The sequence below is a fragment of the Geotrypetes seraphini genome, chromosome 13 (assembly GCF_902459505.1).
Source record: "Geotrypetes seraphini chromosome 13, aGeoSer1.1, whole genome shotgun sequence".
NCBI lineage: Eukaryota > Metazoa > Chordata > Amphibia > Gymnophiona > Dermophiidae > Geotrypetes > Geotrypetes seraphini.
The window spans coordinates 60,549,048-60,670,943 of NC_047096.1; the positions used below are offsets into that span (position 1 = coordinate 60,549,048).

Genomic DNA, 121,896 nt, shown 5'->3' on the forward strand with positions numbered 1-121,896 from the left:
CCTCGGACACTTATGATTTTAAAGCATTTGAGGTTTGTGCAGATGAGGACGGAGCTTAGGCATTGGTGGAATGAGGCCTTATGACATCACAATCTGAGCTCTAGAATGCTGCTACTTAGGATTTTAAAGGGTTTGAGGCTTGTGCAGATGAAGACGGAGCTTAGGCATTGGTGGAATGAGGCATTATGACATCACAATCTGAGCTCTAGAATGTTGCTGCTTAGGATTTTAAAGGGTTTGAGGTTTGTGCAGATGAGGACGGAGCTTAGGCATTGGTGGAATGAGGCATTATGACATCACAATCTGAGCTCTAGAATGTTGCTACTTAGGATTTTAAAGGGTTTGAGGCTTGTGCAGATGAGGACGGAGCTTAGGCATTGGTGGAATGAGGCATTATGACATCACAATCTGAGCTCTAGAATGTTGCTACTTAGGATTTTAAAGGGTTTGAGGCTTGTGCAGATGAGGACGGAGCTTGCAGAAATGGGGCAGGGACAGGAAAAGAACTTGTGGGAATGGGGAAAATTTTATCCCTGTGTCATTCTCTAGTTTGAATCTGATCACATATTGCATCTTAGTTGTTTTGCTGTAGTTAATATATTTGTATGAAAGTATTTATTTGTCATATTGCAACTGTATGCTTTTTTTGTTGTGATCTATTTGCAGCTTTCATGTAATGAACTTAATATAAACTCTGCAAGTAGGGAAAGCATGTGGAGCATGGATCTTGGAATTCTTTCCAATTCCTTTATGTGTAAATTCTTATGGGGAAGTGTACATGTTTGGGTGTTATTTATGTATTTACATGTTTGGTTATATATATATATGTGCTCATGTGTGAAGATATACATGTTTGTGTGCATCTGTACACATGTTCTGTTGGTATGTATGTGCATGCAGGAAAAAAGATGAGAGGGAAAGATAATTTGAAAGGTGCAATTCCATTTGACAATCACCTAAGCTAAGCCTTACTAAAGTCCAGATAAATAGCCACAGAACAGAAACAGATGTACAGACAGAAACTGAACTGGAAATTCCAAGAACACCACCAGAGGGACTGGAAGTGAAACACAATTTTCTCCTGAAAGGATAATTATGGCTTATTAGCTACTGGAGGGCAAATCCTTAGAAAAAATTAAACACACCCAGATCAAGTTTCAAGCTTATTATAAATTTGATTAATTGCTTATTCAAATTTCTAAGTGATGTACAGTTTTAGGGGGAAACAGAACTAACACTTAGAACTAACCTAACAAAAACATATTGAAACAAAAGGAGAGGATGGAAAAAGAAATATAAGTTGTTGATAGTAAGTAAGACACATATGGGAAAAAAACAATAGGAAGGGAGAAAGCAATGTGCTTCAAAAAAGTTATGAAATAGGATTCAATTGAGGCTCCTAGTCAGGCTTTCTAGCTATCAAATACGTCTTTAAACAGAAAGAGAGGCATAATCGAAAGGGATTGGCCACCTTAAGATCATCAAACAGGTTGAAAAGGTGACGGTGAAAGCTAGAAGGAATCTAGGTTGCATAGGGAGAGGTATGGCCAATAGGAAAAAAAGAGGTATTGATGCCTCTGTATAAGACTTTAATTGCTAGGTTACTGCTCTACTTTGGGAAGGTGGTTTTCTCTAGGTGTCAGGAACTGTGATTGCCATATTACTGTAATTAACGTAAATATATGGAAATAAGTGCCAGCAAGCAATTTGTAGATGATACCTTTTTACTGAATAAATTTAATAAATAGTGAGATTTTGAGTGTTATCCTTCCTTCAGGTCAGTAAAGCTGTCCGTCAGAATCACAGCAGGCGCCATTCCATGTAGAATAATACTTCTACTATCCCCAAAGGTGTTTTGAACCAGACAGCTAAATAAACATGTGATTGCGTCATCCAGCCATGCCTGGAGGCCCAGGGGAATTTATTTGCAATACAGCATGTAACTATTTCCCTTCCTATTTCAGAGAGAATCTGAATCTTGTGAGTCAATAATGTGGCATGCAAGGCTTGTTATTGTGTTATGACGTCCTCAGGACGTAGGTTGCACATGTAGCAGATAATTAGATTGCTTATTTGGATGACACCCGCACCTTCTAGTTCTAGCCATGCAGGTAAACCATTTCACATTTTTAAAAATAACCTTCAACTTATTGTAAAACATACAGTATCAAAACAAAAGAAAAAAGCCGTGGAGGGGCATAATCGAAAGGAATGTCTAAGTCCATTTTCGTCTAAGTTGCAAGTCGTCCAAAGTAAAAAACAGCCTAGGACACATTTTCTAAATATATGTCCAAATTTTTTTCCCTTTCGGAAATCATCTAAGTCCTGCCGATCTGATCATCCAAGTTGCTAAATCGTCCATCTTTATATCACATTTTCGTCCAACTTTTCGTCCAAGCCAAAAAACACCTAGACAAGCCCTGTTGGACGTGGAAGGGGTCTGCAACACCCAGACATGGTATCTAAATAGTGGGGTACCTTACAGGGCATTGCTGTGAACTTCACAAAAAGGTTGCCATGTTATCATCTCACTACAGCTCCCATATAGGTCACGGTGAGCCCCCCAAACCACCTCCAGAATCCCCTAGACCCACTTATCTACCACCCCAATAGCCCTTATGGCTGTAGGAGCCACTTATATGCCAGTACAAAAGGGTTTTGGGGGTGTATAGGGGAGTGTACATGTTTCAGTATCAATGTAGGGATTACAGGGACTTATGGGCATGGGGCCTCCTCTCCATAGGTCCCTACCCCACCCCCAAGACGGCTTAAGATGCCTCTATGCAGGATGATTAGGCTTTACTATACCAGGCTGCTAGGTGATGGTCTGGAGGCTGAATTTTAAAGGTGTGATTACGATTTTTATGGGGTTGGGGGGTCAGTGATCACTGGGGTAGTGTGTAGGGGTCTGTATTATGTGTTTGCAGTGCTTATCTGGTGATTTTAGGTGTTTTTTTGTGACTTAAACCATGTTTTAAATGGTCTGTCACAACGTCCAAGTTCTGTCGATCCTGTGGGGTGGTAGATAAGTGGGTCTAGGGGATTCTGGAGGTGGTTTGGGGGGGCTCACCGTGACTTATATGGGAGCTGTAGTGAGATGAGGCCTAGGTCATTTGTAAACACGTCCAAAACCCATTTCGATTATCGGCACTTGGATGTCTTTCGTTTATGATCGTCCAAGTGCCGACTTAGGCCGGTTTTTGGACGTTTTTCTCTTTCAATTATGAGCCCCTTAAGGTCCACATAAAAAAATGTGAGAGACCAAAACAAGACAAAAAAAATGTGGAACTATAGTTTCTGGAATGTTCTAAAAGTAGTTTATTGATATGTGAAATGTGAGGAATGCCCACACATAAATATTAAAAACAACAAATGAAAATATAAATAAAACGTCTTCCTCTCTCTAAGATACTGTTCTTCATAGCAAGGCTCACGGGAACTTCTTGTGTGGCTCGCAGCTCCCCACCGGGTTCCAAAGCCCCCCTTGCCTCAAAAACTTCAAGGAGGGCACTGGCACAGCAGTGATTCTCCAGTATTGCCAGTGGCTTCCTCTGTACTGTTCTGCCGCGGTCCACCCCCCTCTGAAGCAACTTCCTGTTTCCGCTTGGGTGGACCACAGCAAAGGAACTGTGTAGATGAGACTGCAAGCAGTGTTAGAGAATCACTGCCACACCAGTAGTTTTTGCGGTGAGGGGAGCTTCGGAACCAGGTGGGGGAGAACATTTGGTGGAACCGGAGTGGATGGGGAGGTGAGGAAGAAGGTAGAAATGTTGAATGGGAGGGAAAGAGTGGAGAGGAGGGGAAGGAGATTGTGGCACATTGATGAAGGGGAGAGGAAGGCAAGATGTGAGGGGAGGGGTAGGAGATGGTGGCACATGTCTTCACTAAAGGTAAATCGTGCCAAACAAACCTGATTGAATTCTTTGACTGGGTGACCTGAGAAGTGTGCTAGATATAATTTACTTAGATTTCAGCAAAGCCTTTGACACAGTTCCTCTTGAACAAAATTGATCAGCTGAAGTTAGGACCCAAAGTAATGAGCTGAATTAGAAACTGGTTGACGGACAGACATCAGAGCGTAATGGTTAATGGAATTTGCTCAGAGGAAGGAAAGGTGAGTAGTGGAGTGCTTCAAGGATCGATGCCAGGGCCAATTCTGTTCAATATGTTGGTGAGTGAGTGATATTGCCGAAGGGTTAGAAGGAAAGGTTTGCCTTTTTGCAGATTGGTAACAGAGTGGACACCCTGGAGGGGTTAACACATAGGGTCAAGGGGATGGTATAATTGCTCTAGCTCAGTGGTCTCAAACTCAAACCCTTTGCAGGGCCACATTTTGGATTTGTCGGTACTTGGAGGGCCTCAGAAAAAAATAGTTAATATCTTATTAAAGAAATGACAATTTTGCATGAGGTAAAACTCTTTCCTTTTGGCTGAGTCTTAATAAGAATATTGTCATTTATAGCTAAAAAGACACATGATGTTTTATTTTACTTTTCTGATTATGATAAACATACCAAGGGCCTCAAAATAGTACCTGGCGGACTGCATGTGGCCCCCAGGCCGCATGTTTGAGACCACTGCTCTAGCTGGAGTATCCTGTATTACAAAATTTAAAAATTCTGATGCCTATAAAACGCATTAGTGAATAAAAAAAAGTCTTAAGATCTTTCTTACAAATATTAAGTGAGGTTTGAAGTCTGAGATGACTAGGAAGCAGATTCCATAATTCAGGGCCCTGAACCGAGAAAATAGAATTTCGTTTCAGTGACGAAGATGAGCCCCAAGTTGTTGGTTTGGATCAGCTCTTTAAATAAAAACAGTTTGTTGACTACAGACCTAGCATTGAAGTACATACAGAGGATTTGATTGAAGATAATTCCTCATTTTGATTGATGAGCATTTGGTATATACTGTATATCTTCAGTTTGCATGGTTTCTGAAAGGGGCTTGGTATCACGCTTGAAATTGAGAATGGGGATACGGCATTGGTGATGAGGGTGGCTATCCCATGGTATGATTGTGGAGCTTTGGGGATTGAGACCTTGTCTGGTGGTGCACCATGGGGATAAGGGTCTATTGGTGGTAGTTGAGGACTGGACTTCTATTAGGCTTCTCAGTTATAGGAGAGGTAAGATTTGTGTGTCATAGGGGGAAACACCCTCCAGGGATTTAAGACAAAGTTAGACAAGCTCCTGCTGAACCAGAACGTACGCAGGTAGGGCTAGTTTCAGTTAGGGCGCTGGTCTTTGACCAGAGGGCCACCGCATGAGCAGACTGCTGGGCAAGATGGACCACTGGGCTGACCCAGCAGCAGCAGTTCATATGTTCTTATGAGAGATTCATCATGGTTCTATGAGTTTGTTTCTCTGGTATTACCTGGTAAGATATTTTCCAAAGGTGGAGATGTCATAGTACAGCAGGTAGCTAGGCTGCAGAAGAACCATGATTTGTGGTAGCTGTAGTGTGGTAGAGATATTTCAAGCTCTTGGAATTAGAAGTCAGCAGGTTAGTGAAGGGTACCTTTTTGTTGATCGAGTTCCAGTTGTCTAGGGTTGCGCCGGGAACCGCACCAGGAACTGTGCAAAAAAGCGCACCTTTGGCTTGTGCCTTAGGTAATTCTCCCATGCTGTCCCCGACTTGCTCCGCTCCTCTGACAGCATCCAAATTTGTTGGGGCAGTTCTGTGGCAGTCCTGGGGCAGTGGAGCTGCCCTGAAGATCACCTAGGATAAGCAGCATAAAATCTGTTTTGCTCTTTAGGATCTTGCCAGGGACTTGTCATCTGAGCTGGCAGCTGTTGGAAACAGCAAACTGAGCTTGTTGGATCTTCAGTCTGTTCCAGAATTGGGAAAGGGATTGAGACTTGGATACCATCTTTTTGTAGTTTTGCAACCACACTCAAAGCAGTTTACATCCAGGTACTTCAAGCATTTTCCCTATCTGTCCTGGCAGGCTCACAGTTTATCTAATGTACCTGGGTAGTGGAGGATTAAGTGACTTGCCCAGGGTCACAGGGAGCAGTGTGGGGTTTGACCCACAACCTTGGGGTGCTGAGGCTGCGGCTCTAACCACTAAGCCAAACTCCCTCCAATGGCAGATCTTATGTTCTTATGTAAACCGCTTCAATTTTTTTGCGATCAGAGCGATATAACAAGAAATGATAAATGATAGCGATACAGTAAGTACTTTATAATAATGTAGCATGTTCAGGGCTGGATTAACAGGTAGGCCCAGCGGACTTGTGTGCCTAGGGGCCCTCGACAAATTAATCCTGCCCTGAGCATGTTATTAGGTGCATTGTAATACGATCACAATGCATTTTACAATGTATTTTAACTCTCAATCAACTCAAATCCTCGGGTGACTGGCAGCTATACTATAATTGCCTAACAGGTTTTTTTAGTGGTTGCAAAATGGCCACAAAACATACTTGAAATATGAATCATCTCTATTAACTGTGCCTAATGGTTTGGAGCAGCAGACTGAGAATCAGGAAAGCCAACTAAAGCTCGGGGAGTCTGACTCTGGGGTCGGGCAAAATGGGAGAGACTATTATGAAGAACAAAATGACAGAACATATACGTAAGCATGGATTAATGAGAGAAAGCCAACATGGATTTAGTCAAGGGAAATCTTGCCTCACCAATCTATTTATTTGAAGGGCTGAGTGAATGTGGATAAAGGTGGTGGATTTTTAAAAGGCATTTGACAAAGTACCTCATGAAAGACTTCTGAGGAAATTAGAAAGTCACGGGCTAGGAGGTAATGTCCTTTTATGGATTAAGAACTGGTTGAAAGACAGAAAACGGTCAATATCCTCAACGGAGAAGGGTAAATAGTGGAGTGCCCCAGGGGAGATAATCAAATTTGCTGATGACACAAAGTTGTTCGAATTTGTTAAATCGCAAGAGGATTGTGAAAAATTGCAAGAGGATCTTGTAAGACTGGGAAACTGGGCGTCAAAATGGCAGATAATGTTTAATGTGAGCAAGTGTAAAGTGATACATGTGGAAAAGATGACCCCAAACTATAGCTACGTGATGCAGGGCTCCACATTAGGAGTAACCATCCAGGTGTCATCGTTGAGGAAGAGTTAAAACCTTCGGCTCAATGTGCAGCGGCGGTGGCAACAGCTGCTAAGAAAGTGAATGTTAGGTATTATCAGGAAAGGAATGGAAAACAAAGATGAAAATGTTCTAATGCCCTTGTATCGCTCTATGGTACGGCTGTACCTCAAATACTGTGTGCAGTTCTAGTCGCCATATCTCCAAAAAGATATAGTGGAATTAGAAAAGGTAGAGAGAAGGGCAACAAATATGATAAAAGGGATGGGATGACTTCCCTATGAGAAAAGGCTAAAGTGGCTAGAGCTCTTCAGCTCGGAGAAGAGACAGTTCAGCGGTCCAGAGGAAGACAACGAAAATGGTAGGAGGTTTGCGCCAAAAGACGTAGGAAGAGAGACTGGAAGCCCTGAATATGTATACCCTAGAGGAAAGGAGGGACAAGGGAGATATGATTCAGACGTTCAAATACTTGAAAGGTATTAACGTAGAACAAAATCTTTTCCAGAGAAAGGAAAATGGTAAAACCAGAGGACATAATTTGTTTGTGAGTGACATTGCTGAAGGGTTAGAAGGAAAAGCTTGCCTTTTTGCAGATGATACCAAGATTTGTAACAGTAGACACCGAAGAGGGAGTGAAAAATATGAAAAAGGATCTGCAAAAGTTAGAGGAATGGTCTAATGCCTGGCAACTAAAATTCAATGCGAAGAAATGCAGAGTAATGCATTTGGGGATTAATAATCGGAAGGAACCGTATATGCTGGGAGGAGAGAAGCTGATATGCACGGACGGGGAGAGGGACCTTGGGGTGATAGTGTCCGAAGAAATAAAGGTGAAAAAACAGTGTGACAAGGTGGTGGCTGCTGCCAGAAGGATGCTGGGCTGTATAAAGAGAGGCGTAGTCAGTAGAAGGAAGAAGGTGTTGATGCCCCTGTACAGGTCATTGGTAAGGCCCCACTTGGAGTATTGTGTTCAGTTTTGGAGACCGTATCTGGCAAAGGACGTAAGAAGACTTGAAACGGTCCAGAGGAGGGCGACGAAAATGATAAGAGGTTTGTGCCAGAAGATGTATGAGGAGAGACTAGAAGCCCTGAATATGTATACCCTAGAGGAAAGGAGGGACAGGGGGGATATGATTCAAACATTCAAATACTTGAAGGGTATTAACGTAGAACAAAATCTTTTCCAGAGAAAGGAAAATGGTAAAACCAGAGGACATAATTTGAGGTTGAGGGGTGGTAGATTCAAGAGCAATGTAAGGAAAGTCTTCTTTACGGAGAGGGTGGTGGATGCCTGGAATGCGCTCCCGAGAGAGGTGGTGGAGAGGAAAACGGTGAATGAGGATCTAGAATCAGAAAATAATAGTAAATATTGAACTAAGGCCAGTACTGGGCAGATTTGCACGGTCTGTGTCCAGTATATGGACATTCAGTTGAGGATGGGCTGGGATGGTTTAAATGAGCTGGAGTGAGCTTTCACGGAGACTCCAGTAGATGCACAATACCGGGCAGAGCTCTGGGTTTCTGGATCAGAAATATCTAAGAAAAAGAACAATTTAAATTAAATCATTAAATTATAAAGAGTGTATGTCTGGGCAGACTGGATGGACCATTCAGGTCGTTATCTGCCGTCATTTACTATGTTACTATATAATAGAGGTCTATAAAATAATGAGTGGAGTAAAAAGGGTAGATGCGAATCGCTTGTTCACTCTTTCCAAAAATACTAGGGCTAAGGGACATGAGATGAAGCTACAAAGTAGTAGATTTAAAATAAGCCAGAGAAAATATTTCTTCACAAAACGTGTAAACTCTGGAATTCGTTGCCAGAGAATGTAGCGAAATCAGTTAGCTTAGCGGGGTTTAAAAAAGGTTTGGATAATTTCCTAAAAGAGAACTCCATAGGCTTGGGGAAATCCACTGTTTTTTCCTAGGATAAGCAGCATAAAATTTGTTTTGCTACTTGGGATCTAGCTAGGTATTTTGGACCTTGGTTGGCCACTATTGAAAACAGGATACTGGCTTGATGGACCTTCGGTCTGTCCCAGTATGGCAATTTTTAGGTTCTTATGTTAATGCTCAAATTCCACTGCTGCTCCTTGAGATCGTGAGCAAGTCACTCCACAAATGTAGACTGCAAATACACCAAGGACAGGAAAATACCTACTGTCATCTTGAGCTATTATTGAGAAAAGCATGAGTTAAATTCAAATCCAAAAATCCACTACCAGGGATATTTTAAATACAGAACACTAAAAAAGTCACTCAAGGCCTATTCCACATTTTACTGTATATAACAGCACTTGAGCTCTCTCCAAGTTTTCCGCAAACATCTGAAAACCTGGCTTTTCTCAAAAAATGTAAGTCTCCCTCCAACTTAGGAATCAAGGAAACTCTTATATCTTGGCATCCCAAGTCCTCTAAATTTTCTTCACACTTCTACCTCTAACCCTCTGTTGTAGTTCCTTCCTATTTCTCCTACTGTAAACCGCGTCGAGCTCTAAGAACGTGGAGATGATGCGGTCTACAAACCTAAAGATTAGATTAGATTAGATTAGATAACAGCACTAATTTCCAAGGGCCTACCTAGGAAAACACAGCACTGTAAATATTGCCATGGCCACTTATTAGAAAATTAAAGAAGTGGGATTAGTATAATTCAATCCTCTATGGACTTCAGGGCTAACAGAATACTTGGCCTCTTTCACAAGCAGAATACTTACCGCAAAGTAAAAATAGTGACATGTAGACAGACATTAAACTGAAACCCCTAGGAAGCCAGCCTGGAGGATATCAAGTTATCCAGCATAGCCAGGTTTAAAAGGGGGTTGTAAAAGTTCCTGGTGGAAAAGTCCACACACCATTATTACGCAGGTGGCATATTTCGTGGTCTTATCTATCCACCATTTCAGTTCTAGAATGCTGACAGGTACAGAAATGGATGCTCATAGTACACAGGCCCTTCATTGTCTCCCTGTGGTGTCTTGGATTTCATTTAAGGTATTGTTCTTAATACATAAAGCTGCTTTGTTTGATTTTTACAGGCACTCCTTCCTGCTCTCAATATGTGAATCACTTATCTATTCCCCTCTACCTCAGTATCATCTGGACAAAACAAGATGCTCAGCTATTTCCTTGTTTGTTTGAGGGTTTTTTTTAACATTTATTCCTTAGGACTTGGGCCTATAGAGCGGAATTTACTTCTTCAGTTTCTCCAAACTGAAAACAAATTTCCCCCCTCACTCAGAAAAAAAACCCAAAATACACCTTGTATCGAATGGCCAGCCTTTATCTAAATGTCAAGAGCAGGGAAGGTATTATGGACAAATTAAAAGCTAGAGTCCTGTCACTCTTTCCACCCCCTGGCAGTTTGTGAGCATCATACTCTCTCCCCCTCCCTTTTTCAGGCCATTCATAGCCCTTTTATCCAACCATTGAAACATAGAAACTTGATGGCAGATAAAGGCCAAAGTGCCCATTCACAGCATCCACTATCTCCTCTCCTCCTCTCCCTATGAGATCTCATGTGCTTGTCCCATGCTTTCCTGAATTCAGACACAGTCTTTGTCTCCACCACCTCAACTGGGAGACTAGTCCATGCAGCATCTACTACCTTTTCTGTCAAAAAGTATTTCCTTAGATTACTCCTATCACCTCTTAACTTCATTCTATGCCCTCTCACTGTCAATGAATTTGTTTCCCGCATTCCTGAATTTGAACACTGTGAAGCCAGGTCACATTAGCAATCCATTTCATCTTGTCCTAGCCACCACATACCGCTGTTGCTAAGTTACTACGGCCCTCTATTACAAAGGTGCGCTAAGCGCTAATGCATCCATAGGATAACATGCACGTGTTAGCGTGTAGCGTGTGTTTAGCGAACGCTACAAAGCATAGTGTAAAAGAAGGAGTATGTCTTAACACTCTGAAACTGACGCAAATTTTTCCGACTGGCCATTCCTCTCCCTGTGCACCCTAGCATCCTTCTAGCTTTTGCCATTGCCTTTTTCAACCTGTTTGGCCACCTTAAGATCATCACATACTATCACACCCAAGTTCCACTCTTCTTTTGCACACAAAAGTTTTTAACGCCCTGAACCGTACTGTTCCCTCGGGGTTTTGCAGCCCAAATGCATGACCTTGCATTAAATCTTAGCTACTAAATTTCAGACCATTCTTCAAGCTTATCTTGGTCCTTCCTCATGTTATTCACATCATCCTGGGTGTCTACTCTATTTCAGATTTTGGTATCATCCGCAAAGAGGCAAATCTTACCCAACAACCCTTCAGCAATATCGCTTAGAAAAATGTTAAAAAGAACAGGACCAAGAACCGAACCTTGAGGCACTGGTAACATCCCTTTCTTCAGAGCGATCTCCATTGACCACTACTCTCTGTCACCTTCCACTCAACCAGTTCCTAATCCAGTCCATCACTTTGGGGCCCATATCGGGGGCTCAATATTGGTCGCCATACCTTAAGAAGGATATAGCGATACTCGAGAGGGTTCAGAAAAGAGTGACGCGATTGATAAAAGGTATGGAAAACCTTTCATATGCTGAGAGATTGGAGAAACTCGGGCTCTTTTCCCTGGAAAAGTGGAAACTTAGAGGGGACATGATAGAGACTTACAAGATCATGAAGGGCATAGAGAAAGTGGAGAGGGACAGATTCTTCGAACTTTCAGAAACTACAAGAACGAAAGGGCATACGGAAAAATTAAGAGGGGACAGATTCAGAACCAATGCTAGGAAGTTCTTCTTCACCCAAAGGGTGGTGGATGCCTGGAATGTGCTTCCAGAGGGTGTGATAGGACAGGGTACGGTATCGGGGTTCAAGAAGGGATTGGATGAATTCCTGAAGAAAAAAGGGAAAGAAGGGTATAGATAGAGGATTACTATACAGGTCCTGGACCTGATGGGCCGCCGCGTGAGCGGACTGCTGGGCGTGAAGGACCTCTAGTCTGACCCAGCAGAGGCACTGCTTATGTTCTTATGTTCACTCAGTTTATATATTAGACGTCTGTGTGGAACACTGTCAAAGGCTATGGTACTCTGTGTGGGTCTTAATCGCTTTGAAAAATGAGCCCCCAAATTTACAATAACAATTATAAACCTGTGCAGCATAGCAGAGGTTATGATGTGTTTCTGAGAATTAAAAAGCAGAAAGGACAAGATAATACGGGTTTAACATTTTATTTCGTACAACTCATTCACAAAATATAAAAATATATCGCAAAAATAAATAAAACGTTAACAATAAATACATCATACGAGTTACGTCCGTCAAATCCATCTAAAGCAGGGGTGTCAAAGTCTCTCCTCGAGGGCCGCAATCCAGTCGGGTTTTCAGGATTTCCCCAATGAATATGCATGAGATCTATTAGCATAGAATGAAAGCAGTGCATGCAAATAGATCTCATGCATATTCATTGGGGAAATCCTGAAAACCCGACTGGGTTGCGGCCCTCGAGGAGGGACTTTGACACCCCTGATCTAAAGGGATTTTCAGTCTGCACATTCGAAACATTGATCATCTAAAAATAGCTTTTCATTAGCTTCATAAGTTTCAAGTATAAAAAATAGTTATTGGCAAATAAAGGTGCAATATGTGATGTCGCCAGTCCTGCTGGACCATCATTTTTCTGTGGCATCCTCTGGATCACATTATATATGGTGCTTACAAGTTAGGTGCCGACTTTTAGGCATGCCCTATTTATGCCAGGGTTTCCTTGACCTAAATGCTTGCGCTAAATGCTAACATGTCCATAGAATATAATCAGCTAGTGTACCTTAGTAAAAGACCCTATAAGTTAGGCACCTACGACTGTAAACCGCCCCCTAACCACACCTACTTTGTGATGGGCGCCTTGGACAAGGTGCCTACCTCAAAGTGGTAGGGGGCGAGAGAATGACACGGGGACAAATTTTTCCCCATCCCCGCGAGTTCTTTTCCTGCCCCTGCCCCGTTCCTGCAAGCTTCATCCTCATCTGCACAAGCCTCAAACCCTTTAAAATCATAAGTGTTTGAGGCTTGTGCGGATAAGGCAGAGCTTACAGGAATGGGGCAGGCATAGTGACAAAACTCATGGGGACGAGACGGGGAAATTGAGTTCCTGCGGGGACGAGGACAAATTTGTCCCCGTGTCATTCTCTAGTAGGCACTGACCACGCTAAGCACCTAACATCCAATTAAGTGCATTTCACATCAGTTATGAGCTGCTAATTGTCAATTATTGATGCACATTAAGGCCCTCTTTTACTAAGCCGCGGTTGAGGTTTCTACCTTGGCCCGGGGCACTAAATGCTCCGATGCTGCGCCAGTGCTCATAGGAATTCTATGAGTGTCAAAGCAGCGTCGGCGCATTTAGTGCTCCATGCCATGGTAGAAACCTCAACCGTGGCTTAGTAAAAAGGGGGAGGGGGAGGGGGTTTGGGGCTAAGTGTATTAAACAGTTAACTTAGGCACATTTAGTCCAGGGGTCTCCAAAGTCCCTCCTTGAGGGCCGCAATCCAGTCGGGTTTTCAGGATTTCCCCAATGAATATGCATTGAAAGCAGAGCATGCACATAGATCTCATGCATATTCATTGGGGAAATCCTGAAAACCCGATTGGATTGCGGCCCTCGAGGACCGGAGTTGCCCATATCTGTTCTAGACCAGGGATCTCAAAGTCCCTCCTTGAGGGCCACAATCCAGTCGGGTTTTCAGGATTTCCCCAATGAACATGCATTGAAAGCAGAGCATGCACATAGATCTCATGCATATTCATTGGGGAAATCCTGAAAACCCGACTGGATTCGGCCCTCGAGGAGGGACTTTGGAGACCCCCTGATTTAGTGCCTTTTATAGACTTTCCCTGATAGAGCACAAAGGGAGCTTTTCTCTAGTGCAAATGGCACCCTTCTTCCAGGAAGCGGGAATTAGAGGTTACAGAGACATGAAAGGGGATGTAGCACGAATGCTCTTTGGACGTTACATAACCTAGGCTGAAAGGTTCTACAGCCCCATTTAGGCAACGAACACACGGTCGAGGTGGTCACGGTCCAGAAACTTTGACGTTCTGGAGATGTTTGGCGAGCTGGTCTACAAAGAGTAAACTCCTTTGTATTTCCCTCCTCACAGTCAGCCAGGCACATTTACTGTATTCCTGAAAACAAACGTGAAGAAAGGGGGATTAGCCCAATACGTACTTTCTTCATTTATAAGGAAGCTGATCTGCGCACAGGGTGGCAGTGGGAAGAGCTACAGCCCCAGCACGCTGAGATTGTGGGTTCAAATCCTTCGCTGCTCTTTGTGATCCCGCCCACCCTCGTTGTGGCTAAAAGTATGAACGTTTAGGAATAATGCACTTAACTTGTCACTGGAATGAGAAAAATTATTCTCTAGGCAGTGTCTAAATTGAGAGGAGAAAGATATGCAGGCAAATAACATTTTTCAATCTAGGCAAAAAGAAGGTATGGACTAGAAGAGTGGTCAAATGGTTAGAGCGGTAACTTGAGAATAGGGGAGCCGGGTTCGATTCCCACTGTAGCCCATTGTCACCTCTATTACCCCAGGTACAAAATAAGTACCTGCATATAATATGCAAACCTCTTTGACTGTAACCACAGAAAGGTTAGAATAAACAAACTGTATTACACTTCCCCCTCTGTATTCACGGATTCCATATCTACGGATTCACTCATTTGCAACTTTAAACCTAAAATTCCTTTTTCTTTTTTCGGGCTATTTTAAGCCCTGTAAGCCCCCCCCCTTAAGCCTTACCTGATGGTTTAGCGGGTTTTCGGGGCAGGAGCGATCTTCCCACGCTCCTGCCCCATGCAGATTGCTCACAGGAAATGGCTCGAGAGACTACGGGAGCTCAAGGCAGCCACCAGCTAGACCACCAGGTAAGGCTTATGGGGGGGAGGCTTACAGGGCTAAAAATAGCCGGGGGAAGCAGGAATTAGGGGCAGAATCGGCCCGAATATTATTTGCGTTTTTTTAATATTCGCAGGCTGGCTCTGCCCCTAACCACCACGAATATGGAGGGGGAAGTGTATAAGAATGTTACTGCAACTCGTTTTGTCTAAATTATTATGTATATTACCTTGTAACCTGCTCTGAGCTCTCTGGGGAAGATGGGATATAAAACAAATCGTCATTTCATAAATAATGCACACTATTTTTTTTTCCCAAGTATTTCTTTACAATCCTTCAATATAGTCTCCCTGCTTTGCAATGACTGAGTCCCAACATCTGGGAAGCTTCGTTATTCCATCCAAGGCACCGTTTTTGTTCAGTTGCCGAATGGCTCAGGTACCGGCGGAAGAAAACTCTTCCATAGATGCAAAAACGATGTCCACGCATAGGTTGTTTCAGCTTTGGAAAAAGGTCAAAGTCTGGTGGACTCATGTCTGGACTGTAGGGAGCATGAGGTAACATCTCCCAGCCGTATTTGAGCAGTTTTCAATGAGCTCCATCTTCCCCACGACCAAAAAAATTTTTGATGAGCTCAATCAAAAGTCACATAAATAAGAACATAAGAATAGCCGCTGCTGGGTCAGACCAGTGGTCCATCGCACCCAGCAGTACGCTCACGCAGCGGCCCCCAGGTCAAAGACCTGTGCCCTAACCGAGACCAGCCCTACCTGCATTCGTTCTGGTTCAGCTGGAACTTGTCCAACCTTGTCTTGAATCCCTGGAGCGTGTTTTCCCCTATGACAGACTCCGGAAGAGCGTTCCAGTTTTCTACCACTCTCTGGGTGAAGAAGAACTTCCTTACATTTGTACGGAATCTATCCCCTTTTAACTTCAGAGAGTACCCTCTTGTTCTCCCTACCTTAGAGAGAGTGAACAATCTGTCTTTCTCTACTAAGTCTATTCCCTAACGTTTTGATCAAGTCCCCTCTGTCTTCTTTTTTCAAGGGAGAAGAGGCCCAGTTTCTCCAATCTCTCACTGTACGGCAACTCCTCCAGCCCCTTAACCATTTTAGTCGCTCTTCTCTGGACCCTTTCGAGTAGTACCGTGTCCTTCTTCATGTACGGCGACCAGTGCTGGACCCAGTATTCCAAGTGAGGGCGTACCATAGCTTATGAAGGCATCATCATCATAGACACAGTTCCATGTGGAAGAAGTGTCACAGCAGTGTAATATCGTGATTTCTTGCAAAAAAATGCGCAGAAAAATGCACAAAACCCGACCTCAGTTGCTCTTGGATGGGCTATTCATTCTTCTCAACAATGCTTGCTCACACATAGGGAATGTCATCATTGAAAAACTACGCGAATACGGCTGGGAGGTGTTACCTCATGCTCCCTACAGTCCAGACATGAGTCCACCAGACTTCGACCTTTTTCCAAAGTTGAAACAACCTATGCGTGGACATCGTTTTTGCATCTCTGGAAGAGTTTTCTTCCGCCGGTACCCGAGCCATTCGGCAACTGAACAAAAACGGTGCCTTGGATGGAATAACGAAGCTTCCTGAACATTGGGACTTGGTCATTGAAGGATTGTAAAGAAATACTTTAAAAAAATATATAAAACATGTAAATTTAAAAAAATAGTGTGCATTATTTACGAAATGACCCTTGAACATAAATAAAGCGGTATATCAAATCCCATTCCCCATAAAACCAACAATTTCATGGGGAAGTGACAGCAAAGCGACTAAGCGCTGTCCTATAAGGGCACAGCTAAGTTGCATAATGTGTGAATGCAAAAGGTGTTCACATGGGGGGGGGGGCAATGGAAAGAGCCCACCTGTTACACTGACAACCCACACCTCATTTATGTTAGTTTTATGGCTAGTGGAACTGGGGGTGCAAAAATATAAGATGCACCAAGGCTGGGTTGCACTAGAACTGCCTCCCCCCATGCTGTAAAGAATGCCTAGAAAAGAAGATCTGATCAGCTTTTTATCTTTTACTTGCCCTCATCTGCAACACACACCAAAGCGTGTGTGGGGACTTGGGTACACACCTTGTCCTTCAGGAATCTGTCAATCCTTCTGAAGTACCGCTGCAGAGATAATGACTGCCCAGTCTTCTTGTCTGTTCTTTCCATCAACTGGAAAACATAATAGAACTGAATTAGCATACATAGATACATACTCAGAAAAACCTAAAGTTGGAAAAACTGTACAAATTGAAGTTTTTCCCATAAATTTGATTGTGCTTGATGAGAAAAAAAAATTTTTAAGCCCATTCCGTGGTCTCTCAAAGCCAATGATTACATAAAGCTCCATTTTTCTTAAAATTTGCTTTTATTTTTGCCAAATGGAGCCAATTTCTTGGTGTTATACTGTAGCTATAACTTTTGTCTTCACACTCAGCAATGATACATTACTAAAAAGACATGTAATGCAAAACATCTAGCAGTATTTTATTAAATGAACCTTTAATATTGGCACTTTATCGTGGAAAATAACAAAAATTTAACATACTTTGCTAATAACTAAAAATGTACCCTTTGGTGTAGTCATCTTACCAATGGCGTTCCAAACACCAATGGGGGACATGATCGAGACATTCAAGTATCTTACGGGCCGCATCGAGGCGGAGGAAGATATCTTCTTTTTCAAGGGTCCCACGACAACAAGAGGGCATCCATTGAAAATCAGGGGCGGGAAACTACGAGGTGACACCAGGAAATTCTTTTTCACTGAAAGAGTGGTTGATCGCTGGAATAGTCTTCCACTACAGGTGATTGAGGCCAGCAGCGTGCCTGATTTTAAGGCCAAATGGGATCGGCACATGGGATCTATTCACAGGGCAAAGGTAGGGGAGGGACATTAAGGTGGGCAGACTAGATGGGCCGTGGGCCCTTATCTGCCGTCTATTTCTATGTTTCTATGTTTCAAGCATTTAATGTCTTCTTGAGTAGAGAATGACATGGTGGCTGTTACCGGCGGCAAGCCGTGGGTAACCCGCCAAAACGGGGAGCGAAAAAATAGTGGTTGCCGCAGGGACAAGGCCATTCGCCGTCCCCTGAAGCGGTGAATCGTTTTGTCTTCGCAGTGAAAGGAACACGTGCAGTCATGGATCACACGGTCCAGCAGCCCCCTCCCGCCATGTCCCGCCATCTCCATCCCTCACTCTCACCTTCTGTGCCAAATTTAATTTTCCTTCTTCCAGCAGCACGCTTTCAACAAGTCGCGCGCGCACGGCTGCTTCAGTTGAATTTTCTCCTCTGACGCAACCGGAAACTTTCACATTTCCTTATCGCGTTCATCATCAACACTTCATTCACGTTTGACTTTTAAGTTTCACTTTTTGCTCATCATTTATAACACAAATTTATGTATGATACATGTCACTCCACACCATTGTGGTCTGCTTTCTTTCCTTTAGGTTATTTTTAAGTTTTTCGTTTTGTGATAGTCTGTATGCACACCATTTTCTCATGTCCATATACTCACACATATATATCCTATATAATAATACCCTTAGCGCGCATGCGCATTTCAATTTTCGTGGCTCCGTGCGTCTATAGCTCCGTGGCCGGCAGAGAAATTGTAAAGTATGTGGAGCTTATTCGGCACGTGCGCGCATGACGATTTGCTTCGAGTGGCGGTTTAACCTAATCCAGCAGCGGTTACTATGTGCCGGTTGCCCTTCCCAACACAACGCGTGATAAAAAAAAAAGGTAAGATGGGGCAGGGAGAGAGATTGAAAGAAAAAAAGACGGGACATTGACAGACTGACAGAAATAGAAACACACACACTGAAAAACAGGTAGGTGGTAGTGAAAGACACACACAGAAGGACAGGGGGCCAGGGAGAGAGATTGAAAGAAAGAAAAAACAGACAGTGGACAAGGAGAGAGAGACAGACAGACAGCAGCCAAGGAGACAGACAGACAGCAAAAAAAGAAAGACAGACAGCGGCCAAGGAGAGAGAAAGAAAGAAAGACAGACACACACATCCATTCTAGCACCCGTTAATGTAACGGGCTTAAAGACTAGTGTATATATATTTTATCATTTTTATGCATATTCTGAGTTATTTCCATTTTGATTCATTAGGACCCCTGATGAAGACGTGTTAACCGAAACATGGACTGTGTCGGGTCTTTTGGTTTGTTTTAAGGTGGAAATGCTAACTGCACTCAAATTTTTGATATAATACGTTTAGCCTGCATCTTTGTACATTTGTCTACAGTTTTTCGGTGTTTTTCCAATCAGCCATGTGACATTATAACCCAGAAATTCTTTCACATATGACTAATGTCAGATTTACTTATATTTACACTCGTAACCTACATCCATAGCATAATGATAGCCTGTTTAGTGCAAATTATTAGCCAATTTTAAGGGGAAAATGGATTTTGGTGGTGCGTATATTCATTGGCTTTGAGCAACCCCAGGATAGGCCTACAAAATTGTACAAAAATTATTTTATGATCAAGCACATACAAATTCTTGGGTAAAACTTCAAATTAGTAAAGTTTCTCTCGCTTTAGGTTTTTCTGAACAACCCTACTCGCACATCAAGGCAATCATTTGAAACATCTAACTTGATTTGATTTGTATTTGTTTGATTTGTATGCATAGTCAGTGTTACTAGTCCTCGAATTCTGCATAGGGGCGTGGGCAACATAATTGGTTAACAAGACAGTGGAAACCGGTATCTCAAATTAAATATATCAAATTAAACAATAATTGGATGCTAACATTTACTGCTGTTAATTAGTGTCAATTAGAAGATGTGCGCGCATGTGCCCAGACTTGATTCTATAATACCGGGTGCCATAATATGCAACTAAAAAGGGGTGTGGCCTCAGGAGGGACGTTCTGATCATTCGAGCACAGTATTATTGAAAACTGGAGATACGCACCCAACTGAGGCAGCAGGATTTGCACCAGCTTTCAGCTGGCGTAAGTCTCGCACTGAAAGTTGGATGTGGGAATTAAGGCTACGCACGGTTCTATAAAAACAGCTGATCCCGGAGCCCAGAATAATGCCGAGCGCCGATTATTCCCAGATCCTAATTTTAGCGCTATGTATTGAATCCCTCTGTAGATATTTAATGAGGACCACTTAATATACAAGTATACCCAGAGATATTGATTATATCTAAAGCATATAATCTATAAGGGTAACTCTGTAAATGTGAAGGGGCTCGTTCTATAAATGGCGCCTAAATCGGCCTGCACCTTAAAAAAATAGGCACAGGCCACGTGTCGGTCACGCTAAGGTGCCATTTTACAGAATCATGGCTGGCGGCGCCTGAAAAGTAGGTGAGGGTTTTAAAGACCTATATTTCAGGCGCCCAAGTTTTTGGAGAATCGCTCTTAGCGGGTCCTACCTCATGCTCCGCCCATAGAAACACCCACTTAGGCATTAGGCGTTGCTAAGCACATTGCGATAGGCGCCTGTCTTTTATAGAATCAGATAGGTGCCTATCACTCAAATTCTTTTTAACCAATTAGGCGCCCTTTAGAGAATCAGCTCCGAAGAGAATGCATGACTTGACATGACTGGTACAGGCGTGTTCGTGGGTGGTGTTTCAGTGCAACACAGAATTGCAATTTACATGTATCATGTATGAAGCACACCCAAATCCCTCTCCTTGTCCTCCCATCTCCATTCCCTCTCCCAGTAAATTGGGTTGGCAGGAGCACTTTATGAGATTATTTCTTCCCTGGTGTATCCATCTCACCCCCATGCACATCTCTTTTTCCTTTTCAAATCCCTCCATCATTCTCCCCCCTCCCTTTTCCCCTTCCCCCTTCCCACATTGTCCTCCTCCACCTCCTTCTGTCTCCCACCTCTCCTCCCCAACAGCTCTTCTTCCTCTTCTGGGCCCCAATCAGGCCAAAGAACCTACATTTTCCCAGCTGCTCACTAGATACGCTGGCAGGTGAATTTTTAAGTTTCCCAGGCTAATTAATTAAAAAAGTGCAGTTTGCCAATGTGCATTATTGCATTTAATCTCGCCACCATTTTGGGATACCCAGAAAAGTGATTAACAAGTGCAGTAAATGAAATTAATTAAACTATTTCTATAAGAATGGAGGAGAGTGAATTGCAGGGCCTGTGATGGAATATAGCTAGGAGATTAGTTAAGAGATCCCTTCTCTAGAGAAACATGCAATTGAGGCATTTAAAAACGGAGAATAAACGGGGTCACAGTGCATCTGTCTGAAATACAGCTTTGCCCAGCACTATAGTGTTCCCTAACTAGGGTTAGCGGACTTGTCCGGGGGTCCAGAGAGCTTCTCAAAACCCAGTACCGTACTTTGTCTGGATTTTGAAAAGCTTGGAACAAATCACTGTCAAAATCACAATGGGAAAGCGTATCTGCGCATGGGCAATTTGGTGACGTCACGCACACATGTGCGTCATGTCCGTGCACGTGCGGATGCCGGCGGAACGGGGCGGGCCTGGGGGGCGGGCCTGGGGGGCGTGGCCATGGGTCTGGATTTTCCTTTGGGAAAATCTGGTAACCCTATCCCTATGTGTCCTGGTGGGCTCACAATTTGCCTAACGTACCTGGGACATGGAGTGTTAAGTGACTTACTCAAGGTCACAAGGAGCAGTGCTGGGTGCTGAGGCTTCAGCCCTAACCACTAGGCCCCTCCTTCACTCAACCTCAGGTACAAACTCAGATTGTGAGTCCTCCAGGGACAGAAAAATACCTACTTTAACTCCATGCACACCACTTCAATAGCTTTCAGGCAGTTTATAAGATATCAAATAAATGCAGAAGACTGCACACATGATTAACCTACACAAGTATATAGGTTGTTCTCCTGAGTATACAACATATCCTGGAATGAAGTTACAATTCTGTTGTCCCAGGCAGTTTGGTCAAGGTTTTTGCTGAACACCTTGTTGATCTGATGTAGAATGATGTAGATGGTCCATTTGGTTTCCATTTTGGTTATGGGCTGTGTATTTTAAAAAAAACAGAAGAGAGAAGATTCTTAGTTGTGTTGGGTACTTCACAGTTATTGAGAGAAATAGAAGGTCCCAGAGCACCCCCGGTGACGAATCTGAAGTGAACCAACCCAGGGAAGAGTTCTAGGATTTACTAGGGAGTTAAATGGGAGCTTGGTAAAGAGAAGGCAATGAAGATGACAGGGGAAACGCTTCCTTCAGAAGGACTGGCAAATGAAAGAGCAAGAACTGTGAGACACAGGAACAATAAGCCTATAAAGGAAAAATCATGGGTAGAATCTTGTTGAAGAGCAGTCCAAGGGGTGGGGGCAGGGGAGGAGAGAAGAGAAAAGGAAATCCCCAAAATAATGGTGTGGTGGAAGTCAGGACGATAAAAGACCAACTGTGGCCCATAGATAGCCCAAATAAACTTATCCTGGAAGGCAGAGTATAAATGGAAACCGATCATGCCCCTACTAGCAAGAGGACTATAATAGCATGAACTATAATTGTTTACAGGTTATAATACAATTATTACACTTTTTTTCCAGCTTGACTTAGAAAAAGAGAGATCACAAAATGAAATCATACATAAAATCCAGAAAAGAATGACATTTAGTAGATAGGAAAGACGAAACCTCACAAGATCAACAAAATATGTGCACTCGTTTCTTGATAAAGCCCAGTCATTAGGGCGAAACGGGACCCGTCGATGATTACCATTGCACTGAGCACTTTAGGAGAAACTATTGACTCTATTTCTACTTTGGGCACTTATTTTGTGCAGGCGAACACTTTGACTTACCACCAATCTCAGATAAGTGTTCATCATTTCTATATTGCTAAACAGTTTAGCCTATATTATTGCTGGCTTTAGTTTACATTGATTTAATTACGAAAAAAAAAGTATGAATTTAAAATATAAGAAAACAAATTAAAAATAAAAAAGACAACAAACTTAAAAAATTGCTTGTAGGATAGGATGGAGGTTTTTCGATCAATGATTGAGATTTATCACCATATTATCTTTGGGGTGAACAACAAATGATCCCCAAAAGGTATTACTGAGATCAGTTCCTGGAAACTCTACTACGCGAATGGTTTCTTATTGCTTGTATATAGGATGCAGAAAATCCCGTATGGGGTATGTGGATAAGATGGTTGGAAGTTATTTTTATGAATGTTTACTTCTTGGAAACCGCTTAGAAATAATTTTTTTTTTAAAAAGTTGTTATTGGTAGGGAAAGGTGGGAGGACGGGTATTCTACAGGTCGTTAGTGAGGCCCCACTTGGAGTACTGTGTTCAAATCTGGAAACCATAAATGGCAAAGGATATATGAAGACTTGAAACGGTCCAGAGAAAGGCAATGGAAATGGTATGGGGTTTGAGCCAAAAGGCGTACAAGGAGAGGCTGGAAGTTCTGAATATGTATACTCTAGAGGAGAGGAGGGACAGGGGAGATATGGTACAGACGTTTAAGTACTTAAAAGGTATTATTACAGAATCAAATTTTTCCAGAGAAGGAAATATGGTAAAACTAGAGGGCATAAATTGAGGTTATGGGGCGGTAGACTTAAGAGTAATGTTAGGAAATTCTTTTTCACAGAGAGGGTAGTGGATGCCTGAAATGCCCTCCACAAGGAGGTGCTGAAGAGCAAAACAGTGATGGAATTTAAAAAAAACAAGCAAAGAGGATCTCTCTAATCCGAAAGTGAAGGATATAAATTGAAGAACTAGGGCCAGAACAGAGCAGAATTGCACGATACTGTTGGGACGGGCTGGAGAGGGCTTCAACGGGAACTACAATAATTTGAAATAGTTTGGAACGCCTGGAGTGATCTGGGACAGCAACCCCAGTAGTTGGAACTTAATGGCAGTGTCAGGCAGACTGCTACGGCAGAAATATCAAATTTTACAAAACAGACTGTTGAGTAGACTGAATGGACCACGCTGGTCTTTATGTGCCGTCATTTACTATGTTACTATGTATTAGTTTTTTGAGGAGGGGTAATAGTTGTTCGTTATTGGAGTGTGGGTTTAATAGCACTGAGGTCAAATGTACCTTTTCAACCATGTAACTTTATTGACAATGTCTTAAAACAATAGCAAAATAAATGAAAATATTCCTCTCCTTTGTACATACTCTAACAACACAGTTTAAGACAACAAATTAAAACTGGTAATACAATGCCAAGATAAGGTCTCCTACCTTTAGAACCTTTGTTGGGAACTTGAAGTTCATGATCTCACTCCAACACTGTTGAGGGGAAGGTGAGCGCTGTCAGGAGAAGAGGAAGAGGAAGAGAGTGTCAGTGAATACCAGAAGATATGTGACAAGAAAGATATGCTAATGTACTTTTGTTTCAACTTAAAAGGCGAGGCTGTGCTTGAAACGAAGGGCTCCTTTTACTAAGCTGCCGTAGCGTTTTTAGCGCACGCTAAACCCGCGCTGCGTGGCTAGAACTAACGCCAGCTCAGTGCTGGCGTTAGCGTCTAGCGCACGCGGCAATTCAGAGCGCGCTAAGCGTGTGCTAAAACCGCTATCGCAGCTTAGTAAAAGGAGCCCTAAGTATTAGGGCCGCCTGAATATATGGCTTGCCTCTGCCTAGTTTTCCAAGTTCACTGACACAATCAATCTACTGTCACATCTAACTCTGCGCTGTGCCTAGGGTCCTTTTGGTCTATCCATTAGAGGTGTCAAAACTTCACTGGCTTCCGGTGATTTCTAGGATTCACTTTAAATGTAGCTGCCTAATATTCAAGATCCTACATGGCATTCTTCCTCTCCTAATTCCACTATCCTGGAATTCTTTGAGACCTGACACTACCAGATCCGCCCACATACTCAAACTATTTTTCCCCTCGTTATGTATGCAGGTAAATTAGGGAAATCCTTTTTCTTCAAATTCTCTGAGCTTTGGAATAACCTCCCTGCCCTGCTGCGGAACCTAGGCTCATTCCAATTATTCCGAAAGCATCTGAAAACCTGGCTTTTCTCCAAAATTAAAGCTATCTATTTAAGATGTAAAGCTAGCTATCCTCTTCTTAACCTCTAATTTCTTATTATATCCTTCTCTCATTTATTGAATTACCTGTAAACCGTTTTGAGCTCTATCTTTATGGAGATGATGCGGTAGACAAACTTAAGGTTTAGTTTAGTTTCTCTTCCTCTCTTTTTTCTCCCTCTCTCTCTCTTTTTTTTCTCTCTCTTTGTGTCTCTTTTTTCTCTTTCTCTCTCTCTCTTCCTCTCTTTTTTTCTCTCTCTTCTCTTTTTTTATCTCTTCCTCTCTTTTTTTCTCTCTCTTTTCTCTTTTTTTCTCTCTTTCTCATTCTCATTAAAAGGTGTCATGTATGCAGGTAAATTAGGGAAATCCCTTTTCTTCAAATTCACTGAGCTTTGGAACAACCTCCCTGCCCTGCTGCGGAACCTAGGCTCATTCCAATTATTCCGAAAGCATCTGAAAACCTGGCTTTTCTCCAAAATTAAAGCTATCTATTTAAGATGTAAAGCTAGCTATCCTCTTCTTAACCTCTAATTTCTTATTATATCCTTCTCTCATTTATTGAATTACCTGTAAACCGTTTCGAGCTCTATCTTTATGGAGATGATGCGGTAGACAAACTTAAGGTTTAGTTTAGTTTCTCTTCCTCTCTTTTTTCTCCCTCTCTCTCTCTTTTTTTTCTCTCTCTTTGTGTCTCTTTTTTCTCTTTCTCTCTCTCTCTTCCTCTCTTTTTTTCTCTCTCTTCTCTTTTTTTATCTCTTCCTCTCTTTTTTTCTCTCTCTTCCTCTCTCTTTTCTCTTTTTTTCTCTCTTTCTCATTCTCATTAAAAGGTGTCATGTATGCAGGTAAATTAGGGAAATCCCTTTTCTTCAAATTCACTGAGCTTTGGAACAACCTCCCTGCCCTGCTGCGGAACCTAGGCTCATTCCAATTATTCCGAAAGCATCTGAAAACCTGGCTTTTCTCCAAAATTAAAGCTATCTATTTAAGATGTAAAGCTAGCTATCCTCTTCTTAACCTCTAATTTCTTATTATATCCTTCTCTCATTTATTGAATTACCTGTAAACCGTTTCGAGCTCTATCTTTATGGAGATGATGCGGTAGACAAACTTAAGGTTTAGTTTAGTTTCTCTTCCTCTCTTTTTTCTCCCTCTCTATCTCTTTTTTTTCTCTCTCTTTGTGTCTCTTTTTTCTCTTTCTCTCTCTCTCTTCCTCTCTTTTTTTCTCTCTCTTCTCTTTTTTTATCTCTTCCTCTCTTTTTTTCTCTCTCTTTTCTCTTTTTTTCTCTCTTTCTCATTCTCATTAAAAGGTGTCATGTATGCAGGTAAATTAGGGAAATCCCTTTTCTTCAAATTCTCTGAGCTTTGGAATAACCTCCCTGCCCTGCTGCGGAACCTAGGCTCATTCCAATTATTCCGAAAGCATCTGAAAACCTGGCTTTTCTCCAAAATTAAAGCTATCTATTGAAAATGTAAAGCTAGCTATCCTCTTCTTAACCTCTAATTTCTTATTATGTCCTTCCCTCATTTATTGAATTACCTGTAAACCGTGACGAGCTCTATCTTTATGGAGATGATGCGGTAGACAAACTTAAGGTTTCGTTTAGTTTAGGTATGTTAAACCAGTGGTTCCCAACCCTGTCCTGGAGGACCACCAGGCCAATCGGGTTTTCAGGCTAGCCCAAGTGAATATGCATGGAGCAGATTTGCATGCCTGCCACTTCCATTATATGCAAATCTCTCTCATGCATATTCATTAGGGCTAACCTGAAAACCCGATTGGCCTGGTGGTCCTCCAGGACAGGGTTGGGAACCACTGGTTTAACATACATTAAAGTTTTAACACGTACAAATTGACTTCATGTGCATTGAATAGATTTTGTACGAGGGGGTGCTGAAAAGTTTTAAGCCTACCCAAGAAACAATGATGTGGATACGGTTCAATCAATGATCTGAAACAATGTCAAAGCATAGAATTTTGTTTCTGCAAATTGGTACATAACCAAATAAGATAATACAGTAAAACCTTGGTTTGCGAGCATAATTCGTTCCAAAAACATGCTTGTAATCCAAAACACTCGTATATGAAAGCGAATTTCCCCATAACAAATAATGGAAACTCCACAACCCAAAAATTTTAATACAAAATCCTTTATGTACTTGTATTGCATAACTTTGCTTGTATGTCAAGTTAAAATTTCATAAAACGTTTTGCTTGTTTTGCAAAACACTTGCATACCAAGTTACTTGCAATCCAATGTTTTACTGTACTTTTTTCAGCTACAGTAGCAAAATAACACTCAGAATTTAGGAGAGTTCAGAGGCAAAGAGGGACTTAGAAGCTTGCAGTTCTAGGAAGAGCCAGAGAGAGAGAAAAGGGGGATGGTCTAAGCTTCGTGTTCCATAGATAAAGGGAAGGATAGACAGAGAGAGGGAGAGCCAAGACAGAACCAGAGTGCCAAGCAAAGAGCCAAGAGATAGCTAGATAGAAAGAGAGAGAGAGGGCCAAGACCCCTCTCCTGATAGCTTGATAGAAAAAGAGGGAGATATATGTGTGTTGCAGAGAGCAGGCTTTTATACCTTGGCTCAATATAGAAACCTGTATGCCCCAGTATCTTTCTGTTTAGAATTTGTAAACTGTTTGAAACAATGGTTAATTTAATTGCTAAGGAGGGTGAGATACCTGCAAGCATGGTGATGGGATTAAGTCTCTGGCTTGATCTGTGCACCATTGTCCTAAGCACCCTCTTAATCAGACATTAACACCTTTTAGCTAGTCATGATTCAATCAGGGAAACTTAAAACAGTTTCCCTGCACTAAGGGTCTATCTGCCTTCCCATGCCAGAGTCAGATTGATATAATTTCCCATAGGCCTCTAGGCTGACAGTTGGCTGGTTGGACTGAGAACTTTTCAGCACCCCTTCGTATGTTATAAAAGTTAGCCAAGAAGAGGACAATCAAGTCATTGTGACATCACTGATGAGGTTGGTTCTTATTGGTGGGATGAGGCATTATGACATCACAACCTCAGCTCAGGTTACCAGAGACTGAAACTCTTCACGTTATGAGGGGGGTGCTGAAAAGTTCTCAGCCCGAGCAAGAAGAGAATAACGGGGATATGGTTCAATCAATGATCCGAAACAATGTCAAAACATAGAATTTTGTTTCTGCAAATTGACACTTAACGAAATAAGATAACGCTCTTTTCAGCCACAGGGGCATAATAACGCTCAGTATTTAGGAAGCTGGTTGGTTGGGCTGAGAACTTTTCAGCACTCCCTAGTACCCCCCCTAAATTTTTTGTATGGCATGCCAACAAAAGGTGTGCACATATCATTTATGCTGTCCATCCCTCTAATCCAGTGGTCTCAAACTTGCGGCCCATGGGCCGAATGTGGCCTGGTACTATTTTGAGGCCCTCATTATGTTACCATTGTTCTGGAACATAGCCCGCCTCACTGCTGTAACCTCACGCAAGGGCTTTGCTGCGTCTGTACGCGGTTGTGAGGTGAAGTGGAGAAGACAATTGCGTACAGACGCAGGAAAGCGCTTGCGTGAGGTTACAGCAGTGAGGCGGGCAATGTTCCAGAACGTAAGGTAGCCATGGGAGGCAGTGCAGCTTGTGTGTGTTTACGTAATCTTCTGAACTCTCGCGAAATTCGGCACCTCTCTTGGCGGTGACTGCTTGATGTAAGATGGCGGTTGTGTCCAGTGCTGGAGGAGGTGAGAGCTGAAGGTGGTTGCGGACGCGACCACCAGACACTTAAGGTACAAGTTTTCCAGGCCCAAGTCGGATATTGATTCTCCCCTCTATAAAAAAAATCCTCATGCAAGAGGTGTTCCATCCCCTTTACCATCTTGGCCGCTCTTCTTTGAACCTTTTCTAGCGCCGCTATATCTTTCTTGAGATAAGGAGACCAGAATTGAACGCAATACTCCAGCTGAGGTTGCACCATGGAGCGATACAGGGGCATGATAGCATTCGTAGTCTTGTTAACCATCCCTTTTTTAATAATTCCCAGCATCCTGTTTGCTTTTTTGGCCACTCGTAGAATTCTTATGAGCATCGGAGCATATATCTTACCGGCCCTCAGTAGAAACCTCTACCGCGGTTTTGTAAAAGGAGCCCAGAGTCAGCAAACTTAGTTCCACCCCCACCCCTACCCCCCCTTTTACAAATCTGTGCTAGCGTTTTTAGCCCTGGTCACGGCGATAACAGCTCTGATACGCACTGAATTCCTATGAGCGTCGGAACTGTTACCGCAGCAACCAGCATCAAACGTTAGCGCGGTTTTTTAATACGGGGGGGGGGGAGGGGTTAAGTTTGCAGGGGTTGAAGAGGTTATAAAAACAATTCTTGTAATGCTCCATCGGAAAAAAACCTTACCAGTTTTTCTAGAAGTCCCAGTCCTTTATGAATTATCATGTTTTGCTGTGAAAGCACGATATTACAATCCAACGACGAGACCTGAAAATAGTACAGGCATGTCATCCAAACGACCAGGAAAGTCTTAAAAGCCATCATAGACCCAGTCATGGGAGCTGTAGATAAAAATATATGATACATAAATATATATTTTTTTTAATGTTTGTTACAAGTGTAAGTGTCTGAGTCAAGCACAAGAATTTCTGAATTTTCTTTCATTCACTTTTCTTCTCGGGTACAGCTTATGCGCTTTTCACTAAGAGCGAAGCGTAGTCCATGAAGTTATCAGACTGTGGATTTGAATGTGTTACAAACGCCGGCATTCGATGCTGCTCTTCGACAGACATGAAATGGATTGACACAGTGGAAGGAGCAAATCTGCAGATCTACCAATAGGAATGAGATAGATTTGTCTATTCCATGTCTATTCTTTACCATTCCCTGAAAACCCAACCCATCGAGGACAGGCTGTCAATAGTTCTGCATTAAAGGATTTGGAGAAGGGGTGAAGGTTAAAGGGTCGTGGATTTGATATGCCACCTTTCTGTGGGTACATTCAAAGTGGTTTATATATATGAGGGGCCACTGAAAAGTTCTCAGCCCAACCCACAAGGTCGGGGCGGTCTTCTTCGAGGGCTATACATTTAGTCCAGCGATTTTCCGCTTTTTTTTTTGTTCTGTATTTTTCCGACAGAATGAAAAAAGCGGAAAATCGCTGGACCAAGTGGACCTCAAAGAAGACCGCCCCAACCTTGTGGGCTGGGCTGAGAACTTTTCAGCGGCCCCTCGTACTATCCGCGGGTATATTTAATGCCCCAGTGGGCTCACCATCGAAGCCGCAATCCATCATGCAGACAGTTATCCCTTTCTTGAACCATCTAGAAATAAAGTCTTGGGCAAACACTGTGCTGTTTTAAAAATGTCCCAAATGCATTAACTTACCTGTTTACTGGAAAGCCTGGGCACAGCAAGGTATTTGGTATGTTAGACAACTTTTGAATGATGCTAAACTATGTGATTTTGCCTCCTCACAAGTTAGTAACATAGTAACATAGTAGATGACGGCAGATAAAGACCCGAATGGTCCATCCAGTCTGCCCAACCTGATTCAATTTAAATTTTTAAATTTTTTTCTTAGCTATTTCTGGGCAAGAATCCAAAGCTTTACCCGGTACTGTGCTTGGGTTCCTACTGCCGAAATCTCCGTTAAAACCTAATCCAGCCCATCTACACCTCCTAGTCACTGAAGCCCTCCCCAGCCCATCCCCCACCAAACAGCCATACACAGACACAGACCGTGCAAGTCTGCCCAGTACTGGCCTTAGTTCAATATTTAATATTATTTTCTGATTTGCCCACTATGGGCTTCTTTCACTAGGGTGTGCTAGCGTTTTTACCACGCACTGCACTGCCGCGTGCGCTAACCCCACGCCAAGAACTAACGCCATAGCGCATGCGGCAATACAGCGCGTGCTAAAAACGCTAACGCAGCTTCGTCAAAGGAGCCCTATGTTCTTTCATTGGTTTCAACTGCATCATAGTTTCCTTACATTACAACCCTGTTTTCCTGATATGTATCTACTCGATTGTTTAGCAGAGCTATATCATCTTCGTAATTTGTACGGCCGTACCGCTCCCTTGCGCTAGAAAAATTTACAAGATCGTATTTATTCACAATCAGATGTTTCGTCGACTATAGGGGCTGTTGAAAACAAGCCTAAAAGTTTCTGAAGTCGACTGGCCTAATTTCTGGGGCACATTCTTAGACTACTCACGCTGAGATCAGCGTCGGTGCGCGCCATGCCTAAGATTTCATTGATTTTTAAAATTACCGCGCCCTGAAGCGGTGTTTTGCATACGAAACGCGCATGCCAGCGTTGGTGTTTTCGACTTCTTGGTATAAGCGAAAGTCTTTGCCAGGACTCTACAGATAAGTCTGATAAGAAGTCAGACTATTTAATACTTTTAAATATCTAACAACTTAAAGATTATTAGTTCACAATAAGATTCCTTTGAATAATGTATGAGCCGGTGAAGAAGTGTAGCGGCGTTTCGCTCCATAAGTTTGGTATCTTGCGTATCTTGGAGTGCCGCTTCTGATGGCTCTGGATAACTTTCCAGGGGAATTGTGGGGACTAGATTGCAATATTTTTTTCCTATGAGCGTTGGCGCTAATACCGCCGCGGCCGGAAATTTTTTTTTTAAAAAAGCACGTGTGGATTTGGGGGGGAGGGGGATTTCTTGTTTTTCTATTAAGAATATATAGATGATTGTCGTAAGATATTATTTTCATGTGGTATATATTAGTTGTATATGAATTTGGGAGGGGGGTGGGGGTTAAATCTTCTTGGTGTATGATATTGAAAATTTTTCAAGTGATGTATTATATTTGGTTGATATTTACTGTACATTTGATGTAAGTTTAAAAATGAATAAAGAAATTAAAATAAATAAATAAATAAAAAAAGCCTACTGCGGCTTCGTAAAAGGAAGGGATGGGATAGATTTGTGCGCCACCTAGATTTAGAGCTCCTTTTACGAAGGCGTGTTAGCATTTTAACACGTGTAATAGCGCGCGCTAAACCGCCGGCCGCCCTAGCCGCTACCACCTCCTCTTGGGCAGGCAGTAGTTTTTTGGCTAGCGCAGGAGTTAGCACGTGGTTAAAAGTCGTGCGCGCTAAACGAAAAAGGAGCCCTTAGAGATATAAATTAAGATTTGCTAAATAAATAAATACTGTATTGCACCTAAACCCACCCATCTAATCACCCACCCATCCACATACAGGACCAACAATCATTTTTTGAACAATTAGGAAAGTCTCCTGCACTTTGCTGACTTTTCTGCTTTTGCCACCCAAACCTCAGCATTCTGCAGGAGTCTCCCAACCCCATCAGGCGTACCTGCTTGCAGGAGTCTCTGTCCACATTTTAAAACTCTCCCAGAGAAAGATAGGCATTGCCCATAGAACACTAGAATCTTTCCACACGTTGGTATCTCTTACCTTCTTAAGAAAGCAGCCTGCTGGTAATTCCTGTCCTGTCCAGCCATCTTTCCAGGTTTATATTCTCTTTATTAGCTTACATCACGAAAACAAAAAAAAGCAGTCCTTGGCATCCGTCTCCAGCTGGAGTTTCCTGATCAGTTTCACTTTCCATTTGCAATTGTTTCATGTCTCCTGCTTGTGGTTTCTTTCTATTACATCGAAGTCCTTATTGCCCATCTTAGCTGCTAATTTAAAAAAAAAGGGACACGAAATAGTGATTGTCAAAAGAGAGTGTCATTATGTGGGCATCTGTCCTGGGGGCTGCAAGTTTTTCAGTGCCTGCTTCTTTCTTCCACCCCCATGAACTTCATCCTAGCAGCCCTGGAAAGCGGCTTCTGCCGATGCCTCTGTACCAGGATTTTCATTTTCCAACTAGTGCACACAAAAGTATTCTGTATAGCGAGGCAACCTAACAACAGCTTCTCGTCTCTTGGGCAAGTCATTTAAGCCTCTATTGCCTTAGGTAGAAAAAAGCTTACCTGTTGATAAACACTGACTGTTGCTGGCTAAATTAGACTTGGATATTCAGTGCTAGGCAATGGCATAGAAAGGGAAGCGTCCAGTGCTGGCGTTGCTGCCCCATGCACCCCCCCCCCCACCCCCAATGTACTCCACCAGCACCGCTGCACCCAATACCTCTTCAAATCTTTGCCGGCAGTGCTTGCATCGGCTGCGCCTTCCTTCCATCATCACTTCTGGTCCCACGAACAGGAAGTGACATCAGAAGGAGGGATGAGGCCGATGCAAGCAGGACGCATGACAGCCCACTCACTGCCACCAAAGATTTGAAGAGGTGGGGGCAGGAGTGCTTCTCAGACCCCTCCCATTGCTGGGGGGCAGGGTGTCGTGCCTGGGGCACTCTGCCCCCCCCCCCCAATCTTACTACGACACTGGTGTTGAGCCCTGTTCAAGTATGGTTGATATCCCGTGCAGTACCTACATAGCTAACCAGGCATGGTTAGGAGTGCTTTATGGACCGTCCAACATGCCCAGTTAACTAAGTAAGCACTAGTATTGAATATTGCTGGTACCAACATAACTCCCAGCTGTGCCCCAGCTCCATATCTTTGCCCAGGTACCAAAGTTAGATTGTGAGCCCACCAACACAGATAGAAAAAATTGTGCACCGCCATGAACTTCTCCAAAGATAGGACGGTCTATCAAATGCCAATACACATCTGGACCACACAGCACTAACCAGCATGTGCCAGGGCGGTCAGAGCAGATAACCAGACAGTTCTACTGAATAAGTGCCACTGAATATTGGCTCATAGGAAAGCCAACACAAATTTACCCTCCCTTGTACAAAACCGTGGCGCAGTTTTTAGCGCCGGCCGTGGCGGTAATAGCTCTGATGCTCCTAATGATTTTATGAGCATCGGAGCTGTTCCCGCCGTGGCTGGCGCTAAAACCATGCTACTGTTTCTTTAAAAGGGTGATTAATCAGAGAGAAGCCTCTCCTTCCATTTGAATTGCTTTAAATAGTCACCCTCTTATATTCTAAGCACTCTGGGCACAGGAAAATTCCTGGTGTGGCTGAATGTAATTTGCCTCAAGCTACTACTGAGAAAGGTGTGTGCTAAACCCCCTGTATGTTTACAGATGTGCTGTGTATCGAAAGACCCCTGTCCTCAGCTTGAAGTTCAATGAACTTTGTGCAAATTATTGGGAGAAGGAAAAAAAAATCCCACATTTGTGTAAGCCTGTCTGCTGTGAAACTCAGCGAATGACATGAACACTAACGGTGGCAATATTGTACAAGAAACTAGGTGCAAAGATGGAGGCACTGCAGTGGAGCGCAATTAGTGCCAGTTCAAGTGCAAAAGGCATAGGAGTCTTGGCCAGTGGGTTATTCTCCCCTAGTCGTGAATTTGTGTGGAAGGCATCGTCTACCTTTTTTGGCTCCGCCTCTTCACCCTCACAGATCCTCTAACATTAAACAACTCCATAGTTCCATGACCAAATCAGCACAGTAGTTAGGAACTGTTTTTTGGAAATTTCCAAAGTGTTAGAACCTGCCTCCCTTAACATCCTAATTCACTCATGAATCATATCAAAACTTGACTACTGCAATTCCCTCTATAAAGGCCTATGGTGATCCTTTTCTCAGACAAGTGGTCAAGATTGAACTTAACGAATCTGTAGGACTTGAGGAACATTTCGGGTAACTGTTTGAGGCCTACAATGTTGGACAGCACAGCGGCTGCGTGTTGGAGACCGCCGTGCTAAGCCCGTTCCATAGCACAGCTCAGAAAAAGGATCCCTTATAAACTTAACTATGTGTGAGTGAAAATTATTCCCCCCCCCCCTATTTGTTTTAAATGTACAACTGTAATTTCATGGCAGGTCCCCCAGTCTTTGCATTTTTTTCAAAGATTAAGCAATCAGTTTACCCATTTCGCTGCACTCGGGATTTTATAGACTTCTATTATATCCCTGCTCAGCCATCTCTTCTCCGAGTTGACCAGCCCTAACGTCTTTAAACTTTCACCACAGGATAATCAGTCTATCCCTTCCATTTTAATCATCCCTCTCTGTAAATTTCTGATTCCACTTTATCTTTTTTTGGTTACTAGAATTCTACAAAGTCCTCAATGGGAGGTTGAACCATGGAGGGATAAGGACATGAGAGTCTTTGCTCCTTTACGATTGATTCCTAATGCTCTGTTTGCTTTCTTGGTAACAGCGGGAAATGGACAGGCCTGACTGTCACCCGTTACACCCCCCTTCACTTCACTTGCTACTTGAAACACATCCTTCCTTTAAAATAGTTCTAATAATTATAATGCAACTCTCTTCTTGGGTAAATAGCCACAGCTCGGTTTATTGGCAACCATAACAACTTAAACATAGCTGTAAACAAGCTACCAAAATTAACCTCATAATATTTATAGTTCCTGACCCTGACATGTCAGCAAGGGTCTGGGGGGAGTGGCATGTACCTCCTTGCCCAATTTTCCAGGGTTGCCCGACCCAAAGGCACAGTTTCCAGCCGGAAGAGCCCTCCGAGCTACCACATGACCAGCCACCTCTGGTCACCCAAAAAAGGGGGTGGGCGGGCGGGCAAATCCACCTCCCAGGACCCTTTGGTACCCCACGAACCCCTCATGGTTACACCCCCTCCAATTATTTAAAAATCTTTTGATGGGAATAAGCCTCCGACCAATCCCTTTCCCTGGATATCGAAGAAGTGAATAAGGGGTTAAGAGTTAAATAGCAACCTGAAAAAAGAACCCCCCACCCCTCACCGTGCTACTGCTGTCTACCCCCAGTCTCGATGGGCGACAACGCGGGCCTACCAGCCCCATGTTACCATCGGGCTCATCTTTGCCACTGCACTCTGAGCAGGTTTCAATGCATTGCCCACAATGATGCCTGGATCCTTTTCCTGAACAGTGACTGCTAATATGGAACATAGCATCCGGTAGATTTAATTAGAGTTGTTCCGTCCTATGTGAATCATTTTGCACTTGTCCACGTTGAATGTCATCTGTCACTTGGATATCCAGTTTCCCAAGGTCATAAGAACATAAGAATTGCTATACTGGGACAGACCAAAGGTCCATCAAGTTCAGGATCCTGTTTCCAGCAGTGGCCAACCCAGGTCCCAAGTACGTAGCAGAAACACAAAGAGTAGCGACATTCCAGAGCTGAGATTGTGATGTCATAATGTCTCATTCCACCAATGCCTAAGAGCCAACTTCATCAGTGATGTCACAATGGCTTCACTGTCCTATACTTGGCTCACATAAGAACATAAGAATTGCTGTACTAGGACAGACCAAAAGTCCATCAAGCCCAGGATCCTGTTTTCAACAGTGGCCAACCCAGGCCCCAAGTACTTAGCTAGATCTAGGGTTACCAGACGTCCGGAGGATGTCTGCGCATGCACAGATGCCACGCAATGTCACACACACACGCGCCTGATGTCATTGCGTGACATCCATGCATGCGTGGACTTCCTCCCTGCATGCAAGGAGCAGGCAGCGGGGAGGCGGGGGGGGGGGGGGGAACAGGATTGGAGCATTACAGGGCAGGGATGGGCAGAACTGGGCAGGCATCGGGGCGGGTCTAGGAGTCCAGATTTTCAGATTGCAAAATCTGGCAACCCTAGCTAGAGCCCAAGTAGTAAAACAGATTTTATGCTGCTTATCCTAGGAATCCTAGGAATAGGCGGTGGATTTCCCCAAGCCATCTCAATCATGGCCTATGGAATTCTCTTTTAGGAAATTATCCAAACCTTTTTTAAACCCTGCTAAGCTAACTGATTTCACCACATTCTCCAGCAATGAATTCCAGAGTTTAATTGCACGTTGTGTGAAGAAATATTTTCTCTGGTTTGTTTTAAATCTACTACTTAGTAGCTTCACCGCATGTCCCCTGGTCCTAGTATTTTTGGAAAGAGTGAACAAGCGATTCACATCTACCCTTTCCACGCCACTCATTATTTTATAGACCTCTATCATATCACCCCAGAGCCGTCTCTTCTCCAAGCTGAAGAACCCTAGCTGCTTTAGCCTTTCCTCATAGGGAAGTCGTCCCGTCCCTTTTATCATTTTCTAATTCCGCTACATCTTTATTGAGATATGGCGAACAGAATTGCTGAAAAGTCCTCGGACTAACCAACTTCCTAAATCTGACGTTATTATGCCACTGTAGCTGAAAAGAGTGCTATTTTAGTTTTGCAAAGTGCCAGTTTGCAGACTCTAATAAAATAGACTAAAATAACCTGTTTTCAGCTACAGTGGCAAAATAACGTCAGATTTAGGAAGTTGGTTAGGCCGAGAACTTTTCACCACTCCCTCGAAAACTATCTGGGCCACATGATTTACTGCTCTTCAACATATCGATTTGACCCAGTGCATCCTCCACATTCACTGAGATTTGTTTCAGTTCCTCCAGATTATCACCTTCAAACACCATTTCTGGTATGGGTAATTCCCTTAACTTCCTCAGTAAAGCCTGAAGCAGAGATGTTATGTCTCTCTGCTATGGCTTTGTCCTCCTTGAGTGTCCCCTTATACCCCATGATCATCTAAAAAAAAAAAAAATCCCTATATTCATTCATCTCCCCATCACCACCTCCCTCCTATTTCACTTTAGATTTGTTTATGCCCAACTGCATCTCAGTTACTACTACCAGAACTGTTGAGGAATGCAAAGAACTGCAGAGCGACCTGAACAAACTGAGTGAGTGGGTTACTGCAGATGGGCAGACTGGATGGGCCGTTTGACCTTTATCTGCCATCATGTTTCTATGATCTATTACTGTCATTCTCTCCCATCCATCTGGTATTTACTATTGCAAATGCTATGTGATAGTTTTGGCAATTTCAGATGGGGGTGGAGAAATGTAGTTACTGCAAACACTCCCCACCCCTGCTGCGTCTCTCCAGTTGTTTGCCTTCCTCCCCAGTCCCACCCCCCCTTGCGAGACCATGGAATCCCAGACTGACTGTAGAGAGTGAACAGAGAAAGTGAAAGAGCGCAAGGGGGAAGTGCTACCTCTCCTTTCTCTATAGAAAAAGGCTTTTACTTTCTGAATATGGTGAAATGTCGCCTCAGGCAGCAGATATACAGAGGGAGATTGGTGAAGGCCACCAGGCAGGTAGAGCTTATAATTCCCCTTCCCCCAACACATATCCCATGGCTGCCTGGGTTCGATGTAGTTGTGGCACTGGCCTCAATGCCTGCATCCCAGATATCTGAAGGCTTTTTATGCTCCTATATTTTGAGTAAAGATTTATGCACTCAGCCCCAGTGGCATAGTAAAGGGGTGGGAGAACGTACCACCCCGGTCACCATCTTGGTTGGGGGGACAGCACCCCCTCCACCTCCCCACGCCATGCTCGCCCCCTCCCTTCCCGCCCCGTACCTCTTTAAATCTTTGCCAATGCGGGCACCTACTCTGGCCTGGCTCCCTCTGAAATCACTTCCAGGTCACGGGGGCCAGGAAGTGACATCAGAGGGAAAGCCAACACCGGCGCAACCAGTTGCCAGAGAAGCGCTCGCGCTGGTGAAGATCTAAAGGGATGCAGGGGTGGGAAAGGAGGGTGCAAGAGTGGTGCGGGGGTGCAGAAGGGCTGGGGAGGATGCAGAAGGAGTGGGGGTGGGGTGGGGAGAAGGGCACAGGGAGGGCACCACCACCCTGGACACCTCCTACCTTCACTACACCACTGCTCAGCGTACTTAAAGCACACTTAAAAACATTCTTGTTCCAAGACGCCTTTGGATAAAAACTGTTCTTTTAAGGACAAAACTAAAAGAAAATTGTTATCATCCCATTCCTACTGTATTTTCCCTTTTACGTTACACTTTTCTATAATAATTGTAGTTCTTCCCCACTACCCTATTGTTTGAAGTAGGTCCATACATTTTATCTGTGATTTTACATAGATTTTGATGTTATTTAGTACCCCAAATTTTTACGTGCTTTTTTGTAATTTTATATTGTAAACCGCTTAGAAACCTGAATAAGCGGTTTAAAAAATCTTTTAATAAACTTGAACTTGAAAGAGGACAATTTAGGAGCATAACTCTCAAACGGGTCCCCTTACAAAGCTGTACTCAAACTGACCCCCTCTTTTACTAAGGTGCATTAGGAGCATGAATCCTTTGAAAATCTGGCTCATACGTTGCTTTTTTTCATTCATAAGTAAGCTACATGCTAAAATATATCCTAATATAAACAGTGCCTGTAACACCATGTTGTAACAGAACGATAATAAACGTTTTAAAGTATATAATCCTGACTGTATCAGTACTAGAGAATAAAATAGTTTTGGACTAACGCCACTCTATAAACAACTTGTTTGAATACTGTTTCCTGTGAGTTGGTAGGACACGGTTGATCTAGGGTAGCTACCGAGTGAAGAAAAGGCCGTCTGCCTCCATGAGAGAGGCCAGACGAGGCAGAGGGACAGAAACGTAACCTTCAGAGCTCAGAGCAACGAAACTGCTCTTGTGGAAGGGAAATCTCCCTGCCTGCCATCGAGAGCCACAAGCTCAGGGGAGAGAAGAAACTGCTGGCCAGCACGATGGCAAGGCTCAGAGGGAGAAACTGGATGTGGAGAAAGCAACGGCCCATGTGGCACAGCACCCAGAAGGGCATATATCATCCACAGGCCTGGGGCTATAAATCCTTCCAGGGCAAAACCGGCAATACCCACACAGCCCAGTAAAGTGGAAAAGTTTGCATCTACTGCCAGGAGATAACATAAGAATATAAGCAATGCCTCTGCTGGGTCAGACCTGAGGTCCATCGTGCCCAGCAGTCCGCTCACACGGCGGCCCAACAGGTCCAGGACCTGTGCAGTAATCCTCTATCTATACCCCTCTATCCCCTTTTCCAGCAGGAAATTGTCCAATCCTTTCTTGAACCCCAGTACCGTACTCTGCCCTATTACGTCCTCTGGAAGCGCATTCCAGGTGTCCACCACACGTTGGGTAAAGAAGAACTTCCTAGCATTCATTTTGAATCTGTCCCCTTTCAACTTTTTTGAATGCCGGGCGGGTGCTAAGGGTGGAGACTTTCTGATCAGCATACATGAAACCATAACCATTCAATACACTCTGCAGTTGTCAAATTCTTTTTGATAGAGCAGTTATTGGTATCTGAGTAAGAACGGAAATCTGTTCTGTTTGGATTTGGCTCATTACAGGACACATTCAGAGTAAATATTTGTCTGTTACTAACTGTGTTAATGTTTTGGTGCAACTTAATATGAATTATGTAACCAGAGTAGATTGTAAGCTCTTCCGAGCAGGGACTGTCTATTGTATGTTAAAATGTACAGCGCGGCGGACGCCTTTCAGCGCTATAGAACTAAGAAATAGTAGAAGTAGAATCCTGGAGTTTGCATTGACACAGGTTAGTAAATAAGGCTATAAATGTATTCGCGAAGCAACAGGCGGTCGCAAGTACAGCAGTGGGGTTAGTGCACTCGTTTCTTTGGTTCTCAGTAACATAGTAGATGACGGCAGATAAAGACCCGAATGGTCCATCCAGTCTGCCCAACCTGATTCCATTTAAATTTTTTTCTTCTTAGCTATTTCTGGGCAAGGATCCAAAGCTCTACCCGGTACTGCGCTTGCGCTCTCTCTCTTTTCCTTCCCCACCTTAGTGTTAGGTATGCAATGCTTTCCCACATCGTAATATTCAACAAAATGTTTCTACCATTCTCCTGACTCTGCTGTGCGTTTAATCGTTTGTTTATTCAATTGAATATACTGCCTCCGCCAAAGAGACAGGTATTCGTTTGTGTTTGATGCAAAATGTAGTGTTAAGATTTGTGTTCAATGTGGATAAGTGCAAAGTGATGCATGTCGGGAACAAAAATCTCCTGCACGAATACAGGATGTCCGGGGCAGGTCTTGGAGAGACCTCCCAGGAAAGGGACTTGGGAGCTCTGATCAATAAGTCCATGAAGCCATCTATACAATGCGCTGCGGCGGCGAAAAGGGCGAACAGAATGATCAAGAAGGGGATCACGAACAGATCGGAGAAGGTTCTCATGCCGCTGTACCAGGCCATGGTGCGCCCTCACCTGGAATACTGCGTTCAGCACTGGTCACCGTACATGAAGAAGGACACGGTACTACTCGAAAGGGTCCAGAGAAGAGCGACTAAAATGGTTAAGGGTGTAAGTTCTGCATGGATTTCTGCTGCCAAGGTGCATGACCTTACATTTTTTGGCATTGAAACAGTGTTCTAACCTAGCGTCATTTAGCCAGGTGCTCCACCCGGCTAATTTAGGTGAGCGCCCAGCTATCTTCCTCGATTGACGCGCTTCCCCCCTAGTCAGTGTCTCACCTTTAAAACGCTCAAATGCTAGCTCTGTGAGAAGATCCCCAAGGAGGCGACGGTGATGTGTAAGCAGTGAAGACGTTTTTAATGCGGGCCAGCGAGGTAAGTGCTTCGCTGCTCACATGGAGCATTTATTGTGCTGGTCCCTGTTAAAAACCTGTAAAGCAGCTTGATAAAAGGTGCCCAAAATGATGTCTATCACAAATGAAGGTCCAGAAAATACGTATGCTAAAATGGGAGTAAATAACGAAAACCGAAAAGAACAAATCATATGATGAACAGGAGATGCTAAAATGTGATGTGTAAATAGCAAGAAAAGCCATGTGGATATATAGTGAGTGTAAGTCAATACAGTAAACACCCATATACACATAGCAAAATAAAAAAAATTCAGCTTATGGATAAATCGTGGGCTATAAATTAAAATAAGCTAATACTGCTGGAAAAATAATGTTCTGTATAACAGATAGGAAATAGTAATATCACCATCTGGTGGAAACAGTAAAAAAAGACAAAGAATATGAATGTGCTGCAAAGTAAAAGATTCAATTACAATGGTGCCATCTGGTGAACAAGTAAAAAAAGGCAATGAATGGACTAGCTCCCTGCGCTAAAAACTACGATAGCAGTTTGGATAGAATAGTTTATCACATGGACAAATTATGATGTAAACAACTTGATAGGCATTGCAATCGGATGAATGATGTATATTGAAACCTTTATTAGTATGTGGATTTGTGAAGGAATCAATGCATACCACATGTTTGCAGACAGAGCAGCAACTGCAGGCTCATTGGCCAGTGTGTGCAGGTAGCTGAGTGTCTGAGCCAGTGGATCTGTGTGCCCCACTTATAAACATCATATCAGTATCGCTGCAAGATTATTAAAATATTTTGTATGAACGTTTTTCACATCATCTCTGCAGTTTTCTTTTTTGTTCAGCGTTTTCCACACCAACACCTATACATGTCATGATCAAGGTACCACCTTTGTTAGTGCTTTCCAGCGCTGCTTAATAAGATTGGTACAGGCCATCTCTACAGTAATATCCTTAATGAGTAGTACACAGAAATTGAACAAATGCGTTTATGTTTATTGAAGATTTAATATGCTGCTCCTGCATTTTATTGACCTAAGCGGTTTACAATGTAGCAAACTAAAATGAAATTAGGTACTTGAGAAAAACTACCCTATGTGTCCCGAAGGCTCACCATCTAGGTAAAGTACCTGATTAAAATAATGTGTAAAACATTTCCAAGATCAAAAATCAAAGAAGTAGAAAATAGAACTCATGAAAGAAGTTAAAAAATAACATGAAACCTAAGTCTCCGAGACGGCTTGATAGTAAGTTCAATTTGCAGAACCCAAGGACCAGGAACCACACCAATGAAGAGCACAGGCCAAGGCGCCGCTGACAGCAGACTCCTGAAGTGAAGTCCAATGTGTCCAACCACGCAGCTGCAGGAGGGCATCAAGGCGAGGCAGCGCTGCATCCGGCGTACAATGTACCATCTCATTCATCGATGAAGAGCTTCTGCGTTTCCAATCTGCGCTGACTTTTCCTAGCTTGGGGGCCGCAGGTTGCCCTTCCCTAAAAGCCTAAAGCCAAGGCTGAAGTTATGAAAGAAAATGTCCAGTTTATTTACAGGGGATGCCATTCCCCACCCCCGTTTCCATGTGCTCTCAGGACTCCTCGGGCTTGTCGAGGGGCGGCCCGCAGGGCTGCAGCATCTTCTCCATGAGGTTGAAGCGCACCCGGGCCTTGCTCTCGTTCTCGGCCACGGCGAAGTAGTTGAGCAGGTCGAAGTGGCCCATGTAGGAGCAGTAGGAGTCCCGGTGCTGGTTCACCAGCCACTCCCACTTGGTGGTATCGGCGTGGCCCGTGCCGATGTACTTGGACTGCAGGTGCTCCAGCTGGCTGTGGATGGTGTAACGGTCCGTCATGGCGAAGGCCGCGCGGCGGGGGGGTTTTCAATGTCTCCTCACAACCGCTTCGCGCTCGGCCTTCGCTCGCGAGCCTCTCCTACTTCCGCTCGCGCGCCACCGGAAGAAGCGAGAGTCACGCGCGCCGACGCGCTCACCACGCGTCTGGTCACGTGGGCGCTCGCAGGTTCGCGCGGGCGGCGGGAAGGAGACGCGCCCGAGAGGGAGGCTGAGCGCGGCGGGGGTCAGGTAAGCGAGGGGCGGGAGAGGCGGGTAGGAAGGCGGCCGCCTTGTCTTCACGCGGGCTCGGCTGTCGGGGGCCTAGCGCTGGACTGTTCCCGGTGCATGGTGGGACTTGTAGTGCCGGTTACTGCGAAGGCAAGCCGAGAGGGTTGAAGTCAAGGCCGGAAGTAAGAAGGGCGGATGGGGACATCCGGGTTTAACGTCTGTTGGAAAAGCAATGGAAGTAAAACCCGGATGGCCCCATCCGGCCTCCTTTTCCTGGATCCCCAAAACTATAGAGCTGGGATAAAGCTAAGCACGTGGGTGATCGCACCCACTCTGTTGGTCAATATACACAACTGGGCACTGCTATTTATATATATTTAGGAGTCCCAGCCTATTCTCGCTTATTTTCCTAAGGCTACTTCTTTTATTTCCCTCCTATTGTTTTTTTTTTTTACCATAATCGTCCTTCTTTCTATCATTATTATTGTATTTCATTACCCTGCCTTTCCCTTTGTTTTCCTTTTCTGTTTATTTTGTTAGTCGTTAATTTTAAAATGTTTTGTTCAGTGTTCACCTGTTTTTTATAACCCCTGTATTATCTGTAAATTGAAATATTTATTCATCACTTAGATATTTGAGTAAGCGATTAATCAAATACTTAAGAAACTTGAACATAGTTGTGTATATTGACCAACAGAGTGGGTGCTATCATTACTCCTTTTTCTGGAGCCATATGGTAGCCCTGAGTGAGCCTTGTCACCTGATTGCTCGGTGTAGGGTTGCTGACTTCGGCAGATTATCCCAAACTGGTCGAGCAAGTCGATGGCAAAGATGTAGTAGTGCCTTCCTAAGAAAAATCGAGACTTTAAGCGTAGGTCCCAAAGGACTATCGCTCCTAATATCCTCTTTTCGATTAGTGACCGAGCCAGGTTACAAGTGCCTGCCGGCCGTCAGGATAGGCAGAAGTGGGGTCTGGGTGGAAAATCCGGATCCATAAAAGAGTTCCGCAAAGAAATAAAAACATTACTGTTCAAAAAATATATCTCCCATCACTCTAACCACCACCCAATGACCTCCCAATCAACGACTTCGGAAATACCCACCTATATTATCTTTTTATCTGCGATCTAGAATGTACTGTAATTCTTCTACACTACACCCGATTTAACCGATCGAGTTGACATGTATTACCTCTGTAAAATGCATTATCTTCTGTTATATGTATTATCTTCTGTAATAAGTATTATCTTCTGTGAAATTGTAGTATCATAACTCATTACTGTTCCTGTAACTTACTCTTATCCTGAAATGTAACTCTACTGGAATGTCCCAGATATTTTCTATATTGTAATCCGCCTAGGCACAGGCAAGGCACAGGCGGAATAGAAATCCCTAATGTAATGTAATGTAATCTGTGGGATCCGTTTTTCAATCTTTTTCATAATAATGGTTTCATCTGAGTAATGTAAGATCCTTTTCTTCAAACAGCTTCAAGGGTGCTGTCTGAATATTGGATTAGGGGTGGGGTGAGGGCTCAGATATATGAAAAAGCCTCTTTTTTTTTTAGTTGACCAGAAGGTCGCAAGGAGTAGAATGGGATTTGAACCCACAGCTCAGGGTGCTAACCTCTGTGCCACACCCTCTCCAGATAAGTGCCAAAAGCACTGGCTGCCAGGTGCCAAATATTTATATAATTTTCTAGACTGTTCTCCCAGGGGAGCTCAGAACTGTTTGCATGAATTTATTCAGGTACTCAAGCATTTTTCCCTGTCTGTCCCGTCGGGCTCACAAACTATCTAATGTGCCTGGGGCAAAGGGGGATTAAGTGACTTACCCAGGGTCACAAGGAGCAGCGTGGGTTTGAACCCACAACCTCAAGGTAGCTGAGGCTGTAGCTTTAACCACTACGCCACACTCTACCCACTTTAGGGGCACAGGGTTAAGACAGAGCTGCTTATAGAAAATGACAACGGACTTCTGGACAGCTACTTTATTAATGAAACCGAGAGAATTAAGTAGAGGTGTCTTGTACTGGAATTAATTAGTAATGCAAAGACAGTAAGAATGTAGAATAAAAGTCAGTTATCCCTGCAGATCAGATCCCTTTTAGGTCTCCTCAAATTGCTTGATTTACTGTAGTGCAAGCAGGACTTTTGTCCAACAGTAATGAGAGTGAGACTGCACACAAACAGGATTTCTTCCCCCCCCTCCTCTGTCCCAGTCCCCCATGTCATTCTTCTGCCTACTATCATCATGAGGTATTTGTTTTGGCATATTCCATAGAGGCCCTCCCTCCTGCCTTGTCTTTGCAGCTCCTGATCCTTCTAAATTGTTATTTTACCTTTATGAAAAAGAAAGAAAATAGTGACAAACAAAGTTGCAAGAAGGCCCTCTTGTCTCTGTTGTGAGGTCCAGTATGCAACTGATATGCTTTGCCATGGGGTTCAGGGAAGGGGGGAAGGTACCATCAACTTTTTTGTCCAGGGTACCAATCGCATAAAAGTCATCCCAGTATCACCCTATGAGTATGTTAGTTCTACTTCATTTTATTTAGAACTTAAAAAGTCATAGCATAGCAGTGTACAGATACACCAGAATAAAATCAGGACTGATTAAGTCCATGCTTTGTGACAGGAAGGCTTTCTGGTCACCTTAGGACTGACCAGAGCTGTAGAGTCGGTAGATAAATCCTTTGACTCCGACTCCTCAGTTTCTGATACCCCCGACTCCAACTCCAGGTAGCCAAAATTGTCTCCGACTCTGACTCCACAGCCCTGGGACTGACTGTCACAAAGAAATTGGACAGCAACCAAATTTGAATCCTCCTGTCCCCAAACACTTTTGACCTTCAGTAGGACAACCTGGTCTCTGCTGTTACATATGCATACTCACTTCTTCCCTCTTTCCCTGTGCATCAAAGCTGGTATGTGGTAGGGAACAGCGTAAAGTGGGAAAAAGAAGAGTGGCAGCAGTGAAAACACACAAGGCCATTTTTGTCATTGCAGCTTGCTGTCCTGTGTAATAGGTACCACTGGCCTCATCGGGAAATGTTCTACTCTGAAGTGGTTCATATGTTGTGGTGGGAGCAGGTGAGAAGTGCCTGAGCAGAGCTGCCAGTCTTTACTCTGCTAAGATCTCTGGTTTCACTGCAAAAATGTGGTATAATCATATACAGTAGTACATTCACTGGAGATAAAGTTGCTTGTAGTTCTCAAGAACTGGATTTCCAGACTCTGTTTGGTCTTGACTCTTTTATTATCTTTCGGTTGCACTTTTAGTATGTATGTATCATAGATCACCCCCACCGCTGTCCCCATTTCAGCGGGTATACCTTATGGCTCTTTTGTGGGACCTGTTCTGTTTTCTTTTTATATACAGACAGACTTGCACAGTCTGTGTCTGTATATGGCCTTTTGGTTGAGGATGGGCTAGGGAGGGTGCAGATGGACTGGAGTGAGCTTTGACGGAGACTTCATAGTTGGAACCCAAGCATAGTACCAGGTAGAACTTTGGATTCTTGTCCAGAAATAGCTAAGAAGAAAAAAAAAAATTAAATCAGGTTGGGCAGACTGGATGGACCATTTGGGTCTTTATCTGCTGTCATCTACTATGTTACTATTTATTTTCTTTGTGCTCTGATTTCACCTTTATGTTAATAACAATGAGTTATACCCTTTGATCTCAATCTAGATATGCAAGCTGGAGTTGCTAAAATTGGGTTTGCGTTTTGACACTCCTGCTCTAAAGAAACAATCACATAAAGGTCCGAAATCTAAAACATAGGCTAAGTCTCGGGCCAGATTTTTTATTAAGAAACTTACCCCCTCTTCTATGAAACTGCATTAGCAGTTTCTAGCACAGGGAGCCGCGCTGAATGGCCCGCGCTGCTCCTGACTCTCATAGAGTTTTTTCTCTCTTTTTTCTGTCACACACTCTGTCTCGAGAGATCCAGGTGTCTCTCCCACCCCTTCTACTGCCACATCCTCTTTGACAAATTTCTCTGACCCCACTTCAACCTTGATGTTCTTCCAAAACACTTCCAGATAAACTTGACTAAGCTTAACATGCCAATGTAATTTTGAAAGTTCTCTAATGTCGCTGTCTGTATACAGTCTCTTCCCCTATAAATCGCTTTGAACTACCATTTGTAGTATGGTGGTATATAAAAATAAAGTTATTATTATTATACCTTTCTATACTATAGTCCAAGCATCTGGTTCCTAATGTCAGTTTGCTTGCCTGACATTGCTGCCTGGAGTCTGAAAATATTCGCACTGATTGCCCTGGCACTATCCAGACAGTGAGGAGGAGGGAGTTGGATTCATTATTTAGGCACTGTATATATTCAGTGTTGGCACCCAGATAGCTAATTGGGTATGCTGAACCACATATATAATACAGTCCTAACTATAATTTCTAGATTCATTTATTTATTTTTAGTATTTATATACCACTTATTCAGATACTCAAGCATTTTTCCCTGTCTGTCCTGGCATGCTCACAATCTATCTAATGTACCTGGGGCAATGGGGGATTAAGTGACTTGCCCAGGGTCACAAGGAGTAGCATGGGATTTGAACCCACAACCTCTGTGCCACACACTCCCCAGATAAGTGCCAAAAGCACTGACTGCCAGGGGCCAAATATTGAGGGGCACAGGGCTAAGACACAGCTGCTTATAGAAAATGACAACGGACTTCTGGGCAGCCACTTTATTAATGAAACCAAGAGGTGTCTTGTACCGGAATTAAATAGTAATGCAAAGACAATAAGAACGTAGAATAAAAGTAAGTTGCCCCCGCAGATCAAACCCCTTGAAGGTCTCCTCAATTTTAGAAAAGCATCTGACTTCTTGCCCATGACAAATCAGTGCTGTAACACAAAAATGCTTTCATAAGTTACAACTAATCCGTTCTATCTCCTCTTTTCTCGACCCCCTTCAATCAACATACTAATTCATTCACTCGCCATCTTGACCCTAGACTACTGTAATGCCCTCTACCAAGGAATAACCCAGAAAGAAACGCCTACAACTAATACAAAACACTGCTATTAAGCTTCTCTACTACGCAAAAAAAATGTGATCATGTTACTCTTATTTTCCGCAAAACTCATTGGCTGCCCATCACTCACCATTCTACCTATAAAATATTACTTCTTGCTTTCAAAACAAAAAACACGCATCAACCAGCCTTCATTGATAAACTTTTAATTCCTTATGCATCTTATGGAACTCTCCGATGTAGTAATCAAAACCTGCTCACTATTCCTCCAATAAGAGAATTGAGCGCTCCATTTGGTTCCTTGACGCAGGATCGAAATGGGCCCCGTCGGAATCATTTGATCAAGCTATGTGTTTGCTTGTGACAGTTCAAAGTATAAGAACTTTTTCTATGCTAGTTTGCAGCAAAGAATTTTGTTTTTCTTATCAACAGCAGCAGATGAATCCAGCGACCAATGGGATAGCACACAGCAGATAGATGCTGGTAGATACCTGCTAGTAGATGTGTGCTATCCTATTGGTCTCTGGACTCATCTGCTGCATCTAAAGGAAAGAAAATTAACAGGTAAGAACATAATTTTTCTTTCCACTGGAATTTAGAATATGCAATGACTGGGTGGTGAGGCAATTTTCTCTTGGGGCTTCGGCTCCATGTTGTTGCCTTCGTGTCTCTGAGCATATTTTTGAATTCTAAGTGTGTGTTCTAGAAGTATTAATTTCACTATTGCACCTATTTTTTCCTTCTGTCTGCTTAGAACCAGGAATGGAGAGCTGTTTATTTATTATTGTTGTTGCCCAACTTTGGGTGATTAACTTAAGGTTATTTACTGGTCTTCTCCTTGGTTTAATGGTATTCTTTCTGTAACAGAGCACAAGCTTCTGCTGGGCCTGTCGAGCTCAGCAGAGACTTAATGGGCCACTGGGGAGAGAATGATATCCCTGCCCTGTGCTACTTCTGAATTGTACCCTAAAACACTCTGCATTCCTTCCACATTCTTTCTTTTGTGTTTGCTCATCCACGTAGCATGCTGACTCCAGAGTCAAGTGATCCTTGTGTTCCTAAATGCGCTCTCATTTCCCACAGGGGCTTCCTCTTTCACACTGTGATGGATCTTCAACAGCAAAAGCTATTCATGTGAGGATAGTAACCCCAGGTCACATCTGTGGCTTAGGCCCAAAAATACTTCTGTACAGTAGAATGCACTCAGCCTTTTCATCTCAGGAGCTGCTTAAGTGGGGAGCTGGGTTTAGGACCACATTCAGCTTATAAAGCATCTGCAGAGTTTGATTCTCTAATGTTACATACGAGAGCAGTCTTCTTCTGTGTTCTGCCACGAACACTTGATATCATTATCAAGTCGCTAGGCCTTGAACACAAGTCGATGGCATCTAATAACAACCACTTCTATTACCGTGTTTCCCCGAAAATAAGACAGTGACTTATATTAATTTTGGGCCCAAGAAACACATTAGGACTTATTTTTGGGGAATGTCATTTTTTTTTTTTCATGTACAATAATCATCTCTCTCTTCTTCTCCTCCACCCCCAGTTCTTCCTCCTTCCTTTCTCCCCCCCCCCCCCATGCAGCATATTTCCTTCCCTCTCACCCATCCCCTTGTTCAGCATCTTTCTATCCCTCCCTTGCATCCCCCTGTACAGCAGAACCCCAGCAATCCTCCAAAAACAGCAGCGGCGGCAGCGCTTTGAACAGGTTGCTTTGCGGTCTTCCCTGCCAGGGTCAGGCCTTCTCTCTGCAGCATCTTCCTGTCCTTCCCTACCATTCTCCTGTGCATCAGAACCCCACTGACCCTCCCACCATGAGACTGACATACCTCCGCTCTGAGGCCTCTAAAAACAGCAGCTGCAGCTGGGGCCTTCCCTCTGCCACATCACTGATCACTGAATTGACAAGTCCAATTTTTTCGCCGAATCGGGCAGCACTAGTTTCAAGGATGGATTTGGGGCCATGGGGGGGGGGTTCTTCAGGGATTGATCTTAACTAGGGCTTATTTTTGGGATAGGTCTTATTTTCAGGGAAACACGGTATTACTATTTCGATAGCGCTGAAAAGCGTACGCAGTGCTGTAATTCTCTTGACTCTTTGAGAAACCTTCCTGGTTCCAATTTGGTTTTCCTCTTAAGAGAAACACTCCCACACAACTGAAAACCCAGTTTTCCAGCTGGTTCTGGAGCATAAGAACAGTTCAGAAGCAGCATGGTCAGACAGTCTGATAGAGAAAGAGAAATGCTAAAGAGCTTATGCTATATGCATGAGTGAGATTTGCATATAATGGAAGTGGTGAATATGCAAATCTCGCTCATGCATATTCATTAGGGATACCCTGAACCCCCCAACTGGCTGATGGTCTCACAGGACAAGGTTTTGAAACACTGTTTTAGGTGAAGCCCTTCTTGGAGTGAGGGAACTGCCCTGAGGAAGTTCACTGGCGAGCGTAACATTAGGTGATTTCTTTTGGTGAGGGTATAGAACCAATCACTAAGATGGGACACTGAGGGCTACAGCTCCTCTCCTTCTCGATTTTGATAGGACACGAAGATCCATCTACTAAAAATTCAATCTTGTCTGCTTCTTGGCACTCCATTAGGATCTTGGACAGGAGTCCCATCAATTATCAGTTGATCATAAGCTGCTGGTTTATCACAGACTGGACACATCCAAGTTGGCTTTTTCTCATTCATCTGTAAATAGAAGACGGCATCAAAGCACTCTGGGTGTGCACATGTTTCTGCCTGGCATGGTACTGCCAACCGCATTTTAACTAGCGGGCATGTAAGAGAGACACTGACTCCAGTAGTAGCAATCTCACTGTCTGGATCTAAGCGTAACTTCTCTTTGACCAGCGTCTTGCAAAGTTCTGGATGCTTCACCCCAATGGTTTTCAATCGTTGAAGCAGCTCTGCAGAAGTCAGCTGTCGCACCAGGTACAGGCCCGCAGAATAACTCTTTCCATAGTTACCCCATATGACAGTGATGCGGTTTGTGGCGGAGGACAGGTACATGAGGTTTGTGAGGTTAATGGGACGACATGGCCTTTGTGGCTCCACCCCAGGCTTGTTGGATGGATAGTAACCCTTCACTTCCAGCAGCTCTGCTGCCATGTTGGCCTCCAGCATCCTGCAGCCGCCGAGCCACGTGACGATCCCCAGAGGCCAGCGACCAATCACCGGCCACCCTTGTCCTCAGAAGAAGGGAGAGATGATTGTTGTACAGTTAAGTATCCTCCTTGGAAGGAACTTCAGACCTCAAAAGCATGTAAAGGGAGCGACTGCTTTGATTTAAAGATATTTTAAAGACATTTTGGTTCTGTAGCCTACGGTAACCAGTGACGCTTTTGCAGGAACAGTGTGAAACGGTCCCACCGTTTACAATTGTCAGCTGTGCTGCCGCATTTTAAATTGATGCTAGTGCAGATCCTCTGTGGTCAGACCAGTGCACAAGGGTTCATTATGTAGACCTGCTGTGATTAGACTTGCTTGCTTGATGCACAGAGATTGCATAGTTGGCCACAGCTGAAATAATCCATAATTATATCACAGTCTCCTGCTGCTGGCTGCTCTAGTGCCACTCCTGTATTAATTTAGCCTTACTACTACTATTATTTCTAGGGTTCTACCAGTCAGTCCCTGCTCAAAAGAGCTTACAGTCTACACAGACAAACAGGAAACCAGGTTTGGAGATACAGTTAAGGGGGTACAGTTAATCTGCTGGCTGGATTAGCTATACGAATTATTTGGGACAGAAAGGCACTTGCTGCAGTAGGAGCAGGTTGGATATGGCAGGACCAGGCCATCAGAGGGATTAATGTACCTTTAATGGAATCTTCAATAAAATTGTTCAGACAAAACAATAAAATCTTCATTCAAAACGTGCAGGAACAAGTTGAATAGTTGCTGAAAACATCCTATGATACTTGATGGTTTCAGTTAACATGAACGTGGTCCGAAAAGAAGTACTGGAAAAAGACTAGGGCTCATTAGAGCAGGGGTCTCAAAGTCCCTCCTTGAGGGCCGCAATCCAGTCGGGTTTTCAGGATTTCCTCAATGAATATGCATGAGATCTATGTGCAGGCACTGCTTTCAATGCATATTCATTAGGGAAATCCTGAAAACCCGACTGGATTGCGGCCCTCAAGGAGGGACTTTGATATCCCTGCATTAGAGCTATCCCTTGAAGTTTCTATTCCTAAATTGAACCACAGTGACAAATACTACTATTTATCACTTATATAGTGCTGAAAGGCCTATGCAGCGTTGTACATTTTGACATTTAATAGATGGTCCCTGCTTGGAAGAGCTTACAATCTAACTTGGACATGGCCTATAAGGTTGGGGATGCAGAACCCAAGGTTAGAGGTGTTAGGAGGTGGGCTTTTAACCTGGACTTGAGCACTGCCAGAGAAGGAGCCCACCGTAGGGATTCGAGCAGCTTGTTCTAGGCATATGGCACAGGGGGCGTGGGAGCATCAGGGATGTTCCAAAAAATTGTGTGTAGTTATCGAATATCAGGTAAGCACATCTAATTTGAGTGCCAGCATCTATACGGGTTTTAGCAGGCATATGTCTGACACCCAAAATTGGATGTAGGAATCGTCACTAGACCAATTTTTTTATGGTGCCCGTTTTTGAGTTTCTGATCTTGATTTGTATATGAATAGTTTTTGTATCAAAAAATGCTTAAGGGAAAAGAACAGGATAGGGGCAAAAATCTAATTTTTTGAGTCCTAAAAGACAGCTCAAGAAAGAAGTATGACCACAAAATAAGTGAGATCTAACAGACGGAAAACAGTCTCAAGATCCTATCTGTGTCATAAGCAGTGACAAAGAGGAAGGGAGCCATGAGGAGCACACATGATTTAGTCGAGAGGACACAAGAAGCAGAAGAAAGAGGGGCTGAAAGAGATGGGAGTGCCATTTTGTGGGATTGGGTAAAGAGGGGCTGAGAGGAAGGTGCGAGGATAAATAGTTTATGATGGAGGGAAGAGATATGAAGGTGACAAAGCTGAGAAATGGGGTGAGGGGGGTGACACTAGAAGAAAGGTAGATGAGAGAAGGTGGAAAGACAGGCTATCAATGAAAGAAATAAGAAGACTAGAAAAGAATTCATACAAGACAAAGAACATGAAGGCGGAGAAAACCAAGAAAAAGCAGAGACAGAGGATAAAGATAAACCAGACATAAAAGTAAAGATTTCTGTCTAGTTGGGCTGGGTCAAGGGTGGGAATTAATTGAGATTTTGCTATTCGCATTCAGCCCTCTGGTCACCAGGATATACAAGTTATTTTACTGAAGGGACCATGGTGCTGAAAATGAAAAACTCTGTGGAATTGGTGATGTTCAAGATGTAGGCTTTATTTGAAAGTGTACAATTGGATAATCCACATAAAATATATCTAGGACCTAAACCATTGTGAGACATGGACCCAACACAGGTCAATCTTTGGTTTGTTCTCCTCTCCTTGTCTCTTTCAGTTTGACAGTGAACAACAGAATCCTCTCTACTACAAAACTTGCTCAGACCATGGCATCATATACTACCATAACTCCCTCTGCTCCCCCTTGTCCCTTCAGTAAAATAACTTGTATATCCTGGTGACCAGAGGGCTGAATGCGAATAGCAAAATCTCAGTTAATTCCCACCCTTGACCCAGCCCAACTAGACAGAAATCTTTACTTTTATGTCTGGTTTATCTTTATCCTCTGTCTCTGTTTTTACTTGGTTTTCTCCGCCTTCATGTTCTTTGTCTTGTATGAATTCTTTTCTAGTCTTCTTATTTCTTTCATTGATAGCCTGTCTTTCCACCTTCTCTCATCTACCTTTCTTCTAGTGTCACCCCCCTCACCCCATTTCTCAGCTTTGTCACCTTCATATCTCTTCCCTCCATCATAAACTATTTATCCTCGCACCTTCCTCTCAGCCCCTCTTTACCCAATCCCACAAAATGGCACTCCCATCTCTTTCAGCCCCTCTTTCTTCTGCTTCTTGTGTCCTTTTTCACAGAAATAAAATGGTCATCCTTACTGAGAATGAGTGGAATGGATAGGCCGGGCTATACTGGGAGGGATATCAGTGTGGTGTGGATCAGGGTTTCTCAACTAGGTCCTGAAGTACTCCCTTGCCAGTCAGGTTTTCAGGATCTCCACATTGAATTTGCATAAACTTGATCTGCATACACTGCCTCCATTATACACAAATGTCTTTCATGCATATTCATTGTGGATATCTTGAAGACCAGACTGGCAAGGGGGACTCCAGGACCGAGGTGAGAAATACTGGTGTAGATAGGCTGTGGAAGGGAGGAGGAAGGAAGAGATACTGTTGGGAAAATTGAGTGCTTTCTTAGCTCTTCTTTTAGCCACCAGTCCTTCCAGTGTGTGCATCTAAATATGGCCAGATCAGTGGCCCATGACACTGCCGTGCGCTGTTTTCCTTTTTACAGACATGGTAATGTGTGCTAAATTGAGCACCCCCCTATCATTTTCAAAAGCTGGAAGACTGGGCTCAAGGAGATCTACCCACTTTCCTACCAGGAGTGAAACTATTGGTCCCAGATATATTTTTAACTCCAGCTGTGACAGCTATCCATAGATTCCTGCATCGCCAACAGGGCTGTGGAGTCAGTAGATAAATCCTTCGACTCCGACTCCTCAGTTTCTGATACCCACAACTTCGACTCCAGGTACCCAAAATGTCTCCGACTCCTCAACTCTGACTCCACAGCCCTGATCACCAGCGCAGGAATTTTGTCCTTTCCTCTTCCCTGTAATGAGTAAAGAGTCATTCATTCATCAAGCACAAGAGAACTCTTTCAGGCTGCAACATACCCATATCAAACAACATCCAAAAACTCTTTCTGTTGAGCTCCAAAGGCCAGTTGCGCCCCTTTGGCCATGCTCCTTCAGTCATTTGGCCACAGCTAAGTACCTCAAGGGGGGGGGGTGACTTAAAAAAAAAACCCATGAAGAAGTAGATTGCCACTTCCAGTTTGCACACAGAGAAGGCATCCCAAGAGGGAGGGAGGGTTTGATAATGAATTCTTCCAGCAGTCTTCCTACTACAGTATATCCTTCTGGTATTTAATGCAGCCTTCAGACAGATCTCTCCCATGTCTCCAAACTTAAACTCTGTTGATGTGAGGTCAAGTCCTTGTGAAAGCTCTGAGTCCATGCTAGGAGCATGAAATTCATTGACTGCTATGCTAATGGAGCGCAAGTTCCACAGGTGACTCAGGCATGCAGGCACTATGAGGCAGCCAAAATATTTGTGGAATCTAAGTTTCAAGTTTCAGTTTATTTTTTTTTAGATATTACAAATCATATAAAAATAAGTCTAAGGTGCGGTTAACAAAATTTAAAAAGGGATGAACACATTGACACAAGGTCAAAAAGAATAAATCATACAGATTTCTATAAACAAGAGGAGAGCATAAAAGAAGTTTCAAGTTTATTATAATATTAGATTAATCGCCTATTCCGAGTTCTAAGCGATGTACAAATCGATACAAATTACAGAGTTAAGGGAAACAAACATAACTAACAGAGGGACTAAAACTACTAAACATAATGAAAACCAACTTATACAAACATAATAAAACACAAGGAAAGACTAGGAAAGAAATACAATCTGATTAATATAAAGAAAAACAATTAAGGTTAAGAACAATAGGAAAGGGAAGGAGAAAACTCTCAAAAAATATAAAGATAAAATGAAAGTCATAAGCAATTCATTTAATCATTGAATACATCTTTAAAAAGAAAACCCTTGAGCTTGCTCTTGAATTGCTCCAAATTCTTTTCCTCTCTTAAATAAATTGGAATAGCAAAACAGAGCACACTATTAGCAGATATTCTCCTAATTGTAATTAACCCCATTTCCTTTTACAAAGCTGCGTTAGGCTTTTTTATCGCCAGCCACGTTGGTATTAGCTCCAACGCTCATATGGATTCCACAAGCATCAGAGCTTATACTGCTGTAGCCGGCGATTAAAAAAGCCTAACACAGCTTCGGAAAAGGAGAGGTGGGTGGAGGGGATATGCTAACATGTAAAGGGTAAATGGTTGTTCATGTACGTTGGACCTACCTGGAGTATTTCAGAGGATCTTCTTTTTTTCTGTTTTCCTATAATGACTGCCTTTGATCCCCTGTTTAGGTGTAGTTGATGGATAATTGCAGCTATTCCATAAGTAAAATACCGTGGGAATTTTCCAGGTCCCGACCCTGGCGTCTGAATTCCCCTCTCCGGGTCCTTTCTAAAACAGGGCTCCACATGTATAGATACACTGGAAAACGGAGCTTTTTAGTCTTTAGATAGCTGAATGACTTAACAGTTACAGTGCTATCATTCTGGCAATATCATGGAATAAAAACATTGGTGTGAGCGAGACTACATTAGAGGAAAAAAAGTCAATTTTCTTGAAGTACATTGAGGAAATTGCTGTAATCTGATAGAAAGAAGCGGGCGGACTGCGTTGGGAGTTTAAGGAAGTTACATTTTCTCTGTGACGTAAGAAAGACAGATGAGCATATGCTGGTTATGACAACATAATCTGGGCAGGACTTCCCTTTGTGTGAGAGAGAGATAAACACCAGACTGTAACACATCCTGTCACTCGGAGTGCTTTCTGCCCTCTGTCACAACATCACATGCTAACTGTCATGGAAGAAGGAGGCAGGTGAACTGGCTGGACTTCCAGTTATCATCAGTGTATGTATTTGCCTTTGCAAGGAATTGAGATGATTTGAAGGAGTGGAATATTGGTTGTTGATTAGAGCAGTAGAAATGTTTGTGCTGGCTGGTTTAGGATTAGCAAAACTGAAGGAGGGTATGTGCCATTTTCATGCAGTCTGTAGGTGAAGGTTTCAAGAAAACCAGTGGTGTCTTACTTTAAGGAGAATATCTGGTTAATAGAATGCTCTGTTTTCATGTATTGTATTCCTGAGGGCCTAAATCGGTAGGTGCCTAGCAGTGGCGTAGCGAGGGAGAGAGGCGCCCCCATCCCCGCACCTTCCCCCATCCCGCCTGCCGCGCGTTGAAGTTGCTCGCGGCAGTCAACAACATGCTCCTCGTGACCCCGTCAGCTCTCCCTCCGACGTCAGTCACTTCCTATGCGTGGCACCCGGCAGTGACGTCGGCGGGAGTCGCAAAGAGCACGTTGACTGCCGCAAACAACAGCTTCAGCTAACGTTATGGAGGAAGAGAAGGAGGGGGGCGTGCGTGTGGCACGAGGAGAAAAGGGAAGAGGCAGGGGGCAGAGAGGAGGAGGAGTGCCAACGTCCCCCCCACCAACATGGCGCCCAGGGTGGACTACCCCTCCGCCCCCTCCTACTACGCCACCGGTGCCTAGGGAAAAGGGCATCTACTGCTTGGCATTTAAAGTTAGGCACCATATGCCACTTGGTATCGAACTCAAATTAGATCCCAGTAGGCGTTAAAAACGTCGGTGCCAGTATATTAGGCCAGGCTTTTCTTGGCCTACAACACTGAACTCGATCCATGCCCAAAGTTTTCAGGTAGGCGCCTTGCTGTAGACGCCTATACGGTGCCTAGTGAAAACTGGCTCCTTGTGACCCTGGGCAAGTCACTTACATAGCAACATAGTAAATGGCGGCTGTTTTTTTCCTTTGACACGAAAAACCTGGAAACTCGCTGGACTAAGGCCCTTGTTTACAAAGGTGCGCTAAGCGTTTTAGCGTGCACTAAATCAACACGTGTGCTAACCGCTAACACGTCCATAGGATAACATGTTAGCGTTTAGCGCGTGATTAGCGCATGCTAATATTACATTACATTGGTGATTTCTATTCCGCCATTACCTTGCGGTTCAAGGCGGATTACATCCAAACTAAAACAAGAATTACATTTCAACTTTGAAGTAATATTTACTGCATGCTAAGAAGCATAGTGCTTTTGTCAATACAAATTTATTATATCAGACTCCAGGCTTTAGACCTCTTTAGAAATCAAAAGATAAAACATTCACTGAAAAGGTCTTCAAATGTTTATATATATTTTTTCAAAACCCACAGACCTCAGAAGAACCGTACTGTATGTCTAGTTTCTTCAAAAGTTTCTTCAATTAGTCTGTATGCCTTTTGAAGAAACTAGACATACAGTACGGTTCTTCTGAGGTCTGTGGGTTTTGAAAAAATATATATAAACATTTGAAGACCTTTTCAGTGAATGTTTTATCTTAAGAAGCATAGTGTACATTAGTAAAAAAAGGGGGTAAATGTATAGCCCTTGATGAAGGGAAGGGGTAAAACACGGACCTGACGGACCTTGCGGATCTAAAACCGCACATTCTTAAAAATCTGATGTCTGTGCCACTTGTAGTTAATTTCTGGCTCTGACAGACCTCGGTGACAATTTAGCGCTGACGGATCCGTCTCAGCATAGGGAGGGAAAAGTATTAGGATCCGTCAGCGCTAAAATGTCTTCGAGGTCTGTCAGAGCCGCGGACCTGAGATTTTTAAATTTACTGGGGCTGCAGGAAACCGGTTTAAAGGATTCATTTTAGAGCCGCTCCAGCACTAGTCTCTGGCTCTGACAGACCTCTGACATTTTAGCGCTGACGGATCCTAATACTTTTCCCTCCCTATGCTGAGATGGATCCGTCAGCGCTAAATTGTCACCGAGGTCTGTCAGAGCCAGAAACTAACTACAAGTGGCACGGACCTCAGATTTTTAAGGACGTGCGGTTTTAGATCCGTCAGGTCCGCGTTATACCCCTTCCCCTCGATGAAGACTACCTTGCTTAATTTGCTTTTTTTACCAAACTTTTCAAACCAGCCTGATACGTTGTATTGTACTTTGCATGCAGGTTCAATAAAGCCCTCTACAAATTAAAAAAACAAAACCCTGCTATATGTATCCCTGAGCACTAGGAAGGATGTTATGCTCTCAATAAACTGTTTGAGCCCTGGATTATTTGTTGTGTTGACTGCTGAATCAGCCTGAGAGTGTCTGTGTACTATCTATAGCAGTTGTTGATCTGACCCTGGAAGGTTTGTGCTTGTGACTCGCTTGGAACTCAGTCACCCATCTCTCCTAGCAGATGACCTGTGCTGCTGAGGGCCCTTTGACCTGATAGTGACCAAAGAGCACTAAATTGTTGTTTTGGTTTTTTTATAGTGCTCTCCAACACTATGGGCCTCTTCTATCAAACTGCGCTGGCAGTTTTTAGCGCAGAGAGCCGCGCTGAATGACCCGCGCTGCTCCCAGCGCTCATAAGAACTCTAGGAGTGTCGGGAGCAGCGCAGGCCATTCAGCGCGGCTCACCTCGCTGCAAACTGCTAGCGCAGTTTGATAGAAGAAGCCCTATGTGATGTCACCTTTCACGAACACTTAAAAATAATTTCCACAGCAAATGTAAATGGCTGAAAAATAACTCCTTGGGCTCTTCTTGTTCTTGAGTTACAACCCAATGGAAGTTAGAAGAATTATATAAGAGGTCAAGAATGTCTATCGGAGAAGGGGGGGAATCAAAATATCGCGCTAAAAATTAAAGAGAATGGAATGACACTTGCACTTAGGAAAAATTGGTAAAAAGGCACATTGAGTTAAGAAAATGGGCAAAATTGTACCAGGGATTCCACACAAATAAGCTCTCCAGCTCCAGAAAATGTTTTAGATCATTTAATACAATTTTGTACAAATCTAAGCCGCTTTGGTAATTAAAGCGGGATACCAAGACTAAATAAACTTGAAAACTTAATTCTAAAAGCTACAATTTTGACATCGTTCCATTTTAAATGAACACATTTCTTGAATAAAGCACTGGGAGGATGCATATTTTACAGTTTTTGCTTTGTATAAACAGAAGTAACATAAGAACATAAGCAATGCCTCCGCTGGGTCAGACCTGAGGTCCATCGTGCCCAGCAGCCCGCTCACACGGCGGCCCAACGGTCCAGGACCTGTGCAGTAATTCTCTATCTATACCCCTCTATCCCCTTTTCCAGCAGGAAATTGTCCAATCCTTTCTTGAACCCCAGTACCGTACTCTGCCCTATTACGCCCTCTGGAAGCGCATTCCAGGTGTCCACCACACGTTGGGTAAAGAAGAAGTGCAATGGGTTTTATTTTTTTGTTTCTTTACTTATATGATCTGGGAATATGTTTGGTTGGTTGTTGTTGTTTTTTTTTTAAGGTGGGGAACCACCTGACTGGCATTCTGAGTAAGAGGCCTCAAAGAATTCCATGAACCATGCTTTTCATGCTTTCCGTACTCGTTGGCTTATGAGTCAGACTGAGTGAGCAGTACTGCATATCGCGTGTGACTGAGGTTGGAGAGACTAAACGCCACATACCAGCGCGTCTCATTATCTAATTCTTCCTTTTCCTTGAAGAACAAATAAGGGATCAGGTTGGAACCTATAATCCTTGACCTTTTCACTTAAAGAGCACTGGATTTGTTTGGATTCCTTCCTAAAAGAGTCTTCTAAAAATATAAGAGAGAGATTACATTTCTAGGTAGTCTTAACTAAAAATGAAAAAGGTTGATTCATTTATTTTCTATCCTGTTTCCCCCAAGGAGCTCAGAACAGGTTAAACATACGTAAAATATAGTTAACAGTTACAGAACAATTTTGCGATACAAGAGAAGTTCCGGTATAGACTCTGGTTTACATTGGCATTACTGCATGTACATCTCTTTTTTTTTTTCCTATAGTTGTATGGTATTCCTTTCTTTTCTAACCCTATTTGGTTTTATTATTTATACCATGTAGATATGATTGATAAGCAGCTTAGGGCTAGATTCAAAATCCTGCCTGATCGGGACCGATCCGGGCAGGTCCGATGGATTCTCCAAACTCTAATATGCAGATGGGGGCGATCGAAGGAAGCCCCCATCTGCCGGCACGGATCGCTGGTGTGCGATCCCAATGCATGCGCAGACCATCTGTAGATGGTCTGCGCATGCCCGTCTGAGCCGTGACCTTTTTTTTTTTAAACTTTTTAGCCCAGCAAGCCCTTAGTTTTAACCCACTTTAAACTCGCGGGTTAAAACCACGGGCTCACAATGCGGGGAAGGGCAGGAGAGATTTGGGGCGGCAGGCAGGAGAGATCTGGGGATGAGCACAGGGCGGCTATTCGGGAGAGAGCAGGGCGGTGATTCAGAGCAGAGCAGGCAGGAGAGATCAGGGAATAGCATTGGGGCTGCAGGCAGGAGAGATTTGGAGCAGCAGAGAGCAGGGCTTCAATGGAGCTGGAGAGTCGGAAAGACGTTTGTGAGAGGTCTCCAGCAGTCGCTTCTTCGGTTGATCAGCCAGCCCAGTCGGTTTCAAAAATTTGTTTGGTGAATCGCGTCCTGCCTACTTTGCATGCCCCCTCATTTGCATGCACAGATTGGAAGCGGATCACAGGAGGAGTGAATCGGTCTGGAGGGAAATCTGGTCGCAAAGGGTACCGATCGGTTTGCTTTGTGAATCTAGCTCTTAGAAATGAAAGGGAGATTCTCTGAAATAGAATACCTGAGGGGCTGCAAAAACCAGAGGGAATGGTACAGTTTAGGGGGTAAAGAATGTTTGTGCATAAAGGGGAGTGGGACTTGAGTGTGTTGATCTTAAAGTGGCCATTAGGAAAAAGGAGGTATTGATCCCCCTTTGTAAGACTTTGGTAAAATCACATTTAGAATATTGTATACAATTCTGAAGGTCGCACTTTCACAAAGATAGAAAAAGGATGGAGTCGGTCCAGAGGAAATCTACTAAAATGGTGTGTGGTCTTTGTGATAAGGCAAATGGGGACAGACTTAAAGATCTCAATCTGTATACTTTGGAGGAATGGCGGGAGAGAGGAGATATGATAGAAATCTTGTTGGTCCCAGGCTCTGGTTGTCTTCTGTTAACTTGCTTGCCAGGGTCTCCTTCTTTCTCCATGCTAACCATCCATCTGCCATCTCTGTCCTCCCCTTCCATTTCCCTTCCCTCCCCCGAAGGTCTGGCATCTTTCCTTCTTTTCGTCTCCATCCACAGATCCACCTTTTCTCAACTACCCTTTCATCCAGTATCTCTCCCTCCTTCCCCACCACCCCAGGGTCCACTATCTCTCTCTTTCTTTTCCCAACTACCCTCCTATCCAGTATCTCTATTCCCCCTCCACCCCATCCCTTGTGTCCAACTTCTCTCCCTTTCTGTTCCTACCCTCCCTAAATCCCTTTGTCCACCATATCTCTCCCTCTCCTCTGTTTTTAGACCCATTATTTCTTCTTCCCCAAAGTCCCCCCTTCCCTCCCTCCCTCCATGTACTTCTACATCAGGGCCCCCTTCGCCTGAAGGTCTTAAGCATAGTTTTGAGGACTATAGATTCTTGGTAAACCACCCCTTAGAGAGGAGGTGATTATACACTGTATATTATTGAAGGTAAAATAAAGGTTTATATTTGATTTAAAAACTGATAGCTAAGAGAGCTGAATCAAGATCTTTATGATTTGCCTTCTGTGATAAAGTTTCATCGTTGTGCTGTACGAAGTTCATAATGAACTTGGCAAATTCTTGCTTTAGAAGTCAAGCACTTAACTTGTTTTGCTCCACTTCTTACATAGCTTTATGTTTTTATGTGATTATTTTATCATTTGTATGCTATTTTTCTTTTCTTTTAGTTCCTTTGGAGTCCCATTTTTTAAGAATGCTGTTCCTTTTTCTCCACTCTTGAGTTGTTCAAGTCTAGTTCTTGTTATCCCAGGACAAGCAGGCAGGTATTCTCACTAATGGGTGACGTGATCCAACGGAGCCCCGATGCGGACGCTTCTTTGAAGAAAACTCGGAAGTTTCGAGTCGCCCGCACCGCGCATGCGCGAGTGCCTTCCCGCCCGATGCACCGGGCGTGTCTCCTCAGTTCTTACTTTTCCGCGGAGCCGAGAAGTCCGTCTTCGACTCTCTGACCTTTAAAATCATAATGTAGCCACATAAACCAACATTCTAAAGTTCCCCCAGTTTTAAATCATTGTTATCTCTAGCCACACACTGTTTCTTTCGAGAAATTTGTGCTTCCTATGGGACGCATCATATAAGACATCGTTGTAACACATACATGATGTGTGGAACATATACCATTTTTGGAAGACATTTTTTACTTTTTGATGCAATTTTCAAGGGCATTGGGAAGGTCAATGGTCCTCTTCACTTTATTAGTTTTATTAAGTTATCTGGAACCACTTTTAATTTAGACCTTTATGGGTTTTTTGAGGAGCAGGAAGTATAAAGGCACATCCACTTCCTGTTTCCTCCAATCTGCTTACATGCTGTGTATGGTATTGCTTTACTACTGAAACTAAGTTCGCTGGTGGAACTGGTAAGAGCATACAATTTTCTGGGGAGCTTTTAGGAACATAATCATGTATTATTGAGGACATTAGTGATTTCTTTTACATTTTCAACTACCAGAGGCTTATACAGGGCCATCAATACCTCTTTTTTCCTACTGGTGCCTGACTTTTTGAGAAGGATCTTGCCACTGTCCTCACATTGTTGGTATGAAATGAGACTTAAGTCCTTTGGAAATAATGTCACTTTCAATCTAAATTAAGAGCATAATGTTATCTTAGGACTTATAAATCTATATATATAAAATCGGAGGTATGTATGTGTGTGTGTATGTGCCGCGATCACGCAAAAACGGCTTGACCGATTTGAACGAAACTTGGTATGCAGATCCCTCACTACCTGGGATGATATGTTCTGGGGGTCTCGCGGCCCACCTGCACACGTGGGCGGAGTTACAAACATAAAATCAGATTTCACCCATTTATGTCAATGGAAAAAATGTAAAAAGCTGCCATTCTCACAGTAATTCAAAAACGGCTTGACCGATTTGAACGAAACTTGGTATGCAGATCCCTCACTACCTGGGGTGATATGTTCTGGGGGTCTCGCGGCCCACAACTCTATGTTGCTTGCTCAAGGGTGGGTTCACCCAAGAATTTATATGTTCTTGCTCCAGGAGGTGAAACTAAAAATGTTGTTTATAATCACGTTTTGCGTTAGTTGTATTGTATTCATTTTGTCAAATATTTCACATTATAATTTGAATATTGTACTTTTTATTAAGCTGTAAAAAAATAATTTCATTCACCACTATAAAGTATCTTTATTTGAATCCATTTACAGTGTTATTGCTATAATTAAATACCCTTGCAACGCCGGGGCATCAGCTAGTGTGCAATATAGTTTGTTGCTATTTTGTCTTTTAGTTTGAATTATTCAAGAGCTCATTTAAGCTGTTGTATATATTAATACTTTGATTTTATACATGTTATGTTTTTAGCACCAACATCCGTCTTATCGTTCCCTTTGTAATTCCTCCACCTGAGCACTGTGTCTAGTTGCACCTTCTTGTCCATCTTGACTAGATTGTAAGCTCTTTTGAGCAGGGACTCTCTCTTCTATGTTTTGATGTACAGCACTGCATATGTCTAGAAGCGCTATCAAAATGATTAGTAGTAGTCCATCTAGTCTGCCCAACCTTGATTCAATCTAAAAATTTGTTGTTGGTTTTTTTCTTCTTCTTATCTATTTCTGGGCAAGAATCCAAAGCTCTCTCCGGTACTGTTCTTAGGTTCCAACTACTGAAGTCTCTATCAAAGCTCACTCCAGTCTATCTACATCCTCCCAGCCATTGAAGCCCTCCCCAGCCCATCCTCCACCAAATGGCCATATACAGACACAGACCATGCAAGTCTGCCCAGTACTGGCCTTAGTTCAATATTTACTATTATTTTCTGATTCTAAATCCCACGCTTCTTTGAACTCAGTCACAGTTTTCCTCTCCACCACCTCTCTCGGGAGCGCATTCCAGGCATCCACCACCCTCTCCGTAAAGTTGAATTTCCTAACATTGCCCCTGAATCTACCACCCCTCAACCTCAAATTATGTCCTCTGGTTTTACCATTTTCCTTTCTCTGGAAAAGATTTTGTTCTACGTTAATACCCTTCAAGCATTTGAATGTCTGAATCATATCCCCCCTGTCCCTCCTTTCCTGACATCAGAATGCATCTGGGTCATCACCAGAATTCTTGATGACATCATAATGCAACTGTAAATGGTTTCCCCACCTGAGCACTGTGTCTAGATGCACTTTCGTGCCCAGTTGTCCATCTTGAATAGTTTGTAAGCTCTTTTGAGCAGGGACTTTCTCTTCTCTGTTTTGTTGTATAGCGCTGCGTATGTCTAGTAGCGCTATAGAAATGATTAGTAGTAGTAATACTTAGTTCGTATTGTTTTCAGTTGCGGTTTTGTCCCCTGACGCAGTCCCAAGCTGGCCAAAACATATCCATATGGAGAACAAATTAACTGGACGGCTAAGAGCGTTGCCAGATATTCAGAAGTTCAAAAAAAAAATCCTTAAAGCCACACTATTTTTAGAAGCATTCCAATAAAGCTGAACCGCTGAATGCTGGCTTTAAGATGATTTAAAATGTGATTATTCATCTATAAAATAACACGTTTGTAAAAGTCCGGTTTGTCATATTCTGTGCATGTTATTGCTGTAAGGCCACCTAGATAAAAGTTTTTTAAATAAACAAACTGTTAAAATAAAAGCCTTGTGATATAAAGAGACCTAGTTATGATCTATATTTCTTAGATATTTTAGGTTTACAGTCTTGTTTTGGGGGGGGGGGGGAAATGGTTGTTTTCTTGTTCAGCGTGTTCTTTGGGGATTGAATGTACTGTGTGAGTTAACAATCGAATCGGTGGCAGTGTGTGGCACTGCTTTTAGAACGCCGGTGTTTGCAATTTGGGTTTTGGAGGGAGCGTCGGATCCGCCTTTTCTCCTGGTAAATTCTTTCTGCAGCTTAGGTTTTTGAATGCTCCGCCTACTTAGCCTCTCCCAGTATGGGGCTGATCCTCTGGCCAGATTATCCCCTGCAAGCACACAGCAGTTCTGTTCCCTAATTCGCCAGCTCCACTGTTAAGAACGATCTCCGAAGTAGACAGAACACTTTCCAGCCTGCGGAAGGAACCAAGAGAAGAGTACAGCTTTAGGTAAGAAACTTTAGTTTAAAATCGTGACGTCAGCTACTCAAACGCATGGTCCTTTGGAGGTCAGGAAAAGGGAAGTGTCTGCTGGTTTAGCCTTTTTAGATTGGCCGCGTGACAGCCTGTGATTTGACTCATCAAATTATTTTAGTTAGTGCACAGGGTTGCAGAAAAGGATAACTTTTTTTTATTGGAGAGATTTAAGCCAGATATTTGGAAATGAGCCTAAGAATTTCTTGCACAAGAAGGTTTTGTCATTATTATTTGTAAGAAACCGTAAGCAGAGAAGTTTAAAAGTGTGTGCATGAGTTTAAGGCTTTCCTAAGGGTTTCATTATGCTTGAGTAGTAGGAACATAGCCTGACCAGCGCACCTTTGAGAGTTGCGTTTATCTGGAACCTGACTTTACAGGAGCTTTCATGACATACTCGCAACTGGCCCAAAGCAGCAGCAGCAGTTCTTGCTAAGAAATATGGTCCATTTTTCTGTTTGGAGCCTGCAATAAATATGGTGTAGCTGTAAAGCAGTGGAGAAGTAGAATCTGCATTGGTTAATCAAATGTTGGACTCTTATATGACAACACTACTATGGTACTACTTATCACTTATGCAGCGCTGAAAGGCATACGCAGCGCTTTACATTTTGACATTTATAGATGGTCCCTGCTTTGAAGAGCTTACAATCTAACTTGGACAGACATGACATGACATAGAGGGCTGGGGATGCAGAACCCAAGGTGAGAGGAGTTAGGAGTCGAAAGCATTGCCAAAGAGGTGGGCTGACATTTATAGACGGTCCCTGCTCAGAAGAGCTTACAATCTAACTTGGACAGACAGACATGACATAGAGGGTTGGGAATGCAGAACCCAAGGTGAGAGGAGTTAGGAGTCGAAAGCACTCTCGAAGAGGTGGGCTGACATTTATAGATGGTCCCTGCTCGGAAGAGCTTACAATCTAAGTTGGACAGACAGACATGATGACATAGAGGGTTGGGGATGCAGAACCCAAGGTGAGAGGAGTTTGGAGTCGAAAGCACTGCCAAAGAGGTGGGCTGACATTTATAGATGGTCCCTGCTCGGAAGAGCTTACAATCTAAGTTGGACAGACAGACACGACATAGAGGGTTGGGGATGCAGAATCCAAGGTGAGAGGAGTTTGGAGTCGAAAGCACTCTCAAAGAGGTGGGCTTTTAACTGGACCTTGAACTCTGCCAGAGATGGAACCCACTGTAGGGATTTGGGCAGCTTTTGCCAAGCATATGGCACAGAAAGGCAGAAGAAAAGAGGAGACTGAGAGGGGACATGATCGAAACATTCAAGATACTGAATGGAATAGATTTAGTAGATAAAGACAGGTTGTTCACTCTTTCCAAGTTAGGGAGAACGAGAGGGCACTCTCTAAAGTTAAAAGGGAAAAGATTCCGTACAAATGTAAGGAAGTTCTTCTTCACCCAGAGAGTGGTGGAAAACTGGAACGCTCTTCCGGAGTCTGTTATAAGGGTAAACACCCTCCAGGGATTCAAGACAAAGTTAGACAAGTTCCTGCTGAACTGGAACGTACGCAGGTAGGGCTAGTCTCAGTTAGGGCGCTGGTCTTTGACCTAAGGGCCGCTGCGGGAGTGGACTGCTGGACACGATGGACCACTGGTCTGACCCAGCAGCGGCAATTCTTATATTCTTATGTTCTAAGGGACAGAGTCTGGAGTTGGCAGTTAAAGAGAAGAGCACAGATAGGAGGGACTTACCCGCTGAGCGGAGCTCACTGGGGGGGGGGGGGGGGGAGGGTAACTTATGGAGAGATAAATGAAGAGAGATAGTGAGGGACAGCTTTCCATGATATGTCGAGTAAAAATATTTAGTAAATGTAAGATACCAGCTAAAAATGTTTAGGAGCCTGGTTTTTTTTTTGTTTGTTTTTTTAAGTGTGTCACTCCTCTGATATCTTGTTGAGGGTCATTCAGTTTGTCTATGTGCCCATCCCATTATGTTCCATTTCAGACACACACATATATGTCTAACACTAAACCTTCCTGTAGGTGAAACCCTGGTAGGCATGCTGGTGAAGATATGAGGCATCAAGGGAGCCCTTCTGCAGCTGCCAGTGACTAGAGAATGGCATGGGGACCTACCCACAGTTAACCATGGAGATGGGGCAGGGATGGCAACAGGGACAGAACCCGCAGGATAGGGACAAACTGGAAAAGTGCTCAAGATAAAGCACACATCTGCGTAATTATAATACTCCCTCCTGTGCTACATCACACCTGTGGGTGGTATGCATAGAAATATGACAGCAAGTAAACGCCAAATGCCCTACCCAATCTGCCCATCTGCAGCATCCATCATCTCCTTTCATAAGAACATAAGAAGCGCCATCTCCGGATCAGACCTTCGGTCCATCAAGTCCGGCGATCCGCACACGCGGAGGCCCTGCCAGGTATACACCTGGCTTATTTTATAGCCAACCATATCTTTATATGCCTCTCTCAAGGAGATATGCATCTAGTTTGCTTTTGAAGCCTAGGACTGTCGATTCTGCAATAATCTCTCCTGGGAGAGTATTCCAGATGTCAACCACTCTCTGTGTGAAGCAGAACTTCCTGATATTAGTCCTGAACTTGTCCCCCCTTAGCTTCATTTCATGTCCTCTTGTCCGTGTCAAATTGGACAATGTAAATAATCTCTGCTCTATTTTGTCGATTCCTTTCAGTATTTTGAAGGTCTCGATCATATCCCCACGCAGTCTCCTCATCTCAAGGGAGAACAATCCCAGTGTTTTAAGTCGATCCTCATATTCCAGTTTCTCCATACCCTTCACCAGTTTAGTCGCTCGTCTCTGCACCCTCTCCAGCAGTTTTATATCTTTCTTTAGGTAGGGAGACCAATGTTGGACACAGTATTCCAAGTGGGGTCTGACCATTGCCCTATAAAGCGGCATTATAACTTTCTCCGATCTACTTGAGATTCCTTTCTTTATCATGCCCAACATTCTATTTGCCTTCTTTGCCGCTGCCGCGCATTGTGCCGACGGCTTCAGGGTCCTATCTATCAGTACACCCAGATCCCTTTCTTGTTCACTTTTTCCCAGAGTTGCACCTGACATTCTGTACTCGTATTCCTTATTTTTACTGCCTAAATGCATTACCTTGCATTTCTCCACGTTGAACTTCATCTGCCATTTCTCCGCCCACTTTTCTAACCGACACAAATCTCTCTGGAGTTCCTCACTGTCCTCCTGCGATCTGATTGCCCGGCAGAGTTTTGTGTCGTCTGCAAACTTGATGATCTCACTGGATGTTCCGTTTTCCAGGTCATTGATATAAATATTAAAAAGGATCGGCCCAAGTACCGAGCCCTGGGGTACACCACTAGTCACTTTCTCCCAGTCGGAGAACTTCCCATTAATGCCCACTCTCTGCTTCCTGTTATCCAGCCATTTGCCTATCCATCTTTGTATATCTCCCTCTATGCCATGGCTTTGTAGTTTCCTGAGAAGTCTTTCGTGTGGGACTTTGTCAAATGCTTTCTGGAAGTCCAAGTATATTATGTCCACCGGCTTTCCACTATCAATTTGCTTGTTTACGGTCTCAAAGAATTGGAGTAAATTCGTCAAACACGATTTCGCTTTCCTGAATCCATGTTGACTGGGTTTCATCAAGTCGTGTGTGTCCAAGTGCTGAACTATGCTATCCTTGATCAGTGATTCAATCATCTTGCCGGGGACAGACGTAAGACTCACAGGTCTATAGTTGCCCGGTTCTCCTCTTGATCCTTTCTTGAAAATTGGCGTGACGTTCGCTTTCCTCCAGTCGTCTGGTATCTGACCAGTTCTGATTGACAGGTTTGCAAGTTTTTGCATAAAAGATCCCACATGCCTGTCCCATGCTTTCTTGAATTTAGACACTGTCTTTGTCTCCTTCACCTCCATCGGGAGACTATTCCATGCATCTACCACCTTTTCGGTAAAAAAGTACTTCCTTAGATTATCCTGAGCCTATTACCTGCCACATAGGTATTTAAACACCTCTATCATATCTCCCCTCTCCCACCTTTTCTCCAAAGTAGAGAGTATATATTGATATCTTTAAGTCTGTCCCCTACGCCTTATGATGAAAACCACATACCATTTTAGTATCCTTCCTCTGGTCCAACTCCATTCTTTTTATATCTTTTTGAAGGTGCTGCCTCCAGAATTATACACAATATTCTAAATGAGGTCTCACCAAAGTCTTATACAGGGGCATCAATACCTCCTTTTTCCTACTGGCCATACCTCTCCCTATGCAACCTAGCATCCTTCTAGCTTTCGCCGTCACCTTTTCAACCTGTTTGGCCACCTTAAGATCATCACATACAGTTACACCCAAGTCCTGCCCCTCTTTCATGCACAGAAGTTCTTCTCGCCCTAAACTTTACCATTCCCTCGATTTTTTGCAGCCCAAATGCATGACCTTGCCTTTCTTAGTATTAAATCTAAGCTGCCAAATTTCAGACCATTCTTCAAGCTTCGCCAGGTCTTTCTTGATCAGGGGTGTGTACTCTATCGTAGATTTTGGTATCATCCGCAAAGAGGCAAACCTTACCTTACAGCCCTTCCGCAATATCGCTTACAAAAATGTTAAAAAGAACGGGCCTAAGAACCGAACCTTAAGGCACATCACTGGTAACATCCCTTTCCTCAGAGCAATCTCCACTAAGCTGAGCAGGAGTCCTCCACCCACAGTCTCACCAATAGAGGGTGCTGTTTTACTGTCACATTTTTCAATTGTGAGGGACAGGCAAGTTCTGCAGGACTCCAGGGAACATACCTGTCCTTAGCGACTGAAAATATTCCACCCCCTAGTGGTAGCAATGCAGCTGGAGGACACCTGCTCAGCTTAGAGGGAACAGTGCTGACCACTACCCTCTTTTGCCTTCCACTCAACCAGTTCCTGACCCAGTCCATCACTTAGGGGCCCATACTGAGGCCACTCAACTTATTAGACGCTTGTGTGAAATACTGTTGAAAGCTTTGCTAAAATCTAAATACACCACATTTAGCGCACACCCTTTATCCAATTCTTTGGTCACGCAGTCAAAGAAATTGATCATATTTGTCTGACAAGACTTGCCTCTAGTGAATCTTTATTGCCTCAAGTCCCGTAATCCATTGGATTCCAGAAACATCACTATTCTCTGTTTTAAAAGTGTTTCCATTAATTTACTTACCACAGGAGCCAGTAGTTCCCTACTTCTTCCAATTTTGTGGAAAGGGACCACATCTACCCTTCTTCAGTTCTCCAGTACCATTCCTGACTATAAATAAACATTGACAAGATTAGCCAGTGGAGCTGCCAGAACTTTCCCTAAGTTCCTTCAGATGTACACCATCTGGCCTCATCGCTTTATCCAATTTTAGTTTAGCTAGCTCCTCATAAACACAATCCTCTGAAAATCAATCGTAAGAACATAAGAAGTTGCCTCCACTGGGTCAGACCAGAGGTCCATCGCGCCCAGCAGTCCGCACCCGCAGCGGCCCATCAGGTCCATGACCTGTCCAGTGGTCCCTGCCTCATCCTATAACCTATCATTACTTCTGTCCGTACCCCTCAATCCCCTTATCCTTCAGAAATTTATCCAAACCTTCTTTGAATCCCTGTAGTGTCTTCTGCCCTATCACAACCTCCGGGTCCACCACACTGCCATTCCTATTTGCATGTGTCTGCTGCGGTCCCACTCCCAGCGCTTCAGCTGTGAACACAGAACAGAAATATTAATTAAGCAATTCAGCCTTATTTTTATCCGCTTCTTCTTATTCCTCCCCTTCACCTTTGAGTCTCTCAATGCCTTTGCAAAAAAAAAAATTGCTTTGTAGGGCTACTTTTTCTAGCTGTATTTTAAACTAATGTTAAACACTAAATAAAGACTTTCCTCAATTGCTATCTGTGCCCTAATCTGATCTAATCTTATGCTCTGAAATGCAACCTAAAATATTAATCTAGACCACAGGTGTCGAAGTCGGTCCTCGAGGGCCGCAATCCAGTCGGGTTTTCAGAATTTCCCCAATGAATATGCATTGAAAGCAGTGCATGCACATAGATCTCATGCATATTCATTGGGGAAATCTTGAAAACCCGACTGGATTGCGGCCCTCGAGGACCGACTTCGACACCCCTGATCTAGACTAAAACATATTCCATATAAAAACCCCAACAGTGACTCTATAGGCTGCACTATTGCCTGAACTGACTTTGCTGAAAAAACAGTACTGAACTAAAAAAAATGGACAATGAAATGACCTATTGAAGCTCAAGTTTTACCTTTTTTCTGAAGTTTGAATGCCAGAAGGTAAGCTATTCCAATGGAGTTTTCATTCCCCATAGCAGATCCTCACTCAGCACCTCTTCAGGCAGGGCTAGCTAGAAGCTACCAGTTTACATCGTTGCGAGTTTGGAGGTCCATGGAGTGCTAGAGATGCCGGACCTGTAGAGGGCAGAGGCAGCCCCTTTTGGTCAGCCTTGGACCTTTTGCTGAGCTTGCTCAATGGTAACTCTGCGCCTGAACTTGCTACTCCCAATGCTCTTCCCTCTGCCCCAAGAACGTAATTTACTGGCTTTATCTGCACCCATCCTAGGTTCAGACCCTCTTCCCCCAGTTCTCTGCATGCATCCCAGGCTTCTGTCTGAGAGCTCCATCCGGACACCATCTCTTTTGCTTCCTCTTTCAAGGTATTGAGAGCAGATGAGCCATCATATCTTGCACGTCTGTTGACTCCATACGTAGCGGGTAGGAATCTGAGATCTTTAAATAAGCAAAGGCTTATAATGCCATTGTACAAAGATATTGTACATGAACATGTAAGAGATGCAATTTGTGCTGTAAACGGTCCAAAATATTGGAATTTGATATCTTTGGCACTTAAAACAATAACTTCAGTAGATAAGTCTTTAAGTTTTCCTTAAGCTTATCTTTTCTCAGATGCATACTCTCAGGTATAACGGGTAGCGCCATAGGGATCTTGGAAGACAGAAGAATATCATTAATGTTATTTTATTTTAATTCTTGTTTTGTATTATGTGTGAATTATTTTGCATATTGTGTATTTTAAATATGTTTTATAGATTGTAAGCCAACGTAACAACCAAAAAGAGTCCTCAATAGTTATTAATTCAAATACAAAGTGCTCACAAAAAAGTCTAACTCTAGTTTTGGACAGTGTTTGTGTGAGAAGTGAAGAGAAGAGAAGCAACAGATCGCGAGACCGGCATCAATAAAGTTTAACATAGAAACATAGAAGATGACGGCAGAAAAGGGCTACAGCCCATCAAGTCTGCCCACTCTGCTTACCCACCCCCTGTCTATGCCCTAATGACCCTCGTAGGGATCCCACATGGGTATCCCATTTATTCTTAAAGTCTGGCACGCTGTCTGCCTCGATCACCTGCACTGGAAGCTTGTTCCAATGATCAACCACTCTCTCTGTGAAGAAATACTTTCTGGTGTCGCCATGAAATTTTCCGCCCCTGAGTTTGAGCGGGTGCCCTCTTGTGGCCGAGGGTCCCTTGAGAAAGAAAATATCATCTTCCACTTCGACACGTCCCGTGAGGTACTTAAATGTCGGGTTTTCTGAGGCAGCTGGATGCGAAAGACGTCAAGGCCCGCCTAAGCCTTAGCTCTGCTCCAGCGCAGTTTTTTGCTTTTATTTTTACAATAACTAATGCAAGATTTAACTAGCAAGATGTTGAAAACTTGTCAAATGCAAAGCCATGTTATATGGTATGAACAAGGAGTTTTTCCTGCTGCTGGAGCTCTGCTCTAAGTCTGGTCTCTCACAAACTTTTTTTCTGAGCACTCAAACAAAAATGTTACATTGTATTTGAATTAACCATTGAGGACTCTTTTTGGTTGTTACATTGTATTACATTGTCCTTGGTGACACATTTGGTTATTTAGTATCCCCAGCGTGTTGGTTAGATTGTAAGCCTCCTTGAAGGTTTTCCCAAGGGGGGGATAGAAAATTTTAAATAAACTTGAAACTAGACTGTATAAGGTAATACAGTGCTGCCCTGCAAATTCGCGGTCCCGGTTCGCAGTATTTTCCGACTGGGCAGGAGAGGGAGAGCCGGAGGGCCGGTAAGTGAAGGAAATCACTCGCGGTCTGCTCCGACCGCCTCTTCCTGTACTAAAGTCGGGCCTCACCAATCAGGAGCTGCGTGTCAAAGATTTCCTTCACTCCTGCGCTCCGGCTGCCCTCTCCTGACCTGCCTCTCTGGCTATCCTCTCCTGTCTCCCCTGCTAAAAACCGTATTCGTGGTTTTTCAACATTCACGGGGGTTCCTGGAATGGAACCCCCGTGAATATCGGGGAAGCACTGTATTGCTACTTCAGCCTTCTCATTTTGGAACCTGTGTTCCTTCTTACAGTCATGTGGGGCTTCCTCCTTGTTTCTGACTTTTCGTCCCACCACTGAGTTTTGAAAGGCAAATACAGGGAAATTGTGCAGTGGTGTAAAATCCCCCTGGGTGTGAATAGAAATAAATTTGGATAGTGGAAGGGGAGTGCAAGATTTTCAGGAGATGAGCATATACACTTCTCCCTCGTTATTCGCGGGGGATAGGGACAGAGCCGGACCGCGAATGGCGAAAAACTGCGAATATCCGGCTCTGACCCACCCCCGCCTCCCTTCCGCCTTCCCCTGGCATCCCAAGAGAGACTACGGGAACTCCCCACAGCCATTTCCTAATGGCTATCTGTACGGGGCAGGAGCGTAGGAAGATTGCTCCTGCCCCGAAAACCAGCTAGACCACCAGGTAAGGCCAGGATGCCGAGGGGAAGACAAAAATACAGGGGGAGGGGTGTTTCCCTTCCTCCCCCCTCCAAAAAAAAAATCATGATTATGTGAAATCGCGAGTAGAGAAACCGCGAATGGGGAGGGGGAAGTGTATGTGGAGGAAAGGCAGGAAATCATGCAAGAGAATGGAGAAGGCAAATGAGAAACAGAGAACGCTCAATACGAGTATATCATCTGCAAAACAGTGAGAGCAGCCCCCCGCTCGGAGTTGATCAAGGCCTTACAGATAGAGCAGTGGGCCCAAAACAGCATCTTGGGAGACACCAGTTGTTCAGCTTGGCGAGAGAGACATGTATAGGGTTACCAGACATCTGGATTTCCCCGGACATGTCCTCCTTTTCGAGGACATATTTGGGGGGTCTAGACAGCCTGGGTACTTTGTCTGGGTTTTGAAAAGCTTCCTGCAAACACGTCAGGAGGAGGCATCCGCGCAGATGCAACACAGTGATGGCCATGGATATGCGTGACATCATTGTTTCGCATGCGCAGATGCCGTCTGGGGCCGGAACAGGGCGTGATGCAGGCGGAATGGGGTGGACCTGTGGGCGTGGCCATGGATCTGGATTTTCCCTTGGGGAAAATCTGGTAACTCTGAACATGTAGAAGGAAATATAGTCCGAGGCCACACTCGTAACCCCAAAGCAAAAACAGCATGTAGTAATAGAGATAGGTAGCAAGTTACAATATTTTGTATTAAAGTTTTTGGGTTGTGGAACGAATCGTCTGAGCTTCCATTATTTCCTATGGGGAAATTTGCTTTGATGTACGGGTGCTTTGGATTACAAGCATACTTCTGGAACGAATTATGCTTGCAAACCAAGGTTTTACTGTATTTGCATGTAAAGGGAACAGGCATTTACTAAGCAGCAGTCATCTATCTGTATGCAAACATTGCTTCCACCGAGATAGCAGGAACCTCCCCCAAGAACACCTTTAAATTTTGGACACAAATTTTTGCTGTGGTGCAGATTGCATCTTGTAGAGCCACTAGAGACCAGATAAGAGCCAATTTACATGTGTCTTTCTGCCCTCTTCTAGGTGACATGTAATCAAGTAACAAGGCAGCCACAGGAGGTGAAATGCTGTCTACGCACATGCCTGAAAATGGGTTGGACCCCAAAGAAGTAAAGCAGGTGAGAAGGGATGGCCACAGCTTTCCTCCAGTGAAATGAGAGCATTGCTTCTGGAACCTTCCGGCAAAGGTCAGAGCACATGGTCTCCTGTTACCAGTGCAAGGCCATAAAATTAATCCAGTGCTCAGTCTCCTGCCCATACTAGTTCAATCCCCCAAAACGTCTGCCAGCCATTGTAAAGAAGTAGCAGCATGAAGCAGAAACACGCAGGGTTTGTTCTGCCCTCAAAAAAACGCCACTAAACCACCAGGCCTTCGCCAATTTGATTTCAGCAGGAACCAAAGATCCTGGGTTCGGTCGGGCTCTAATAGAAATATGACAAAAGATAGACATAATCAGAAATGAGGGGACACACTTCAAATAGCAATTACCTAAAAAATATTGTGTGATGTTCCAGTTCCCTTCCTGCTACAGGAATGGTCCTTTAATAATTAAAGTATTAAAGCAGCCTCAAAGGCAGCCTTGACAGTTTTTAAACACTATGGACCTCTTCTGTTAAACTGCACTAACAGCTTTTAGTGCGGTGAGCCGCGCTGAATGGCCTGCGCGGCTCCTGACGCTCATATGAACGTCTATGAGCGTAGGGAGCAGTGTGGGCCATTCAGCGCGGCCCTCTGCGCTACAAACTGCTAGTGCAGTTTAATAGAAGAGAGGGTATGTTATCAAGGAGCGCATAATCCTATCCTTCATTTAAAAAACCCTACTAAAATAGTAGGAAAAATATACCACTAAAGTACCCCCAAAAAACTGGTAACACAAAACCAACAAGAAAGGTAGGACACTCCTATAACCAGGAAAGAGATACTATCATGTGGAAAAGTTCTCAAAAAAGAAGACCAAAAAAATGGGAAAAAAAACAAAAAAGACCTGAAATTGTGGCCAAAGAACATCCAACCCGTCAACTGTATGACTTATCCACACCGGACGCTTCTGTACCACTTAGCAATGATGCAGTCCTCAGCTTTAGCCGTGTAGGCCCACTCACAAACTGTTCACCAATCTTACATAATAAAGTCTTGACTTCCAAATCCAGCAAAGAAACTGAATATTTCACAGCCGCCGGGAACCACCTCAAGCTCGGCGTTCCATTTAACACCGCTGCCGTCCTTTCGCGCCACCCATACTCTCTCACGCCACAGCTCTCAACCACATTCATAACAATTACTCTCATATGTCGACTCTCATCTTCTGTTCCACAATCTCGACAAGGGCCACTTGTTTCGAGGGACTAGCCCGCTGGGCCAGGAGACAGATATTTGAGAGCTTGTTCCAAACTAAAATGGATCCAAATTTTCAACGGAAGCATTTGCTCTGACTAGAATATCACACATTATTTACACACTATTTGTTTTAGGTAAAAGATATAGATGCTCATATATGATTTTTGAACTTTTACCACACCATAGGAGATCAGCTGGAGTCTGTGTCATTGTACAGGGAAGTTACTTGGGCAGCAGAGTGTAGATCAGATCAGACAAGTTGTGAGGCAGAGCAGTCATAGTCTGTTTTTGTTTTTTTTTCTTGACACATAGTGGATAAAAAGAAAGCTGGCCGGCTCTCTGAAGGCACTCCAGATCCGCTACATTACTTCTGACACCATCATCAGCAGTGATGACAGTGATGCCAATGCCCTGTGCTGTGCCCTGGAAGCCGTGTTCCTACATGGACTGAGAGCAAAGCACATAAAAACCGAGGCCGGAGGAAGAGGCCGGAAGATAGGTAATCGGATTGCCCTGCCCCAACCAGTCTTCTGGACGTTGCTGAAGAGTATCACTCACAGGCCAGTATGCTTATCAAGTCTTTCAATGAATTTTTAAATTCTTTTTGACAGCAGCACTTAAAGGTTTGAAATCATTTCCATGAATGTAGACTTTTTCATCTTAAAAATATTTATTGAAAACAAACTAAGTACTGGAAAAAATGTGGGTATCGTAAAAGTAATAGGTTATTTCAGATGTCTTCTGTGACGACAAGAACCCACTCTCCATTTTATTCTAAGGCTTCTTCCGGGGACCATATTCTCAGGTGCCTTGGAAAGAGCCCAACAGAAGGCTTCACCACTATCATCCTGGCATCAAAGGCAGGTGTTGCATTTGGATACTTGCTTCAGTGGCTTTGGTAATGTTCAATTCAAGATGACTGTGTTTTGTAGCACCTCAGCAGGCTAAATTGGAGGTGTGGGAGACCGGGGAGACAATGCAGGTTCAGCATTGCTAAACATTGGTGTTTGGTACCTTTAAGGCACTTCAGAAATACCGTAGACTCTCAGTTAACTGGCACCCATGGGGATTGATAGATGCTGGATAAATGTAGTTCCTGGTTACTTGAGAGTTACTATTAAAAAATAGGCCTACCCAATACTATACTACTATAGACAAACTACTGGACATGTGGTAGGCAAAGCATGGGCATAATCGGGTATGGCGTGCCAGGTTTACACTTAAATTTCCGCCCCAAGTTGATTTTATTCTCATTTTTATTTAAAGTATTACAGTATTTCTTTGATTTTCCTGGTTGCTTGAGTTCTGGTTATCAGAGAGTTTACTGTGTTTCTTTTCAGCATATGCCTAATTCTATGCTGACTGGTTCTGTAGCTCAAGTTAGTTAGTTTATAATACTGCCCATTGATAGTCATCAGGGTGGTTTATAATTTTAAAAAATAGTATGCAAGAAAAAGGAAATAGTGCTTAAATAATTCACATGAAGCTGGATGTATGTTGGCTCAATAGCTTCCGCCTTCCTATCTGAACTTCAGTATCAAAACTGAGATCTTAACATATTTTTCGCTCCATAAGATGCACCTGACCATAAGATGCACCCACCTGTAGAGAAGGAAAAACCAAGAAAAAAAATTCTGACCCAAATGGTGTTCCCTGTACCCTGTCCCCACTCTGGTGGTCTAGTAGTAGGCTGGGAAAGGGTTCAGTGGTAGGCATGTCTAATGGTAGGCACATCTAGTGGCAGTCAGCCTGCCAGCTCCCAGCCAGCTAGTCAGCCCCAACGCAACCATACAAGCCAGCCAGTCAGCCCCCAGCCAGTCCCAAGGCAGCCAGCCAACTAGCCAACCCACCCCAAGCCAACCAGCCCCCAGTCAACCCCACTAGCCAGCCAGTCCCAAGCCAGCCCGCCATTCGAAAGGCAGGCAGGCAACCCTCTTCTCCCCTCCCCCCCCCGGTACTTTTTTTGGCATCCTCGCAGTCCAGCGCGCTTTCTGCCCTCCTGTCTCGGTTCCCCTGATCTCTTCCGTCAGCGGCACAGCGGTGCACGATGCAGGCGTGTGCTTTTTGTGTGCCTGCTTGGTCCCAAGATTCTCTGTGAGGGTGAGATCCACAAGGCCTTGAGCATGCGCAGATGCTCAAGGCCCAGCAGCAGCCCAGCAGAAAACTGGCGTCAGGCACTTTCTAACACCGGCGGCGCATGGGTAAGGACAGGGCCGGTCAGTGGGGGAGGAGGAGGAGGCGATCGCGAAGGGAGGGAGCAGCGCCGGTGGCCTCGGAGGGGGGAGAAATACTGCCGGTTCCTGGGGTCGGTGCAGGGCATTCGGATTCCAAAGCAGAGATCGGATTCTGGGACAAAATTTGCTTGAATTTTTAGTTCGGATTCCAAGTTGTTCGAGTTCTGGGGCATTCAGATTCGGAGGTACCACTGTATTTTTAATGAGAATAATAAAGGGCAGACTGGCTGGCCCATTAGGTCTTTATCTGCCATCATTTACTATGTTACTTAGGGCTCCTTTTACAAAGGTGCGTTAGGGCCTTAACGCGCTAAATTGTTGCACGCGCTAGATCTTAACGTCAGCATTGAGCTGGCGTTAGTTCTAGAAGCATAGCGTGGGTTTAGCGTGCGCTAAAATCGCTAGCGCACCTTAGTAAAAGGAGCCCTTAGGCAGAACTGGATGGCAGAACGTGTTTAAATTATAGTATTTTATAATTGAATGTGTTCTGGTTAATATCTAAGTATGCGTGACCGCCTGAAAAACACAGAGGAGTAGTGCGTCAAACAGTTTCCTGCTACGTGAGCCTTTTTGCAGCCCTGAAGAAGTGGCACGTCAGCCACAAAGCGATCGTAGGCTTGGCTGCACATAGTTTTTCCTGAACTTGCAGTTTACGTTTGTAGTTGCTGCTAGCACAGCGGAATTAGAAAAGAGAGCTCGGATCTGAAAATGGGATGAAATGAAGTTTGGAGGGAAGAATGTCGATTATGCGTGTTAAGATCGGAGCATCTGTGGCTGGTGTAGAGTTATGGAATGCCCTGCCTGGTATTTTGCGATTCTGTTTTGGGAGGATGAACTTTAAGAAAATGCTGAAAAAGCAATTATTTGCCAATGCCTTCCTATGCTAATGCTTATTCCTCTGCTAATATCCTCTTTAGATTTCCCTGTCAGTAATGTATGATTTAAAGCAGGGGTCTCAAGGTCCCTCCTTGAGGGCCGCAATCATAGAAACATAGAAAGATGACGGCAGAAAAGGGCTACAGCCCACCAAGTCTGCCCACTCTACTGACCCACCCCCTTACTAGGCCTCTGTAGGGATCCCACGTAGATGTCCCATTTATTCTTAAAGTCAAGCACGCTAGTGGCCTTGGTCACCTGCTCCGGAAGCTTGTTCCAGCGACCCACCACTCTTTCCGTGAAAAAGTACTTCCTGGCATCACCCTTAAATTTCCCTCCTCTGAGTTTGAGCGGATGCCCTCTAGTGGCCGAGGGTCCCCTGAGTAGGAAGATGTCATCTTCCACCTCGACACGACCTGTGATGTACTTAAACATCTCTATCATGTCCCCTCTCTCTCTGCGTTCCTCCAGAGTGTAGAGCTGCAATTTGTTCAGTCTCTCTTCGTACGAGAGACCCTTGAGCCCCGAGATATTTCTAGTGGCCATCCGCTGAACCGACTCGACTCTAAGCACATCTTTGCGGTAATGTGGCCTCCAGAACTGCCCACAGTACTCCAGATGAGGTCTCACCATGGTTCTGTACAGTGGCATTATGACCTCAGGTTTCCTGCTGACGAAGCTTCTATTGATACATCCCATCATTTGTCTTGCCTTGGATGATGCTTTTTCTACCTGATTTGCAGCCTTCATGTCTGCACTGATGATCACTCCCAAGTCTCGTTCTATTGTCGTCCTAGCTAATGCTTCTCCATTTAAGGTGTAAGTTTTGCACGGATTCCTGCTACCGAGGTGCATGACCTTACATTTCTTAGCGTTGAAGCCTAACTGCCATGTCGAGGTTTTCAGGATTTCCCCAAGGAATATGCATTGAAAGCAGTGCATGCACATAGATCTCATGCATATTCATTGGGGAAATCCTGAAAACCCGACTGGATTCCGGCCCTCAAGGAGGGACTTTGAGACCCCTGATTTAAAGCATGTTGTATTTCTGAATTGATGGTATTAGACATGCTTTGCATGCTAACGTGAATTGACGTGGCTATCTACCCTAGAATTGATCATTTGATTTGATTTTTATGAGGTTTTGCCTTGATTTTTTGATATTTTATATCGGGGGGATGTCTATGATGTTGTCCAGACATGTCTATGTTAAATGTGGAAATCGTAGGGAAACAAGATTTCATGTATGTGACTTGGAAACCGCATAGTTGTATGCGGTATATACATTTTTAAATAAATGATTCATTCTCATGTTTTTCTTTTTGCACTTCGCTAGATATATATATAGTAGCCAGAAAAGTTTTTTCTGCCTATGATGGATGGATGGTTAGGTGTTTTTTCCCCCCCCCCCCCCCCTCCTGTATAACTGAGGCTTTTTCTTTCATTGGCTTTCATATGGTATCAGAGTCAGTGCTTGTTGCTGGGTGTTCAGTTCTCTTTTCGGGAGATTTTGTAAGCAGTATTTAGATTGACTATACCCCATTTCCTCCTTTTCAAGTTTTTGTATGGTAAATATAAGCGCAAGGTCCAGCTCTCTTGCACTAGTAAAGAAACGTAGGTAGCTTCTTTTCTTTAGAATAATTGCCTGCTTACCCTCTTATCCCAGGTGCCATGTTGTATGTTGCTTTTCAGCAATTGCTGACACTCACTTTCCAGAGGAGCAGGGCCCTGACCAGAATATGAACCTAGCTCCTCTGAGTGGAAGCGCAAAGCACAGAATTGGTTCAATTATCCGTCCATAGGTACTGCTGTGAAGCGATGCTGACCACTTGTCCTCCTTCACCCTGAATAAGCACTCTTAATGCTGTTACAATGAGTGTTATGTTATTCCTGTACTGATTAATGTCCATTTGCTTTCTTTAACAGAGATGTGATTACAGAATTGGAACGCTTAAGTTTTATTCACACGGATGTGGGTCGCTGCCGTGCCTGGCTCAGGCTGGCTCTGAATGACTGCCTGATGGAGTGTTATTTCATCTCACTGCTGCGAGAGAGGTTCTGGCTCTCAGAGTATTACCAGCCAGCGGCTCTGCTGCTGGATCCGGAGGAATGTGAAGTGATCCTGAGCTACCTGCAGGGGTTATCCTCCTTGTCCTTCGAATTGTCCTACAAGTCAGCTGTGTTGAATGAGTGGACGGTGTCTCCACTGTCCCTCTCTGGCCTGTGTCCTGGCTGTGAGTTCTTAGAGCCTTGTAAGGAATCCTGGGACTCTGTTTCCCAGTCCTCGGGATCAGATGAAGTGGAACCCCAGGCCAGCATTTTGTATGACGACAGGTGCAGGAACAAACTGAGCTGCTCCACGCTGAGCCTGGACACCAGCAGCTCATCCCAGCTGTCTTCCAGTGTGGGCTCGGATGGACCCCCTCAGACCAGCAGTAACAGGAGTTGCCGGACAAATGTTCTCTCTAACTTGGGAAGTACGGACACCATAGATTCTGAGAAATCCTTGCAAGAGTAAGTAGCGTCCCAGAACAATTAATAATACCTATCTTGACGTGATTGATAATGAGATCACTAGTGTCTTCATTCTCCATTTTAGAGATGTCATAAAACCAAAAAAGGTTCAAGAGCCTTATATTCAGCACTGCCTAACCTAATAGGAGATGCTTTTACCCAAATAAGTAGAACTGACTAGGTCATACCCAGATTTTCAATAGCACTGAAAATTCTGGCAGACAGCTGCACAGTTATTTGATTTGTGTCTGGGGGGAGCTGGGAGTTACTCAGGCACTATTGATATCCAGTGATGATGCTCAGATAACACAGGAAATCTGTGAAATCTGATTTGTAAGACAAATAAGCTTGAGAAACCTCTTTTGTGAATTCTTCCTCTTACCAAATGTTTAAGGAAGCCTGTGAAATCTCTTTTGTATGACAATTTTAGCTAAAGAAACCCAGCCATTTATATTTCATCGGCGTCTGGCAGATTCTCTTTGTTGTAAACCGCTCTGAACTTTTAAGGCAGGGGTGTCCAATGTCGGTCCTTGAGGGCCGCAATCCAGTCGGGTTTTCAGGATTTCCCCAATGAATATGCATGAGATCTATGTGCATGCACTGCTTTCAATGCATATTCATTGGGGAAATCCTGAAAACCCGACTGGATTGCGGCCCTCGAGGACCGACATTGGACACCCCTGTTTTAAGGTATAGCGGGTTATAAATAAATTATTATTATACAATTTTATGACGGCAAACAGACTGTCCCGCGTTAACTTGGTAGCTATCTGGGTACTGCCATTGAATATCAAGAGGGACCAGGGTAAAACCTGTCAGCTGCCTTGTGCCCAGATATATTCAATGCTGGTATCCAGATTGAGGCCAGCGGTAAATAGCCAGCTCTAGTTTAACCAGTGGTGACAAGCACTTAAAGAAATGCTGACTGAATACTAGCCTCTAAATTCCTTTGTCTGTTGTTCCCAGTTGTTTAGTCAGCAACAAATCAAACAGCACCTTTCTGTTTGCGCATGAGGAAGCTGCTTTCTGACAGACTCAGCATCCTGGGAAGCCATTCTTACTATTCTATTGCTGCTCAAATCTAGGGAAGTTACTCGGCTATGGCTCATGTAATCTTCATATTATAAAGAGGATTACAATGAGAGCTATAAATTAAAGAACTAAGGCCGGTATTGGACAGATCTGCAATGTCTTTGTCCCATATATGGTGATTTGGTGTAGGATGGGCTGGGGTAAGCATCAATGTGAATTCCACTAATATGGAACAGGAGGATATTACTGGCCAGACTTTACGGTAGATATCCTGCAAACAACAGGATGGTTGGATAGGCTTCAGTGAGCTTGGACGGCAACTTCAGCATTTGGAACCTGGGATAATACCAGACTTTACTGTCTACAGCCCAGAAATATCAAAGAAGAGACAAGTTAATCTAATCATGTATTTTCTAATGGGTATAAGTTATGCACAGACTGGATGGACCGTTCAGGTCTTTATCTGCCGTCATTTACTATGTTATTATATATAGTCCAGTTAGTTTAAGATCAATTTCAGGGAAAATTCAGCAGCCAGGCCATTTAAATTTACAAGGTAAGGAAATGAACAGGTGAGAACAAATTTAACCTTATAAAATACCTCTTTTAAAGTTCAAGGTGGATAAAAAAATTGAATCATAAACACAGTAAATCAAATTACACAGTGCAAAATAAAACATTTCTTCTATAAAATCTTATTACAAATTCTGCAAAACAAAATCTTAAGCTTCACTGAACTGGATGTCCTGTGCTTCCTGGGAATTCATATGGGGAAATAGCTAAATAATGATTCTACATTATCTGTATTTGATTAATCAATCTGGTTATTTTGTTTATCTGACTTGGTTTTAGGGTCCTGAAGGAGTACAGCAAAGCATGCCAAATCTCCGATCCGGTACAGGATTCCATAGACTCGGTCCAGGTTGATCCCAGCCAGCCAGTGGAGGCACTGGATGTGGAATCTGTCCCTCCAGACACAACTGCAAACACCTCCTCTCTACAACTACCAGCTAGAACCTCCCAAAATCCAGGAAATTCAGAACTTGTTTCCACCGAGACTGAAACCTACCCTGGTAACATAGACAAGCTAGCTACAAACTCCGGGAGCCTATCTTCTGCTTCTCCCATATTTGGAACATGTTTGGTATCGGAGCAGCTGGTGGAACATGTGGCAGGGCCTGAGTGGAGACTTAGCCACAATAATGCTGTACCAGCTCTCAAGGAAAGAGAAGCAGCCTGGGCAGAGAACGGAAGTGAGAAATGTTCTACGAGCAATGTCTTTCTGACAAAATCCTACTCTTCCCCAGCTCCGTCTTTACCAGTAAGTTCACCAGCTCTTAGCAGAACAATGTGCATGCCAGGAAAGCCTGGTTTCCAAGTTTTATTTAGAATTTGATACAACGCTTATAAAAATTTCTAAGTGATTTACATTGGTAAAAATGAGAACATATAAGGACAGACGTAGACCATAACTTACTTGGACTCGTGGAAAGAAGGGTGGAACTACAATTTGTTATAGGAAAGAAGACCAATTAAGGGAAAAACATTTAGGTAGGGAATTAAAAGCTGCCAAAAATAGGGCTAAATGAGGGAAGTTGCAAAACTATGATTGTACGGAAAAAAAATCAGCTGATTTATCTAAGCACATTAATTCCCAAAGACGTCTGTATAGCCCAGTGGTCTCAACCTCACGGCCTGGGGGCCACATGTGGCCCGCCAGGTACTGTTTTGAGGCCCTCAGTATGTTTATCATAATCACAAAAGTAAAATAAAACCATTTCTTGATCATATGTCTCTTTAGCAATAAATGACAATATTATTATTAAGACTCAGCCAAAAGGAAAGATTTATAAACTATAAAGAGTTTTACCTCATGAAAAAATGGCAGCCATTTTTGTTGATGGCCCTGCACAGGACAGGAGTGTTGAAAGATTGCTCCTGCCCCGCTTCACCGCTAGGCCACTTGGTACACTGTAGAGAGGTCCAGGAGGTGCGGGGGGGGTGGGGGGAGGGGGTGGTAGGTCGGTCACAGTAAGTCCTTAATAGCAACGGCAAACGTTACATCTTCCATAAATCTTAATCCGTTTCTCTCCCTCTCCCTGTAACTTCATTGAGTGTCCCCTAGTCTTTGTAATTTTGATGGAGTAAAAATTGATCCACTTGTATCCGGTCTGCACCACTCAGGATTTTCTAGGCTTTAGTCATCTCTCCCCTCAGCTGTCTCTTTTCCATGCTGAAGAGCCCTAACCTCTTTAGTCTTTCCTTATACGAGAGGAGTTCTATCCACTTTATCATCTTGGTCGCTCTTCTTTGAACCTTTTCTAGTGCCGCTATATCTTTCTTGAGGTAAGGAGACCAGAATTGAATGCAATACTCCAGGTGAGGTCACACCATAGGCATTATAACATTCTTAGTCTTGTTAACCATCCCTTTTTAAATAATTCCTAGCATCTTGTTTGCTTTTTTGGCCACCACACATTGGGCAGAAGGTTTCATTGTATTGTCAGCAATGACACCCAGATCCCTTTCTTGGGCGCTAACCCCCATGGTGGACCCTAGCATCCGGTAACTGTGATTTGGGTTATTCTTCCCAATATGCATTACTTTGCATTTGTCCACATTAAATTTCATCTGCCATTTGGACGCCCAGTTATCCAATTTCCTAAGGTCTGCCTGCAATTTTTCAAAATCCGCATGCATTTTAACAACTTTGAACAGTTTAGTGTCATCTGCAAATTTAATCACCTCACTTGTCATTCCAATTTCTAGATCATTTATAAATAAGTTAAATAGCACCGGTCCCAGTACAGACCCCTGCGGCACTCCACTGTTTACGCTCCTCCATTGAGAAAAATAACCATTTAACCCTACCCTCTGTTTTCTATCCGATAACCAATTCCTACCCATGACTTTTTAATTTTCTCTCGAAGCCTTTCATGAGGAACTTTTCCAAATGCTTTATGAAAATCTAGAAACACTACATCAATCGGCTCACTTTTTAGCCACATGTTTGTTCACACCTTCAAAGAAATCAACCAAATTGGTGAGACAAGATCTTCATTGGCTGAAGCCATGCTGACTCTGTATCATTAAATCATGTTTGTCTACGTGTGCCACGGTTTTATTTTAATTGTTTCACTATTTTTCCCGGCACTGAAGTCAGGCTTACTAGTCTGTAATTTCCCGGATCTCCCCTGGAATTCTTTTTAAAAATCAGCGTAACATTGGCCACCCTCCAATCTTCAGGTACTACATACAATTTTAGCAACAGGTTACAGATCACTAGCAGCAGGTCAGCAATTTTATGTTTGAGTTCTTTAAGTACCCTGGGATGTATACCATCTGGTCCAGGTGATTTATCACTTTTTAACTTGTCAATTTGCTTCGTACATCTTCCAGTACATTTCTTTGTCTCATTTATTTTTTAAGAACAAAAATTTCTTCAGTGTCTCTGTGATAATACCATTAGCCCCGTATATCACAATATGGTTTATTTTTCATTGTAATAATAATAATAACAACAGGTTATATACCGTAGTACCGTGAAGTTCTATCAAAATTATTTAGCTGAACTTGTAGTGAAGCTTTTTGCTGGCCTCCCTCAGTCTGACAAGGTGCCCCATTTTGACTCTGTATTGGGACTCTCCGCGGCTCCAGCAGATTCTGTTTCCCAAGAATCTACATCCTCCTGGGACATCCAGGTTGGGATATTTACAGTTTCCTACAATTGTAAAGGTACCAGTCAGTACTCAGTAATACCCAAAACACAATTGGCAACAAATTCTTTTTCCCCTGGTAAGAATATGCCAAAAACTAAAGCTCAAATGAATGTTAGAAAAAAATATATAATAATAATAATAGGATGGTGTGTTTTAGAGCAAGTTCCCATACATTTTAATGGAGATAAGACCACCTATCTCTTAAGACGGGAAAACTTTTGGATTTTCTATTTGAAGGCTTATTCCCTCATGGATTTTATTTTTTTTTTCCCAGTTTTTACGCCTCCTTGTTTTGGGGGTTTTTCCTGACTTTTTTTACTTTGATGTCATTTTTCATGTCATCACGTTGAATGAGTGCGCTGCTTTCGTGAGGCCTCCTGGGCGTTTTAATCATCTCGGACACCATTGTTTTTTTCACTTTTCCTAAGCATTAGTTTGATTGCGCTAAGCTCTGGTGGATTATGCCTACAGGATTTATGGTTGCCTGTTGCTTCAGTATGAACTAGCTTCTTTTGCATCTCATCTTATCGGCACTTTAATCTCCGCTCCTGACGATGATACCGAAACGGGGCTTTGTCGAGTGGTGATGACAAACTTTTGATGGGATTTAGCTAACTTTTTTTATTAACAGCTACAGCTTTTCAATGACTTTTTAATGTTAGCACTTTGCATTTTAATGCTCCTTATGTAGATTTTTGATGAATTTTGATATTGGGAGATTAAAACGTTCTTACTTCTTTTTTTCCACGTGGTTTGAATTTATGCCAATGGGTTGTGGATTTTTTTGCACTAACAAATTTAAATATTGGACATAATGATGTACAGGGCAGGTCTTAGTTAGTCCTTGGGCTCCTTTTACTAAGGTGCGTTAGCGTTTTTAGCGCACGCAGGAAATTACCGCCTGCTATGCTTCTAGAACTAACGCCAGCTCAATGCTGGCATTAAAGTCTAGTACACACGGCAATGTAATGCGCGCTATTCCACGCATTAAAGCCCTAACGCACCTTAGTAAAAGGAGCCCCTTGTGTCTGGTGCTTGTCACCTATGAGATCCTGCCCGGGGCTAAATCTTGTTTCAAACAATGAACTGTGCCTATACTGATGTCCTGTTGTTATTATTATATATTTTTTTCTAACATTCATTTGAGCTTTACTTTTGGGCATATTCTTACCAGGGGAAAAAGAAGTTGTTAATTGCATTTTGGATATTATTATTATTATTGGCAAATCTTTTGGGTTCTTTTTTGAAGCCAGTACTCAGTACCAGGTACTGCCTGAAAAAAATCTCTCTATATATGTGTATGTGTATCTATATAGATAGCTAGATAAATGGTTTATGGTTTATTTATTTGTAGATTTGTAGATAATTTATTAAACACTGACATATAAAACCATGAAAATTCAATTAAAAAAGTATAATGATAAAAAATACTGTGATAAAAATCAAACCGGACCCTACATGGTTTTATATGTCAGTGTTTAATAAATTATCTCCAGAACATCTGTAGCCACAATTTTTGTTTTTGTTTTCACCGGTGGATTGTTTTCACTGTGGATCATTGGGTCTCCCCATTTTGCTTTATTTATTTGTATCCCGCCTTCCCCAAAGCGGGTCACAATAGATACAAACTCATCTTCACAACAAACATAACAATCCATATACAGATTACCAACAATTTATTATTTATTTATTTAAAAATGTATATACTGCATACAACTATGCTGTTTCCATATCACATACATAAAATCTTGTTTCCTTTCGATTTCCACATATAACAATAAAATAAATTTAGCACATAGGGCAGAGGCCGGTAAACCCAAGAGCACTAGATTGCAGTAGGCAAGGCTAGATAGAATAATTGTCTGCAAAACAGTCTTAAACATACTATTAGACAGATATGGCATCAAAGGCAATCCACCACGACCCTCCGTGCAAATCCTTCACAGATTTCACAATCGTTGTGATGCTGGCGGGCAAATGTATATAGTGTTTTACAGATGTAAAATTTACAGACACAAGCCACTCTGATCCTCTGATTTTGTTTACCTAGAAAAGTAGAAGCTGGATTTCGGAAGATGATTTCCATCTTCCTCCTCCAGGGCAGCAGCAAGGTCGTGGCCCATCGGCAGCATTAATCAGTTCAAACACTGTACATGAAGAGAGCGTCTCCTCTGCAGAGACCAAGGGATCAAAGCCACCATCGGATCAGGAAAGCAAAAGCTTCAATGTTGTTCATCGCAGGCAGATAGGTATGTAAAATATTTTTTTTAAAAAACAACATAAAATCAATTTCTAGACCGTATAACCTTGCAGTTCTCTGCGGGTTACAAAAGACTAATAAAATGCGACAATTAGAGAATGAAGATGAAATTAATTGCCCAAGAACCTAGAAAACAAGTAGGTTTTCAAGTGTCTCCTAAATTCTAAATAGGAAAATGAAATGGTAAACATCTGCTTAAAATCTTTGTCTCAAACGGCAGCCTGATATGAGAGCATACGTTCGTGATATCTTTCCAAAATTGCAACCCTTCGCTGATGGATAAACAAATAAAGCTTGAGTTTTATGAGAGTACTTTTGAGTGGAAGCTGAAAATCAATCAAGTACAGTGGCGCTTGACCCATCAGGGCTCTATAATAAATACAACCCAACTTGGAAACAATACGAGCCTCGACCGGTAGCCAATGTAATTCCCAAAACAAAGGGGTGACATGATCAAACTTATTCAGTCCGAATATAAGCCGCTGCGGTGTTCTGTATAATTTGCAGCCTGGAAATAGTATTTTTTGACACCTGCCAAGTCGATAATATTAAAATAGTCGAGAAGTAGAAGAAGCAGTGTGGTAAATATGTTGTGTTTGAGTTTTGCATTTCCACAGAATCTGTTGAAGTTTCCTGTGATTAATTTATTGCCTGTGTTTTTGACAGGTCTCTCAAACCCCTTCCGGGGTCTGTTGAAATTGGGTAATTTAGAACGTCGTGGGGCCATGGGAATCTGGAAAGAATTCTACTGTGAGCTCTCGCCCTTTGAATTCCGCCTTTTTCTAAATGCTGAGGACCGGACCTGTACTGAGAACTGCTCCCTGCTCCGGTGTGAGGCAGTGGGGTCTGCACATGCCGATGGCCGCTTTGATCTGTTTTTCCCAAACAAAAAGCTGAACCTTCGAGCACCATCCCAGGATGAAGCTGAGGACTGGGTAGACAGATTGGAGGAGGCGCTGCAGAAATGTCGCCCCCAGCAGGAAGAGGTCTGGGAAGTCCTAAAGTTCCCAGAATCTGACAATAACACTATGAATTCAACTGGTTCTCCACTCATGTTTGACTGGCCTTCAGGGCTCTCTGTGGAACAGGATGCATTCAAGGAATCTGTTCTGTACATGAAAGTGGATCGGACCTGGAGCCATTTCATTTTCTCTTTGTCCTTGGAGGCTTTGAAGTGTTTTGTGGTGACGGACTGCACAAAGACCCTGTGCCAGGTCTACGGAATTGACATAATTCGAGATATCCTTCCAGATGCTAGCCTCGGCGGCCCTGCTTTCTTCAGAGTTGTAACCTCAAAGACCTCCTTGCGTCTACAAGCTGAGAGCGCCATGGAAGCCAAGGCCTGGCGGGAGCTGATTCGAGGTGCCTTGACATCTTATTTAGAGGCAGCCGATGAGCCGTTGAACATTGACTGGAGCAGGAGTTCACAGGTTGTGGTGAGAGAAGACAGTTCTCTGTTACAGTGCTTGACCCGAATACCCACAGAAAAAGGACTGGATTCTCAGAACTTCAAATGTGCAGGTAAAGTCCTCTATAATTGTAGGTAAACTTCCACAAACTTAGGTTTATGTTCAAGCTTTATCATGGTAATATTTCATATTGACCAGGTTTCTATAATCATCTGATCATGTTATTTTAGAATGTCCATCATATGATGCCATTCAAAAGGACTGAGATTTTGACTTGTGCAGTTACATCAAAGCTCTAGCATTGCTCTTGCAATTATGTAGTTTTCCAGTAATTCAGTTTTAAAGTTTTGTTTAATATGTATTTGATTTCTGTAGCACTATCCATGTCACTGTGAAGATTAGCACTTGTTTCTGTAATGGTATTGGCACTGGTTCATTGTAACCTCCTATCTGATTCGGCATCGGTGTACGTATCGATGTCCTTAGTGATAGTATAATACTGTAAAGATCAGCACTGGCATCCTTGTTGATGGAGCAGCCTTTTGGATATCCTAAATATGGGGATTTGGGATGTCTGTTATCTATTGAATTTCTGATGGAAAAGTTACACAATGGATGTTGTTTGAAAGGAGCCCAGTGTCCAACTAGTTTAACTGGTTACAACTGGCTCAACCCCAACATTTCTCATTTTACAGAAGAGTCCAACCCTCTTCTCCCAACGTCCTTTGGAATTTCCACCATATAACACCTTTTTTTTAAATTGCCTTTTTTATTTGACCAGCTTAATGTAGTTTATGATTAGCTCAGATCTGGGGTTATTTTTTTTTTTCCTTTATTCTTTGTTTTATTTCTACAATTACCTTGAAGAGTGGACTAACACAGCCACCATACTATTTCACTAAAACAAAATACTCATCCACATATAGAAGATCCCACTAACCCATGATCATGTTATTTTATTAGAGGCTAATCAAGATCCTGATTGGATCTAAGTATACCACATCTAGCGCTTTCCTTGATCCAATTTTGTGGTCAAAGAAATTAATCAGATTTGTCTGACAAGACCTGCCTCGATTGAATCCATGTTGCCTCGGGTCCTGTAGTCCATTGGATTCCAGATACTTCACTATTCTCTATTTTCCCTCTTTTCAATATGTTAAATTGGAATGTTATAGAAAATATTTATTTCAGGTTGTAGGACCCAGAGGATGTGGTAAGAGCAGTTAAAGTAGCTGATTTTTATAAAAGGTGTGGGCAAGTTCTGGAGGAAAAGTACATGGTCTGCTATTGTTATAGACATGGAGGAAGCCACTGCTTGCCGTGGATCAGTAATATGGAATGTTGCTACTATTTGAGTGTTTGCCAGGTACATGTGACCTGGATTGGCCACCGTGATGACGGGATACTGAGCTAGATGGACCATTGGTCTGACCCAGTAAGGCTATTCTTATGTTCTTACGTTGCTGTGGCATTCATGCAGAAGTATAGTCAAAATCTCTGGCAATGTCAGAATGAAACTTGGAATGCGATTGGAGCACCAAAATGAGGCTTGGAATGCCCAGATAGGCAGTTAGAACTCTGGATTGAGGCCTATGGTGATCAAACAGGATCTTCAATGCCCACCGTGAATGGATTTTTTTTTAACTGTTATAGTTCTTTTTGATGCTTTTATATTAACTTTTAGCATGTTCACAACATGATCTGCTTGTCAGCCCAAGTGATGTATGAAGGTTTTAAATAAACATAAACAGGGATTCTCAACCCAGACTTCGGGACACATCCAGCCAGTGAAGTTTTCAGGATACCCACTATGAATAGGGTTGCCAGATTTTTCTTTCAGAAAATACGGACCCCCTAGCCCCACCTCCAGGCCCGCCTAGTTTTGCCCATCCCCGCCCTAATCCCACCCCCCACTGCCTGTTCGTGTCGGGCAGGGAGGAAGTCCGCGCATGCACGGACGCTATGTGATAACGTCATCGCATGATGGCCACGCCTGCATGGACTTCCTCCCTGCCCGACACAGCTTTTCAAAACCCGGACAAAGTGCCGGGTTTTGAAAAGCCATCAGGACCCCTGGACATGTCCTCAAAAGGAGAACATGGTCGGAGAAATCCAGACATCTGGTAACCCTAACTATGTATATCTATGAGATAAATCTGGATGCAGTCGAGGTAGTGCATGTAGATTCATCTCGGGCATGTTCATTGCAGGTATCCTGAGGTCTGGGTTAAGAACCCCTGATCAAGCCTAATCCCAAACATCTTAGCAGTAAAAAGGTCAGTGTGGCATTTATGAATCTATAGGTAGAGGTTTATTCATGTGTTGGGGGAAGGGGTTGGGGGTGTGGGGGTTTATTGTGTGCACGTCATCAGGTTTTTCTCAAATTGTTGCTAGCCTGAGAGATTTATAATTGTGAAGGTGCAATCCTTTCTTATATCCTGTGCTTTGACTTTCCCCTTACAGGCTGCCCAAAGCAAATTGGCTTCTCTCTTGGGAAGGCCCGTCTTTGTGCCTTCTCTGGCCTTTATTATTGTGAAAGCTGCCACCAGGATGATGAGTCTGTTATTCCATCCAGAGTGATCCATAACTGGGACCTTGGCAAACGAGTGGTGAGTTGCCCCAATGCACCACCTCTGAGTCTTTGCATGTGCTGCCGATGGCAGAGCTTTCTGCACAACCCATGATCTGATCTGCTGTGCTGCTGTCTGTTTAGGCTTTATTAATGCACAATGAAAGCAGTCTTCAAAGTGATTTTTCTCAAAAATAAAGCATTTTGCATGCATTCATTTACTACCCGAAAGTCTCTGCTCTCAGTGTGCTTAAAAGTCTATGTGTTGGCTTATAGCTGTATTGAGTGGTATCCTGGGAGTATTTTAATGTTGTAGGAAAAAAGAAACATTTGCATAAATGGCATTTTCCAGTCTGCAGATGAGAGACAGCTGGAGTTTAAGTGCCCCATGAAGATGCCTCATTTGAATTTGGTTGGATAAGAATTACTGGCAGTCCCCAGGTTAAGAATGTTGGATTGGAAAGTGGCAAATGTTACGCCGATCTTCAAGAAAGGTTCGAGGGGAGATCCGGGAAACTACAGACCAGTGAGTCTGACTTCGATACCGAGAAAGATGGTAGAGGCGCTGATAAAGGACCGTTTCATTGATCACCTTGACAGACACAATCTAATGAGAACCAGCCAGCATGGATTCAACAAAGGAAGATCTTGCTTGACAAACTTACTGCACTTCTTCGAGGGAGCAAATAGGCAGATAGACAAGGGTGACCCAGTCGACATTGTATATCTGGATTTTCAGAAGGCGTTTGACAAGGTCCCGCATGAACGACTACTTCAAAAAATTGCGAGCCATGGAATTAAGAGTGATATATTCACATGGATTAAAAACTGGTTGGCGGATAGGAAACAGAGAGTGGGGGTAAATGGACAATACTCGGACTGGAAAAGAGTCACAATTGGAGTGCCGCAGGGTTCGGTGCTCGGGCCAGTGCTCTTCAACATATTTATAAACGACCTGGAAATTGGTATGATGAGCGAGGTGATTAAATTTGCGGACGATATAGAGTAATTCAGAATAGTGAGGACACAGAAAGATTGCTAAGACCTACAACGAGACATAAGCGTGCTCGAGGAATGGGCTGCGAAATGGCAAATGAGGTTCAACGTGGATAAGTGCAAGGTGATGCATGTTGGTAACAAAAATCTTATACATGAATACAGGATGTCTGGTGCAGTACTCGGAGAGACCCTCCAGGAAAGAGACTTGGGAGTACTTGTAAATAAATCAATGAAGCCGTCCATCCAATACGAGGTGGCGGCGAAAAAGGCGAACAGAATGCTTGGAATGATTAAGAAGGGGATCACAAACAGATCAGAGAAGGTTATCGTGCCGCTGTACCGAGCCATGACATGCCCCCACCTGGAATACTGCGTCCAACACTGGTTGCCGTACATGAGAAAGGACATAGTACTACTCAAAAGGGTCCAGAGAAGAGCGACAAAAATGGTTAAGGGACTGGAAGAGTTGCCGTACAGTGAGAAGCTAGAGAAACTGGGCCTCTTCTCCCTTGAAAAGAGGAGACTGAGAGGGGACATGATCGAAACATTCAAGATAATGAAGGGAATAAACTTAGTAGATAAAGACAGGTTGTTCACCCTCTCCAAGGTAGAGAGAACGAGAGGGCACTCTCTAAAGTTAAAAGGGGATAGATTCTGTACAAACATAAGGAAGTTCTTCTTCACCCAGAGAGTGGTAGAAAACTGGAACGCTCTTCCGGAGGCTGTTATAGGGGAAAACACCCTCCAGGGATTCAAGGCAAAGTTAGACAAGTTCCTGCTGAACCAGAACGTACGCAGGTAAGACTAGACTCAGTTATGGCACTGGTCTTTGACCTAAGGGCTGCTGGGGGAGCAGACTGCTGGGCACAATGGACCACCGGTCTGACCCAGCAGCGGCAATTCTTATGTACGTACGAACCGGGGGTCCTACTTCCCCCTTCCTGTGCCAATGTGCCCCTCATCCTCCCTTCCTTTTCCAAAATGACCCTCCTCCCCCATTCTATGTCCCAATGCGCCCCTCATCGTCCTTTTCACCCTCTGTTCTGCGTCCAAAATTCATACCTCCCTTTCGTGGGTGTTTATCTCCTTTAGCCAGCTTCCTCCTCCCAGCTGCACTTCTCTTCACAAAGCTGTGAGTAGCGGCTCCTGAACATGGCCCATGTCTTCCCTCTGTTGTCAAAGGGAAGGCTTCCAGGTCGGCCACGGGCCACATGTAGGAATCATGGCCATGGCTTTTTGAAGTATGGCTTGGAGGAGGATACCGGCTAGAGGAGGTAAACACCCATGGGAGGGAGGCACGAATTTGGGACGCAGAACAGAGGGCAGGAAGGACGATGAAGGGTTCATTGGGACACAGAAAGGAGGAGGAGGGTTGCGTTGAGACAGGCAGGGAGGAAGAGGGGTGTGTTAGTACAGGAAAGGAGAAGCAGGGTCACGTTGGGACACAAAAGTAAGTGAGAGAGCACAGACTTTAGATGAAGGAAAGATGGAGGGGAGGGAGCATGAACTTTGGACACAGGATGAAAGAATGGTAGGGAGTGAGGGAAAGAGATGCTGAGGTGGGGGAGGGAATAGAAAGGGAGAATTGTTGGGCATTGGTGTCTTATTGAAAGGGAAAGAGGGAGGGGATCATGAAGTTGGGATGAATGAAGGAAAGAGATGCAGAGATGGAGGAAGGAATAGAAAAGGAGAGTTGGGCAGGGTGTCTGAGTGAGAGGGAAAGAGATGGTGCACATGGGGAAATGAAGAAAGAGGAGAATTTTTGGGCATAAGGAGGGAGAGAGAAGTATTGGACATGGTAGTGGGAGAGGAATGAGGTACAGATGCATGGGGAAGAGAGAGATGAGAGGGAGAAATGTTGGATGTGGTGGTGGAGATGAAACAGTGGGACTGGGGGGAAGACAGAAGGGGCCATGGAGAGACAGGGAGAGGGAAAGGGGTCTGATTTGGAGGGGAAGGTGTGCTGGGGACAGACAGCTTTGCTCTGGGGGGAAGACAGAAGGGGCCATGGAGAGGCAGTTAGGGAGAGGGAAAGGGGGCTGTTTTGGGGGTAAGTGTGTGCTGGGGGGCACACAGCTTTGCTCTGGGAGAATACAGAAGGGGGGCCACGGAGAGACAGTCAGGGAGAAGGAAAGGGGGCTGCCTTGGGGGGAGAGGTGTACTGGGGACAGACAGCTTTGCTCAGGGGGGTGGAGGGAAGACAGAAGGACATAGACAGCGGCCAAGGAGAGAGAGAGAAAGAAACAGACAGACAGACACATCTATTCTAGCACCCGTTAATGTAACGGGCTTAAAGACTAGTATTAAAATAAACATGGATCTGTCTCTCTGGCTCAGCTAATTTTTAGCTATTTTAAGTCAAGCTCATGGCTCCACTTCATCTCCCTTGCCAGCAGGAGCAGGAGCTGGAGCCAAGATCTGACTTGAACTCTCATCCCGCAGCTGTGGGTACCGTGAACCATTTTACTGCAATATCTGATTGTAGCTTTTCCAACCTGACTTATCCTCTCGCCTTTGTTTTGATCAGGTGTGCAGACGGGCCCTAAAATTCCTGGCTCAGATCCACAGTGAGCCACTAATAAACGTGAAGTCTGTGAACAACAGCCTCTACCAGCATGTGGAGCAACTAGAGGAGATCAGCCACTGCCGAGAGAAGTTGAAACTGCTTGGGGATTACCTCAAGACCTGTCGGAGTGGAGCTCTCAAAGAGATGAGCAAGCGGTGAGCCATCAGGTCTCTCCTCTACCCCTGAGCACAATCACAAAGGGTCTTTCATAACATAGTCTGATCTTGTTTGCAGCAGGAAGGTATTTCTGGGGCTTAAAAAATATCCTTCCTGGTCTCCAGGAAAGGCCATCACAGAAAAACTCTGGCTAGGCCCCTATCAATAGATATCTGACCTGAGATCTCAGTGGAAGCATGTAATAACCCCCTCCCCCCTTCATTACATGTTAGAGCTGTATTCCTAAAAAAAAAAAAAATTTAAATTGAATCAGGTTGGGCAGATTGGATGGACCATTCGGGTCTTTATCTGCCGTCATCTACTATGTTACTATGCATTTCCAGCCTTAACTCCAAGGAGAACTTTTAAAAGCCAGTCCTTTTGTGGACTAGAAAAAGAATCTTATCCTAGGACAACCGGGCAACATATTCTCACATGTGGGTGATGTCAGCCATGGAGCCCGGTATGAATTATCATTTAAAAAAATTGAAAAGTCTCAAGACTGCACATCCCGCACATGTGCCAGTGCCTACTTGCTCAATGTCAGCTCGTGGGACAATCGTTTCTCAGTTTTCCGCAGAGTTGAGAATCTGTGTCTTTTGATTGAGCATGACAAACTATGTTTTGTAATGCCTTCCCAGTCCTTTTTGCTTATTTTCTTCATTATTTTCATTTTATTGTTATTTTCTGCGTTCTGATAAATTTTTTTGAATTTTTATCGATTTTCATTTTTGGGCCTTCAGGCTCACTTCAGCCTGTTCCCAGCTGGGAGCATCAATCATTTTTTGGATTAACTTTTTTTTTTTTTTTCGACCTTCCAGGCCAATTGAGTCTTGATTTTGCATCAGCTATTTTTTTCCCTCTATGTCCAATCTTCTAGTGGCTTCAAGTGGTGCAATTGATGCAACAGGTCTATCTCGGTAACCGACCCATACAACTGATGTGTCCAATGCCTTGGTCCTGAACACCTACCAGATTCCTGATCGCACTGCTCTAAGCTTCAAAAGAAGTCACTTAAGACTTATCGACTCTAATTTGAGAAACTCTTTGGGGAGTCTACAAGCACACTGAAGATGTCAATGATTTCTGACACTGATACTATTCATCCTACTTCATCAACACCACGTCATCATCAGTGCCATCTCTGTTGGAGAGTCAGCTAAAAAAGCTTAAAATTATAAGCATTCTTCCTAATCCAAGCTTACTTTGACCTTTTCTCAAGTGTCGACACACCAAGGTGAGGTTGCCTTCTCTTCAAGTTGTGTTGCCTTTGGGGCGTGCCTCATCATCAAGGTCTCCAACGTGTCAACACTCCACACTCCCTGCACCATATGTGCTGATCTCTACAGTATCAGTGCCGTCTATACAGGAATTAGTTCATAGGGAATTGGCTGGTATCTTACAAGCCCAAGCACCACAGGTGCTGCTTTGACACATCTGGTACCAGCCCAGTCCAAGCAACTCTCTGTTTTACCATCTTTGTCTCCACAGCGTCGATGATTGAGGTCAAGAGAACTGAATCATCGAAGCATCAGAGCTCTTCATCCAGACTGAGGCACTCAATGGACTGACACTGCAGAACATCTCTTAGTATCTCTCAATCTTGACACCTTACTTGGTATTCTCAACAGTGCTCTCCTCGATGTCAGGCTTGACGCTCTCATGACTATTTTCCTCAAAATCAAGCTTGATACTCTCAAGACTCTCCTTGACATCATTCTTGACTCTCTCATGATTACTCTCCTCGATCTTGATGCTCTTCTCAACATTCATTCTCACCAAGACATGACATTGAAGATTATGACTCAGACTTATCTTCTACCTCTGACTATCCAGAACTTTCTGCTGAGGAATCAAATGGAATTCCTTTAGATCCATCTCCATCTCCACCATGCAGATAGTCACCACCTAAGAATCTGTCATTTACAAAATTCATCAAGCAGATGAGGCAAGCTCTACCAATAAACATGGCATCAGACTCTGAGCCTGTGGCAGAACTCTTTGATGCACTAGATTATAAAAGCTTTCTTTTCACAATCTAATGAAGGATGCTATGTTTAAAAATTGGGAAACATCCCTTCTAATACCTGTGGCTTCACATAAGTTGGGTGCAATCTTGCCCAGAGTTCGATAAACCCCAACTGCAACATCAGTCCCTTTTTGTTGAGTCAGCATTGAAAAAGTCCAGCAGTTCTAGGATATATGCCAGCACTCCTCCTGGCAGAGACGAAAGAACCCTAGATAAATATGGGCAAAGACTTTCTTCCAGAACACCAGCAGAATACTCAAGATACAACTTCTGTATGACTTTCAATATAAAGTCTCTGGTTCAAAAGTTGGCACATTATGAACAATATATTCTTGATTATGAGTTGAATGCTTTTTAACACATTTCTAATGATCTTATAGAAACTTGAAAATACATGGCTCGCTCTGTTTTTGATGCCTTTGACATAACCTCATGAGCATCAGCAGTTTCTATTGAAATGAAAAGGTAAGCATGGTTACAAGTATCAGATCTGCAAGCTTATGTCCAAGAAAGACTGGACAATATACCATGCCCAGGAGAGGAACTATTTGGGACAAGATTGAAGAGGCCACTCAAAAAATGAAGAGGCATGAAGTTTCTATGACAACATTATTATCTGCAAAATCATCTACGTTTCAAGCTACTAAGAGGTTCTTTCTTCCAAAATTTTCCTCCTACTACCTCAAACAAAGGTATATACCATTATCAACATCTTCCAGAGCTCCACAACCCAGTTGCCAGAGACAACAAAGAATTCAAAAGTCGCAACCTCAAACACAGCAGAAGTCTGAACAATCTTTTTTACTTCATCCAAGAGAGTTTAGCCAGTGTAATACAGCCAATTTCTCAATCTCTTCCTATAGGGGGTTGTATCACTTTTACCATTGTTGGACCCTTATAACATCAGATTGCTGAATCTTATAAGTAGTGAGACAGGGTTACACCCTTCATCTACAAACAAGACCTCCCAACCACTCTCCAAGAAAATCTTCTTTCAGTTCCCATCAGACTGCCTTCCTTCACCAACAGCTCTCAGCCCTCCTCTAGTTCGATGCCATCAAACATGTACCTCTGCAGGAGAGGGGCCAAGGGTTCAACTCCAAGTATTTCCTCGTACCAGAAAATACTGAAAATCTCCATCCAATTCCAGTCCTCCGTGCTCTCAACAAATACTTAGTGAAGGAGAAATTTTATATGGTCTCTCTTGGAACCCTATAACCACTGTTGGAGAAAAATGGCTAGCTCTGCTTAGATTAGAGAATGACACAGTGAAAAAATTCATCACCGTTCCCATTCCTACAGATAATAATAGCTTTATTTATATCCATCATACCTTTTCAGTTCAAGACGGTATACAATACATAGAAACATAGAAAAAAGCGGCAGAAAAGGGCTATAGCCCACCAAGTCTGCCCATTCCAGGTATCCCCTCCCCTGAATTTACTCCCTTAAAGATCCCACGTGAGTATCCCATTTTTTCTTAAAATCCGTCACGCTGCTGGCCTTTATCACCTGGAGTGGGAGTCTGTTCCAGTGATCCACCACTCTTTCAGTGAAGAAGTACTTCCTGGAGTCGCCATGAAACTTCCCTCCCCTGATTTTCAGCGGATGTCCTCTGGTGGTCGAGGGTCCCACTAGCCCGAAGATATCATCTTCTGACTCGATGTATCCCGTGATGTACTTATACGTTTAGTGTACATTGTTATTACAGTGTACAGTGGCAGTGTACATTGTTATTACAGAGGGTACAGGTATAGATACAAGTACAGGTATATAGAGAAGTCAAAACATTGGTTTGGAGTAGGAATATGTAAGCAGTTGAGTAGCTATGTACTTCGTGAACAAACAGGGAGGCACAGGGTCTCACCCACTTTGCCAAGAAGCAATCAGAATTTGATCTTAGGGGATTCCTCGCAACATAATTCTGAAAGCGATTTATCTCGCAGGAAAACAAAATATCTTAGCAGAGAAGTTGAGAAGACTCCTACAACCTCACTCAATTCAAATGTGTTACATCAGATATTCAAAACTTGGGGGACTCCAGATTCTACAATGTACCTTATCAACACAATGGTCCCAAGCCTCGGCATCCCTCTCTACTCCAGTTCAAGTCACTCCAGATATACGGCATTCTCACCAGTGGTGGATGGTAGCATAAAATCTTACCCTGTGTCTCCAATCTCTTCACCACCAAAAACTTCTAGTCACATATGCTTTGATGCTAGGTTGGAGAGCTCATCTAGATGATCTCCACCCTAAGGAGTGTAACCTCACCATAAACAGATCATCCATATTCTGGAGCTACAAGCGAAAGGAAATGCTCTCAGAACATTCCAGGAATACCTCTTTCAACAGGTAGTACTCATCCGTAGGGTCAACTAGGTCGTCATGTTCTATTTGAACAATGAGGCATGGGATCTTATCTCCTTTGGAGACAGTAGAGATTTGAAATTGGAAACTTCACAGGGTAGTTTACTTAGCATGGAAGCAGAATGTCTTGGCAGACATTGAGGAGATTTCTTCAGCCTCACAAATAGTCTCTGAGCATGTCAGTCTTGTATCTGATTTTCTCTCGATGGGGACTGCCAGACATAGATCTTTTCGTTTCACCTCAGAACAACAGTCTTCCACAATTCTGTTCCACACTCTTTGCCCTCAATTGCATTGCATTAAATGCCTTTCTACACTGGAGGGACAAGTTCCTCTACTCATTTCCTCCAGTCCCTCTTATAGGGAAAACTACTCAAACTTCACCAAGATTAGGGTACCATGATCTTCATAGCATCCCTTAGCACACGCCAGGTTTGGTTCCCACTTCTAGAGTTCTTGATCAGGAAACCGTTGAAACTGCTAATTCAGAATGAAGGGTCCCTATTTTATCCCAATTCCGGCTCGTTTCTTTCACCGAATAGGTAAATGCTTTCTGCCTCTTGGTTGCAGTATCCACTATCATTGTAGCCTCTAGGAAACCTTCCATTCAGCACTGTTAATTCTTCAAGTGGACACAATTCTCTTCCTGGTGTGCATTGCATTCTCTGGAGCCTATCTTAAGTCCACTTCCATCTAACCTCGACTACCTTCTCTGGTCTAAAAATCAATTTGGTTAGCATTCATCTCAGTGCTATCGGTGTATTTTATTTCCATGAAAGGCCTATTCCACACAAAACTACTTCAAGCCTCCTCTTGTGGTTTGGGATCTTAACATGGTTCTCGCTGTTCTTATGAAATCTCCTTTTGAGCCACTTACATCTTGCTCTCTCAGATTACTCTCTTGGAAAGTAGTTTTCCTCATAACCTTCACATATGCATGCCATGTGAGTGAACTTCAAGCCCTTTTAACAGATCCTGCCTATGAAAGGTTGTATCACGACAGTGTAGTCCTTTGAACACATTCAAAATTCCTCCCTAAAGTAGTCTCAGAATTCCACCTCAACCAATCCATCGTTTTGTTCTTTCAAAAGCCACATTCCCATCCTGATGAAGCAATTTTCACACCTTGAACTGTAGACGTGCTCTGGCATACTCTCTGAACCAGACTAAGCCACATAGAGGATCCTCCCAGCTCTATCGCCTTTGATCCTAATAGGTTAGGAGTTGTTGTTTAAAAAAGATCCATCTCTACTTGGCTAGCAAACTGTATCTCCTGTGGTATACTCAGGCTGGATTGACGCTACAAGGCCATGTGACAACCCACAATGTACAGGATATGGCTGCCTTAGTAGCTTATTTTTGCTCTGCATCTATTGAAGAAATCTGCAGCGTGGCTACTTGGTCTTCAGTCCTCTTGTTTAACTCTCACTACTGTTTAGAACACAATTCCAGAAGAGACAGTCAGTTTGGACAAGCAGTTCTGCAAAATCTAGTCTCCACTTTAAGCCAACTTTCCCTTCAACCCTGTAGAGTTTCACCTGGTTCCTATATATTCAATCCTGAGTGGAGTAAAACAGATACAAGTGGATTGATTTTTCACTCCATAAAAAATTACAAAGACTAGGAGACACATGATGAAGTTACAGGGAAGTACTCTTAAAACCAATAGGAGGAAATATTTTTTCACTCAGATAATAGTCAAGCTCTGGAATGCATCGCCAGAGGTTGTGGTAAGAGCAGATAGCGTAGCTGGTTTTAAAAAAGGTTTGGACAATTTCTTGGAGGAAAATTCCATAGTCTGTTATTGAGAAAGACATGGGGGAATCCACTGCTTGCCCTGGATCGGTAGCATGGAATGTTGCTACTCTTCGGGGCCAGAATCTTGCTATTCTTTGAAATTCTGCATTGAATCTTTGGGATTCTGGAATGTTGCTACTCCTTGGGTTTTGGCCAGGTACTAGGGACCTGGATTGGCCGCCATGAGAACAGGCTATTGGGCTTAATGGACCATTGGTCTGACCAAGTAAGGCTATTCTTAGCTTCTTATGTTCTTAAACTTTTTCCAGAGATATGATCCTGGCAGCTTAGAAGACCCACATGTGAGAATATTATGCATGAGTGTCCTCGGAGAAAGAAAAGATACATACCTGTAGCAGGTGTTCTCCAAGGACAGCAGGCATATAGTCTTGCAAGCTCACCTCCTCTAATTGGCTTCTTAACTTTGTTACTGAACTGATGATCATCTGAACCAACATTGGGCAGGAAGGCACTGGCACACATGTAGTATGGTAACTGCCTAAAGATTTAAAGTGACGGTGCATTTGGCAGTATCTGTACCAGGTTCTATAGATGACATCACCCACAAGTGAGAATATATGTCTGCTGCCTTTGGAGAACACCTGATACAGGTAAGTATCTTTGCTTTACTCTTTCAAAAAGTACAAAGACTAGGGGAAATTCAATGAGATTATATGGAAACACTTTTAAAATAAATAGAAGGAAATATTTTTTTCACTCGAAGAATAGTTAAGTTCTGGAATGTGGTAACAGGGGTTACTGTATTTGGGTTTAAAAAAGGTTTGGACAAGTTCCTAGAGGAAAAGTCCATAGTCTGCTTTTGAAATAGACACAGGAGAAGCTACTGCTTGCCCTGAGAATGGTAGCATGGAATGTTGCTACTTTTTGGGTTTCTGCTACGGACTTGTGACCTGGATTTGCCACTGTTGGAAACAGGATAGTGGGGTAAATGGACCATTGATCTGATCGAGTATGTTCTTAAATTGCCTGTGTTTTCTGCTAGGACATTTGTTCTAACAGTCTACGCTTATTGCTGAATTGTTCCAATAGGACACAAGACTAGGGTTACCATATGGCTTCAGAAAAAGAAGGACGGATTGAGACATCCAGGTTTTAATCCCACTGGAAACAATGGAAGTAAGGAGGACAAATAGAGACATCTGGGCTTTACTTTTATTGAAAGCAATGGAAGTAAAACCCAGATGGCTCAATCTGTCTTCCTTTTTCTGGACAAAAAAAAACACTCAAATACAAGCAGAATATCAAAAAATAAAGTATAGCCACCAACAGATATTCTATAATTATAGCCCCTTCCCAGAGACTTGGATAGAGCAGGTGATAAAAATTACAGAGTTTCCGGAGTTTGTTCTCTGGAAACACTGAGGTCTTTTCTCCGTAATTTTTGTCACCTGCTCTATCCAAGTCTCTGGGAAGGGGCTATAATTATAGAATATCTGTTGGTGGCTATACTTCCTTTTTCTGGAGCCCTATGGTAACCCTACACAAGACATATATGATGGGCACCAGGCCTACAGTAAATGGATCAGAGACCATGTCCAATTACTGCTCTACATGCTTTAGACTCCATAGCTGCTTTCCATTATCTTGGAGCTAGGAATCTTCTCTTTCATCCCCCTAATTTGGAAGATGATGGTTTCAAACTGCTTTGGAGGTTGAGGTCTAGCTTCAGAGACATGATAATATGCGATTGTTGAGTTTTCTTTTTTCTTTTTTAGGCTGGATCAGAGGAACTATCTCCTGGAATCACCTGATGATTACAGTGTAATGGATCTCAGACAGGTATTGAAACAAGCCCTGACAATATGCGTTCTGGGATTTTTAAAGACACTGTCACAGCCAGTCTTGAGTATAGCAATCCACTATAATAGCTGCCAAGCTGCAATAAGCTATTTTACTGCAGGAAATTTTGACCATGTAAGTTACTAACCTGAGTTCAGCAGGTTAGTGATTCATGTAATAAATTTAATTTTGCTTTGCTGTAACCAGGAGCATTGTACATTTCCTGGTCTCTTCAGCAGAAAGATAGTAGGCCCCAAGTCAGGGCTGTTGGGTTAAAAAAAAAATAAAGTAATTATTTACCCTCTTCCAACCCTCAATCTCCCGTTCAGCTCTTCTCAGCAACCCTGATCACCTCTCCACTATCTTTAACCCTCTGATTAGCATTGACCAGGGGTCCCCCCTTATGCCAGTGGGGGAAGGAAGGCAGAATAACACGAATAATCCTTGGTCACTCCTGCTACAGAAACTTTTGGCCCTTTACTGCCTCTTAGTACTGTGAGACTACCACAAGAGGTTGAAACTGCCATTTTATTCGAGGTTTTTTAAAAAATGTATTTCATAATATAATACATTACACAACTATCAGCCAATTTGTAACAAAATACAACAACTATTCAATAATATAAATAAAAGATACTGGGAGCTATTGGGGTGGAACACTAGGAATGAATCAGGTGCCGAATAGGAGGGTTTTGCAGAGAAGAGACAGGGCTGGTGAGAAGCATTGAAAAAGAATTTAGAAGGTGAGGACCAGTTTTTTTCAATCACTCTTTTAAGCCTCTTTTAAGAGGCTCCCTGAGATCATCAGATTATGCTCGACCTGCCTGATTTCCCAGGGTGGATAAATAGTGTCACTTCGGAGGTGATATTGTCTTTTCATGACTAATGCAGCATACAAGATCAAATGCAAATTGTATTATTCATTTTGCATCTGTTTAGTTAACATGCATTGTACTGAAAATCTTGCATTAAGGCAAATAATGCATGTTTTTTCCAACCGGTGCACCTTGTTTGACAAATAATATATGTTGGTGTCTTCTCACTTCTTAGTAACTTTTTCTGTGAATCATTAATGCTGTACAGATATATGCATGCATTGCACAGATTCTGTATGAGGGGGAGGGGTGGTCTTGGGTATACATATCAGCACGCTTATGCTGACAGAAGTAAATTTAAATTTGTTTTTGAAAGTCCCTACATTCGATAATTTAGTCACTTCCTTGTCATCTGAGGCTGCACCATTCTGAACAGGTGGATGTTATCCATTCCATATATTCAGAACAGTACAGCCAATAAAAGGAAAGAAAATTATCAGGCAAGACATAATTTCACTTTACCTGCAAACCATCTCTGTTGAATCTGCTTGCACCTCCATATACTTGCAGGTAGTGGAGGTAGGTTTACAAGGGACTTGAGCATAGAGCAGCATTTTATACATTCAGGTAAGCCCTTATAAAATTGCCCAGGGTATTCATGCATAAAACATTCAAACAGCCCCAACTTTTATGCAGTTTATGTTCAAGCTTTTCCAGAGGCAGAGAATCTGTGGAGTTAAGTGAGATTGGAACTTGTATTCCTGTTTTATAAAATATATGCATATGCTTCTGTTCTTACAGATGTATGCACACAGTTACACCTTGGAAGAGGAATAAATGGGTGTGTTTACTTTCCCTGGAGTAATTTATTATAGGTGCACATGTGTATTTTTTGCCTAGATGAACTGTAATTAAATTATTGTATGGCCCAGCTTCAAGGTCTTCCTGGAAATGTTGAGGAACGTGTACATGAGAGGCTTTCTTCCTGGAAGCCAGTGCTCCTAGAAACATAGAAACATGATGGCAGATAAAGACCAAATGGCCCATCCAGTCTGCCCACCCGCAGTAACCGTTATCTCTTCCTCTCTCTTAGAGATCCCACATGCCTATCCCATGCTCTCTTGAATTCAGACACGGTCTCCGTCTCCACCACCTCTTCTGGGAGACTGTTCCACACATCTACTACCTGTTCTGTAAAAAAGTATTTTCTTAGATTACTCCTGCGCCTATCACCTCTTAACTTTATCCTATACCCTCTCATTCCAGAGCTTCCTTTCAAATGAGAGACTCGACTATTGCGCATTTACTCTCCCGCCTTTCCTCCAAAGTATACAGATTGAGATCTTTAAGTCTGTCCCCATACGCCTTATGACAAAGTCCATGCACCATTTTAGTAACCTTCCTCTGGACCGACTCCATCCTTTTTCTATCTTTTTGAATGTGCTCCTGTGGCATACTGCTTAAAAACAAGGTCAAGGTGTCTCACTCATCTTGCTGGGTGCAAACTTCAGACTAGTTACCTGGACTTCTGTTGTTCCCTTCAGACTGTCTTTCACTGTCTGTTTTCCATCCTACTACAGCAGCACCTACATTATACCTGCCTCACTCTTTCTTTAGCAGCCTCCATTGATTCTTAATACCCCTTTAAGGTCTTGTTAAGTGATGTTAGTTTGCCCTAGAATCCATGGACTAGGATCCATCTTTGTACAGCTGCATCTGGCTCTGCTATCCCCCAGAACACACTGCTTATGGCACCTCTCCTTCATACGAAACGGTGGATTCTCTTTAGCTGCTTGCATCCATTAGATCATCCTCCTTGACATTTTAAGTTTGTGTTCAACAGCAGTGTTTTTCAACCTTTTTACACCTATGGACCGGCAGAAATAAAAGAATTATTCTGTGGACCGGCATCGGTCTATGGACCAGCGGTTGAAGAACACTGGGCTAAGTTGTGGGCCAGACCCTGCCCATCTCTACCCAATCTCCACCCCAGACCCCGCCCCCATAATAGTACTAATTGCACCTTGCACATCCCGTGCCTCATTTGGAAGCCTTCCCTCTGACGTTGCAACGTCAGAGAGAAGGCTTCCGGTTCAGGCACAGGACGCGCGTAGGAGCCACTGCCCGTGGCTTTGTGCATTGAATCAGTTAGGAAGAGGGAGCTGGCTCGAAGATAACGCCGCATCGATCGCACCGTTGACCGGCGGTTGAAGAACACTGTTGGGCCTGAGGCACGTGCTGGCCCTGTGGACCGGCAGGAAATTTCTGTGGACCGGTGGTTGAAGAACACTGTTCTACAGTACATCCATTTGCTATATATCATATTGTTACATCCTTTCTTTCGCTTTGTTTTATTGTTTATTATTTTTGGTAGAGGGTGCAAGGAAAAAGTGTAGTATTGTTCTTGGTACATAGTCTGATGGGTCCATTTGGTTGATCCTCCTATTTCCCACAGATCGCAGAAGGCATTTTCGATACATTCCTGCAATCTCTGATCCAGTTTGCTTCCAACCACATCTACCAGTGTGACCTGTGCAGCCAGCGAGGCTTCATCTGCCAAATCTGCCATCAGGACGATATCATTTTCCCCTTTCAGTTTGATACAACTGCTAGGTGAGTACCAAAAGCTACACTATAGAGGTAGAGCGAATCTCAGTTTAGGATACAGTGCTAAAAACAGCCCAAAATCTTTTTCAGCCTAATTTTGGCCGGAACTGTATTTGCATTTACTGCTATTTTTCAGTTTTTGCTGAAAATGTATCTCATTGTTTCCCACCCTCTCTCTCGAATCCCCCTAAGTTCCTAACCTCCATCCACCCACAGTGTGCTCTGTGTATGTCGAGGCTATTTTGCTTGGAGGTAAAATCTAATCTAATCAGAATTTCAGAATCACACTTATCCAGTACAGGTTCAAGGCGATTTACAAGCAAGAGGCCCATGCATTAGTTTGGGGAAACATGTTACACTTCTCCCTCCAGTATTCACAGGGGATAGGGGCAGAGCCGGACTGCAAATTGAGAAAAAATGTGAATATCTTCTCGTCCGGCTCTGACCAACCCCCGCCTCCCTCCCGCCTTCCCCCCAGCATCCCAGCCTTACCTGGTGGTCTAGCAGGCTTTGTGGCAGGAGCGATATTCCTACGCCCTGTGCAGATCGCCAATAGGAAATGACTGCCGTGAGTTCCCGTAGTAGATAGGCAGCAATCTTGGTTTGCTCGGGGGGCCAGAGAGAGATAGGCAGGGGGCCAGGGAGAGAGACAGAAAGAAAGACAAGACAGACAGACAAGGGGCCAGGGAGAGACACAGACAGAAAGAATGACAAACAGACAGGGAGCCAGGGGGGAGACACAGACAGAAAGCGGCCAAGGAGAGAGAGAGACAGAAAGAAAGACAGACAGAAAGCGGCTAAGGAGAGAGAGAGAGAGACATAAAGAAAGACAGACAGACAGAAAGCAGCCAAGGAGAGAGAGACAGACAGAATGAAAGAAAGACAGACAGCGGCTAAGGATACAGAGAGACAGAAAGAAAGACAAATAGACACATCTATTCTAGTACCCGTTAATGTAAAGGGCTTAAAGACTAGTAATGCTATAGAAATGAGTAGTAGTAAATCATAAGTGAAAACTTATCTTCACGCAGTCTGTTCCTTACTTCATGGAAAACCACGACAACTTTGATCCCGACAGTCAGTTCTAACGTTTCTCCCCTTCAACAAGGCCACAATCAAAAGTTCATTTTCTAGCACACAAATTTTAAGACGCTCTCACATAACTATAGTTAGTGATACGGGCAAGGTTCCAAAATTTGTGTGCTAGAAAATGAACTTTTGATTGTGGCCTTGTTGAAGGGGAGAAACGTTAGAACTGACTGTCGGGATCAAAGTTGTCGTGGTTTTCCATGAAGTAAGGAACAGACTGCGTGAAGATAAGTTTTCACTTAATGCTCTACTCTAATAAGAAACTTTTAAGCATGTTATGATATAGAGATTTTCTCTCCAGCTGTAGTCGTTGTTACTAAGTTTTGTGCAGTTGAAATCTAATTATTATCCAGTTTTGAGACAATAAGACGTTTTGAAAAAGAAGTTTACCTGATAGAAGTGAGACTGATAAAATATTGATGTATGGAGTTTTTTTTTCAGACCAGTGATGATACGGATGGCTTAGGGTACAGTGCAGTCCCGGTCATCCATGTGTGAGGCCTGTTTTTCTCCATTTTTGTACTTTTTATTTTCTGTCAGTTTGATTTTGGATGACTACGATCTCCTGCTAAACATATCAACAGCACGTCTTTTGTTCTGTATATACAGCTGTTTCCCTTTATTTATTACTAATAAATCAGCCACATTTGTGTGACAAGACCTACCTGTACCAAAACCAAGCTGCCTCAGGTCCTGCAGTCCGTTCCATCTCCACAATGACCATTTATCAAAACTTGAGAGCTCTTTCCTGAACGTCAAAGAATCACCAGAATTCCGTCTAAGCGGAAGGCACAAACTTGAGATCTGATTGTTGCTTCCCAATCTTTTTGTGCCTGTGACTCCACGATTGTGGTCCAATAAAATTGTGTGACCCCCCCCACCCTCCCCACCCCGAAGATGCAGAATAATGAACTACCCATGAAGAGGCTGCCTAAGTAGTGACCCCCTAAACAGGTTTTTTGACTCCAATTTGGGGTCCCAACCCACAGTTTTGGAAGCTCTGCTCTAGGTTAAATACCACAGGAACTCTCATCTCAGGAATAGGGAATTAAGGTAAATTTTAATAAAGAACTCATTGTTGAAAATAATAATTCTATTGATTGCACTACAGTATTCACTCATCCCCTGCACTCTGTTTTTCCTGGATTCCTACTTCAACCTCAAAGTTTTCGGCTGCATCTTCTTTCCTCTGCAACATTGTGCCTCCTGCAGCCTCTTCCATCTAGATTCCAGCTTTGCACCTGACGTCATCACAAGGCGCTGCTTCTCATAGTCTCATTGACATCAGCACTGCTGTCTCTAGTGCAGTGTCTCGCAAACTTTTTTAGCTCCGGCACACTAAATGGAGCAAATGTTTTTTGTGGCATATTAAAACTGAAATTACAAAATTGCAAAACCAACAAAAAATAAATTTGAGAGTTATTTATTTAAAGTTCTTTAAGCTACGTGTGGGTAATTGTAACAATGGTGAAACTAAAGTAGATAGAATAGAATTGCTAATCAATGCAATGGATATGCTTGTTTTTGAATGCAAACTAACTCAAAATGCGGCTCGATAGTCGACAAGCAAACACGCATTTCATCACATTTCGACTTAATTTCTGTCAGAGCTGAAAAGCCAAGTTTGTAAAGATAAGAAGATCCATACTGTAACAAAACCTTGATTGCTTTGTTGCTTGTTAGGATAATTACTGCATAAAAATAAAATTATTTGCCGTTAGATTCAAGGATCAATCACATCAAAGAACGATGCTTGTCTGGGCGGCTGTATCCTTACGCCCACAGACACTCATAACACTGACAGACTCTTGCGTATGCAACGTACAAGTCATCCATTCTGATGTATAGCTATGAAGGGAATTTTAAAAAATAAAGTAAAATTCTGGAATCTCGGGGCACACCACTGTGCCAGGGCACACAGTTTGAGTCACTGCTCTAGAGAAAAGGCCAAAGGGCTCTCCGCAAGCCCTGCAGCTCTCTGTGTGGACTCCACCAGGACCCCTCAAGGTGCAAAGAAATCCATAGGACAAGATAACAGGGATCATATAGTGCCAGTGGTGAGCCTGGAAGCTGCATCTTATAGTCAATGAAAGATAAATACTGTGCACCCTGGCAGCTAGCAAACGACATCTTAAGGGATAAAAAGAAGGAACGATCTCCACAGACAAGATAACGGCAGAGGTGACCAGTGGTCCTTTTTAATGTCTCTGTCTTTTAAAGTGTGGTAATAAAAAGTGTTTAAGGATCTCATTGGTTGCCATCTTGGACAAAGCCATAAATTCAAATTGGTTTTAATAGTTACATTTGGAATGATTTTTGAATAGCATATGTACCTTTCAGGCCACTTGCAGTGCAGCCCAGTCCTTAAGGGCGGATAAAGAAAACCTCTGTCGTTGCTCAACAGAGACATCTACTGGCCCGACTCAAGAGCTACAGTTACACTCTGCAAAGGCAGCCATGTTTCATGCTCTTGGCCAAGGATAGTATCTCTGATGGCTGGCGGGAAGTGAGGAAGAGGATAGGGTAAATGTATTCCAATTGAGCTAGAAAGGAGGAGGCACTAGGCCTAACATAATTTGTTTTTTTAAATTTGGGGTCCCTGCTCCACTTTACCCTTGGGTAAAGGCGACACACAATGCTTTTAGTCAGTGCTTGCCATAGTAAGAAAGAAACAGTGGGCCTGGATGTGTTAGGTAGGAAGAAAATCCAGAGTATTACTACTACAATTACTTTTTATTTCTGTAGCATAACTAAATGTATGCAGAGCTGTACGCAGAAATCTAAGGCAGAGCTTACAGTATATTCTGTCTAATCTGTGGACAGCCCAGTGCTGAGGGTATTCTTGGGTTTGGAATCCAGTCTCATGTAAACCTTCCTATTTACAAACCCAGCTCCTTAACGGCCGGCGTCTCCACCCTGACGAATGAAACTCAAAAGCATCTCCTAGTACACCAAATGGACTCCCACTGAAACTCAAATGCCACCGCAAATATAACTTAAATATCTACCAAACTTGCTAATCACTCCAAGCACAACATAATGGTGCTTCATACTAAAATTCAAATGCCGTTCCAATAAAACTTAACTATGCTACCCACTGGAACCAAACGCTATCTATCAACCATGTACACACCTGCAGCGCAAAAGCTGTACTACCTTTGTTAGGTTATGTCTGTACTGTGAATGCTGCAATATCAACTTTGCTATGTCCGTCAAGTCTGTATTTCCACTTAAGTCTTGGCCTGTCCAAACTGTGAATGTACTCTTGTTCTGGGCTTCTGTGGGAGGACGGGCTAAATCAGGGGTCTCCAAAGTCCCTCCTCGAGGGCCGAATCCAGTCGGGTTTTCGGGATTTCCCCATTGAAAGCAGCGCATGCACATAGATCTCATGCATATTCATGGGGGAAATCCCGAAAACCCGACTGGATTCGGCCCTCGAGGAGGGACTTTCCCCTGGGCTAAATGAATGCATGAATAAATATAGCAGACAGCCAGAATGGCACTAGATAAACTTGTAAACACTTTCTCTACTGAGTCTTGAATCCAGATGACCTCTTTAGCCACTCAGGGCTCCTTTTACTAAGGTGCGTTAGGGCCTTAACGCGCGGAATAGCGCACGCTAGACCTTAACGCCAGCATTGAGCTGGCGTTATTCTAGAAGCGTACCGCTAGCACAACTTGGTAAAAGGAGCCCTCAGTGTTATACTGCTATAGTTATCTTCAGGATCTTAATACAAACGCCCATAGCTAAATAGGAACGTGCAGCCAGTTTTAGGTGGCTGAAAAAAATTCTTCCTTGAGTGTAAATTCTTACCCTTTATAGGGTTCAGTTTGGAGGTCAAGGTGGAAAGTCACACGTCTTGATTTCTGTGGGAGTTCAGTGGTATGTTTGTTTATTCGGATTTTTTTTGAAAAAAGATCAAATAATTCACATTAGAAACAAAATCATAATAAGGAAACAATAGTATTTGATTATTTAGTCTACAATATTAATATAAAAAAAATCAACAGGTAATTAACCCTTAATGAAAATTAGCTTACATTATAAGGAAGCGGTAATACTCTTCATTACCTAAAGCCGGTAAAGCAAGTTACACATCATTTGTTATGGGTACTCCTCTCTCCTTTGATCAATGAATTCTATCAGCTGTTTGGGTTCAAAAAAAAGGAAATTCTTAGTTTGATAAGTAACAAAACATTTTACCGGAAATTTTAACCAAAATATTCCTCCCAAGGCCAGGATTCTTGGCCTCAATGCCAAGAATTCCTTTCTCCGCCTCTGGGACTTTTGAGACATGTCTGGAAATATAGGAATTTTAGAACCCCAAAACTGATCATTTAAATGGCGGAAATACAAGTTGATTCGGATTTGACATACCGCTGATCGTACTCGGAGTTCTCAGTGGTTTACATCAACATTAAGGTCCTTTTTTACTAAGGGCTCCTTTTAGTAAGGTGCGCTAGCGTTTTTAGCGCACGCAGGATTTTAGCACAAGCTAAACCCACGCTACGCTTCTAGAACTAACACCAGCTCAATGCTGGCATTAAGGTCTAGTGCGCGCGCTATTCCCCGCGTTAAGGCCCTAACGCACCTTTGTAAAAGGAGCCCTAAGTTGCGCTAACGCCTGCATGTTAGTCTATGGACGCGTTAGCACACCTTAATAAAAGAGGGGGTAAGTATAAAAAATAAAAAAGGAACACCAGTTAAAATAGGAAAGCACACAGAGAACAACAAAAAAATACAAATTTAAATCATCAAAATTTAAAATACAAAATTCAGAGTTTTTTCAAAATGATCTGCTGACAGCCTTAAACTAAACTAAAACTTAACTTTATATACCGTATACCGGGTCTTCAACCAGAGGAAGCTCGAGACGGTTAACAATAAGTTAAAAAATAAGCTAAAATACAAGATTAATTTTCAAAATGTTTTAGCAAATAGAAAAGTTGATAAAGATTTACAGAAAGATTGGAAAGAGCTGGGACACCTCAAAATTAAAGGAAGTTCATTCCATAATTGGGGAAATTTAAAAGCCAGAGAAAGGCTAAAATTCTTGACTCCTTGAGTTCCTTTCCTAGAAGGGAGGGAAAGTTTAAATCGTTGAGTGCCTCTCGCATATGAAAAGCTATAAAGATTCCATAGAAGAGGAGCAAAAATACCATATCAAATTTTGAAAAAAATATAAAAACATTTAAACTGGATTCTGAGATAAACCGGGAGCCAGTGGAGACTCAAAAGCAAGGAATCGTCAGATAGCTAAGATAATCGGGAATCAGCGTGTGAAATGATTGATGAGTAAGCAAGAGAATTTTGTACTGAATTTGATAAGCAATTGGGAGCCAATGGTATTGTTTAGACAAAGGAGACATTATTTCACTGCTCCTGGTCAGTGGGGTAGAAGAAACTTGAAGAGTTCAGATCACTGTGGTAGGCAAGGACAAGAGAGGACACTGCGGTATTTTTTCGCTTTTTTTTTAGGGGTTAATATTTAGCACACAGAGGTAAGCAGCTTGTATGCTTCTTCCAGCTGCAGGCTGAATTAACCCTGGATATTCAATGCTTGGGCATGCACAATTCCTGGCATTGAATGGGTGCTAACTCCAAAGTTAATCAGACCCAGCCAATATTCAGACCGGTGCCCAATTAACTCGGAGCATAAAGTTGGAACAGCCTTTTTTCCTATCCTAACTTAATGCACTTACATAGCTAATTACAGATTGGATATCAGTGCTAACTGGCTAAGTGTTGGCTTCTCCGCGGACCACTAGTTAGTAGAGGTATTTAGCAGCATTAACTGGCCAGGATTTAACTGAGCAGGAGCCTTTCCTGTCTGGTGAAACCCTTTTGAATATTGACCCCCAGGTGTTTTCTGTTTGCCATCAGATAAGTCTTGATTAAAGAGATTGATCAGAAACTGTTTTCAACTGACATGAGCTACAGCGTTCTAATGCGTTCAGTACGTCTCCATGCACCTTCTTAATTTTTTTTCCTTCCTCCTAGATGCCCAGAGTGTAAAACAGTCTTCCATCTTAACTGCAAGAACGGAGTGCTAATGTGCCCTCGCTGTACACGCAGGAAAAAGTATCGACAGCAAAGCCTGCAAATCTGCCTAGACTGAAGGCATCGCAAGGCATGCCATTAAACTCCAAATGTGCCTGCAGCCCATCTAGCCCTGGGACTGACACCCGCAAAACCACTAAAGGATCGCACAGCAATGCGTGGTCCTGTGTGCAAGCATTTGCCTAGAAAAGGATATGCTGTACAGGGTATAATAAAGCGTATCAGCTGTAGACAAGTTCTTTCAAGCTCACGCAGCCAGGTCTACCTTAGGGGGAAGGAAGAGAGAGGAAAAAAAAAATTAGCAAAAATCCTGTAGCTAAAACTAGCACCAAAAGCTGACTTGTACTGACGTGTTTCTGGGGGGGATTTTTCAAGCTGGGTTGTAAAGACAAGTGCTTCCGCTCTCTGCGTTTTAGCACAGACAGTAGACTTCTATTCTAAGCATGAATCTCTATGAGATAACACTTCTTTGTAATAAATTAAGAGTTGAGGTGACTGGCACTGGACGATTAGTACCAGCATGAAGAGAGCAAGGGCTATAACTTGACTAGCTCAAACTTGCTGATGTATACTACCAGCCTCACAATCACATTGGTATGATGAAGGGAGTGCCACTGACCTGCTGTGACCACTCTCTTTATGCTCCTGGGAATAATATCTGGTCCCAATATTTTATTTCCAGTGGAACTGAAGAGGAGGCATGGGGTACTTTATCCACTTGAGGCTAAAAGAACAGCTGCGTTCCTTAGAAAAAGGTCCTCAGCTATAGGAGCCTCCTGAGTTCGCCTGAGACATTCAGCACAGCCTTCCTATTGAGGATCTAAATGATGAACTGAGGCTGTAGAAATTCTGTCCGGAGAACAAGCCCAGCGGATGCGGTTCAAATATAACCGTAATGAAAAGCTGCCATCTTCTGAAATTGGAGCAGTCCGAAGACCAGCTGCAACAGAACTAGGCAGTTAAACTGAACTGATTTCTCATGGCTGTGCAAACCAGTGGCCGGGGAAGATGTGTTTTGTTTGAGCGAGGCCAGTTATGACATTTCACCTAAGTACAAGTCCATTGTGGAATATACATGTTTTACTGCTATGCATGCCTGTTTACAGTTCAAAAGAAGCAAGAGCCGAAGGTAGAATGCTGCTATTTCAGAGCAGCTTGGAGCAAAGGGTCTGCCATCAATGAGCAAGATTTTTCTTCCATCGTGTTGGGGCGGCCTTTGGAAATTTTCACAAAGCCTGAGGGAAACCACCAGCCTCTCCTGCTAGTGATGGCTGTGGAACTGTCCCACTATAGTAACGTTTTCTGTTAGGTGGGAGCCTCGGTCTCCCCTTGTGCAGAGCTGTAAGATTTGCATTGCTGAGCAAGGGGATTGGCTAAGAAATATTCTGTGCTCTCTATGGTGCTTCATCTCCCCCCAAATATCATTTATTTTGAAACACGATGGGTGCTCTATGCAGAAACAGCCACGCTAGTCATCTCCCATCTTTATTCTGGAAACGGCTCAGAACCCAACTTCGTTCCAGTTAGGGCTTTGTACTCGCATATCAACACACAGCTGCTGAAAATTTAGTGTGGTTCCAAACAAACGAGACTGGAAACTCAATGTCCTCGGACCTTTGGTTGTGATTTATTCAAAAAAAATGTGTGATAAAATCAATAAAAACACAATCCAAACACTGTCCACATTTATAGTGAATGGACCCTGTCCACTTAAATCATAAATGGACCCAACACAGGCCGTGTTTCGGCTAAACGCCTTCCTCAGGGATCCAAGATGTTATGAACCAGTCTTAAAGTGGAAAAAGATAAAAGGCTTTGATAACCCAGATACTGAAGCCCGAAGGTCCGAGGACATTGAGTTTCCACAGTCTCGTTTGTTTGGAACTGCTCTTCTCCTTTTGTGGAAATTTGGGCTGTCTTGTTTATACCGTGTCTTTGAAGATTTAGTGTGTGCATGTAACAGATCCTTGTCCCCATCCTTGTAGAAATCATGACCATTAACTGCAATGGAATAACCAAGGCATTTCTAATAACCTGACTGGTATGCTCAACAAAAAAAACAAACCATGGACACCCCAGAAAGTCACAAATACTTAACTAAATACATGAAGCGGATATTTTTTTAACAAGTATAAAATGAAGAAAGTGTGCCTTTTTTTCGTGTAGCACTTTGTAATTAACCAGTGTTTTAAATAGAAATGTAAAATTGCAGTGTACCCTGTGCCAAACGGACTGTTGTGCCATATGATATCTCCCGACCCATTCAAAGGGCTATGCCTGTGTACTGTGCCATATTCTGTGCCCAGAAGATACTGCCTGCACTGTGTGACTCTCCACCGGCAGGGAGCATACATAGCACATGCTTGGTTGAATTTGTGTCATTTCTAGGCATGGAAGAGAGACTGCTGAGGACTGGACTTGAGTTTGAAGACCGTAAATGAGAGGTTTTAGTTTACACCAGTTTTAAGAACCTGACAGCAGCATGCTAGTGTATTTTTGCCCTTCTGTCTGTGTTAACATCTGTGCACTCCCCCCCCCCTGTTTAAAATAGGAGTCTCTGTTTCTGCAAAACCTACATTTACAGTAAATAATAGGCCGAAGGGTGGAGACAGAGTTAAGACATTGCCCTAGTTTTTAAAAATAAAGAAACTTAAGTTAAGAAGTCCAGATAAAGAATCAGGAGTTGTTTTTTTGTTTGTTTGTTTTTTTAGAGCTTATCATATTCTGTAGCCGTTTAAGCAGTCTTATTCCCTTTCCAATTCTCAAGCTTCTTGTTGCATTTAAAGCCTAAGGGCGTAACTTAGGCTGTAATCCTGTGTTTCAAGATACAAGGTTATCTCTTGATCAAGTGCCCCTCTCCACCATGCACCTGTACTAAATTGTACCCTTGCATGTTTCACCACGAGATGAGTCCTGAGTGTACCCAGCAAACCACATTGACTCATATAAATCACTTACCGTCCTTTTATAAAACCGTAGTGCTGTTTTTAACGCCGGCCGCTGTGGTAACAGCTCTGACGCTCATAGGAGCTGTTTCCACCGCAGCCAACGCTATAAATCATGCTACGGTTTTGTAAACGGGTTAAAAGATTTAACATTCCCCCCCTCCTTTTACGAAATCATGTTAGTGTTTTTTATCGTCGGCCGCGCAGTAAAAGTTTGTCACGTGAATTCTATAATTGTTGGAGGTTTTACTGCCATGGCCAGTGATAAAAAAATTCTAACATGGCTTCATAAAGGGGGAGTGGGTAAACCAGCAATAATCATCTCTTTTTCTCAAAATAGACAGAAATTATTGCCACCATTATTTTCAGCAGAAACAAATCTAAGAAGCATGAAGATGTAGTTCTTGTAAGTAGAATTTCCAGCAGTGTTGAATTGTGTTTATATGCCGTGGATGGATTGAGGAGATTTTGAGACGCTCGGTTGTGGTTATTTTTATATTTTAGCGGACCGCTTCCCTGATGCAGGAAATGAAACACTGGCTGATTTTTCTTTAAGAAAGCAGGTATTAGAATATTATTACATACAATTTGGAATCAATTGAAAGAATTTGTCTATTTTGAGAAAAATAGATGACAAGAATTTTGAAATTTTAAAATGAGACCGATGAAGACATATGTGGCTATGAGTAGAAACTGCTTATGCACTCTATCCAGTCCATTGCAGAGGGTCTCTTGAAGTGTAATTTTAAGTGCTTTTTGCTGATTTAATTCTTTAACACCCCCCCCCCCCTTATCAAGCTGCGCTAAAGGTCTTTAGCTCGGGCCGATGAGGCAAGTGCTCTGACACTCATAGGGATTCTGTGAGCGAAAGAGCAAAAATCTCTATCGCAGCTTGATAAAAAGGGCCCTACGTGATGAATAAATATGGTTTGCCGGGTACACTTAGGACTGATCTATGAAATATACCCTGCAAAATATTATTTGGCTTTGAGGACTCGGTTAAAGTGATTCACCCTGAGATGAAGCATCTCTTTGATTTTTTATAGTGTTCAACCGTTCCTCTGATAGATTTCGGTCTGTATTTGAGTATCCAGATAGCTTCCTTTGGAGTCAATTGGCAAGCTCTTGGTTTTGTCCCACTTTAGAACTGTTCACAGATCAGGGCGTGAGCATCAGAGAGATACACCTTGCCACGGATATAAGCTGGGTCATTAATAACATTATTAATCACAGCTGGGTGTTGTAACATAGTTTAATAGGAAACAGATACATATGAATAGTAAAATGGGGGTATGGGTCGTCAGGAACACCCAGTTAGCTGTTGCAAAACAAAAATCCACCTCACTTTTTTATATATCAAACCTGTGCTATTGGGCTTCATTGATGCTCCACTTCAAGGCAGGGGCTGCCTGGGATGGGTTCTGATGGCTTGGAGAATCACTGGAGGTAAGGGCTTTCCCCAAACCCTACTCTTAGCTTTGGACATCTTCTATATCGGCTAATATCATGTAGTAAGTCCACATGTTGTAAAAGATGGGGAGTGGCCAAAATAAAATTTGTCTAAAATCATAGGAATCAAATTGAGACAAAAAAAGGGAAACGAGAATTAAAATGTAGCAGTAGATCAAAGAACTAGACTGTTTTATGTTTGGAGTATGCTAATTCATATCCACTCTGATTTTTTTTTTTTAATTCTTCTGAATTCTACAGACTGAAATTCAATGTACCCTGTGTGCCATGGAAAGGTCACTTTTACGCTACATAATCTTTGTATTTAATGGGTTTCTGTCTTGTTTGTTTTTAACCAATTCTCTGGAACAATAAAGATCATGAATTTGCCATGTATATGTTGGTGTCTGGGTGTCCTATGATGCATTTGTCCACTGAGTGGAACCCTAAAGTCCTATTGTTCTCCCTCCCCTTGGACAGTTAAGGCGAGACCCCTCAGCTTTGGTACAAATGATCCCCTTCTCAAGTCTGGGAAGACCCCCTCACCTAGCCCTATGGAGACTACCCTCCCCTCCTTATCTCTGTTCAAAAGGTCCTTTTCCCCCAATACTAGTCACTTTCTGTGTAGGCAAATTTGTATGCAAATTAGTGCAGTCTATAAGGACCCAGGTGGTCTTATAAGGTTCCTTCACAATCTAATCTAATCTAAACCTTAAGTTTATATACCGCATAATTTCCATGAGAATGGAGCTCGACACGAGACCCCTTGTGGGGGATGACAGGACATACACCCCGTCACATAGCCTATCTGTGGTTATAAGCAGTTTACATATTATTCTCTGAAGAAAAGAAGATATAATGGGTGACATCCACAGAGCCCAGTACTGTCACTAAATTTTAAACATTGCCTGTACTGTGCGGATGCTGGTTCCTTCTCTTCCAATGTCAGCTCGCAGTACCTGCAGTTCTTAGTTTTCTGCGAAGCTGTGCTTTCAGAGATCTCAGCGCATCAAACTTTTGCCTTTTTGAGAGCCTTACTTTCAGTTTTTGTCATCATTTGTT

At 43.2% G+C, this 121,896-nt stretch overlaps 3 protein-coding genes across 6 annotated transcripts; 1 reads left to right on the forward strand and 2 right to left on the reverse strand.

Annotated features, from left to right (window-relative positions):
* Positions 1-42,275: 42,275 nt before the first annotated feature.
* SF3B5 (splicing factor 3b subunit 5) lies at positions 42,276-43,194 on the reverse strand. The gene has a single exon (XM_033918228.1). The coding sequence runs from the start codon at positions 43,145-43,147 to the stop codon at positions 42,887-42,889; it is 261 nt and encodes an 86-aa protein (XP_033774119.1). The 5' UTR covers positions 43,148-43,194; the 3' UTR covers positions 42,276-42,886.
* A 23-nt stretch (positions 43,195-43,217) lies between these two features.
* Positions 43,218-121,230, forward strand: PLEKHM1 (pleckstrin homology and RUN domain containing M1). 4 transcript variants are annotated; one of them, XM_033918226.1, is made up of 13 exons: positions 43,330-43,375; positions 44,922-45,029; positions 76,224-76,318; positions 77,851-78,098; positions 82,575-83,162; positions 85,047-85,515; positions 89,964-90,162; positions 90,840-91,694; positions 94,046-94,191; positions 97,678-97,871; positions 105,805-105,868; positions 109,139-109,296; positions 116,381-121,230. In XM_033918226.1, exons 3-13 carry the CDS (start codon positions 76,265-76,267, stop codon positions 116,496-116,498), a joined length of 3,093 nt encoding a protein of 1,030 aa, XP_033774117.1. In that variant the 5' UTR covers positions 43,330-43,375; positions 44,922-45,029; positions 76,224-76,264; the 3' UTR covers positions 116,499-121,230. The 4 variants fall into 4 exon arrangements, with proteins under 4 accessions (XP_033774115.1, XP_033774117.1, XP_033774116.1 ...); XM_033918224.1 differs by lacking the exon at positions 44,922-45,029 and having other exon boundaries at positions 43,218-43,375; XM_033918225.1 differs by lacking the exons at positions 43,330-43,375; positions 44,922-45,029 and adding an exon at positions 63,621-63,671.
* On the reverse strand, positions 50,817-51,477 carry LOC117347123 (E3 SUMO-protein ligase PIAS4-like). The gene is given in 2 exon segments (XM_033917554.1): positions 50,817-50,981; positions 50,983-51,477. Coding segments are annotated over 2 exon segments (660 nt in total).
* Positions 121,231-121,896: the final 666 nt, after the last annotated feature.

What these genes read in the sequence shown, in the direction of transcription:
- SF3B5 (XM_033918228.1), bottom strand. Translation starts at nt 43,147, where the DNA reads ATGACGGACCGTTACACCATCCACAGCCAGCTGGAGCACCTGCAGTCC.
- PLEKHM1 (XM_033918224.1), top strand. Translation starts at nt 76,265, where the DNA reads ATGCTGTCTACGCACATGCCTGAAAATGGGTTGGACCCCAAAGAAGTA. An exon ending in CTCAAAGAGATGAGCAAGCG is followed by an intron (nt 97,872 to 105,804) that starts GTGAGCCATCAG and finishes TTTCTTTTTTAG; the next exon opens with GCTGGATCAGAGGAACTATC. An exon ending in CAGTTTGATACAACTGCTAG is followed by an intron (nt 109,297 to 116,380) that starts GTGAGTACCAAA and finishes CCTTCCTCCTAG; the next exon opens with ATGCCCAGAGTGTAAAACAG.